At 47.3% G+C, this 142,539-nt stretch overlaps 5 protein-coding genes, 1 long non-coding RNA gene and 1 pseudogene across 8 annotated transcripts; 5 read left to right on the top strand and 2 right to left on the bottom strand.

Annotated features, from left to right (window-relative positions):
- Positions 1–7,324: 7,324 nt before the first annotated feature.
- LOC144130329 (mitochondrial 2-oxodicarboxylate carrier pseudogene) lies at positions 7,325–8,377 on the top strand (annotated as a pseudogene).
- Positions 8,378–10,141: 1,764 nt separating this feature from the next.
- Positions 10,142–12,961, top strand: LOC144130328 (uncharacterized). Its single transcript, XR_013314071.1, has 3 exons — positions 10,142–10,206; positions 11,758–11,840; positions 12,876–12,961. It is a non-coding gene; the product is annotated as an uncharacterized LOC144130328 (long non-coding RNA).
- Positions 12,962–26,202: 13,241 nt separating this feature from the next.
- LOC144129783 (uncharacterized) lies at positions 26,203–37,799 on the top strand. The gene is made up of 4 exons (XM_077663855.1): positions 26,203–26,439; positions 27,792–29,414; positions 32,339–34,663; positions 37,646–37,799. The coding sequence occupies exons 1-4, from the start codon at positions 26,271–26,273 to the stop codon at positions 37,786–37,788; spliced, it is 4,260 nt and encodes a 1,419-aa protein (XP_077519981.1). The 5' UTR covers positions 26,203–26,270; the 3' UTR covers positions 37,789–37,799.
- Positions 37,800–67,673: 29,874 nt separating this feature from the next.
- On the bottom strand, positions 67,674–84,255 carry sxc (O-linked N-acetylglucosamine (GlcNAc) transferase sxc). 2 transcript variants are annotated; one of them, XM_077661577.1, is made up of 11 exons: positions 83,969–84,255; positions 83,315–83,377; positions 81,715–81,865; positions 78,649–78,892; positions 78,493–78,561; positions 76,518–76,634; positions 72,536–72,735; positions 71,455–71,671; positions 70,052–71,362; positions 69,013–69,587; positions 67,674–68,020 (listed from the first exon to the last, which is right to left on the bottom strand). In XM_077661577.1, exons 2-11 carry the CDS (start codon positions 83,340–83,342, stop codon positions 67,870–67,872), a joined length of 3,063 nt encoding a protein of 1,020 aa, XP_077517703.1. In that variant the 5' UTR covers positions 83,343–83,377; positions 83,969–84,255; the 3' UTR covers positions 67,674–67,869. The 2 variants fall into 2 exon arrangements, with proteins under 2 accessions (XP_077517703.1, XP_077517702.1); XM_077661576.1 differs by having other exon boundaries at positions 78,493–78,567; positions 83,969–84,107.
- Positions 84,256–84,658: 403 nt separating this feature from the next.
- LOC144128284 (ran GTPase-activating protein 1-like) lies at positions 84,659–119,992 on the top strand. Its single transcript, XM_077661578.1, has 14 exons — positions 84,659–85,039; positions 85,375–85,502; positions 88,391–88,450; positions 88,603–88,737; positions 89,534–89,713; positions 92,187–92,345; positions 97,733–97,846; positions 99,890–99,989; positions 101,107–101,191; positions 102,327–102,450; positions 102,795–102,929; positions 114,386–114,547; positions 116,998–117,128; positions 119,749–119,992. Exons 1-14 carry the CDS (start codon positions 84,925–84,927, stop codon positions 119,828–119,830), a joined length of 1,710 nt encoding a protein of 569 aa, XP_077517704.1. The 5' UTR covers positions 84,659–84,924; the 3' UTR covers positions 119,831–119,992.
- Positions 119,605–131,686, bottom strand: LOC144128286 (uncharacterized). 2 transcript variants are annotated; one of them, XM_077661580.1, is made up of 6 exons: positions 131,219–131,356; positions 130,949–131,141; positions 127,908–128,328; positions 123,963–124,371; positions 119,987–120,151; positions 119,605–119,894 (listed from the first exon to the last, which is right to left on the bottom strand). In XM_077661580.1, the coding sequence occupies exons 3-6, from the start codon at positions 128,181–128,183 to the stop codon at positions 119,869–119,871; spliced, it is 876 nt and encodes a 291-aa protein (XP_077517706.1). In that variant the 5' UTR covers positions 128,184–128,328; positions 130,949–131,141; positions 131,219–131,356; the 3' UTR covers positions 119,605–119,868. The 2 variants fall into 2 exon arrangements, with proteins under 2 accessions (XP_077517706.1, XP_077517705.1); XM_077661579.1 differs by having other exon boundaries at positions 130,949–131,686.
- Positions 131,687–131,851: 165 nt separating this feature from the next.
- On the top strand, positions 131,852–139,421 carry LOC144128282 (germ cell nuclear acidic protein-like). Its single transcript, XM_077661575.1, has 6 exons — positions 131,852–131,975; positions 132,047–132,234; positions 132,621–132,888; positions 136,686–136,900; positions 137,895–138,003; positions 138,366–139,421. The coding sequence occupies exons 2-6, from the start codon at positions 132,077–132,079 to the stop codon at positions 138,393–138,395; spliced, it is 780 nt and encodes a 259-aa protein (XP_077517701.1). The 5' UTR covers positions 131,852–131,975; positions 132,047–132,076; the 3' UTR covers positions 138,396–139,421.
- Positions 139,422–142,539: the final 3,118 nt, after the last annotated feature.

Genomic DNA, 142,539 nt, shown 5'->3' with positions numbered 1-142,539 from the left:
ACGTCGGGGTGCGCCTGTACCCATTCAGTGGGTACGCGTCGGTGGGTTTCAAATCTGCCACCTCCCGCGGCCGAGACAGACGACCAATCCACTAGGCCACGGCTGCGGTCTGGACTGTCCGACTATGTGGGCATCCGGCTGCCAAATACTAATACTGTCTGTCCAAACTTGTTGCTCAAACAATAGGTAATAAAACTCCCACACTTCTAGCTCCTTGTCATGGAGAAGAAATGGCGGTGATTTCTGTATCTCTATCCCACTCCCATGTTAACTACGTAACCATGTGGCCACTGATGGCACGATCGCGAAAGCACTGTCCACCTGCCGACAAGCCCCTTATGACTCTAGCCCCGCAGGGGAACCCTTCAGTCACTGCAAACAGAAGGCGATACCAACGCTCTTAGTCTCATGGAGTTCGTGAAGATTGTCCTAGAGGGTAAGATGGTCCCACTGTTTATGCAAGTTGCTTAAAAAGCACTTAAACCTCCGTAGGAATGTCAGTAAGAAGTGGTTTCGTATTTGGCTTGGTTAGCGTTAAATTAACTATTGTTCGCGAGAGGCTGCCCAGGAAGGGCAACCTGGGTCTCAGAAGCCCCACCGGTGGAGCACCTGCCATCTCAGAGCAGTGGCGCGTCGCTTAAGCGTTGCACCACTGCGCCAGGACTGGTATGATACCTCCCAGGGATCTATGAATGTAAAGTAGGAAAGGACCAGCTTCGCTTGTGTGAGCATTGGCCCATTAACGCTATCGCGTCATACTTTTAAGGGGGAGCTCAAATGTCCCCTCCAGTTTTTTTAATTGACGCCGGCCATGGCGGGCCGGTTAGGATGATATCACAATGGAACATGACCAAGGGGGCCCACCTAGTCTGCTTCTCTGGAGATTTCTTGTAGATTGTTCGCTTACGGCCAATGGAGCCGAAGACGACGCCGGCTTTTTTGCGACACAGGACCCTTAACGCTGTCGCGTTAAAATCCAAATACGTAATTTTTTTTATAAAAATGAAGGCTATTTTGCCAGAGGTCTCCGGACGTACCTCGCTTACAGAGAGGCAGGACCTGGACTTTGTCCCGTGTTTTTGTTTTATGTTTCGTCCGGGTTATTTCTTGTGTCAGTCATCATGTTTATAAGAAACAAATGCAAACTAATGAAAAAACTCACATTAACTGCCACAGCCATGTTGTGAGCTTTCTTCGCGCACATTTCATGGTGCGGCAAAACTTGAGCGCAGCGCACGCACCGGAGGCATTCTGAATAGTTTGGAAAAGTTACGAGATCTTTTTACTCTATATCTCAGTGCTTCAGCATTGTTGAATCTCTTATCTTAGAATGCTCACAACTAGCGCTTGTAAACGTCCCTGTCTGAGGGCGTACTATCGCACCGAGCGTAGTGTTTCCGGAATGTATTTGTAGCATCTTGTTGATGGCCAGCCTCAAAGCAAGCTGAGGGTATAGTCCCGGCGCCTAAAACTCAACACACATAACTGGTTTCCGCTAATCCTCTATCAGGAGAGGCCGCCGTTAGGCTAACAGGTTGTTGCACCATACGCCGCTTCTGGTAGGGCTTGGTACCCTACCAGAAGCAGTATGATGACTCACGATATCCTGTCTGTGACACACGATATATTGTGCACTGCCGCCTACGAGATTCATCAGGATTGCTATAGGTCCCCACCGGCACTCATCATGCCCCTCTTTCTTCTCTTTTGCCCTTGCACATTGGTCCCTTCTACTCATATATCCCCTCTTTCTTCTCCGTTGCACTTACATAGTGCCCACATGCAGTCACCCAACATACCCCTCTTTCTTCTCTCTTGCCCTGTTACCCATCATACTACTCTTTACTCTCTTTATCCTTACACAGTGCCCACCGCTACCCATCATACACCTCTTCCTTCTCCTTTGCCCTTGTACCGTGCCCACTGTCACCCATCATTCCCCTCTTTCTTCACATTTTTCCTTGCATAGTACCCACTGTACCTATCGCATCTCTCCTCTGATTTGCCCTTGCACAGTGCCCACTGCCACCGATCATATGCCTCTATCTTCTCCATTGCACTTGCACAGCAATGATGATGATGATTATTATTACTTTACAAGATGGCACATAACATTATCCATTTCCACCCATCATACCCCTTCTCCTTTGCCCTTGCATATTGTCCACTGTTCTTTTTTGCCTCATAAAAATGGCGCGTACCTACAAGGGGAATTAGCCATGACCAGGCGGTGACTACCAGTTTTGTAGATTACATGCGATAAGAGTGAGATATCAGAAATTTGAGCAACTCAGTGACAGAGATGGTTGAGGGTGGCAAAGGGGCCGAATGAACTTGAATTTGTGTGAGGTAAAGAACAAACCAAATTAAAAATAGAAATACGAATAGCAAAAAAGAGAAGAGCGAAGTAAATAAATTAAAGCAGAATAACGAAAGATTATGTCCCTTTTCGTACCCCTCATCTTTGCCCTTGCACAGTGCCCACTGCTATCCGTTATACCACCACTTCTTCTCCTTCCGAAAAATTCGTCGCACCCAGTGCCGGGACACCCTTCCTTTTTGTGGTGGTCGACCAACCATTTATCACACACATTGGGGCTGCCAATACATAATGGCTGTTCCTCACATACCAAACGGCATCAAAGAGCAGTGAGAGGCGGCGATGTGTAGCGATCACCTCGAAGATCAACATAGACTGATCAACCTGGCTTGTGCCGCCCCCGCGGGGCCCTGTACTAAGAGCCTTACCCACCAAGCTTTATCACCAAGCTCGCTAAGACCTCTATTGAGCAGTAAAAATGTTTGTTCATTCATTCATTCATTCTCCTTTGTCTTTGCTTAGTGCTCACTGCCACCCATCATACCCCTTTTTCTTCTCTTCCCTTGTTTAGCGCAGAGCGGCACACAAGAGAACCATCATTCAGCACTAAATAAACATCTGTCCCTCTTGCCTGGTTCGTTTGAAACACTGCAGCTCGTGAAGAAGAAGAATTTCAGCATCATTGTTGCATACTGTGCTATCGGGCTGTCTTCCGAGTCGCCGAGGACCATCAGCACTCACGGCGCTTCCTCGGACGATTACTCGCCCTCTAGTTTTGTCGTCCTCACGACGCGTACGTAAGTCAGAGCTCGGCGGTTCGGCGCCTTTGCGAAGCTGGCAGACGTAGACGTCTCCACAGCCTCGTCTTCTGTGGCCTGTTCTGGAGTCTTTCTAGCGTTGTTTTTGTTGTTGGCCTCAGGTGGAATGGCAGATACCAACAAGGGGGGATTGACCAAGGTGTCTTGCACATTCAAACAACAGTAACACATTGGCATAATTCACTAAAGCGCACTCGGTCTTCTACTAAAGCGCACTCGGTCACCTCTTCGTCAAGGTTGTCGTCCGAAATTAGCAAGGCCACTGAATTTGGTGGTTTAGGATATTGCGTCACTGGGTTGTTTTTGTGCCGTATATCGGTTGTAAAAAAGAAATAGAGAAAAACCTTGAAGCTAGTTAATGAAACCATGAGCTGAAACCATCATCGTATATTACAGCAGCGAGGTTTCGACGACAGAATTTTTTGAGAATGACAACTAGATCTCTTTTCAGATCTGATGATTACCTGCACCTGAGGTATTGGCGGAGCAGGCAATCATGTCATTCAAGGCAGCTTGAGGTATCTCTATCAAGGCTCCGCTGCCAGATCCCATCCTTAAATTTTTATTTGCACAGGTCTGGGTTGGCGCTTAATCCCGTCCGTGTATTCTGTGGTGAGCACGAAACCATAGACCTTTTTTGTTGTTTTGTCGCCGATACACTATGATGAGAAGACGGTTTTTAGGGATACCACAACAGCTTGGCCTTTGTTTGAGCAGCCCAGTCATATTATCGTTTGGAGCCATCATACTTGTATACAGCCACAAGTCTGTTTTTACCACCGTCCAAAATTTTTTAATGAAATCAAGTCATCTAACTTGACATTTTTTTATTTTTTATTTTCTGCCAATATTATTTTTATTCTTACAATTATCACTATCATTTAACCACTCGGCTATAAACATCAGTCTCGGTCTCCTGCGTGCGTTATGCATTTCCCGTTACATTTCGTTGTTCCTTTTTGTTTACTTCTTCCTTCCATAGCATTCATTGCATTTTCGTCCAGGATATATTTACCTGAAAAACTCTCTGTGCCCCTTAATTCATGGTCAATGCCCCTATGTGGGCATGTGCCATTGTATGAGGGTATCAACAACAACAACGAGCTGGAAACACGATGTGACGCGAGATCCGTACCATAAAAGACATCGTATTGATGATGATGATGATGATTATGATGATGATGATGATGATATCGATTTATTTTCAGCCAAGCAGCGCCACAATGCATCAAAAATTAGGCGTTTACTCAAGACTAATAATTACACTGCTAGCAGCGGCCCTACAGGCATCGTATTCAGAATTATAGTGTAGTGCTAAGCGTTAAAAGGCGGCTCCGGAGATTTTCTGAGCATACTGAGCTCATGGTTCATTTATATTGCTGAAGGCTTCTTGATCAGAGTATGCGACTTCATTTTTAAAATAGTCCAACAATAATTTTCAGTAAAAAAAAATTTTTGAATCGAAGTCGAAACTGCCGTGTTGCGAGTATGACGACGACAAAACTATAGAAAATTGAAACATACTAATAATAATAATAGCATCAATAGGTGAGGTGGTCCAAACATGCATGGTGGCACCTACACGCAGCCGTCTCAGCACGAATAAAACTGCTGCAGCACAGCCGCAGATATTTTTGTTGCTGGTCGCTATTTGCAGTAATTTGCATAGAGATAAGTTAACTCGAATAAGAATCCTTATTATCTCCAAAATTTGCCACCGCTCGATTCCTCCTCTTGACAGCCTTTCAGTAAACAGGGAGCTTAACAAGCGGCCTGTGTTTTGGTACAGCGCACTCCTCACTTTGGTACAGCACACGACTTAGCAGCCTTCTGGAATTCATCTGCGTGCAACCGAACTCCTATTCAGAAATTCGCCGTTGTGTGTCTCTAGCTTGTGAAATGCTCCGAGGGATCAGTTGAGGCGCCAGACAGCACCAATTAATTTTTCTCGAAGCGCGTTGTCGATTAAAAACGCGTTATAAGACACTTCCGTCGTCATCTCCGAATGATTGGTACAACCCACAGCACAATACCAGTCACTACAATTTCTTGAGGAGGCGCAGCGCACTAACTGCGAGCAGGTGACTAAGCCAACCCCACGAAATATGTTTGCTGGCGGACTGTCGTCCATCTGCTCTGTGCCAGGCTGTGCCGAGCGTAACGTCATCAGGCTCAGGATTGGCCGCAAAAATCGGCTGCTTGGCAGCGCGATTTGGGAGTATAGAGGGTATCTTCAACACTATTTAGGAGGAAAACTAAGTTGTTCTCAAGCGTACCGTTCGAAGCACACAATTTCGATTTCAATGAGAACTTACAGTACAAATTTAAATGACATATGTCAGCATCTCAAAATCATCGTAGTTGCTCTTCAAACATGTGTTTTGGGCGTCCAATGGCAGTTGAAACCATCTTGCTCTGTTTGATGTTCTCAGCTGTTCTATGTTGTGACCCTTTAAGTCAGATATTTACAGCTTTGTTTAGCTAAAACGGCCTTTTGAAAACATTATGAGATGTCTACTCCAGCGTGCGCTTACAGCTCGGATGCTCGGTTCTTAGAAATGAAAAATTAGCTGTGGTTTAAGTACTGTTGAACCCGGTTAGAGAGCGAGAGCTGTGGTGTATCGGACAACTAGATGCGGCTTAGCGTCCGTAACTTTGAGTGCGTTCCGGACAACTGCCGAACCTTGTCGAAGCGCCTGCGTCTTCATTCCCATCTATGTCGCCCGTTCATGAACGCCTCATGACTTAACTCGAAGATGCGTTTCTAAGACATCTGTGCATTCACTAGACGCGCCTTCTTTCACTTCGAAGAGTTGAACAGTCGTGGCGGAGTTCTATTCTATTTGTGCCCACTGTTTATAGGAGAACGGGGCCTTTGTGGGGCTTTCTTAACAAAGTCGCCGACACAATCCATTTCCTCACTGTTCCTCACTTAGAATTCCTACACAGTTTATACAAAATACAGATGAGAAAAGTTCTAATTGAGGCTTTTTTTCCCTGTACCGATGTATTGGCAGCCTTACCTCTCCTTTCTCGGCAACAATGTATTAAAGCGGAGTCAAGGGATGCGTGTTCAATCAGCCGCAAAGACTCGTTTTTAAACTTCACACGTCAACCTTGCCAGTTAAAACGTGGCTTCGTGAGAAAGGGACTTTTGTGCCATGGTGTGTGAACTGTCGATTGTCAGCAGCCAGAAACTATTGATCATTGCTTTGTCGCTTGCCGTGATGCCGTGTTTTTTAACGCATTCTTCAACGAAATCTCAAAAAGACCACTGAGATTACGCTCTATACTATAAAATTTTTGCCTACAATGAAAGATTCTAAGGTTCCATGTGATCTTCTAGTGCTCATGGGACTGTTCAGCCTGAGGAAGAGCCGCATGACAGATCTCCACGCAGAGCCGCCATATTCATCGAAGTCTCTGTTCAGAGGACAGTGTGCTATGGTGCGGGGGGTATATACTGCGCTGGATAGACCGCCTGCCTGGCTGCCTTTACTCGATTCATGTGTGTGTCTCCCGGAATTTCGATGTGCGGACAAGGTGAGAGCAGGATGCTGGCGTGATTGTGTATGTCGAGTTGCGTCAACTTGCGGGATGCGAGCTGGTTAAGTTGGGCTTGAAGCCTGTCAGGGTGGGTGCACATCCATGCAATAGCGAAAAATGGCCAATCGTGGCGGAATGGAAGCGTCCCGGCTCGCGTGCCGGTGGCTCGGGTTCGGTTCCCACCTACAGCACAATTTTCTTTATTTTTTATTAATTGAGGCCGCTTAAAGGTCATATCTACGGCGTTCAAGGTCATTCGTGCAAACGCAGCGAAAAGGTGGTCGAAGTTATTCCGGAGACCGCCACTACGCACCTCTTTCTCTCTTTATTCTTTCACTCCCACCTTTCTCCCTTCCCTTACGGCGCGGTTCTGGTGTCCACGAAGATATATGAGATAGTTGCTGCGTCATTTCCTTTCCTCAAAACCACTTTTCAATTTTTATACCTTTAAATTTCACATGATGAGATATTTCGCCTTGATCTGCTTTTATCGACTGACACGCGCGTACGAAAACGTAAAACTCTCTATACTAAGTTCTTTCCGGTGCTAATAATATTTCGTTTTTTACGGAGAAGGGCTTGTCCAATAATGAGCGGCACTGTTCCTCTTTTTTTTCATTAAACAATGCAGAAGAGCGGCCAAAGCACCATCGGCACCACAACCATGTCGCAGCGCCATGATATTCTCAAGCTGTTGCGAGAAGCCGCCATCCACATCGCATCGGGTGGCTCGGCGGGCTTTGCGGAGATCTGCCTGATGCACCCCCTGGACGTGGTCAAGACCCGCTTCCAGATGCAGCACGATCATTTGATCGCTGCAGCTGGTGAGCAGCGATATACTTCAATCGCCGACTGCTTACGGAGCATGATTCGTTCCGAGGGCTTCATGTCCATCTACAAGGGCATCCTGCCACCGATGCTTTCCGAGACACCTACGCGAGCCGTCAAGTTCTTTGCCTTCGAGCAGTGCAAAACTTTGTTCGCTTTCGGCGGCCCTCAAACAGTCTCCAGTCTCTGTTTGGCGGCACTGTTAGCCGGTCTCATCGAAGGTGCATTCGTAAACCCGTTCGAAGTGGTCAAGGTGCGTCTGCAGACGGATAGGCAGGTCGTCGCGAGACAGCCGAGCACATTCGCCGTAGCCAAAGCCATCTATCGGGATGCCGGTTTCGGCCTTCGTGGCCTGAACTTAGGACTGACTTCAACCATGAGTCGCAACGGACTGTTCAACATGTTCTACCTCGGCTTCTACTTCTCGGTCAAGGACGAACTGCCGAAGACGGGGAGCGAAGCATCCACATTCGCCTTGCACTTGGCGACTGCATTCGTGGCTGGCACGGGGGCGTCTGTGTTGAACACACCATTCGATGTGGCTAAGAGTCGAATCCAGGGCCCGCAGCCAGGACCCTCTGGAAGTGTCAAGTACAGGACGTGCCTGCAAAGCGTGCGCACTGTGTTCATCGAAGAAGGTTTCTTCGCGTTCTACAAAGGTCTTGCGCCCAGGATTCTTAGGTTTGGTCCAGGCGCAGCTGTCACGCTGGTTGTGTACGAGTACGTGGACGAGTTCCTCAGGAGCAAGTTTTCGGACTGATTGCGTCAGCAGCTTAGCCCCAGCTGAAATTTGTTTCCGGGAGCACCAGTGATTCCTGACGCACTATGGAGAAGGAGCAAGTCAGGCTTGCTAATGGATCATCAGTTGCCGCTTAAGACCCGCGTGAAGCAGACTACTGTACAGTGTTATAACCGCAGCCTTGTTTACAATTAGCGAAAGCATGCATGCTCCCATTTTTCGTGCTTTCGCTCTTAAGCAAAATAGCGCAAGAATAAACTCATCACAGGCTTCCGGCGTTCAGGCAAAACACTTACGTAAAGTTGGTTTCTGCAGTGAACTATACTGCCGCACAGAAAAGGACGCTTTACAGCGTAAAGGTGAGCCGTGTGTATACATGGATGGAATGGCCCCTGGGCTCGTATTCTGGAAAAGTTCGCTAAGCGGACACCTGCAGAATGCGGCCCCGGCCCTAATGCGAATGCGGCCCTAGGCTTTAGAATTGTCGAGGCCTTCACCAGGCGAACCAGGAAAGGTTCGAGATGGCAGTTAATATAGGAATCAGTGAGGACGTTGGAGAGCACGAACGTGCGCTGCGATGCCAGGCAACAATCACTGTTATTTCTTTGCTACTTTTTTTTGAAGCGATGTTTATTGCCTCAGGGCATAAAAACTATGAAATTAGAGATGAGTAAGATGCTTAAATAAATAAAAAAGGTGGGCTGATCTGATAAAATCAAGAAATGAACGATGATATGGACCCTGTGTCCAGGCAATATAGGAATCCGGATTGTGCGGTGAGAGACCCACTGCCGCCAGGTGCCGAATTCTCGTCGGATTCAGCGCCGGGCAGTCCCACAACAGGTGGTGGATATCCGCCCCACAGTCTCTGATCTTGCAACTTGGACACCCGGGGCGGGGATATAAATCTTTGAAGTGCGGCCACTTGCGTGTCACCGCTGGAGTTAGGGCAACCCTGACCCGTATCCTCCGAAGCGCAACCTCCTCTGCACGGGTAAGACCACGCGGAAGGGTTACCGCACACGGAGGGATTAGAGCACGTGTGCGGCGCCGGAGGTGTTTCGTTCTTGTTAAAAGGAGGGTGGTGTCATCCAGACTGAGGACTCGAGGCAAAGACGAGGTTGGGGTCGAAAGGCGGGTCGCAGAATCTGCGCGGCTTTGTGCGCTCAAGAGATCACGCGGGACCAACTCAATACGGATTTGCTGTGGGATGCCTGCCGCTGGATGTCTTGGCAGATTTCTGGGGTGCAATTAACGCGTCGTAGTAGGCGTGTAACGTGAAGGGCGTCGGTGCGGATGACAATGCGGGCAGTAGGTAGCATGGGAACGGCGGCCACAGAGCAAAGTGCATCTTGAACCGCAAGCATCTCCGCACAGAAGGAGGAAGGAGGTTCTGAGAGGCGAAACCTTGACGTTTTGTTCAGAGCGGGCTTGCAAGGAGAGTTAACTGCCGCTGTTGTTTCGCAGGCCTGGATGCTTGCGTCAACGTCATAACGATGGAGCCATGCGGCAGATTGGCGTCTTGCTCTGTAATTCGGTCACGAAACGACGATGCCGCGCGGGTAGATGATGGCTTTGTTACTTTCTTTCCACTTGTTAGGGCGAAAGAACTGCCAGCTTTTCTGTAACTGAGTAAACACCGTACAGATAAAAGTTAGCGTGATTAGTTTATAAATAGCTGCGAAATCTTGCAGCTTCACTTTGCCCTTGTGCCCATGAATGTGACGCAGCTTGTTAATGGAAATACCGGTGATTTACTTGTTATGCTAAAGCAAGACCTAAGACAATTTTTTAGCTCTTGATGCAGCGTGCATTCTGAAGACGAAGGTGATGGCGCTGACTCGTGCGCATGCGACCTGTCGCGAGCAAGCGCAAAGAAAAGACAAAGATCGCAGGTGCAAACCCTGTCGCGTGCACGCTGTTCGACTGTCTCCGGAGGTCTCTGCTCTGCTATGGTGAGCTGCCGCCCAGGTTACTTTCCTCTAACCGTGCCGCTTTGTTATTCTGTTAGAGTGCCACCGCTCCCTTCAAAGCCGTGTGTGGTACTATAAGCGTAGATTTCGAATGGTTTAGTAGCGCGCCGGGGGAGACCATGTGGGTCGTTTGAACAGCTGCCTCCGGATGTTTTATCTCCGGGTGAAACCTCAGCAGCGTTTTGTGCGGGGTATTCTGCCGGAAAGCGGATAATAGAAGAGCTGAAAAAAGAGAATGCCGGCACTGTCGTTTCAATGACTGTGTGCCGTGTTGTGACCGGGATCAACCGATGGGGTCGAACTTCCGGTAAAATTCTGTGTAGGCTACTTTGGTGGCTGCCGGCCCAGTAGTCTCCTCCTTCTTTATTCGCCGCGGTGGCGTTACATCTATGGCGGTTTTAACGTATCTGGGCGTGGCACGTAGGCACCCTAGCGGTTGAGCTGACAAGTGCCTCTGGTGTTACCTCTCTACTGCGGAATGTACGGCCGCCCGAAAGCTTATTAAGAGTAATAGAACGCGTTGCTTAGACTGCCATCAGCGCTGCGCAGCATTGGCCTCTGGGTCCGACACCATATTGCATGGCGTGTTTGCGGCAGCACTTAATAGCGGCCGCCCTCCAGCCACCATATCATTGACACGGACCCAGCCGCCAAAGCTCAGCGGGACTAATGGCAGCCAATCCACGCGCTCGGGCATTTATGTTAGTGGAAATCGATTGTTCGTCCCTCACAACGGTGGCATTACATGTCGCTGTGCAGGATGACGGCGTAACAATTAATCATTTTGCGACTCTCCCCTTGTTGCCCAAGTTCAAAAGATTTTCTTTTGTGAGTGCCTCGAAGAATCCTCATTGGCCCGAGAGAGGAATGGTTTCAAAGTGGTCAACCTTCTACTCAGCGTTCACTGGCGTGGTGCCTCATTATTTGACTAGCATAAGATCGTAGGAGAGTGGCGATGGAGGCCTGATTCTTTGTGTTTTTTTATTAATGCAGATAGTTTTTTTTTTTGCAAGCTGAAGGTCTGATATGTTTTGTCAAGTTATTAATGAATGAATCTATCCATTGGCTGAGGAGCGATAGCACGGTTCAACATTTTGTGTGATGTGCAGACTTAAGTCGAGTGTGTGGTAATGCAGTTCCTTCGTGTCTTAAAGATGACAATTTTCCACGCCAAAGCAATGTTCGCTACCCGTATTAAAAATAAACATACATTACTGTTTGTTGAAGTGAACTGCATAAATATTCACTTGCCGTGTTCTCTCACTTGAACAAAATGACAATCAATGACAAAGTTGTTCTACGGTTTTCTAGAGAGAATAACATACTGAAGCTACTAGATTGATGGTCCAGGCGCCCAAACGCCACAGCGACGAATTGCAGGATATTTGCGGCCACTACAAAAATCGTAAAATAAAAAATAAACTATTAAGGTGGGTAAATGCTAACGCGCAGGAGAGTGATTCATAGCAATTCTAAGCCATTCACATCACTACACTGTATAGTAAAATAGTTCTTAAGCATCGTTTTTTGCAGTTGGTGTCTGTCGCTGGTGTTGCTGCGTGCTGCTTCGTTATCCTGTCGGGCCGGGCGGCTGCGATGCAGTACGCCCCACTTCAGTAAGTTCCATCCTCTGCAGGTGGCGCCACACAAATGTAATCAGTTTATCTGAGTGTGTACTGGTATCACCACTGCGCCAATGGCGAGCCGTACTTTCCCTCCAACACTGTGCCGAATGACTCGTTGTGTTCTGTCGTGCTCGTCATGCACCGCATTGTGCTGATGCGATATTTTTTTTCGGTCCAACTAATTTCGGGTGCCACTTGACGCCGATAGCTGGTGCATGTGGCAGCAGAAATTCAAAAAAAAAGATATTCTGTAGTCAAAACGCACTGGCGCGCATTCCTGCCATATTGTGCTCAAGTACAGTCGTCCACATACCTGTCTAGATTCCCTAAAAACCGCGCGCCGTGATGGTACACTTGTGTCATTTGCGAGTGGCATTAGGCTCGGAACCTGACTTAATCGAGAAGGCACATTCTCATAGACCGCGTTTAACTCCCCATGTCTTTAAGACCTCTATCAGACTCTCCAGGATAAGGCAGTTGCCATAAATGCACAACAGAGTACGCTGTTTATGCGCTGTAGGCAATTTGGCGAACGACTGCACGAGCGTTTTAACAACTCATTTTAGGGCCATCATTCTACGCTTCCGAGTATCTGAGTATCCCTGCCCGCCATTTAAGCTATACCACGGAACCACATTGCGTTTTGTTTCACGCAAACCTTCCTCCACCTTTATTTTAGATTGTAAAGCTCAAGGGCTTCAGACATAATGGGCATCACTACGTTTTGTTAATGAAATGATAGCACCTCTAACAACTGAGCATCTGAAATAAGCTGCTGTTAACTGCGTTCCCTTCCTTGCTTCCCTTGCTTTAGCCCATGGTGCTTTAGTATGGCATCTGTTACGCTACAGGGATCTCCGTGGCCTAATTTCTACTTATTGCTGTGATTCTTTGTTAAGAGCGTTGTGAAGGCGTGAAGGGATATTTTTCTGCTTCAGAACTGTTCTGACACCTTCCTTATCTGGCGCCGTGTCATTTCGACCGTTGTTTGGGAATGAAATATAACACAACGGTCGTCTTTCGCAGACCCGTCCCGATGAACGATGAAGACCCGAGGAGTGCGATGCGACTTCCAGTGGATGCTACAAGGTCCGAGTGGGATGATGAAAACGGTTAGTTATAGCAAAACGTTGGCGATTTCTTTGGAAGTCTAGCAGGGAGGTACATGTATTAGAAAGGCTACATTTAGAGGTTGGCACTACGGGGTAGTGCTGACCACTGACCTTGTTCTTGAAGATATTTGTATGCAGCTGCTGTTACACCTTCAAAGTAAATCATCGTCATCAACGTCTACATTTACGTGGCTCTGATTATGGGAAAATCATAACTGCAACGCAGTATGCATTGATTCATTTCTGACATATAGCTTCAGGACGCAAAAAATATATATTTAATGTCTCTCTCCGGGTCGGAGCTCAACTTTGTCAGGAGTGGAGTTAGGGATGTGGTCACCGCGCCTAAACCATATTGGCCATTACGGAGAGAATTTTTTCCCTCCTATTTTATTCGATTCTTACACAGCCCATTTCATCTAGCGTCCGATCTTAGAAACAGCGGCGCCATGCCCTTTCCTAAGCTAATGTCGAGAGAACATCGAGCTGTTATATATTTAGGGCCCAGGTGCGAGTTCCGTAAGGCTAACCTCAATATACCGTGTTGTCGTAACTGCTCTCACGAGTGACATCTGCTTGCGTGCTTTCCAAGTGGGACTCGAAAATCGGCGTTTGTTGCGACTCTTGCCAGCGCTGTTACAGTTACGACTGTGTCCGGACCATAATAACCCAGATCACGGTAATTGGTGGTTACACGTGCTCCTGCAGTACACGCCAGGGGGCACCAGGCGGTCCCCTGGACGAACCCATTCGCACTGACAACCGCCAACCGCGAACAGCCGTTACTGAGTTCATCACCATCACTGCCCCGCGACCTGGGCCCAGCGCCGGGACTGGGCGATCCTGAGCACAAGGACAGCGGCACGGCGGGCGCTGGCTTCGGTGCGTCGTGCGGACCTCGCGAAAGCTGCAGCAGCTCGCTGGGGCTCACCTGCCTCAGGTGAGTCACCTTGCTCTCCTGCGGATGGAGACACGTACTCTCGGTAATGCACGACTATAACAAGTGCAAATGAATTATTGCATTCTTACCCTCACGAATGCATTACAAGGTTACATTTTGCCTTTCGGTGCGTCCGGTCTCTCACGTCCGCTCATACCCTCCAGTCCACCCGCGCTGACGCGGAGGAGCACCTGAGCAAAGGCTAATCCACACCTGCTTGGCACCTGCGCTTACCTAGTGCACAAGACTCAGAACTTCGTGAAATGAGCCAGCGTCACTAGCGCACCTACCACTGTAATACATGGCCTTCGATGAAAGGTCGATCTCACCATGCAGCACAGGTGTAAACTCGCGTAGATAACAGGCGCGTCCATGTGTGTATACATACAAGCGTAGTCGTTAGCCTCGAAGGATACATGGGCCTGTATTGGAGCTCCGTGAAGGGATGCTCCGCGAGGTCTCTACGGCATAAACAGAATAAATCTTCCGCGTAATCCAGCCCTAGCGTGGATTAGCGTCCAAGCTTTTAAAAGAAAGTAGGTTGTAGAACGTACCGGCTCAATATTGACTGGTTTATTTATTATCAAGATTTTATCTCTGTGATCACTGTTTCGCAGATAACACGTCGTTTTGCCGTTTGGTAAGCGTTATATCAATGTATCAATTTTTGTTGGAAAGGTTTCGACAGTGATTATTTAGGGTGTGGACATTCTTAGCAGCTCTATAAGCAAGCACATCTTTGGATGCAAATGCCACCAAACCGCCCGATCAGGGCTGTCAACTGCACAGTAAGAAGTTCGAGGCGCGCCACAGAGTACTTAAATGTAACATACTCGGCCATCTGGCATGTTATTACAAAAGCAATACTAGACCCATTAAGAAAAAAGCCGGTACGAGCGCGCGCGCGCATGTGTGTGTGTGTGTGTGTGTGTGTGTGTGTGTGTGTGTGTGTGTGTGTGTGTGTGTGTGTGTGTGTGCGTGTGCGTGTGCGTGTGCGTGTGCGTGTGTGTGTGTGTGTGTGTGTGTGTGTGTGTGTGTGTGTGTGTGTGTGTGTGTGTGTGTGTGTGTGTGTGTGTGTGTGTGTGTTACCAACAATCAGTTTTTCGCGTTTATCCTCGGAGTTCCCGGGTTCGAACCCGACCGCGGCGGCTGCGTTTTCATGGAGGAAAACCGCTAAGGCGCCCGTGTGCTGTGCGATGTCAGTGCACGTTAAAGATCCCCAGGTGGTCGAAATTATTCCGGAGCCCTCCACTACGGCACCTTCTTCCTTTTCTCTTTCACTCCCTCCCTCATCCCTTCCCTTACGGCGCGGTTCAGGTGTCCAACGATATATGAGACAGATACTGCGCCATTTCCTTTCCCCCTCAAAACCAATTATTATTATTATTATTATTATTATTATTATTATTATTATTATTATCCTCGGCGCTGTGATTCGACAGACTTTGAAAGCATCGCACCGGAATACATGAGCTTTCGAAAAGCGTGCAGGCAAAGCAACCTTTCCAGTGTACGTAACTAGCCAATTTTTTTTTTCGAGTTACAGCACCAAGGGTAATAGCTTTAGCTTTTTGTAAATTCTAAATACTGATATGGCTACTACTAACTAGCGGCTACAAACCTTTCATTACAACTAGGTGCCTAATGTAATAGCTAAAAAATTAATTTTTGAAGATTAGTTAACCAGCTTAGTACTTAAAACGATTCAGCGGTTTTCTAGTATCCACCAACACTCGTAAGACTACGCTGTAAAAGCCCTATTTTTCCTCAAAAGTCTTTTTTTTAGAATTACTTAGTCTTCCCCGAAACACCCGGTATACAGACGAACGATATGTATAGGATTATATGAAGTGGCGGTGCTCCGCTTGCTGTGCGAGTCAATGACGTCACCCTATTAACGCGACAGCCGAAGGCCCCGGTACGCGGCCTTCAACTGATATGGCTATTGCCAACGACCCTCTACGGTGGCTCAGTGGTTAGGCGCTCGGCTACTGATCCGGAGTTCCTGGCTTCGAGCCCGACCGCGGCGGCTGCGTTTTTATGGAGGCTAAACGCTAAGGCGCCCGTGTGCTGTGCGATGTCAGTGCACGTTAAAGATCCCCACGTGGTCGACATTATTCAGAAGCCCTCCACTACAGCACCTCTTTCTTCCTTTCTTCTTTCACTCACTCCTTTATCCCTTCTCTTACGGCGCGGTTTAGGTGTCCTACAATATATGAGAGAGATAATGCGCCATTTCCTTTCCCAAAAACCAATAAACCAATAAAAACCAACGATCGGCTACAAATGCTGGTAATACTATGACGCAAAAGCCATATATTTACAGAAAAAACCTATTTTTGAAAAATATGTAAGTCTTCACTGTAACGCCTGATATACTTGTCAGTGGCCGACCCCCATGTGGCGACGCCAGCTTTTCCCGACAACATTCGTACCAAAACTGCCACGCAACCGTTTGTCGTGCAGCATTCCGGGTGGTGTCATACGATTTGTCGTTGAACACAACGACATATGCACCTTGATTTGCATGCCTTCCCACACTTTCGTATCAAAGCTGCGTTGCAACCGTTCGTCGTACAGCGTTCCGGGTGGTGTCGTACGCGCCCAGGGACAGTAATGCTTTCGCATTCCCACACCTAAGCATTTTTAAGAGTGTCTGCGGATTTTTTTTTTTTTCGTGAATACTCAGTGAGATCAACTTCTGTGTTTAGAGCCCGCCTCTCCTCAAAATTCAGCGCAGAAAACAATATTCGAATTTTTTTTCACATTAAAACTGAGCTCTCTAAATAGATCACATACTGAGTGTCATCATTAACGCGTGAATTCGAGAGGCTCTGCATGCAACCAGCTGAACACATAGAAATCATATTTATGACAGTATCAGGCACTAGTGTGCAAATGGGAGATGCTCTCGAAACAGCGGCACCACGCAGTCCCTGTTGCGTAGAATCTTCGAAGCCTGTGGTCGGTAGAAAAGGTTCATTTATCGATACATAGCAGAAGAATTATGCTGAGGTTTTTGCACAAAATCACGTTTTCCTTGAGCAGTCAAAGATACGTCTCCACATCGTTACAGAATCCTGAAATTGAGCATAGCTGTAGTTTGTCCTGTAGCTGAAGCAAATAATCTCGCACAAAATTCCAGATTCGTGAATGCGGTAGTCAAAACCTCGCAGAATTCTTAAAATTTGTCCAAAAGTACGATCTTTGAAGGCCCACTCGATTCTTGAGTGCAATGGGCAGCATTGCATAGCAGGGCTTTAGGCACGGACAAAATTGAAGCTGTTGGAGAAAAAGGATTAGACAGAGTGAGTCTGATTACGAAGGAATTTTTGAAGCCCGACTACTTTTGACGCGTCTTGCATCGTTCTTCCATGTCAAGGATCGAGGGCCAAGACTATCGCTGCGGCTGCGCTGCTGAGACACCGGTGTTCATCAACGAAGGCGGCGTCAAGAAGTGTGTCCGAGGTAATCATCTTGGTCTATACTTGCACCTTTTCTGCGTTTGCAAGGTTAACGCGCAAGGGAGCAAAAAAAAATGAAGGGCTAGTAATCTTGTATCGTTGTCTCCTGTTGTCCACTAAAATTTAGCACCAAGCTAAGTAGTCCACTGCCGTGGTATGCGGGTTCTTGTATTTTAGGAGCACTCTATCCAGCGGTGACTTAAACACTAAACAGAAAAGAGTAGAAAAGGGAGTAAATTTTCTTTCAGCGCATAAACGGAAGTGCGCTGGAGGAAGGCTTACTCCCTATTCGCTCCCAGATAGGGGTATTCGCGTTTGGAGTATACGCACGGACAAGCAGCATTTTTTCGCGGCAAAACCTGGACATCGCGAAGCAAGGCTAAAGGACCTAAACAGCGGTGTTATTATGTTTCTGTTCTAAAGCATGGTGCTGAGCCGCCACCGCTGTAACGGCGGCCGCCCTCCTCGCAGCCAAATCGATGTACGAGTCTTGTGTGAGCCACCTGGAGTGCAGCTACCAGAACCCGAATCTGCAGTGCGTCGACTTCCTGTGCTACTGCCCGCTGCCCTACGTGCTTACTGAGGGCCATCGGTGCATCGCACGTGAGTGGTCCCTGAACTGCGCGTTTCACTCCCTATAGCTGTAGGCAACTCCCGGGCACTGGCAGGGTAGCGTATACTATGGGGCAACCAGTAGCTGGTAACACGCAGTATAGGGCAGCTGCGCATGCGTGCATGCAAAGTTTCAACTGAGTAAGCGCTTCTGACAGGTTGCCCGTGACATCGGTATCTTTGGACATGAAAACATGTTACTCTGCGGTGTCAGCGAACGGAGCTCAAAGTCGACGAAATTGAGGCTTATACCTCCAGTGCTGCCGATTTTCAAAAGCGTGGAGGAGACGCCTTCGTTGATCCAATATGGCAGCGCTATGGCTTGCTGAGCCAGCCTTGTTAGAATCGCGTTTGTTTTAAATTTTCATCGTGAACTAGCGCTTGTTTGTCGGCGGTGATAATATCGTGCCAGCAAAACAGTACTTTTTCTAGAGTGTATAGGAATAAGCGAGAAAGAAGAAATTCCTGTCAGGCATTTGAAAACGGCCGACCTGAAAGCGGTGTAGTAAACGATCGTCGCGCACTCTGGATAGAATTTAAAATCAGTAACATCGATGATGAAGACTAACATACAAGGGATGAATGGCTAAGCTAAGCTAGAAGTGAAATTTTTGTCGTCTGCATTTAGCGTCAGCCATTTAATGTTTTTTTGTAGTCATAATTGTTATTAACCATGTGCTACTTTCTATGTGAACATAGATTATTTTTGTCGTGGGCATCAAGTGTAAATCGAAGCGAACGAGCTGGAAATCTTCCACGCAACTGCTTTCTCGGAACGAATGGTCACGCCTTGAGTTCTTAGTTTGTTCGTAAGCAGCAGATGGAAGGCACTATGAAAGAATTCCTTTCTGCCGTCACTGATTAGAGTCGTTTAAGATGCACAACTGGTACTAGAGAATGTTGAAAAGCGGCGGCCGTCTGTGTGTGTTTGCTTTCCTTGTGTACGCCGCTTTTGGCGGGTTTTTTTCAACGTCAGCTGTGCTTCACTTTTGCAGAGTCTGACCCTCATAACAACATGGTCTTTGCCATCGCGCCCGCCGCAATGCTGATCGCCGTGATACTTATGATCGGAGGAGCTTACACCTACAAAAGGTGAGTGTTTAAGAGAACGCGTTGAAAGGCTGTGCAAATACGCAATCACTTGGTGATAGGAGGGATTAACTTGCGACTTGCTCTAGATAGGTGTATACGCAGGTTACTCATCTTTACTTTCTAATGTTACTCTGTTGGAAGAAAAGCCATCATTCAACGGCGGCGCCTAGTGTCCGGCGCAAATGGAATGGATGTGTATCATCACAGGTCTGGTGGAGCTGGGCCACACTACAGAAAAGCTCGGCGCTACTCAGAAAAAGGACATGCCAAGCCTACCTTTGAGAATGTTTCACTAGTTGCAGCAGGTGAAGCGCAATTTTTTGACAGCCCTCTTACCTGCGCCACGGATGATGTTGTTCTGTTTCTTATCGCTGATTACCCGTATATTGCTTCGGCCCACTCTTTACGGCCGAATGGGGAATAGTGCGAGTCGACAAATGCCGTTCGACTGTTGAGTACATGGTCGCGAGATGGAACCCTGGCTGTGACCGCTCTACCGATGCGCAGAAATGCCCGCGTGATCTGCGGTGTCGACACACACAGAACCCCAGGCGGTCGAGCTTTATCCGGAGAAGTTCTCCACTGTTGCGCATCTTTTCTTCCTTCTCCATACCTTTCCTCACGGTGCGGTCCGGGGTACGGATCCTCCCAACCTCTCTCATCTTCGCAGAGTGGTGGGCGGCGCCGGTGGGGCCGGCGGCGGCTGGTCATCGGCCAGCAGCATCGCCGGCCTGCGCGCCTCCATCGATCGGCCTTCGGACTCCATGAGGCGCGTGTCCTCGTCCATCAGGATGGGACGCAAGGCAGAGGCGAGCCGGCGGATGCGTCGCTCCCTCGACGAGCACGGCGCCGCTCTTCTGCGGGACTCCAAGACTCCCCGCCACCCACCGCGCTACATCAGGAGTAGGCCGCGGGAGCTGAGCGTCCAGGTGGGTCGCCCTTGTCCTGCCTCTTGTCGAAAGGATTGCAGTTGTGCAGCGCAGAGGATGGCCGCATTGCCGCTCTTAAAGCATCGTGTTCGGGGACAAGTAACGAAGAGCCGATGGCTTGAATTATCAGGCAGGACAAACCACAGGAGGGAGCGCTTGAGCTACTGGTGTGTTACATCGTGGCCGTGGGCTTAAAATTCACTTCTAGGCAGGTGCCTGCGACTGTCCGTTCAACTATAGCCACGCCGATTTCGCAGTACTTTTTGTAAAAGGCGCTGGTGATAATCTGGCTGCGGTTTTATCATACCTGCTCAGAAACCAGCGACATGACTACGACGCAGAAAGGTCGCCTACGCGCGCGCCATCTGCCGGGCCAGCGCCGTGCTTGGGGTTTCAGTGGGTCCCACACGATGGCGCTACGACTACCGGTGACGCATGGTGCTCGCTTAATTCCGACTTCTGTAATTTACGTGCTGATAATTACTCATTTGCGCCTTAGTACAGATCTCGAAGATACGTTCCTAAGTAACCCGTGCATTCACCCAGACGCGCCTTTATTCATATTTAATCATCCAGCCGTCGTGGCGGAGTGAAAGCTTCCCCATCTCGTGCGTTTAATACCCTGGTTCGGCTCCCGGCCTATGCTCCGATTGTTTTTATTCTTTAAGTGTGCGTTTATTTTTACGGAGCCACCGAATATTTCCGACGCGCGGTGCTCGCACTTACGACGCCGACGGCTTTTCGACCGAACGAGCTATATACGCTGTCGCGTAGTACGTGCTGGCATACTAGTTAGTTTGGCATTCTAGATCTAAATAGCAGCGCAGATACGCGAACACGCAGGCGAACTCAAGAACCATGAGCGCTTGTGGCGGCGTCTCCGTCTTCCTTTCGTCTGTGTGTGCGTATGCACTATAGCCTGCTATATCTAAGCAGGTCTGGCATATCTCAGCCACGTTTTCATCGACTAATTGGGGATTAGCATGGTGTAATCAGAACAGCTGTTAAAGCTCAGAAAGTGTTCGCAGTTTCGTTTTTTGCTACACAGCAAGAGGCGTAGGTCTGGACACGACTGCGTAGAACGATGGTGAATTTGCGGCTTTTTCGATGCAGCGTAAAACTAATTTCTATCTGCGTGCAAATTTGCTGGTGATTCATCACCACATGCCTATCAGCGTTCAAGCCAACAACGAAGTGTGACAAATTGGAATGAATATGGGTTAGAGTATTATCCAATACTCGTTCGCTTCGCACTAAGCGGTAAAAGAGGGGGAAGGTGTTGGCGGCGAGCGTGCGACAAAATTCAACCTCCTTATCGCGACCCGTCAAAGGTTTACCCTGACCTAAAAAGCTTTCGAAGCAAGCTCTTTACGTACAGGTGCCGTCAAAGGCAAATGGAAGACAATCTCAGCCAAAAAAATTTAATTTTATCCCCCTCATTTTATGCATTAATGAATAAATATATTCAGCCAAACTGTGATTGTGTGAATTACACAATGCAGAGAAATTAAATTATAGAAATTAAATTTTTGCCACATAATCGCCTTTCATTTACTTTTGACGGCGGGTGAACATTGTTATTGCTTCACCATGTATTGCAAATCAACATAATGCACTGACTTACCGGGGTAGTCTGCTCGGTTTTTAGTGAGTAGTCACAAAAGCCGTTTCCTTAAAAATTCTAAATGAAAACTGATGCCTGCTGAACATATTTAGACCGAAACCGCAGAGTCACTATGAAAATGTTACGGCAGGAATGGCTTCACGTTTCCATTCCGCTTCTGTCTCCTTCACCCTTTGTCAATGGTCGAAGTGACGCCGTGTTGCTACTATTTCCTTAACCTGCCACCCGGCAGAAAATAGGAGGGGACAATTAAGCTTCGTCTTAAAGGTGTGACGTGATAGCGCAATTTGATTCTCGTATATGCAGAAGGACATTCTCTACTTTACATTCATTGTGCCACTGCCCTGCGATGTATGCAAGTGCCCCGAGCAGTGGGCCTTCTCCGGCCCAGGTTGCTCTCCCGATCGACCAATCATTACATTAACTGCCACATGCCACGGTGGGAGGTTTGCTCACCATCCGATGGGCAGGTTATGATGACGCCGCAAGGTCACGTGACCTAGGTGGCCCACCTGTCTTCTAGGTTGCTCTCAGAAAACCACCTGGGAACGGGGCCTTTAACGCGTTAAAATAGGATCGATAAAAAGAAGTTACATTAGTGAATGGAGTGTTCTCAGCCGTGATCCGGTAACGAGCTGTTCTCTGTCCCGTGCACTGGCGACCGCAGAAGCCGTTCTTTCAAGGCGTCCGCGCCAAGGTGGCCAACGAGAAGCCTTCGTGGACGTCCGATTCGGAGAGTGTCGTGCCGCGTCACTCGAACCCAGTGCCTATCAAGGCGGCGGCCAATGAGCGGCAGATCCTGCCAGTGCAAGAGGAGGTGGCCGTGCATATTATCCGCAAGAGCTCGACATCGGGGCCGGACTCCCAAGAGCCGTCCAGTTGAGTGACGTCCACTACAGAACACATCTCTATACGCGGCGAGGGTTCACGCTTACTTCACTCTAGATGCGTTGCTGGGCAGTCTGCTGGGTGTAGCTACCCTGAATTAAAGTTTTAGGCCTAATACAGGACCCGACCGCGGCGGCTGCGTTTTTATGGAGGAAAAACGCTAAGGCGCCCGTGTGCTGTGCGATGTCTGTGCACGTTAAAGATCCCCAGGTGGTCGAAATTATTCCGGAGCCCTCCACTACAGCACCTCTACTTCCTTTATTTTTTCACTCCCTCCTTTATCCCTTCCCTTACGGCGCGGTTCAGGTGTCGACCGATATATGAGACAGATACTGCGCCATTTCCTTTCCCCAAAAAACCAATTATTAAGAATTATTATTAATACAGGCGTTCACGCTGGCAGACCCGAGATGCGTTCCTGAAACTTTTGAATGGTTGTTGATAGCTCTCCTCTTGCGTGTTTTGAGGTGGTTCGAGCTTTTTTGTATCATAAAGTACGTCTGTTTATGTAATCACGTCTCTGTTGCAATGCCTCTTTGGTAAAATTGCATGGGCAGCATGGTGGCCTTTTTCAGAGACGAGAATTCGCAAGCACATGTTGGCGGTTGTTGCTGTCGTCAACTTTTTATTAGTGAGGGTCGATATTAGCCAGGCTTTCTGTGCGTCCTCGTACGTAACATTGTAACAGCCGCAAAGATGCTGAACCAGGATTCGTTCTCTTCAGTGTAATTTATGATTCAACAAAAATTAGATTCGTCGTCGATCGTGAGCTAATCCTTGGAAGGGATACCTGAGGCGGGTTATTCCGCGATGCTATTCCAGCACCGCAGCTGGGCATTACAGCTACAATGACTTCCATAATACACGAGTCAGTCTTGCGTGCAGCTTCGTACGGAGGTTTTGTACAAATGCATGACACAATTATAAACACTGGTGCGGCTCCGAGTTTCCCAGAGTCCAAGGTTGATTTTCTGCCACGCGTACCATGCAAATAAGTGGTCGAGCATAGCGATTTAGTCATTGGTTGGTTGATTCCGTTTTTAATGAAAGGAAAATGCCGCAGTAACTGTCTCACATATCTCGGTGGTCACCCGAACCTTGCCGTAAGGGGAGAGATAAAGAAGGTAGTGAGAGAAGAAAGCAAGAGGTGCCGTAGTGGAGGGCTCCGGAATAATTTCGCCCACCAGGGGATCTTTAACGTGCACTGACATCGCACAGCACACCGGCACCTTTTGCGTCTCGCCTACATCGAAACGCGGCCGCCGTAGCCGGGTTCGAACCCGGGTACTCCGGCTCAGTAGACGAGTGCCCTGACTGACCACTGAGCCACCGCAGCAGGTTCTTTCATGTTTGATTTCGTGCCTGTCTGCAACCAAGCTCATCAGAGTACTCTCCGGATGCTGTCTTTGCTCCCTCAAATGAAGTCTCCGCTATAGATATAGCCTGACTGTCTCAGCTGCTGGCCCGGCTGGTGTCCCTTTGCTGTTCATCTTCGCTTGCTCTTTTAGCAACAGTAATGGTTCTCCTGCAGCATTTGTTGTACACTCTGACTAAGTGTGTGAAATGTACGCAGCCGAGGTTCCATGGATGCGCCAGGCCCAGGAGGAGCTCGGCAGATGGGAGTCTCCGTCGCGGCTGCTGCCTCGGGACGACGCGCTGCACAGGGTGCTCCACCAGGCCGAGGTCAAGGTCAGCGTCGAGAGGCACGGCTCAACCAGCGATGGCGCGAGGCCGCTCCCGTCCAAGTGCGTTCCCCTCTGCACCATCCTTGTTCAGCTTGTTTAGCCGGGAACACGGTTTAAATGTCGCATGTCAGGTGCTAAAGTTCGAGATGTCGATAGGGTTTCCTGACCGACTGCAGTAACCTTTCTGTCCCGTTAAATACGATTGTCATTTACGCCTTGCTCAGGCTTAAGCTCTAAATATATTCATGGACGACGTAGGATTAAGCGCGAAAGGGAAGACATATTCAATCGTTATGATAAATCACTGACAATTTGTCATGGGAATTACACATTTACATCATTTGCTCTTCGGCCGTGCGAAAATTATATTTTTTGCGACATAAACTTAGAAACTACACGTAACGCAGAATTGCTTGCTTACTATTCATTATAGTTAGACCTAAACTTGAATATGCATACGTTGTTTGAGACCCGTTTACTAAACAAAATATTGAATGTCTCGAAAGCGTAGAGAACAAAGCTGTGCGATTTATCTATTCGTAATTCTCTCGATAGGACTCTCCCTCGCAAATAATGCGTGATAATGGCATTGAGCTTCTTGAGCAGCGAAGGAAAATCTACGATTGCGGGTGCTTTCCATGTTTTTTAATGGAAATTTAGCAATTAACCCTTCATCCTATCTGTCTCGTTAAACGGCCTACTCGACACCATCATCCGAATTCACTAACTCCTTATTTTGCACGGACGGATGTACTCAAGTTTTCATTTTTCCCCGAACTATAACAGACTCGAATGGCTCGTTATGAGTTTTCATTGACTGATTCATCGTTTATTTGTATTATTGTTGTTTTACCACCCTTCTTGGACCTGAGAAAGGTTTGCAGTATGGAATAAATAAATAAATATAAATAAATATTGCTCAATCTAAGCGAAAATTACTCCTCATGGGTTTTATAGTACCGGTTGGTGCCTTCGAGCAAAGTTTAGTTCAGAAAAGGACACACTTTTACTGCATGTCCGCTGTGTGCAAACTGCGCGACCTAAATGCTTTGGCCCTGGCTTCAAAGACAATAACCAGGGGCGGGCGATATGGCTTGCTTTCTGCTATGCTGTTAACCTGACATTAATGTTCGGTGCTCATGAAAATGTGCCATTTTGGTAGTGAAATTGCGAAAGTTCTTGAGAAATGCAGGTAATATGACAAGTTTCTTCAAGAATAATTGACCATATGCACCAATAAGACTGTGGGAACTGAAGTGATCAGCAGATGAGAATACACAAGCGTATGAACGAGGCCATTCAAACGTGTTGATGAGCTGCGAGTAATAGGGGCAAATTTCATAATCTTATTATAAGTTTCCATAACGTTAAAGGCTGATACTGTCAATAAGTTATTGATGTTTCTTTTGTTTACTAATTCTTGGACAAATTTTTTTTAATATTGCAATATGTAATATTCTGATGCGTAGCGCAGCAAAATCTTTCTTTAAAACCTTTTCGCCGCTCGCATCGAGCAGTTAAGACTGCCATGAAATCCAATGAGGAACTTTTTCGACGATAGCAAAAAATGTTACTAGAAAAAATAAGATTTCAAGCTTGCCGACGGGAGATCTGCGGATACATTGGTTGTTACAGTGAAATCTTGCGATACGTAACAGAACAGGGTTCATAAACTCTTTCCCGTTGCAAAATCCTTTTGTCCAGAATTGTTGGTTATGAATAAGTTAGGAATATTACCAATCGGGTTCTGGCTACAGCTCGGGCCAATGACAAAAATCGAACAGTGCCGAAGTGACAAAAATGAAATAGAATTCTAATTATTCCTGAAGGAAACATAGCTGGAAACACTACGCCAGCCACGTTATCTGATCTGCTTCTAATAAGATTCTTGTCGAGTAATACAACGCTTTGTGCCATTTCCACGCCTGATGAAGCCCACAAAGAGGTCAAGCACCCTTTTCTACCTTTTGTGTCGCAGATTCTTCCGAGGCCTGTCCAGTTCGCAGCCGTCGGGACTGCTGACGAGCAAGCTCAGGGAGCAGGCCAAGACGGAGTCTACCACCGAGGACTCGTTCATGAGGGAGATACGGTACCAGATAACGGCCTCTGTGCCGAGGCCCTCCATGCAGGACCGCGCCATGTCTACCGACCTTGTGTTCACCATGGACTCCGCAGTTCAGCCGGACAATGCTGTTCCGGACATGGTCGACAGGTCGCAGCAGATGTCCGATCTGCCTAACCTCGGTGAGGCGGCCAACTGTTCGAGGCGGCAAGTTGATTAGTGAATATCACCTGACAATGCCTGAGTTGTGATTATAGAAAGTGAATACCTGCAGTGCTTTCGCATGCTTTGAGAGTTCAACCGAAGGCCAAAATTACAAACTTTGAGGTTAATTTTGCTCGCACATTCGCTGGCCCTTCAAAGACCACGAATATGGTATCAAAAAAAGCAAAAGTGCCTAAACGTTTTGCCAATTAGTACTTGAGGAGTCCTTATGTAACAATACTAAATTTGCCGTCCTGTAATATATACGTGAACAAGTTTATCTCGACAAACAGCACATAGACGGGACTCAATAGCGACACGGATGGGCTCCTGTACCAAGTTTAAAAGCTGGTAACAAGCTATTAATAAGCTGGTACCGAGTTCATACCCTGGTAACATGTAGGTAACAAGCTGATACCAAAGGCAGCGAGTGACAAGTTGCAATTGTAGCTGTAAAAGCACAAACGAAACAGTTGGTAACAAGCTGGTAGCAAAGGCAGCGAATAACAAGTTGCCGTGGTAGTTGGAAAGGCACAAACCACAGTTTGTAATAAGCTGGTAGCACAGGCAGTGGTTAACTTGCCGTTGCAGTTGGAAAGGCACAAACCAAACAGTTGGTAACAAGCTGGTAACAAAGGCAGCGAGTAACAAGTTTCCGTTGTAGTTGGAAAGGCACAAACCAAACAGTTGGTAACAAGCTGGTAACAAAGGCAGCGAGTAACAAGTTGCCGCTGTAGTTGGAAAGGCGCAAACCAAACAGTTGGTAACAAGCTGGTAGCAAAGGCAGCGAGTAACAAGTTGCCGTTGTCGTTGGAAAGGCACAAACCAAACAGTTAATAACAAGCTGGTAGCAAAGGCAGCGAGTAACAAGTTGTCGTGGTATTTGGAAAGGCACAAACCAAACAATGTCGAGATTTCAGCAAGAGAAAACGACGAAGGCAGCGCAATTCTCTGCCAGAATGTATAAATCTAACTTGCACTTGCGTCGCTTACCGCTCATTTCTTTTATATCAACTCAGCTCACAGAGGTTTATGGGCACACTGGCACCCACAACAAGAGCAAATATTTAACATGCCTTATGTCGGTAAAGATTTCTTCCAACAATATGGTGTTTAAAGGCCTTTCCTATTCAACCCTTTCGAAATTTGCCTGGTCGTCCTCAATCCCATGCTCTTTGCAGCTCTTGCTCAACGTCCAATACCTTAGAGGCTTTTCATCTTAATTTGTGAAAATAAAGCAAAGTCGTTCATGTATTATGTCTCCTACAACATTCGTCCCGTTTCATTTCCAGCGTAGTGTACAGGTGGCGTTTTCATTGTCTCATTGCAGGTATCGTGCCCACGACTATCGTTCCAGCACGCAAGTCAGTTGAGATAATAAGGCAGCAGACTACCGTTCCCGTGCACATGTTAGTCCAGGAAATCGAGTCGAAGCAAAGGGCTGCGAACATTGTCGAAGCGCCTGAGAAAAAGATAGAAGTGAAGACTGTGAAACCTCAGCTCGTTTCACTGAAAGAGACCAAGGAGAAGCCGAAGATTGACACGCGTCCAATACGAGAGACACGAGAACAGAGTGGTACATTTGGAGGGAGACAACTAATTTATCTCAAGCGCATCTTTTCCGATTCGTTACCAAGCACAACCGACCAGGCCGTCACGAAAGACCCACCGCCACCCCTTGTTAAAACTGCGAAGGATGATTTTGAGCAGCCTGCAAAAGCAGATTTCGTGCACGTTGCGACGGACAGTCACAGTGACGAGAAGGGAAAGAGGGGCGCTGGTATCGTCAGGACTACGGTGCCAACGTCGCCTAGGTCTGGCACTACAGTCTTATCCGGCGTCTCAACAACGAGGAGCCCTGCTTTCAGTGACGTCCTTCAGGAACTCCTCCAGCAGCATGCACGAAGGAAAGCTCGGGCGGCATCACGAGATGACGCACTATGCAATGTTCCAGAAAAGACGACGACACCGGGGCCTTGTGGGCACAGTTCGACAGCTGCGGACAGTGTGACCGGTCGTTCTCCTACGGGAACAGGTTCTCCTGTAAAGGGGTCCGTGAAAGAGAGCCCTTTCCATCTCGCAGCGCAGGAGACGAGCAGGAGCTTATCGTCGGCGTTATCCCCACGGTTTTACACCACGACAGTGGAGGAGTCCAACATGCTTTGCCCTGCAGTACAAGGAATAGCGGCATCGAAGAAGAGTGGAAAAGTTACGAATGAGACCCGGAGTGACGAAGGCAAAACATGCATTGGAATACCGGGTGGTTCCACGGCTGGCTCACTTAACATTCCGGCTTCAGCCATCGAACAGCCCGAACCCCGACTTGGGAGGAGTCGTCTGCACCCGCACACAGTCAGAGACGATGGATTTCTGGGTGAGAAGCAGGCGGCTTCAACGCAGCAAGGCAGACTTGGGCGCAGTTCCGATAATCTGAACACCAGTGTGGGGAAGACACCTTCCAAAGTGTACGCATGGGGAGACAGCTTTAGCGTATCCGGTGAAACGCCGTCTGACGAAAGCAGACTAGAAGGCTACGTCCCACCCAACAGTCCAGGAAATAGTGGGACAGGACAGGCCATCTCGCTGAGGCAAGAACTGGAGGCAGCTAACGCAGCAGCCGACATAAACTTGGAGCAAACGTTTCGGTACCCCAGGATTGCGAACAACTGGAGCCTCACGTCTCCAGAGGCCGTGCTTGGAAGCATGGATGTTGAATCAAGCGAAACGTCCCTGGGAGGTCTTCGGGCCACCTTCAAGGACTCTGTCGATGTGACCTCTCGTATGCTGGTGCCCCGTGACGAGGCTACCTGCGTGGTTCCTGCACTCAAGGACAAGAAAGACCAAGGAAGCAAGCGAAAGAAACGAGTTAATTTTCAAGAGAAGCCCTTCGCTGATGTTCTTGCCGAAATTGAAGACGATTGCCCGATGCCATATGAGGCAGACTTAGCCGAAGGTAAGCCACTGACCATAGCCAGTTAACCACTGATGCGAAATTATGCTGATTGTTTTATTATCAGGTGGGTTGCGACGCACGAACGGCAGTATACAGGATATTCCGTTTTGTATAAAACATTTTGTCTCTCTACAAATGATACTGTGAATTAGCTCCAAATGAGGATCAACACTCACGAAGTCTGCGTCTTCGGCTAGTAAAGACTTTGTAACGGGTTGACACCTGCTGATAATGCGGCCAACCAGATCCGCCTATGTTGAGTCACTGGGGCGCTAACCAATCATGACAGCCATCTTAGACTGCCTCTAAGGTCGCCGGCCAGTCACGAACTAATGTACCGTGTGAAGAGGTGGGAACTCTGTGAATTCGAAAAGTAGTTATGGCAACAAGGTCAGGAACCTTTAGCGCCAGCTGGCACTGCGCGAGAAGGGTATTAAATACTTGCGTTAAAAAATTACAGCGACACCTGGGTTTCACGGCTTAGTAGTAGTAGAACTTGTGTTAATAGAATTAGTAGTAGTAGTAGTAGTAGTAGTAGCAGTAGTAACAGTAGTAGTTGTAGTAGTAGTAGTAGTAGTAGTAGTAGTAGCAGTAGTAGCAGTATTAATAGAAGTAGCATATAGTGCTAGTTGTGGCAGTATGTAGTAGTAGTTAGTTAAAGAGTGGAGGAATTCCCGACTGAAGAGCAGCTGCCAAGGGAAACACCCTGCAAAGTGGGAGGGGGATATAGGGAGAGCAGAATAGTATGTAACCAGAAGATGGGTGCAGTGCAACGAGGTGGCGGAGGGGTAGCGTCGGATGAGAGTATGGAGAGAGTCGGCGAATCCATAACCGAAGTGTGGCTAGAGGATGGTTGCCACGAGAAAGGTTACCGTGGAAGGAGTGTATGATGAGAGCAGAAGAATGTGTAACCGGGAGGTGGCTGCCTCGAGAACCAGCCAGAGGCTGCTTGCCGTGAAGGATGACTCTGTAGCGAAGACGTAACCGGAAGTGGGTTACCGTGGCAGGAGGCGGAAGAGGGTAGCCGTGTAATGAGGATATGGCGAGAGGGGTCGAATGCGCAATGGGCATTTGCCCGTAACCACTTTCTTTTACGGTAACCACCTGAAATGGAGGGTGGGAGGGGAGGCGAGGGAGGGTTTAAAAGCTTTGCATTGGCCTTGAACGGGCTCAGCAGCACGCTTTTACGTTTTGATTCCGCGTTTCTTTTCCGGCGTTCAGCGGAAGACATCTGTTTTCTTCTCTTTGTTCTTCTGTAATTTGAGACGTCCCTTGTTCGAATCGCCCCAACGATGACGCAAATCACACAGAGGGGGACCGCACTATTCCACTGCGAGGACCGAACGTGCGCACTCGTCGGAGGCGGAAAGGGAACGACTGACGTGGCCTTGAAGTGCTTGTATATGTATAGGCATGCAGTGACGTCAGCGGATCTGACGTCATAAAACTTTCTGGAACGCGGGTTTTTTTCCACGACGCCATTACCCGTTTCATGATGTCATCGGGAGATGTCCAGGTGTTATGTCGACGTCCGTGGCTGTTGTGACGTCCAGATGTTATGTCGACGTCCGTGACTATCAGCGTCTAAGTGTAATTTTCATGTTTAATTAATTAACTAATTACAGCTCATCAACCAAATTTTTGCCACAGCAAGATCTCATCAAGCGCTTTGTAACTCAAACTTTTGCACATTTATCTCCACAGAGCGACGTAATCGTGCGGACAAGTTTTGCGGACACGAAACACAGGGCTTAGCCTAATAATGCTGTCGCATTAATAGTAAAGATGAGAACCTTCCCAGAAGGGCTGCTCAGTCCGCGAACCCTCTGGCCTTACCCTCCAGCCTAGTCCGGTCAGTCAGCTTGCGCTGTTCACCAGCTCGTGGGGCTAGAAGGGCGGTCTCTCAGGAGGTTGGAGTGGGTATGTGAATGGGTACACAGACCGTATGTGGGCATGCCCAAATGTAGTGAGAGTGTGTGTGGGGGGAGGGGGAGGGAGGTTGACTCCGTAGGTGGTACAGTACGAAGGGAAGGGTGGGGTGAAACAAGTGAGTGAACTGAGGAGATGGGAACGAGTTTGAAGTTATCGCCAATGTATGCTCTGTGGAGTGGGAAGGAGGGTATATCATGCGGCTTTGCCTACAGTTCTGTGAGAGGCTCGTTTCGGACGTGTGCGTATATTTGTGGGTTGGGGAGCCGATCCACCGGCGCTGTGACGCTAAGTTTGCGGCCAAGCGCATGAATGCGTTCATTTCCGCGGATGCGCTCGTGGCCAGGAACCTATGTAATGCTTTGTTGCTGTGGTGCTGGTAGCATAGACAGTATGTGGGCTGAAGATGAAGTAACTGCGCCTTTAGTGAAAGTCCGTATGCTCCTTGGGAGTCTGTGCAGATGGCCGTGTGGCCTGTGAGCAGGGTGCAGATCTGTGCTATAGACATAGATAACGCCAAGAATTCTTCCTCTGCGGTGTTCGTGGTTCTGAGGTTAGCTGCTCCTCGGGTAGTGCCTGTGTTCAGGAAAGCGGCTGAGTGGATGCCTGGGAATTGAGGATGCGATGGTGCGTCGGTATATAGGATGTCCTGCCTTCTGTGAGCTCTGTGAGATGGGATACACGGGCTTCCTGCGACCTTTGCAGTTAAAGTGAAACAGCGTAATTTTAATGTAGACCATGCCGATATTTAGAATTATACCAGTGTAACTGTTATAGCAGTGCACTAACGATTGAGGCACCTTAGAGGAGCGTATTTTTAGGAACTAATTATATTGGCTCAAGCGCTTGCATCTACACACATATTAACAAAAAGCTATTCGTCTGTGAGAACTAAAAAAAGCGCAGATATTTCTCACTTTCGGCGATTGTTTCTGCGTGCTGTGAACCTGTGTATCACGGATTCTCTATTTTGTTCTAAAATACATTCTTTCCAGACGACAAAAAAGAAATTGTGAACAATGATAGCGTAGCCGAAGAAGCTTCGGGAAGCAGCAAAAGCGAAAATGAGCAAGACATCTACCACGCTTTCAATGAATATCGCGGAGGCGACGCTGGCAATACCGATAGCAGAAAGGTTGAAGACGACGAAGAAGAGAACGAAGAAAACAGAGGGGGGCCACCAACTGCTATTGCGCAAGGCGAGACAGGTCGAAACGCCAGCATTCAAACCATGAAACAAGTCAAGGCGCAAGCCCAATACGTGGAACCAGGCCGAAGTCTGGTCGAACTGTGCGCCCCCAAGGAATTGGCATCACTTACAACGGAGCTGTCGTTGCCACATTCGCCGGCAGCGAGTTCAAAGAACACCATCGTGAGCCAGCCATTCTGCCGTTCAGACGAAGGGCCACTGCTTCCGTCAGCGTCGACCACACTGTCTTTCCTGTCGTCCGACTCGAACGTCAGCATTGAGCACCGTGTGACAGACTTGACGTGCTTGCAAGCGCTCGCAGATCTGGCCGTTCCGTTTCAAGAGACGGGAGACGGAAAATCGCGAACAGGGGCGCCGAATCTTCCGGACACGCCGAAGCCCGAGTCTCATGCACTGCAGGAGCTTCACCACAGCCAGCGAGAGCCACAGCCGCAGCTGCAGCACCAGGAGGGCGAGCAGCAAATGCAACAGTGGAACGAGCAGCCGATGTCACCCCGAGCGACCTCGGCTGAGGAGAGGTCTGCGCGTTCTTCTCGGCGCTTGCGCATGTTGCAGCAGGCAAAGCGACAGGACAGCAAGGAAGATCGAAGCTCGCGGCTGCCGAAACGGCCCAACACCGGCGAACGTCAGCGTGTGGGCCGCTTCGCAGCCAAGGAACGCCGATGGGGCGACGACATCCTCCGAGTCATCATGATGGGCAACAAGCACTACCTCCACGAGCGATCGACTACGTCGCCCCGTCCGCTTCCGGCCGCGATCGCCGCCGTGCCGCCGCTAGACGAGACGCAGTACGTCGCGCAGCAGATCGACCGAACGCCCGCCGCCACCCAGGACTCAGTCCACACCAGCCCATCTCCAGAGCTGGGCCCAGCCACGGACGTGGTTCGCACAGTGGCGGTGCCCGTGGAAAGGGCGATTGTACCGGCGCTCTCCCGCGACTCGTCTGCTCGCGGCTGCAAACAAGCGTCGCCTGGCTCGAGCGATGCCCGTCAGGAGAAGCGGATGTCCTCTTCGCCGTCGGATCGAGTGCCGCAGCGATCATCGTCGAGGGCTTCGTCGAGGCCTCACGCTGCGGTGACGTCGCAAGACTCTCTAACCGCCAGACACCACGCCACCTGGGGCCCCAGCGGTGAGCACCGTAAGATGGAAACGATCGCCGAGGCGGTCTGCGAAATCGAGCTGCAAGACCCGCAGGCCGTTGCGGAGGCTGTGGAGCCCAAGGTCTCGGCTTTGGTGACTGGCGACGTGCTAAGCGGTGACACGCTCGAGCTTGTCAAGAGTCCGATCCAGGTAGCCGTGGTAGAGGACAGCACGGATCGCTTCGCTCCCAGCATAACTTCCGAGCTGGGAGCCGAGAGTCAGCTGACGCCCACCTGGCCTCAGTGGGATGCTCGCGAGCGAGACCTCCTGGCGTCCGTTAAGATGCTCTCGGCGGCCGTTGGCACGCCGGAGTCGTTCTCGAAGACCATCGAGCTGCCTTCTCCGGAGGGCCTGCTCATGTCGGAGACCTCGACAGTGACGAGCCGCGCGGACGCCGTGGGGCCAAGCTCGATCGGCTGCAGCGTTGTTCTGGAGCCAAGCGCGAGCGCCCTGTCGCACACCCGGACCGGAAGCCCAAAGAGCGTGCGGAGCAGGCGGCCCTCTATACTCGAGGGCCCCTGCTTCGAATCCATATACAATTCCATCTTGCAGTCCGGGTCCTCGCCGGGGCTTTCTCTGAGCATCCCGAAGATCGGTTCGCGAGATTTCGCTGGCCTCTTTGGAATCCGAGGGAGGCCCAGCGGACCGACATCCGAGTGCTTGGCGGGCACGTCCCAGACAGAGGACTCCACGGACGGCGTGGCGGCGGCTGAAGCAGCTAGGGCGTCGGGGTCTTCGAACCTCACAGCGCCGCTGCCCAGTGGAGGCGGCTCTCGTGAAGTCCTCGCGCCGCACGCCACAGAGACCACCACTGTGGCCCACTGCGAGGAGCGCGAAGACCCGAATAGGCGAACGCCTCCTCTGATGGGCGAGGCGCCCTCCAGATACGACCGTGGGAGCAGCGACAGCCACCAGCCGAGCTCAGGCCCCATGCTGCAAGGCGAGGCCATGGCCGGTGATGTCCAATATGGTGAGCGGATCTTTTTCTTTTTAATGCGATTGCATTAGGAGGGCCATGAAAGCGGAAAGCGTCTGGCGTCCGCGTCTGTGTGAGGCTTCCATTTGCCAATGTGGCAGGTGGCGCATTAGGAGATTTCCCTCTCTCCCCTTTCCACCTGTCAATGAACCAGTTGAGTTTCCCCCTACAGGTGGTGATGAGAGGAAACACCTTGTTGATGAGGAAATCGGGGGTTTCTTGATGGCCCGGTGGTCCTAACTCGCAAACATTCACGTTACTCGAAGAAAGGAGAAGGTTAAGTATTTATTTACAACATAAATAAAACAAGAAGAAACAAAGCTAGGAGAAAACTATTTACATGACTAAACCATTGATCAGACGAATTCAGCGCTCGTTCAACCCAGAGCGCTTGTTTTTATACCCTCTGTCTCCGCCCTTAGCGGGGACAGGGGACAGCCACCAATCAGATTACAAGTGACTCACCTCACCAATCAGTGGTTAGGGAAAGGAAAACAAGGTTTCAGCCAAGTAATTACAGAGTGGGGAAGGAGTACTGATTAAACATTTGGGAAAGGAGAGCTAGGTTGCAATCAAATACACAAACAGCCTAAACGCGACCACCCTCTCCCACGGCACAGCCGTTACCACTTTCTTAGCATTGTCATTTGTTTTCTGTTTCGCACACGCGACAAACATATGCCGACGAGACGATCACTAAAGTGGTTTACAGAACATTGAAAGAGAAGAAGACAGTCGTTACGGGAATAAAGGGTTTCATGGTCACTCAGCTCCTACTCAGCCGTATCTCGTGCATTTCTGAAGCCTCGGCAACCCCTTGATAACTCACACATGTCGACAGCTGTACATGGTTAGGCTTCTTAAGACGGGTTATGCCCGTGACGGCGCGGAGGAGGTAAGGACGTCCGCCGCGAGCAGGGGAGGCCGGGACGGGCGGGTCCCTTTGTTGGCGACTTCCGAGCGGCCTTCCTTGTAAACACGCCTAACCAGTTTACGGAAAGGTCAGCGAACCCCACAGGGCGTCTCTCCACCCCCCCCCCCCCCCTCTTTTCCAGTTATAGGGGAGTGGAGGAAGACACCAGATTCGCAAAAAAGAAAATTACTAAAAATAAATTTACTCAGATAAAAGCAGGCCTACTTGAGAAATACACAACCTCCAGAACAACTCTCTGTACAAAAATTAGGCTTGTGGTAGCTAGTCCTTCTCGGCATTGCTCGGGAAGAGCAACCTGGGTCTCACAAGTCCACCGGTTACCCCCCCCCCCCCCTACATCCCCTACCCCCCCCCCCCCTGGTCCCCAAGAGTGATGCCCTAAGGGCCAACATACGTCGGGACCAGTATCCCCCTCCCCCCCTTCATATCAACAACCACCACCAAGTTCACTGGTAGCAGTGTTTTTAAACAGCCACCTGCGAGTGCAGTGACGCATTGCTTAACCGCTACGCCACTGCGCTGCTACTGTCAGGCCTGCGTGCAATTTATACAAGCTCCCGAAGAACTATCTGTGCAAAACTTGATGGTCGATTTGCGTAGTTAGGCCAAATGCTAATTAGGTGCGCTAGCATTTGGGTTTTCACTTTGGTTCCGTTGTTCAGATCGTGTTTACGGGGGTGGTTGTTGGGATGGCGATAATTGGTTAATGTCCATATATTCCTAACTGGTCATTCTCTACATTCATAGATCCTTGGGAGTCTTCCCAGCACTCCTGTCACAGTGGTGCAGCGGTCAGGCGATGCGCCACTGTCCTTCTGTGGTAGGTGCTGCCATCGGGGTGACTTGGGTTGCGGTCCAGGTTGCTATTTGTGAGCAGCGTCTCGTGACTGAACTGCCTCCTGGCACGATGGGCAGGCTCCTGATTGCTCACTAGCGCGCTGAAAATGAAGCTTACAGTACCTATTCCCCCCGCCAAGGTGGCTCAGTGGTTAGGGCGCTCGACTACTGATCCGGAGTTCCCGGGTTCGAACCCGACCGCGGTGGCTGCTTTTTTATGGAGGAAAAGCGCTAAGACGCCCGTGTGCTGTGTGATGTCAGTGCACGTTAAAGATCCCCAGGTGGTCGAAATTATTCCGGAGCCCTCAACTAAGGCACCTCTTCCTTTCTTCTTTCACTCCCTCTTTTATCCCTTCCCTTACGGCGCGGAACAGGTGTCCAACGTTATATGAGACAGATGCTGCGCCATTTCCTTTCCCCAAAAACCAGTTAATATTATTATTAGTACCTATTTGCTCTACGCATTGCCAGAAGCAAGTCACAATCAGAATAGAATCGAAATTGGAATAGAATAAGAAATGGAATGACAATTAAAGAAGAATGCTATCGCATTTTCTCCCCATCAATCAAATTGATCCAGCGAGAGCTGTTTACATGAACCTCTCTATGCTGGTGCCCCGCTGAAGCCAGCTGAAGCCAGAAAGAGGTTTGCTCTCTGTAAGGCCCCTTGGCCCATCTTCACAGGCGCAGCCAGGGCTGCGATGACGCGGCCGTGGCCACACCTGATCCTTCGAGCACCCACTTGGGTGACATGGGCAACACAGCGCGCAGTTTAATGGTCGCCCGTCTTGTCTATTGCGCGTTCTCGTCCTTGTTTACTTGCGGCGTTGTATTCCTTTAGTTATGTCTCTTAACCAACTAGCTCAAACCAAAGTCTTGATGAAGCAGTTTAATGACTCTCCCAGAGTAACGCGCTAAGCTGCTAAGTTTCGCACTAATGTATTTTTTTTTTGTTCTCGAGGCGTTTGGGGCGATTGAGGTGAACACATGGAGTAATGGTGTGGACTCTGGAAAGATATATCCGGTTCCTCTGCATTCTACACTGCAGCAAACATATTAAAGACATAAATTTGGAGGCGCTATCTGCCCGAGTGCCTTGTAAAGATTGAGTCCAAGTTTGCACAATAGCAGCTACCTGTCGACGTGCCTTTAGACTGGAATTGCTGTGATATTGCACCCTCTTTGATCCACGCATGCGCATGCAGAGGCCGGCAGCGATGAGGACGAGCGCTCCTCGTTCGTCTCGTTCGAGGAGTCGGCGTCCGAGACGTGCCTGCTTCCGGACGCCGCCAGCAAGGAGTGGACGGCCTCGTCGACTGCCTCCAGCAGCCGTGGGGACCTGGGCTGAGACTGGGCGCGGTGGGAAAAAGGCAAGCACCGCCGACGTAGTGCGGCGCGAAAGTATTAAGGCGAGAGCCTTTATAGACTCAGGACTCGTGTTCGCAGAAAAGTGTCCCGCTATAGCTGTCAGTCAGACGTGGTTGAGGTGTCCACCGGGATTTCGTGATCTGAGGAAAAACGCCAAGGCGCCCGTGTGCTGTGCGATGTCAGCGCACGTTAAAGATCCCCACGTGGTCGACATTATTCCGGAGCCCTCCACTACAGCACCTCTTTCTTCCTTTCTTCTTTCACTCCCTCCTTTATCCCTTCCCTTATGGCGCGGTTCAGGTGTCCAACGATATATGAGACAGATACTGCGCCATTTCCTTTCCCCAAAAACCGCGTCATTTCCTCAAAAACCTTGCCTTTACTCAAAACACATGCTTTCGCATTCCTCCACGTAGGCAGACAAGTGTCATCACAGTTAAATAGTAATTAGTTAGTTATTAATTAGTCAGGATTAATTAGTTTATTGTCAAATGGAAATTTTTAAGTTGTTAATAGGTAATTGGTAAATTTGTAAATTGGTGATTAATTAGTACTACTAGTTGCTGTAGCACGTCGCAACTGGGAACTCGGTATACGGTAATGCATTGCGCATGCGCAAGGTTCCAGCAGACTAATGCACCTGTGCATGCTTCAGCCTGCTGCGGATGCGTGTGGCGTCATTGAGTGGCGCCACCATCGTTCGAGAGGAGCGCTTCCCAGGCAATCTTGCCAGACGCCTTCTGAACGCCGATCCGGAATGATGCCGCCTAAACGATCTCCTGTGTCTCCAGCACCCGAGCGTGCGCGCGGTAATGATCAGCGAAAGTGTCGTGAAGCGAACAATTGTGTAGTCTTTAATCAACATCTTCACCGCACATCAGCGACACAAGCAGAAACACCGCGCTAAAGGCTTTCACCCTATGGCACTTTAGGTCAACAAAGTGCCTCCCCCCCCCCCCCCCTGAATTTTTTGCCTTGTGGTATATATCTCTCTCCGCTCAACGTGGTGGCGCACTGACTACGACTTTCTCGTTTTGAGTGGTTTTGATCCTGGCTGCATTTAGATTGAGGTCAAATTCCAAGGCTAAACAGCAAAGAATACGCACCGAACGTTACTTTGTTCAAACGGGGTTAAAGATGCCCCGGCATTCAGTTAACTTCCACTTTCGTCGTTACGTTTGCGCTGGAGACAAGAATGAACATTCACCAATAGTTCAACACGCGTTGGAGGAGGAGAAAATTGAGGAATCCAAGAACGCAGTAAATGTCACACCCTGGACCAACACCAAAGCGACACACTCAATATATAATAATAATAATTGGCCATTTCCTTTCCCCAAAAAACCAATTATTATTATTATTATTATTATTATTATTATTATTATTATTATTATTATTATTATTATTATTATTATTATTATTATTATTATTATTGTTATTATTATTATTATTATTATTATTATTATTATTATTATTGAGTGTGTCGCTCTGGTGTTGGTCCAGGATGTGACATTTACTGCGTTCTTGCATTCCTCAATTTTCTCCTCCTCCAACGCGTGTTGAACTACTGGTGAGTGTTTAAGTGGGTCAGGCGGCTAGAATTCATCCGGCGGCGACCAATATTGAGTGCTCACAACGCAGTGGTTATTAGACCCACGAAAATCTGTTGGTCATCATTTAGTACCTTCCTCTCGCTTCCTACGCATGCGCAGTGACGAAAGTGGCACTTAATGACAGTGGACAGCGGGGTGTTTCTACTCACTCCGTTTACACAAAGTACTCGCGAATATCCCTTTCGAAGGAACCCGCCAAACACTCACAAGTATCACCATCCGTACCGTTACCACATCCTCCCAATCACAGTTCCAGGTCGTCCTTTTCTAAAGAAGTTCATTTCATAATTCACAATTATAGAGAAATAATTTTTTATGGAATCTTAGTCGTGGTTGGCTCCTATAGGACACCACAGGCTTTTTGCTGCAACCCAGTCCTTGTCTACTATCTCTGACTGGATAGTGTGGCCCACGCTGAGCAGCATAGCCTCCTACTGCTCGATTGTAGTTTTAAACTGTTAATTGTCTTGGCATGGCCCAATCCAGTGACATACGTTAGCTTTCTCCCCGCATGTGTTTGCAAGTGGCTGTGTGGAGTGTCGGTATATCTTACTCATAAGCGTTGAATGATGGAAGGTATTAGTTTGGAGCTGTCTCCAGGCTAGTTCCCTGCCCTTGGTTCATGATTTATTTACGGAAAAATGAAAATTGGTTTTTATCGAAGGAAAGGCGCAGTAACTGTCGCACTTCTCGGTGGACACCCCAACTGCGCCGTGAGGCTGGGGACGAAGGAGGAGAAAAAGGGGAGCGCTGCTCCTTCCGGGTCATTTCGACCATTTGAGGTTGTTAGCAAAAACAGATAAATAGTTTATTCAAATCTCAACTCAAGGCCTTGCATACACTCTTCCACCAAGCGTTCAAGTGCTAACTGTTCACCGTGAGCCACGCCCGCCACTATAGGTTCTTAACGTACACCGACGTCGCACAGCACACGGCAGGCTTTTGCGTTTCGCCTTCATTTCTATGCGGCCGCCACGGCTGGGATAGAACCCATGTCCTATTCATTCACAAAGCACCCTTCGGTGCGGTTTATTACTATTTTTTATTAATTAAATAAGGCTGAGGTCAAGAGGAAAGGGAAGGCGCGGTAGCATTCACTTTGGGCGGACATCTCCATTACGCCGAGAGGCGGTTAGAGAGGGCAGAGAGCGATAAGTGCAGGCAAATGCGGCCTCACCAACTCCTTCAGTGAATTGGAATAATAATAATAATAATTGGTTTTTGGGGAAAGTAAATGGCGCAGCATCTGTCGCACATATCGCCGTACACCTGAACCGCGCCGTAAGGGAAGGAATAAAGGAGGGAGTGAAAGAAGAACGGAAGAAAGAGGTGCCGTAGTGGAGGGCTCCGGAATAATTTCGACCACCTGGGGATCTTTAACGTGCACTGACATCGCTCAGCACACGGGTGCCTTAGCATTTTGCCTCCATAAAAAGACAGCCGCCGCGGTCGGGTTCGAACCCGGGAGCTCCGGATATGTAGCCGAGCGCCCTAACCACTGAGCCACCGCGGCGGGGTTGAAGTGGAAGCTCCAAGCGAGTTTCTAGCAAGCCACTCACAAACAGCAGCTGTCGCCTCATGCATGCCCGTAGCTTCCTCTGCTCTGCAATAATTAGTGAGATGGTAGAGGAGGAGGTGATAAAGAAGGAATAGGTGTGCTGTCTGTCACTCTGGGACAAGACAAACTCGCTTTGAGGAAAGAGTAGTCAAAGGGCGTATAGCTGTAGTCGGCGCGCTTGTGTCATTAGCATTTAGGGCACGTTGTGCCCTTCCTCCTGCGTTGCCTATGCGCTTTACCAAAGACCTGAACTTCTAGTTCACCTGCAAGTTCTGTCCAGCTGAAACGTAATCTCTTCAAACACGCCGAGGTGGCTCAGAGGCTACGGGGTCCGCTGCTGAGATTGGGGTTCCAGGAGGGAACACCGGCCGCACTTTCAGCGCAAGCGAAAGGCTGAAACTCCCCGCTGTGCGATGTCGGCAAGTGGTCGAAATTGATCCGGAGCACTACACTACGGGGACTCTGCCTCCTTCATGGCACAGTTTAGCCACTGACACAGGCAGGTAACCCATTATTTGTGGAGGAGGAAATGGTTACAAAATATGATTATGATGATTTTGTCGCGCAAGAGCAGCTTTAGCCAAAGAGTGCCATGTCACAAGGCGTTATCTCTGCAGAGTTCATTTGCGTGGTTTCTCTGTAACCACGTCAAAGTTCAACATAGGTCACGTGAGGCACAAATAAAAGTGGAATATAATCGCTGCTGCTTCATTCCCTCTGATTCCGTCTCTTGAGGCAGGCTCACTCTAACGATGTAGAGGATTAGCACGACCAAACAGCGATTTAATTAATTTTTGTATGCTTCACAGGACCTGCATAACATTTGACGTCATACGAGGGGGTGCTGATAAGTCTTGAGCTTCGCCCTGATTCAAATTAGCAATGGCAGCTTCAAGAAAATTACTAGAAAACATAACATCTCAGAACATTCTTGGCCAAATTTCATCCGAGTAATTCATATTTCTCTTTTTTTTTTATCGGGAGGTGGGGGTGGGTGGGAGGGGGGCGGAGTGAATTGGAAGTAGTTAGCGATCGCTACGGACTTCAAGCCGAAGGAGAGCGTAGGTGGATTGAATTTTCACTCAGCGCAAGAAAGCCCGCAAAGGACATTTTTGATACTGTCAGCAACTGTAGGGGAAATATCCGTTTCGTACGCCCAATCAATGGTTGGCTCTATGCTAAGCAGACCAGTTCAGCACAGAAGATGGAAAACTTCCTGGGAGGTTATGGATGCGACCTCTTGGAAAAATGTCGACAGCGTTCACTGTATGGTTTTGGGAAACAAACTTTTAATTGTAGTAACACAGAATTTAATGTTTCTCGATGTGTTAAACATGACGAAGGTTTCTGCAAAGCGGGTCCTAAATGTCTCAATGTCGACCCTAAGCATGAATGCATGGCGACTTCTCCTACAATTCTTCGGCTTATTGAGGCCGGCGAAGCGAGTTTTTTTGTTGTAGATTTCTTACAAAAGGTGAAACAATGTTCTTTATTTGATTGTGAGACCAAAGAGCAGTCGAAGGAGCGTAGAGACCCGGGTTCACCCCGACATATATAAATCCGTAACCCAAAGGGTGCCCCCAAGGTGATGGCATCCGTGTTGCGGGACAGAAATCGAATTGTTAGTAGGTTATCCAGATGTGGGTGTCATGGTCACAGGAACCCGTTATACTTCCCTGTTTCACATAGTCAGGCAGGAACTGGTAAAGAAACGTCGAAGAGAATTGTCAAAGCGACTGCTGATTTCGCATGGCAGTGCGTACATAAAGCCTCCATAACCGCTCAGAAACTCGCCTTTATTAATTTCCGACAAAAATGGCACCCACCTGAATTACTTGCCCTGTTTACGCACCCAGTGACTGCAGTCTATTTCAGGATGTAAAAAAAATTGTATGACGCATTTTTGTGCCTGTGAGTATGTTACAGCTGTTACAGGAGTAGTTTAACGGACAACCACACTCCAATTTCCTGAAGGACTTAGAGGACTTGCAGGGTAGATGTGAAAAAAATGCATTCACATCATTAAAAAGAAAATACGCAACCAAAAAATTGATGCAACCTCTAAATGTATTCTGGACTAAAATTAAACCTCTGCCCTCGCTAGTCGCCAGCCGTTTCGCACAGCTGTGGACAGGGTCTCCTGATTACGCAATATCGTTTCGGGCGCTTTTAAAACTTCCTCAAAACTTCACGACAGTTTTTGAAGGCAATCACTGTTCCCAACTGCAGCTCCTGGGGTAGCTGTCGGTGCTGCGGCCGGTGCCTATTTTCCAGTGCGGTGCTGACCCAGAGCCGCGCTGCCAGTGCCACATCAGCCAGACAGCGCCGCTGGGAGCCCGCTAGCCCGCAGCGCTGTTGTGGGCTCGACTTATATCTGCCGCTAAGCGGTAACAGAGCAACCTTCGTCAATAAATGAGCCTATAAACTACTTCTGCAGCGATTTTAATGCCGGATATAGAGGCACTCGCTTCTATTGGCACTTCCATAGTAACACGATAGCGTTATAAGAAGCTCGTGTCGCAGAAAGCCGGTGTCGGCGTTGTTGGCCGTTGCTTGCGTTGGCGTTCTAACACGGGAATCTCCAAATAAAAACCTTGTGGAGATAAAGGGAATGGAACCCTTATCTTTCAGATAAAACACGCTATGCTTGGTTCGAACTCAATAAAAAGTGGACCTAGTGAATGCTTTGTGGTCTTTTGACTTCGTGAGGTGTCTTCGTGCACTGATGCGTACACGAGTACGAGCATGCGAATTTTGAAACGGGACCCGATAACAATCGCGTTCTACTTTATAGAGTCGGTTGACTGCAATGAGCTGTGGCAACGCAGCGCCACCTGTGTTGTAGAAGTAAATGCGAAGGCGGTGTTATGACATGACAGTGTTAATAATAATAATTGGTTTTTGGGGGAAAGGAAATGGCGCAGTATCTGTCTCATATATCGTTGGACACCTGAACCGCGCCATAAGGGAAGGGATAAAAGAGGGAGTCAAAGAAGAAAGCAAGAAAGTCGTGCCGCAGTGGAGGGCTCCGGAATAATTTCGACCACCTGGGGATCTTTAGCGTGCACTGACATAGCACAGCACACGGGCGCCTTAGCCTTTTTCCTCCATAAAAACGCAGCCGCCACGGTCGGGTTCGAACCCGGGAACTCCGGATCCGAACTCAGTAGCCGAGCGCCCTAACCACAGAGCCACCGCAGCGGGTGCGTCTGAAACCGCCGATGAGAAGGCGGAGCGGCCTCGTAGAACGCCAGTGCCCTTTGCGTCAATGGTTGCGTTTTCATGCCCGAGCTACTAGGGGTCATGGTTGTTAACCCACTTCAAGCCACTACAGAAGTGCCCCTTGCATTGTCTTTGCACGAAACGACGATGTAACCAGCATGAACTATGTGTCTTACTTCAGTTACCACATGGCGTTACTCGCTGTCCTGCGCGACAGCACAGAGCACACGGCATCGGTCAGCAGGCCTGCATTCCTGCGGTGGAATAATCTAGGCGTAGCACGGATTGGACCGCTAATTTTTCCAACTTTTACAGCGTTTACGCCTAGCGGCGATGCCGAGCTTGTGTTGTGCTTATGGGTGGAAATGAGAAAAATTAGCTGCGGTTTAACTGCTGCTGAACCTGGTTAGAGAGCTAAAGCTGTGGTGTATCGGGCAAGTAGTCGCGGCTTGGCGTCTGTAACGTTGAGTGTGTTCCGCACACTGGATAGGCAGCACTCCCACCCTGCCACCATGGCAGGTGGCAGTTAAAAGTTGATCGCGAAAGGTTGGTAACCCAATGCACGCTATACGTGCTCTCCTCGCCGCACTTCTCCATGGCGTCTGTTGTTGCGACCGAAGAGAGAGAGAGAGGGGGGAAACTTTATTGTCGGAAAAGCGTTCCTGGATTCTTAACAGGTGGGACAGGTTGCCGTTAGCTGTTAACTGGCGGCGACCTCTTCGGCGCGCTCGATGGCTCCCGCCTGGACGGCGGGGTCCGAGCTGCGCAGCACTTGTTCCCAGGCTTCTGGTGAGACAGGGAGCTTCTATAAGAGCTTCTGGAGGAGGATCCTCCGGGCAGTCCCATAGCATATGATCGAGGGTGGCAGTGCTACCGCAGTGGATGCAGGTGGGGTCTATGAGGTCGGGGTAGTGTGGGCGCAAATGTATACGGGTTCGGGTAAGAATGGGTTTGAGGTCTTCTCCAAGCCACCTCTTGGTGTTTGGAGACTGACCTGTGCGGGGAGGATAGATTCTCCTAGAGAGTTTGTAGAATTGGGTAATGTCGTGGTACGAAATCACTGCCTCCATCTCGGGTCCCCCGGGACGAGAGCCCACCGCTCGGTCGACAAAACCTCGAGCGTGTTGGTGGGCTGCTTCGTTCCCTGGGATCCCTGAATGGGCAGGACTCCATACCAGTTCTATCTCTCGTCCTAGTCTAATATTTGTGAGAATATGTTTCTAGCAGTAGGCGATATTCTACCGCGCGGCAAGTTTCGTATGGCCGTGTTTGAATCACTGACAGCGTCAGTATTGGCTATGTCCAAGGCTATGGCCACTTTTTCTGCTTGATCCGAGTACTTGACCGCGATCGAGGCCGCAGGGATGCACTCGCTTCTTCCTGCTATGAATTTGGATGCGCAGATGGCGAAGGCCTCTTGGTTGAAATGATAGTCGGCTGCATCGGTGTATACAGCTCCAGGATAATTGAGATACTTTCTATGCAGGGCCCACGCTCTGGCTCGTCTTCTGCCGTCGTGGAAGCCCGATGGCATATCTTTCAGGAGCTGTTTGATGGCTAGTTTGTAGCGCACTCCTCGTAGTAGAGGGCCCGGTTGGTTAGACATGGGTTCAGCGTTCACGCCTATTCGATCTAGAATCTCTCTTCCCGCTTTAGTGTTGGCCAGCCTTTAGCCCCGCCGCGGTGGCTCAGTGGTTAAGGCGCTCGACTACTGATCCGGAGTTCCCGGGTTCGAACCCGACCGCGGCTGCTGCGTTTTTATGGAGGAAAAACGCTAAGGCGCCCGTGTGCTGTGCGATGTCAGTGCCCGTTAAAGATCCCCAGGTGGTCGAAATTATTCCGGAGCCCTCCACTACGGCACCCTTTCTTCCTTTCTTCTTTCACTCCCTCCTTCATCCCTTCTCTTACGGCGCGATTCAGGTGTCCAAAGATATATGAGACAGATACTGCGCCATTTCCTTTCCCCCAAAACCAATTATTATTATTGGCCAGCCTTTGGATGCGCACCGCCTTGTGCGCAGTGATGCGTTCTTCAGCTGTGTTGTGTATATCCAAGGATGAAAATCTGTCTGTGGGTGTGTTTCTAGGAAGCCCTAGACCATCTTTATAAGCTTGTTTGAGTAACCTGTTTAATCTGTCGATGTCCACCATAAATAGTTTGAGGTATGGTAGAGAGTAGGTGAATCTGCTAATGGCGAATGCATGTATAAGTCGACAGATGTCTTCCTCCTTCATACCTCTCTTTTTAGCGGTGATTCTTCGTATGAGCCTGACTAATCTGGTTGACCGTTGTTTCCAGACGTCTGATTGTGAGTGAGTGAGTAAGAACTTTATTTTCCACCGATGTAGGAGACCCCCTACTCCCCATCCCCGGCACGCAGGCCTGGAGAACGGGGGCCGGGGTCTCCGCGACTAAAGACAGGCGAAGCGACAGTGTTTCTTCGCGGCTTTAGCCGCCAGGCGGATGGCTTGCTGCTGGTGGGCGAGGGACTCGCTTCGCAGCATCAGTTCCCAGGCTCACGGCCGCTCGATCTCTCTCCTTGGGAGCGGCCTGCCGAGTCGCGGAGCAGACAAAGGGGAGAGTGTAATGCGGCTACTTGCCATTTCGGCCGCTAGGGGCGCCAAACATCGGTGAAACGCTCCCGGTAGGCCGGCGCGGTCGGAGGCTCGGAAGCTGAGGCTTTGTGTGTTTTCTGTTGCGTTTACGTGGTGTTCCTGTTCGAACTTCACTGCGCTCACGTACGTGCGTCGAAAACAAGCATTGTGAACTCTTTTTCTGAGTGTAGTAGCGCACAACACTGGCGAATAACCGTAAAAGCGGTGCCTTGTCGTACGCCTTCGTCGAGCGAAAGAATGCTCCTCGGTAAGCTCTGTTGCACGTGCTCCTACGACGATTGCGTAAGCTACGTTTTTTGCCAGATCCTCTAAAGGGTTTTCGATAATGCCTAAAAACTGTTGTGTGCCGCGCTGCCTATCAAATGCTGCAAGAAACCCGGAGCTTTGTTACCATGAACTACCGTCCAATGCAAACCTTCGGGAGGAGTGGTTACGCAACATCTCGCGGCAAGGTGGTGACAAGGGCAGCCAGTGGCAACCGAGCTCCAGAGCAGTTGTATGCTCACTGCATTTCAATCAGGAGGATTATCGACAAGGAACGAAGCGCAAGTTGCTCAGGCCGACGGCGGTTCCGACGAAGTTTCCCTTCTATCCCACATACAAACAGCCGGTGACTTCAAAGAAGCGGAGAACGCTTTGTCGTGCGCAACCTGACGTTCTCATATCTCAGACGACCGGCACTTTAGAAGGTAAAGAGAGAGGAATGAATGCGGAAGAGGAATCTGCACACTCAGATTTCAGCACTGAACACGGCGGAAGCGAAAGTTTCAGAGTGCAGTCAGCTGTAGCAGAAAGCCATTCTTCGGACGATTGCATTGGTGTAGAGGTATGTCGGATAAAGGAGTGTAAAGATGGAGAATGTCAGACGTCATTCAATTTGACAGGATTTTTCGACGAGACTAAAAGAAAAGCTCATCGCTTTGAAATGCAAACCCGAAGACTTAATGAGCGACTGCAAAAGCTGCAAGAAAGTTATGACGAAGTCCGCCAACGATTGAAACGTTATGAAGATGACCGAGCTGTGCAGGCCGCAGTGAACATGTCCAAGGCTGCAGCAGACGGTGACAAGACTGCGAAATTTGTCTTGGAACAGGTCATGAACTTTGACAAAGCAAGACCAGCTTGGGACGAGCCAACATTGAGAGAGTGTATATTATGGAAAGCAACGTCCTCCAAAGGATACGACTTAGTGCGCGGAAGAAAGCTTCTGAAACTACCGTGCCGAAGCACGCTGCAGAAGTTTGTTGGGTCGTCTACGGGAGAGACCGGAGTCACGAGCCTCATCAAGGAACGACTGCAGGTAGAGAGGGAAGGTATGAAATCAGAAAAAGAAACATACTGCAGCCTCATCATTGACGAAATGTCGATTCAGCAGAAAGTAATTTATGATCGTCAGGTAGACAAAATATTTGGGCTGGTTGACACTGTGTGCGAGGCTAGAAAAGGTGCTAGTGAAGTGGCCACTAGACTCCTTTGTTTTGTTGTAAGAGGGCTGTCCACACCCTATGTTATTCCGGTCGGTTACTTTTTTACAAGAAACCTCAAGCATGACCAGCTCCTCACTATGACGCTAAGTGTCATCAAGGCCGTTGAAGAGGCAGGAATCCGCATTGTTCGTGTTGTCACCGACAACCACCAGACCAACACCGCAATGTTCCGCGACATGTCCGAGGGCAATACACTCCAACCTGTTGTTCGTCATCCAGTACGCGAAGGTGACCCTCTGTTCCTCTCATTTGATCCCAATCATCTCATCAAGAACCTGAGAACCAACCTGCTGGAAAGAGAGATGTTTGATGGTGTAGAGCGCATAAGAGGTGGTTTTTTCCTCCACACTTTATACGAGATTCAGGAGCAGCAGTTGGTCAAGCCGGTGCGATTATTAAGCCGAGCTCACGTGCAGCCAAACAATCTAGAAAAAATGAAGGTATGCCGCGCAACATTAATATTTTCACCTGTCGTAATCAACACCTTGGAGTACCTTCAGGAGCATCCTCACTCACACGAAAAAGCATCAGAATTCCGCGACTGCGGATCGACCATCGCATTTATGAAGGCAATAAGTATGTGGTACGATCTTCACGACATCTCCACTTGGAAGTCAAGGCAAACACCATTCGTCGAAGCAGATGACGATCGGCTAACCTGGCTTGAGGTCGACTTTATCAGCTTCCTTGAAAACATCAAAGTCCGAAGTGGGGAGTCTCGTGCGAAGTTCCTCACTAAGGAGACTTATGAAGCCACTGTCATGACGACGAGATCAACAGTCGCTGTTGTCGAGTATCTGCTGACTGATCTCGGGCAAGTATAAATTTCACTAAGCTTGCTTATTTAATGGTAGCCGTTTAGTCCATGGCCCCCCCCAAAAAAATCGAGCGCAGTACTAGCCTTTGATGTTCTCATTTAATTGTCGTTTTTTTTTTAGCTTCAAGTACGTGCTCACCCGGCCCTTTAACAGTGACCCAGTTGAGTCCCTGTTCAGTTGCTTCCGCCAGTTCAACGGTGGCAACGACCGAGTAGACGCCAGAACAGCTGTCTTCACGGCGGAAAAGTTGCTTAAGGCAAGTCAGATATTGTAATCAAACTGAATACTTTTTTCACGAACGGGTGAAAACATTTTGCAGGTAGGCATCTTGGAGGCTGCCAGGCATGGAAATGCACCTTCCAGCTCAGAGTGCCAAGCGGCACTGAGTTGTGCGAACGTCACCTGCGAAGTGAAAAATCCAGCAGTTCCAGAAGATGCCCTGGCTGTGCTTTGGAAAATTCAGCACGTCATGAAGTACGACGAAGTACCTTCGGAAATTGAGTTCGCGCCACTCACGTACTTGGCTGGCTACCTTGTCTTTGTTTGTGAAAGAAAGGTAAGCATATTTATTTTGAAACCAAGCGGCGGTAAATTACGCACGTGATTACTTTTTCAGGTCACATGCCCTGAGTGTAAGCTGCTGCTTAAAGGAAAGCCTTCACGTGACGGAGCATACAAGTTCGTGTCCGGCCTTGACCAAGGAGGTCTGAGTTATGCGCGCCCTGAAGCTGTATGGCTGTGCAAGCTCATCTGCACGTTCGTCGAGAGGGCCCTTATGTCAGCAAAGCTTCGTCGTTGTGCACGTATTTCCAAACTTCTTTCCAATGCCGTGCTTCCTTGCTTGAAGGACTGCCCTGTGATGTGGTGCAAAGACTGCATATACCCACAACACTGTGAAGAACTTTGTGAGATCTTTGTTAAGAAGCTGTTGAGGCCACTCCTAGCCAACTGGGCAGGAGACGTGAATAGCTCGCTGGAAAGTATCCTGAAACTTTCGCGGAAGCCTCTGTCCCGAAAAGTCTTGCGTCTGTAGAGAGCACATGTTGGACGAGTGGTCTTATTAAAGTGTTTGTAGCTTTCATTTTTGTATGCTGCGTATATTTATTACTGTATCAAAGGTACACGAAGTATCCTTGTGCTGTTGTCAGATGTGCTGAAAGTCTCGTGAGGAGACACATGGTTCGCCTTTAGCGCCTCCTCCTTGACATAATTCACAATATTGTCGCAAACTACAATACTACAGAGCGAGCAGTGGTGAGTACAGGAGCGCTCGCGCAAGGCCCAGCACCATTAAATCATGCCATGGCCACTCGCCGTGTAGTCCAGTCTTCGGCTCGCCGTCACGTTACAACATGTATTTATGTCCTGCATAAGCGGAAATGTACGAAAAATCGTTACTGCTCGCCATCTTTTATATACATCAACAATACTGAGTAAAAAAAAATTTCTGGTTATCTGAGGGCGCACTTTCTTCGAAAAAAGCAATAAGTGCGTCTGTGCCGTAAACAAAGGGCATGAGTTGAGCATGCGTGGACAAAACAATGTCATTAGTCGTTATGTCAATCTCAGTTGCGTGTTCTGCATAACTTTGTGTGCTGCGAAATTTACCGACCACGCGGATATCGACAAACATCCGCGTACGCGACCGCGATCATTTTATTTGCATTTCCAAAGGTGTGAAATTATACCCGGCAACCCCGTTCCCTACTTTATACCATTATGAATACTACAGGATAAAGAACCAGTAGATCGAAATGTAATTTTTATTAAATTTCGGAGCCCTAACTCACAGGGCTCTGAGGCCCAGTGCATACCGCGAGGGGCAGTGCATACACCATAAAACTGCAGGCAACGATTCCGTTACAAATGCGCACACTGCGCCGCCAGCGCTTCTACTCCTTCACCGATAGCCAGCGCCACGGCCGCCGCAGCGGCGCAAGCTGGTACTTCCGCCATCACAGGCCGCGAGGCGCTTTCGGCAGGCCGCTCCCAAGGAGGGAGATCGAGCGGCCGTGCCAGGCTTCTCTACTTCTTATGTTCTCCTTGGCGCCCGGGGAACCAGGGCATTGCCAGATTATGTGGTCTAAAGTACCCCTCTCTCCACATGTCGCGCATTTATCGTCGGCTCTTTCCTCCACTTGCGTGTGGTAGAGCCAGACGGGGTTCGGGAAGTTCCCAGCTTGCAGGCGCCGCCATGCGACTGCCTCCCTGTTTGTTAGCGCTCGGTCCGGTGGTGGCAGGGACCGTCTACCAAGTCTATAGTGCTCTATGATCTCTTTGTATGACTGCAGCCTCTCGTCCATCCCTTCGTAACCAGGCGGCTCTGCGGCTGCCCGGAAGTAGAGTGCTCGGGCTAGCTCGTGCGCCGCCTCGTTGCCGGGGACGGATTCGTGCGCGGGGGTCCAAATTATCCGAACTCGTCTATCGAGTTTTCCCTTTTCCAAGATTTTGACTGCCTCCTTCGAGACCCTCCCTTTTCCAAAGTTCCAGACAGCTGTTTTGCTGTCGCTAATGATCGTACTGGCTTCCGTGCCAACGCAAGCGAGCGCTATTGCAACTTCTTCGGCCGTGTCTATGTTTCGACTTCTAACGGAAGCGGCGGCGACGGGTACGCCGCGGCCGTCAACGACCGCAGCCACCGCCGCCCCCAACTTTCCGCTAGCCGCGTCCACGTAGGCGACTCCTTTCGGCCCTATTTTGTCCGCGTTTTTTGCGAGAGTCTCGGCCCTCTTCCGTCTCCTCTCCCCGTTGTATGTGGGGTGCATGTTTTTAGGTAGCGGGGGCACTGTTATGTGTTCGCGGCATCCTCGTGGAATGTCCGCGTGTTGGCATGTCCCCCTGTCTGACTGCAGCCCCACCCAGCCAAGGATGGTTCTGCCCGTGGTAGATTTGCTTAATCGTTCCAGTTGTGCCATGCGCACAGCTTCCGCTAGCTCCGTCCAATTATTGTGCACACCCATTTCGAGGAGGCGTTCAGTAGAGGTCGAGATGGGGAGTCCCAGAGCCCTCTTCACGCATCGTCTGATGAGTGCGTCTATTTTCTGCTTTTCGTCCGATCTGATGTTTAGGAATGGTGTGGCGTAGCATATGCGGCTAGTGATGTAAGCCTGCATTAGTTTCAGGAGGCTTCGTTCTTTAAGGCCTCGACCCTTGAGTGCGATTCTCCTGAACAGACCCATGACTTGCGTGGCGTACGCACTCAATTTCTTTATCGTTGTATCATTGTACCCGTCCGCTTGTAGAAATAGCCCCAGGATCCTAATCTGCTCGAATTTTGGCACTGTTTGGCCCTCTACTGTTATGTTGATGTTTATCTGGCGTTTGTGCCTGAGCGCCTTCGGATTGTAGATAAAGAGCTCCGATTTTTGGGGAGCGCACGAGAGGACGTCTGATTGTAATGTTGCTCTTACGATAATTTCGAATGAAGAGACCTAGTACTCGAATTGTTTCGACCTCCTGTATCGGGAGACCTTGAAGGTGCACCTCTATGGCGTTTTCTCTGTTTCTTCTGTATGATTAGAAGGAGTTTAAATTTGGGTTGAGAAAATTTGAGTCCTCCTGAGTCCTCCGTGCTCCTGGACTATACTTGTAACGCTTTCTGAAGAGTTTGTTCTATGTGAGCGTCTCCTTCGAGTCCGTCAGTATGTTGAGAGATCGGCCCGTTCTGTAGCCTTCTGCTGCCGCCAGCGCAACGGCAATCTCTTCGGCCTCCGCTGTGCCGGCGACCTTTGCCGTGGCACACGTGATCATGTTTCCTTCCTTGTTTACCACTACCGTCGCGGCTACGCGTTCTCTCTCGCGCGGATATACGGCAGCGTCTGTGTATACGGTGTTGTCTAACTGGGCTAGCGTTCTTTCTACGTACTCGGCCCTCGCTTTTCGTCTGTTTTCGTGAAGATTGGGGTCCATGTTTTTCGGCAATGGTCCCACGTCAATGGTTTTCCTAAGGTGGTCCGGTACGCCAGCGTATCTGACTACTAGTCCGCTCGTGCCCCGACCCAACCTTCGTAGGAGAGCTCGTCCCGTAGGGGTGCCTCTGAGTCTCGTGGTTTGCGTTCCCAGCAGAGCTTCGGCGAGCTCGCTGAAGGTGTTGTTGACGCCTAGCTGGAGCAACTTTTCGTTCGACGTGTTCTTGGGTAGATGCAGAGCAGTCTTGTACGCCTTCCTGAGAATGGTGTCGGCTTGCTCTCTTTCCGCCTTGGCCGTCGCGTCGTACGGCAGGGAGTACGTGACTCGGCTGACAATTAGGCTGTTGACTAGCTTGAGAGTGTCTTCTTCCTTCATTCCGTATCTCTTTTGGGAGACTCTGTTGATCATACGGCCCACCAGCTCTGCCGCCTTGCTCAGCAGGCTGATGGTGTGGCTGCATTTCCGGCTTCCTTGCAACCACATGCCCAGGATCCTTATCATGTTCTTTTCCGGGATGTTCTGTCCCTCGAGAACGACCTCCAGTGTCGCTTAGGTGGAATGCTTGCCGACCCTTAGGAGTTCCGACTTCTCCGTCGAGCATCTTAGGCACCTCTCTCTGGAACACTGCACGAGGGGCAGGATCAGCAGAACAGCCCTTAGAATACTCAGCGGGGTAACCTCCGCCGAGGAGAAACCCAGGCATAACCTAATCTTGATCCCGGGCCACGCGGGAATAGGGGGGAACGAAAGGGCAGACAGCCTAGCTCGAGGTAACGCATTCCGAGCAGGGCAGTCAAATGCTCCGGAGCTCCGCCTACAGGCTTGCGAGGGGGGATACGCAGAGACCTTGAACTTGCATAGGGGAGCTAGAATTAGATATCCACCACCACACAAAGCCCTTAAAAAGGAGGAAGCGATCGGCTGGCGCAGATTACAGACCAACTCCTTTCCTAACCTACACATACTTAATAAGATGTTCCCGACACAATACAGAGCCACTTGCCCTTGGTGCGATGCCACACATACACTTTACCATATCGCGTGGGCGTGCGAACGCAACAAAGCATTCCACCAACATGAACACCCGAGTGCGGAGCAATGGGAGAGTCGGCTCACTAGCGGCGAGCTCACGACCCAAAGGGCCTTAGTGCGGCACGCGAATGATGCAGCACGACTCAGTGGAGCCTTGGAATAGGGGCCCACCCTTGCTGACGAGAAGCCTCAGGCCACCAGCGCCAGAGAAGACGACGGAGACTTCATAACCGCGAAACCCTCGAAAGATAAAATAAAGTTTTCACTCACTCACTCTATGTGAGCGTCAGAATTAAAAGGAAAGTGCATGGGCTTGCCCACCGGCTGAAGCAGCGCCACAATCGCTCTCACGTGCAAACAGTAGGAGAGTTGAGAAAAGACTGAAAGGAAGGACGCGCGTCGCAACAACCACGTCATCTGAAGCGACGGCTAGGGTTTAGCAACAGATACCCCCGGTGACAAGGAGACCTCGCCACATGGGCGACAGCCCCTAGATACCAGCCCCGTGAAGCCACCCACCTACACCCGTAATTCGTACGACTCAAGCGCACGCGGCTTCAGCTTATATTCCCCCCAGACTGACGTCACAACGGCAGTTATGGCACCACGCGATTGTCACGTGACTATTCTACCGCCCTCTACCGGCGAATCGAAAAGTCACAGGTCTAGGGTCATGACCATGTGGTGCGACACTATGATGGTACACAAGGTTAGGCTGAAGGGCTTAGCTGTGGTGCGACTTATAGCCATGCATGACCTCTAACTCGGTGAAGGTCAAATTTAGTGCCACGCGAAGCGCAGCTCTACCTAGCGTAGTGAAGCTTTCGCTTCAAAAACTTTTCGTCATTCCGTCCGCAAAAAATTAGCTGCGGTTTAACTACTGCTGAACCTGGGATCAAAGCTGTGGTGTATCCGGCAAGTAGACGCAGCTTGGCGTCTGTAACATTAAGTGCGTTCCGCACACTGAATAGGCAACGCGCCTACCCTGCCAGCCTGGCAGGTGGCAGTTAATGCTTCATCGCGAGAGGCTGGCCACCCAATGAACGCGCTGCGGCCTATCGAAAGGTCAAAGGTCAAGGAGTGTGACACCATGGTGGACCACATATGGTCTATAGCCACACTTGACCTCTGGATCACTTAATTGAAGGTCAGCCGGCAACGCACGGCGAAATCGGCTTTACCTAGCGTAGAGAAGCTTTCGCTTCAAAAACAACGCGGCTCGCCGAAAAGTTGGGCCGCACAGGATCGCCCGGGCAAACTCTGAGAATGTGCCAGATCCGCATCTTTGCGAAGTAAGTGGCCGTTCTTCAGTTGTCAGTCGTGTTTTTTTTTTTTTTCGAAAGGTTTGGTGTGAAGCACGAGCGACTGCAGTATTTCGTCGCAGGAAATGCCGTGCACGGTTGTAGATGAACACTTTCGTTCGCGGGACGGAAACCGCGCTTCGTGTTGTCGTAGCCCCGCCGTCACGCTGCTGGCTCTCCTATCGATAGACTCTGCAGGTCTAGCTCAAAGCCAGACTGCTTTCATGTTGCACGCACTGTCCGGCGTACTGGTTTGGTTGTAGGCGGAATCTTTCGCGGGCTCGACTCTTAAGTTGCGCTTAATGTTGTTTGAGTCCCGCCGATGTTGTGCGTATTTCTGAACGTATTTGTTTCGTTGCAGTTGGACTCCTTCGCTCAAGAACTCAGTACTAAAGGGGCAGGCAGTTCCCTCTCATAGCTAACCGAAAGGTATATAGTTGCTGAAGGGGGCTTAATCCTACTTTTTCTTCTATTTTTTTTTCAATTTTCGTTTCAAGCAGCTTCCTAAATGAACGAACGTGTTTCCTTCAAACAGAACTAATTAAATTCGAGTTTTGGTTATTCAGCGCTTGAATTTTTTTCCATATGCTACTTTGACCGAAAACTATTAATTAACTGCAGCAGCCAGCCTGCTGCGCGTTATGCACAGCAGTTACTAAACGAAGCCAATGCCCTTTTATGAGCCATTATTGCATAAATGCTTGCCCAATATGATAGTCACTAAACAGGCAGCATTCTAGTGACTGAGGCAGAGCACTGGCTGTGCTCGAAGCAGCGGTTAATAGATTTTTTGATTGCCGTTATACAGCCAAGACAATTAACCGTATACTTCAAAATTCCATTATTCACGAACGCTTGTTATAATTCGCAACTATAGACCTTTTTCACGACCCTCGGGAAATCCGATTTCTGGGCTGTGTGGAGAACGGGGGTGGGGGGGGGGGGGGGGGGGGTCTACGTGCCCAGTGCAGTGCCCAATATGGCGGCGCCCGTGGACCTGTTCGTGAAAAGGTCTTACGCATGCGCCTATTTACACACAAACATTAAGTGGCCACCGTCGGTCGGATCCTTTCAGCTTTAGCCTGCGACGTGTCAGAGGTATAGTTCGAAATAGTCGCCAAGCTTTCCCGCACAAAAAACAAATAAAATTGAGGCGAGTGGGCACAACCGATTGCACGAGCAACCACGCCTTTGAGGGAAGAATATATTATGAGTATATTATGATTTCCAATCCGATTTCCTCAAGCTCTATCAAAATTCATGATTTCCTTTTTCACTCGCAATCATCTTAATTGATAAGCCGCTTGAGATAAACTTGGATTAGAATTTCCCTGTTTCGATCTGCAGCAAACCATGGCCAATCCCCCACCGTGGGTATGTGCCATCATCTTTTCAGGCAACAACAACAACAACAACATATTATGAAAGCATTAGACCACCATTCGTTCATACAAAGCCTAGTCCTTAGTCCTTAGTTCTTCTAGACTTCTAGTCCTTAGCCGTACCACTTCATCCAGGCGGAGTTAAAATTTGAATAATATTGGGCAAAAGACGTCGGTCGAAAAACAATACTCCGACGATATGCCGTGGGCTCGGTCGCGCACGGCACTTCCACCGTGTGCACCGCAATCAAAGCGATTGGGCAGTACTGAACGTTTCGATAAAGCAGTTCAACGTGGGTTGGGACAAGTGCAGGCACGAGTCCCACAGACTCTAGCCGGGCTTTCTTAACACTATATCTAGCAGGGGAAATATCACCTCTTGCCTCCCAAATTCTAAGACGGGATGCGGCCGATCCACCTCTGACAAACATAAGCTGGGCTCCTGGCCACCAGGGTCTATGAGGCAATGAGGTCGCTGATGCGGCCGCCTGAGCGCTTACACACCGGGCTCCTCATCCTAGCTCTCCAGCCTCAGAAGCTCGTCAGCCGCTAATGCGGTTCCGTGAAATTTTAATTCATTATTGCGACAACCATCGCCTCTACCCGGCCCCTGCCAAGCGGCTGAGCAAGGCGGAGGAGCGAACTCTGCGGCGCCTGCAGACAGGAACTCTTCTCTGTCCTGCCGCAGTGAAAGACTTTGATCCCAACATAGATGGGCGTTGCCGCACTGTGGAGAGATTTTCGGTACATTCACATGGTGTGGGCACGTACTCAGAATTCTCCTCTTCCCCCTTCCCCTGCCCCCTACCCGAGAGACTGCCCTCCTCAACAGCTCCACACTGGAGTCCCAGAGGGCTCCGGTAAAGCGACCGCGAGACGGGGCGTCGTCGTGCGGTGTCCCGACTAAGGATACCGACCTTGTTGCACGGTTTTCTGACTCCCAACTCTCTTTTTGAACATCACAAGTTTTTCACCACCACCACCGCCGTCGGCGACCGGAAGGAGCCGAGAAAGGAGGAGGGCTGGAGGAGGAGGGAAATGTCGTTACTTTTGGTTCATTGAGGGGCTTTAACCTTCGGCCTCTAGTACTCATTTTCCACGCTATATATCGCTGTCATGCAGACAAGCCAACCTAACTAGGCGAACTGTAATTTTAGTTAGTGATAGTTTATTCTGTTTTTAGTGCACTGGTGACAGGATTACACATCATATGATAGGTATAAAATGGCTGATTCTGCTGCGTATTCGATGCGAAGCGGGATATCCACGCAGCGAGCGATGCACTGCCAGCACGCCGACGAGGGGCACGTTAATTGGCACGTGGCTGCAGGAAACGCGTTGCTATAGCATGGGTGCAATCTATTCTTTCTTCTGGGTTACAGATAAGGTTATCTACTGCCATTTTTATATAGCGAATCATCGATATATATCAAATTATTCCGATCCGCGACCCGCTTCGAGTTACTTTCGTTGTCTAGGCAAAAAGCGGGACCTTCCGCATGGGGTGCGCCACGCTTGCGTGTTTTTGGACACAATTCACGCCATCCCAACTAATTGTGGTGCAGTTGGGTTAACCGCAATGCAGAAGAAAGGAAGCGGCATAAGTTTCCCCAAGTTTATCGCAGTCAGATAGGCGCGAAAGCGGTGGGCAGGGGCCGAGGAGCAAGACAATTGAGTTCGGCGACGGATCGCCTTCGCGGCTACTTATCAACGCTGATCTCGTGGGTTATTACACCGAGCTCGTTTCGCCCTTTGGGTTATTATAATGCGTTTCTGCATTCAAATCTAATAAGTTGGTTCGTGTCCCTGACTTCGCATCGTTGCTGTTCGGTCGCGCGGTGGACTGTGCAAAAATCAAGTACCGCCTGAAACTCGTTCTCATTCTGTAGTGCTCTCAGCGTAAGTTTCGGCGCGATATTACGCGTGCTTGGGATCGTAAGTTGAACACAGGAGGCCATTTTCAGATGCTTATCACCTGGACAACGTCCAGAGCATCACTTTGCGCCCAAAAAAAAGACAAAAAGCTACCGCTAGTCGCCTTCAGCGTTCACATCGTGCCGCGCTTGAAGAAGCACCGGACTCGGATATAGTAGCGCACACGACGGTTTTTAAAGCGAAAGCTTTACTGGCCGCAGGTTGAGCAGTTTCGCGTGATTCCTGGACAGCCGGGCTGCGCATGCGCGAGGAGCAGTGACGACACACGGCTCAGTGGTTAGGGCGCTCGGCTACTGATCCAGAGTTCCCGGGTTTGAACCCGACCGCGGCGGCTGCGTTTTTAAGGAGGAAAAAACGCTAAGGCGCCCGTGTGCTGTGCGTTGTCAGCGCACGTTAAAGATCCCCACGTGGTCGAAATTATTCCGGAGCCCTCCACCATGGCACCTCTTTCTTCCTTTCTTATTTCACTCCCTCCTTTATCCCTTCCCTTGCGGCGAGGCTCAGGTGTCCAACGATATACAGTATTGTGCGTTTTTATCGTGAAGACATACAAAAGTTTTCCCGCCTCAACCGCTGCTCATTTACGATGAAACTGCACACAGAGCTTGCGTAATATGGTAAATTTTGTATCGTAGCAAGTCTGACAACGGTACTTACTTAGCTGAGCCGTGCATGATGCGAAACGTAATCGTATGCGTTGAAATCGGTGAACCAAAACCCGCAGACGACGTTTTTTTTGCTGTATTGCGGCAGTGGCGCCATCTGTTTTCGGCAGTCAAAAGCGTCACAAGTCCGCCGAGGCGAGCGTTGCAAGAAGCGCGGGCCCTTTGAATATGCCGTTCCGGCTGTTTCGTCTGGTTTAACTGAAGCGCTTAAAACATTTTTGGCTAATTGAGCGGAAAAAATTATCAGAACAACTGATTTAACGAGGCCTTACCTTTCAAAGAATATTGTTTGTAACGCTCGTCTCAGAGGCCTTGCCGCTTTACACTGCCAAAAACAGATGGCGCCACTGCCGCCATACAGCGAAAAAACGTCGTCTGGGGATTTTGTTTCGCCGATCTCTAAGTAGACGATTACGTTTTCGCATCATGCATGGCTCAACTGAGTAAGTACCGTTGTCAAACTTGCTACGATACAAAAGCTACCATACTACGCAAACTCTGTGTGCAGTTTCACCGCAAATGAGCCAGCGGTTGAGGCGGGGAAATTTTTGAGTCTTCACGATAAAAACGCACAATACTGTATGAGACAGATACTGTGCTATTTCCTTTCCCCCAAAACCAATTATTATTATTATATCAGTTTGACTTCCCACGGAAAATAACATGTCCGAAAAAAAATTGTTTGCTGTCACACTGCTACAACTAATTAACGCTCAAAAATTCGCGTTAGACACTCGTTACCGTACTGTTACCGTACTAGTCCTCCCAAGCAGCTTTTCTACCCACTTCTAGGATTTAGAGCCAACTCTATCTAACGCCCCATCCGGTCAAGCAAACGCCCATACATTTCCCGCGATTTCGCGTGTGAGCAGTTCGCTTGAAAGGCTCGTAAGGTGAAGTTTCAGTTTTACGTCACAAGTGGCGCAAGTAACCGCTTGCTTCAAGCATTCTCAATGCCGAAGACGTCTAGGCGCCGAAATGTAAACAAGTGTGGAAGCGGCCTGCTGGCACGTTGCGTTGCGGCATGTTTCTGTCGTTCTCAACGGAAAGAAACGTTTGAACAGCCCTAAGTTTGCTCAGCTTTGAGCACATGGTCTGCGCACTTCGATTACTTGCAGTAAGCTGTGATCACTTTCGATCCGAGATGCCGCTCAGGAGAAAAGTGTAAGTGCGCTTTCTTTTATTTCGTTTCAAATTAAACATTGATCCGCTGTCTGAGCGACTGACTGACTGATGCCATCCGTTACAGAGAAAACCTGTCCGGCGTGCGCTGTCAGAAGTGTCTGGAACTTGGCCATTGGACTTACCAGTGCACAGGGAAACGCAAATACGTGCACAGAGATTCAAGAACAACAATTCTCAAAAACAACGTGAAGAAACAAATGTTGTCAAGCGCAATCCAACTGTACGTATTAATTGTTAGCTAGTCCAATGCGCTTCTTCCTGCTGTGTGTAACTGGTACAGCATCCGTCGACTTTGTGCTAATCATTGCCCCGGTAAAAGTTTCATATGAGACGAACTGCGATAACAACCTTGTCATATCTAAAAGTTTTATCGCATTGCTGCTGAACGATTCGAAAAAGTCTGCAGGCCCTGGCATATAATACCTAATGACGTTTTAAAACGGTACTGCGAATGGGTGTCACAATTCCTGGTTAATTTTTTTTCTCTTTCATTGCTTGAAAGTGCCGTACTGAGTGCCGGAGTGTTGGCAAGAGTTGTGCAGATTTTAAAAAATATGAAGGCAGGCTGAGCATTGAAAATGACCGACTATTTGCAATAATTTTTGTGGTCTGAAAAATGATGGAGCATATTAGCTGTAAATACTAAGTGCAATACCTTCAAAATGATTTCTTTACAAGCAACACAGTTTTCACAGTCGCCTCTCTACAGTCACAATTAGAGAGCATTCACAACTTTTGCCACAGCCATTAGCTCTAAGGAGCAAATTGATCTGATTGCATTAGAGTTGTCAAAGGCTTTTGACAAAGTGTGTCGCGTGAAACTTGATGAAAAAATCTACACGTTCAGTGTTGATCCGATGTTTAGCAGCTGGGTGCAGGCCTACTTGCATAATAGGAGCAGTTCGTTGAGATTTATGGTGAACGTTCATTAACCTTAGATGTCATCTGGTGTTCCACAGGGGTCCATTTTAGGTTCCATTTTATTCTTGTTTACATAAACAGTATTTCAAAGTATATACATCTGCCTGTTGAGGTGTGATTATTTGCAGATAATTGTTATTTTGTTGCATGAGCAATGTTCATAACCAGGTTCGTCTAAACGAGTCTGAAAAGGGTACATAGTTGGTGTGTTAAGTGGGATTTAGACATTAAAGGGACTCCGAAATGATTTCAATGGGCATATTCTAGTGCAACAGATCTGTAGAGGTGGTCTTTGTGTGCATTCGAGCAAAATTTTACAGCTCTGTGTGGACCCTTTAACTTAGAAATAATTTTTTAAAATCGCTGCTTGCAGTAGCTCGCAACCAATTAGGGCGACACCTCACTGACTGTGCTTCCCCTACTCCGATGACATGAGTGGGCGGACTGGGCAAGCGAAGCACTGATCGGTTGCAAGCTACTGCAGGCAGTAATCTAAAAAAAAAAATCACTTCTAAATTTTAGTGTATACACACTCGCACCCAGTCTGCCCATTGACGTCATTGGGGTAAAGGACGGGCGGTCAGTGAGGTGTCGCTCTTATTGCTTACGAGCTACTGCAAGCAGCGTTTTTTTTTAAATTGTTTCTAAGTTATACGGTCCATGCAGAGCTTTCAAATTTGACTCAAATACCCTCAAAGACCATCTCTACAGATCTGTTGCACGAGAATATGCCCATCGAAATCATTTTAGGTGCCTTTAATCTTGAGGAGACATTTTACATTACTGCTTCAAATGATAAAAACCTGTAGTTTTCCAATGTGCACTGAGCAACTCTAAAATCAAACACGTCGCTGAAGTGTAGCATCATGGTGTCAGCTACTACCAACTTAAATTACAGTGAACATATCAGCTGTGTTGACGGTAAAGCCCAACGTGAGTTTGGCTTTCTAATGGAAACTAACTGTAGGAAGTTACCCAGACGTTAGGCTGAAAGCTTATTAAACTTTTATAGGACTTAACTTTGGGATACTGCATGTATATTCTTGCATCCTCATCAACAGTATCTTATAGGTAAACTTGAATGAGTTCAGATGCTTGCAGTTAGATTTAGTTTTTACGCTTATCAATGACACCAATCCATAACAGCCCTTCTTGCTATGGCACAACTTTCAGAACTTATTGCGAGAAAAATAGCTCAATTGAAGCTTCTTTATAAACTGTATAACAATATATTAAATTTGGATCCTGTCTTGGTTCTGCAACTGCCTGGAACACTATCACCTCGTATTAATATTGTGGCCTGCACACCAAGAGTTGAGTTCTTTCGAAATGAGCCAGAGCCAAATCCATATAAGCAGGAACTGAGAAAAATGTGAAAGTTTCTTATCAGCATAAACTGTAGTGCTGTCCAAGGTGTTTTACATGCAAAATAGGGTAACTCTACACCACCATGTACTGAAAAATTATGCAAATAATTTGGTCGATATAGACTTTGGATTAATTGGTTGGGTTTTTTTTTAAAATGGGTTTTTTGAGGAAAGGAAATGGGGCAATATCTGTGTTGCATCTCAGTGGACACCAAAAGGAGGGAGTGAAAGAAAATAGGAAGGAAGAGGTGCCATAGTGGAGGGCATTTTGACCACCTGGGGGTCTTTAACCTGCACTGACATCCCATAGCACATAGGCACGTTTTGTGTTTTGCCTCCATCGAAACGCAGTCCTCGCGGCCAGGCTCCAGCCCGGGTACTCTGGCTTTGTAGCAGAGTGCCTTAACCACTGAGGCAACATGGCGGGTAGCATTTTTCAATTTGATGCTCTAGATTTCACCCAGTTTTAAGAGCGTTAGCTCATTACTACTTATGTCTGTCAAAGACGCGTCTATGTGCAATGAAGGTCAAATTGACCAAAACAGTAACCACGTGACCACACTATATCACATAGCAACAGTGGGCGTGTAGAGCCTCATTTGATACCTATACTTTCGATCCATTATATATGTGCCAGTATAGTGGCCATCGAAGTGCCCCCTCCCCTCCCGGGAACACCATTTGCATAAAATTTGGGGGCCACCTGCTCGGCATGTTCCTGACGATAAAATTACTAATTGAGATGAAGCCGAAAATATGTGTGGAATTTGCAATGACAGCCTTTCCACCCCGAAACCGTGCATTCCAAGGACCTTCAGAGGGCCAATCACAGCGGGTTCTGGGTGGTGTCATACGATTCGTCAGGTCATTCGTTTATAAAATTTATTAACTGATATAATGAGGAAATATACCGGATATAGCGAAGGTGACTGTAAATCGCAATATTAGTGCAAAATCATGAGGTAGATGGCACTGCTTGTGCCTTAGAAGGGATATTTCCAGAAAGGAAGCATCCGCGGATGTTTGGATTTGGTCTTCTCCAGGTTTGCTGAGCGCACCGATGTAAGCACTTGAAGCTCCCATCGCTAACGCTCTTAAGTCGAACACTGAGGCAGCGTTGCCGGAGAATTTTTTTTCCAAACCTTTATTTTTGCAATATTAATTTGAGCTCTCTTTATGAAAATAATGTTTAGAAGTTATTATGCTGTGAATTGAGCAGAAAAACAGTTAGAACATTCATTGCTTGCAATCAGGGGCACTGCAGCGCCTCACCAACACAAGCGCTGACGTGACAACGTTCTTTTGTTGTGTCCCATTTGGCAGCGGAAAAGTAAACTGGCTCGAATGTGTGGGATTTATAATCTATTCTCCTTCATTGTAGCATCCTAAATTCATGATTAGTAACGAAATGGTAGATGTAGACAGGACACAGCATGTCAGCATGTAACTACCCAGTTTATTTATTTATTTATTATACTGTAAGCCCTTTTGCATACCTGCCAACTCTTCCTATTTTTCAATAAAATGTACAAATTTTGACCCGTATTACGATTTTGCGAATCTTGCCTGAAATATTACGGTCTAAAATTTAATTGCGATAAACGTTTAAAATTCTGTAAAAAAAAACAAAAAAAACACTGTTCCGGTGGTAACCCTCAGCCGTCACGAGAGATGGATATGTATACCATCTGTGAAATAAGCAGCACCTGGAATGCTGTTGAGTAAAACTTCGTCAATTCAAATTAAATAACCATTTATTCCTATTCCTCAGCCTTGGTTAATTCAGATAATCTGCGCTGAGGTCACAGTCCTGCCGAACATCCCTGTGAGACTGTGGCGACGGGGGCTCGTTTATTCGGACACCCAGGGGCTGGCATCGGTCAATTCTGACGGGCTCCCAAAAAGTGGTGCCCTGTCGGGCTATGATGACATGCACGACCAACCGATCGCCCAGACATTCGTCCGCAGGCCTGAACTTCATGTTACATTTCTTATCGGCGCCCCTCTGACATGCGCGCGACTGCAGGTGTTTTCAGGATCGGCAGGCCTCCGCCGGTAGGCCGATAGAGAGTCTGGCCACGTAGTTTCGTTTCTGGAGCTTCACCTCTAGCCCGAAGCGTCGGCGGCTATCGGCCCCGCTTATCAGTCAGCCGAGCTGTGCGCCGTTTAGAACGACGATTGCATTGTCGTGGACATTTTTGTATGCTTGTTCTTTTTTTTTACGAAAGCATCTTAATGGCCGCTGCGGCAAGACTGTGAAACAACTGCGAGCGGCCCTCAATTCAGTCCGCGTGATACTTGCGGTCTTCCAGCGTGCTGAAATGCCGCGCTCGTCACGTGCTGTTCGCCGTTTGTGCGTTTCATCACGTGCGACGCCACGTGTGAAGAAGCTTCAGCGCTATCGCGTCGTGAACTGGCGATGAAACGCGACGTTTAAGAAAAAAATTGTGTGCTGGCTTGGCTACACCCCCCTCCCTGGTCACCAGGATTTTACGAATTTGAAAGCCCCGAGGTTGGCAGGTATGCCTTTTGGGATAGTACAGCATCACTCAAACGGAATATAATAGACACCCTGCGGCCAGTGTTGTTGCCATAAGGAGGTACAGGTTCTCGACAAAAACTCAAGTCCTGTCGTTTCTTTTTCGAGTCTTCCTTTTAGGCAGTTGTAATGAATTTAGGAAGCCATTACTGACTACTGCAACTAAACACTTTAAAAGTTGTATGTAGCAGGGGAATATCCCTCCTTCCTTACTTATGAAAAGCATGCTCAAAAAAATTGAAATACATTGTTCAAATACATTAATCCGCCCTGGTTCAGATCTTCCACCGATCTCTTCATATCCTATTGCAGTCAATCGTAAAGTAGCACAGGAAAAAGAATAAATGAAATCACGCTCGAAACAGTCCAGGCTGTGAGGCTGAAGCTGACAAAGAAGGCTGTGACATGCGAATTTGGCTTTTTTATTTTTTTAATACGATTTGTGCGGAGGTTCTCTAGGTGTTGTGCGTTCCCTTTAATTACTATAGTTTTAGCAAAGGAAGGATGTATGGATTTGCTTGCAATAACAGTATGATTTGTCTTTTTTCAGTTTCTGGATTTGGCTCATTTCGAAAAAAAACTCCTCAGTTGTTTTTAAGCAGTGTTTCCTTCCAAAAATGACAGTAGATTGGAATAACCTTCATCTACAATGAATTATCGACACTAATTCTGCTGAAATTTTGTGAAGGATTTGGAAATCCTTCACTACGGCGTCCCTCATAGCCCGAGTCGCTTTTGGACGTTAAACCCCCATAAGCCACAATATCCCAGAAGGGTTTACAGTATGATTGAGTAAGCTGGGTAGTCACATGCTAACAAAGTTTGAGGATTTAAACTTGGAAACGGCTAGCCAATGCTGCATTTAATTGTGTGGAACAGTGATTGCGCATTCAGATTCCGAGGCCAAAAAACCACTACTGCCGTTTTCGAAAGGTGTGCACAACAGTATCTGTCCCACACGCGTGGGACAAGACTGTTACATTAGTTGTTTAGAGACAAGTATTATGCTTGTTGGTAGCTTCTACATAACAAACGAGGAGAACATTGGTTTTCTCAGGTGTTCTACAAGCACATAAGAGCATGTCATTATACGGGATGCACATTGCACCCATTTTTCACTTGTGTGGAAAGCATGCCCCCCTCCCAGATTCCGATTATTTTTAGTTTGGGCTTGTGTGTATAGTACTTCCCTTGCTAGTCAGTTTGCTGTGAGCCAGCAACGGTCTCAATTCCTAGCTACATTGATGTCTGTGCAGTCTTCCTATATAGCCACTTTATGCGCTGCTTGCACAATAGTACACACATTCATAAAAGTCAGATTCCTGCATATAATTCGCAAAGTGCATGATTGTGAGAACTAAAACTGCCGAAACATCCAAATGGCGCGAATGACTATTTCAAGCCGGGCATGCAAAATGAAGGCAAGAAATGCTCTCCCCTTCCAAGATGGACGCCTACGCATTTTGCAGTAGCAGCCTAGCAAGATACAACTCAAATCTGCAGCGAAGCTCAACCTACACTCTGGACAGCCGAGCAGGATTCCTTCACGAGAAAACAGACTGTTGTTAGAGCTTTTCCTCTTACCTTAACATGACGCTAATCACGCTAAGCTCAGTAATTTTGATGCTTCTGGCTTGTTTGATACGAGCATAAAAGCAAATTTTGTACAGTTGCTGTTGGTCAGCGGATTAATGCAGGACGCCTCGGACTGTGCCCACGGTTACTGCAAGTTGTATTATAGTGTAGTACAGCTCCAATCAGTGAAATTTTCGTTTCACAAGAACGAGTGGTTTGAAATGCTTACAATGTGCCATTTGTTTACAGGAGTTTTGTCGGTAGTCACTCTAGGCATTACAATAGACACCTCGACTTGCAGTGTCACGTCAAAAAATGGAGTCCAAATTTTTTGTGTAATCTTCGCGTGCTCCTGAGTGAAATATGCAAATTATAACATTTTCCTCGGTTTGGATGATAACTTGCACCTGAAAGGGAAGTGTGTGCCTTGCATTCCAGTTCTGCAATCTCTGTTTCGATTTCAGGAAGAGGTCTGTCCAGCCTGCAAGACAAAGCAGTGAGAAGTCCTCGAGTGGCTCGGACGGAGAATCCCACAGCGGAGACGAATCAGACTCCAGCAGCAGCTCATCGAGTAGCAAGAGCTCATCAAGCAGCAGCAGCAGCAGTAGCAGTAGCAGCACCAGTGACAGCAGTAGTAGCAGCAGCAGCAGCAGCAGTAGTAGCAGTAGCACGTCTTCATCATCGAGTGGTACTACCAAAAAGGCACCCGCTAAGCGGAGCAGAGAGAAATAAACAGGACAGCGGAAATTAAACTTTTTTTTATTATTCCCAACTCAAGGCCTAGCATGACAAGAAAAAGTCCAGTTTACTAGGGATGTTTTCTTTCATAATGTTGTATTTACAGTGCGTAGAAAGTGTTCACAGGGCACTAAAAGGACTGTGGTGCACAGAGAAGCTGCCCCGCGGTGATGTGGATGATGATAGTACCTCCCCTCCTCAGTCCGTGATGTGATCTAGAGGCTTATTCTCTTCATAGTTGGCCCACATCTTAAAGAAAAGGTTCTCCAAGTTGGACGTGTAGGTGCGCACATTGAATAGGGGGCTCTCCATCCGAGCTTGCCACACCTTTGCTCTGATGGCCTTGAGGCTGCAAGGTAACAGAGAGCACACTTACAAAAACAAGAAACTCTGAATACTAGTGGCACTGCGTCAATGTTTTACAAGCCATAACAATCCTGGCAGCAACAAAGGACAATTTTGGATACATGTGTGTGCTAACTGTCCACAAACCTCACTCTCGTTCAACTTCATGTATTCCACATAACGACCATCAACAGTAAGTAATTTGAAACAAAAATGTGTTATAAAAAATTAACACTAAACTACATTTTCCTTTACTTACTCAGAAGCAGTCTTTGTAAGCTCGTTAACTCAGAAATCCAGAAATTTCAAACTGCCAGCTCGGTCCCGGGCAGTGTCCATGTAAATCTATGTTGCAGGCTCGGCAAATCGGATGCTTTGGATCTCGCATTGTTTAAATCGAACGGCCTCCCGGTAGAAGGCCCCGTCCAAATAAGAGAGATGCAGCAAGAGAGCGTCGAAATAGCACTACTCATGCAGAGTCGCTCGCCTTACATGACTCTGACGCGCGCTTAACAGCAGGTGCGATGACAAACGGAACGGCCCCGTCTCCAAGCACAGTCAGACCGCTCAGCTCTGGTTTCGCTTTACTGAGCTTTGTCCCAGCCCACTGTGAGCACGGCTCGACCAGCCAGCATCACCCAGGTGACATACTCCACCTGAGCACCATTTCGGATGCTGATTGGCATGTTGCTGCCAATCAGCTGACAATCAGATGATAACCATATCGTCATGGTTATCATCAGCCTATGGCTTCCACATCTGCCATATGTACTATCGATTCCCTTTTAAGAAATACGCATTACTCGAAAGAAAATCGCTGAGCAAACTTTGCCATGCAGCAAACTGCAGGGCAGATGGACTGTATCATCAGTATATCAAAAGGAAACCATACGCTACTGAGACAAAACTCAATTCCTGAATTCCTGATGTGGCTGATGCACATAAAATGAGCACATTTGGACGACCCATCACACATTATGAACACTATGAACTCACTAGTCTCTGTCAGTTCCTAGCCGTATAGCAATGTCCTGGTATTCTCGGCGGGACCGTGCCACCAGCTCGGGCACGCCCAGGCAGTGGAGCTGGGAGGCAGCCACACGTGACGCCAGGGTCTCCCCTGGCCATGTGACAACGGGCGTGCCTGCCCACAGGACGTCCATGCCCGTCGTGTGGCCGTTGCAGAGTGGAGTGTCGAGGCACACGTCCGCCAGCTGTCCCCGACGCACGTGCTCCTCCTTGGCAGCCACGTTGGAGAAGATGATGCGGCCTGGCTGCGAGAGGCCCTCGGCCTGTGCCCAGGCCTGCACGTGCGCCTCGCCCACCGCAGGAAAGCGCAGCAGCCACAGGACGCTGTTGGGAACCCGCTGCAGGATGTGCACCCACATGCGCAGCGTGGCCGGGTCCACCTTGTACAGCTGGTTGAAGTTGCAGTACACAACGGCATCCTCAGGTAGGCCGTACTGCTGCCGGCAGGTCACCAGGATGGCCCGGGGTGCCTCCTCACCGGTGGCAGCCCGCGTGTTGACTTGAGTGCTCGCCAGGCCATTATGCACCATAACTCCGTTCACCTACAAGGATGATGGCCAGTGCTGCTCACTGGCTCTAAAACGCAGAAGCAACACACGCAGCCACCTCTGCTCTGTGCATTATACACCACGTGATGCATCAGCACTTGCTACATTCTTCACTTCCCCACTGCTTGCCAAGCATAACAGGAATTTGCCTCAATCATGAACTCCACAACATACGGCAAGACTGCCGGAACACTGCAGCCTATTCACTGACACAGCAAGAGGCCATAAATGTGCGATGCTCACAATGTGTTCATTTTTTTTTTACCACATTTTGCTGAAATTTTAATGCTGCTATCCCAGAAGAATCAGCATGGCTGAATGAACTCAAACTGCTTTTCACAGCCAAATGCTATGCCTCTTTGTAACAAGAATTCCAAGAGACTAGAAAATAACACTCACACTTCAACTGTGATGGCTACATCATGATCAATAAGTGTAAGTGAGGAGACAATGATCACCTGAGCTTGCACCTGACCAGAGCTGATCATGGCTTGAACCGTGGTGGGCAGCTCGATGACAGTTTTGACCACCTCCACGCGCTCTCCCTGCTCGGCAGCAGCCACTTCGCGGATCTTCTTCACTTCCGACTTGTCCATGATGGGAGACAAGTCCGTTGCATTCACGATGGACACATTGTCCGGCACCTCGCCATTGCCCTTGAGCCGGGATTCCCGGGAGTCAATGATGGCTCGCTCCATGAGGTGGGGAAACATGTGGCGGTGGTCCCCAACAAAGAAGGTGTGTGGCATGTAGGCCAGCTTCTCCGAGTACTGGCTGGCCAGCTGCGGTGGGGAGGTGACGCGGTCGGTGATGAGGTAGTCCATGAATGGCGCCCCACTGGTGCCCGGGTAGCCCAGCCACATCGCCTGCACGGGGGCCGGCCGCAGGGCAAAGATCTCATTGCGAGCGCCCTTTGTGTAGCCGTTCATATTGACCAGGATGTGGATGCCGTCGGCATGGATGCGGTCAGCCGCCTTCCCGTTGCACGGTATCTGGGACAGGTCCACGAAGTGCTCAGACTCTGTCGCTATTTTGGACCGAAAGCTGGTGCCGTCATCTGGACTGAGGGCATAGCAAAAAACCTCCACACGGGACTTGTCGTGCAGGCCCGGCACACTCTGCATGAGATGTGATGTGGGGTGGTTGCCAAAGTCGGAGCTGACATAGCCGATGCGAAGCCGTGCCTGCCGCTGGCGGGGGTGCTGATAGGGTGCCCGGTGCAGCACCTGAATCTTTTCGAGGCACAGGTTGGCGTGGCGGGCGGCGATGGCCTTGCGGAACTCATGGGAGAGTGGATACAGCATGGAGTGGTGCGGGTGCACGGAGGGCAGGCGGTTCTTCTCCAGCTGCTCGGCCACAATGGCGACCAGCTTTTTCATGCGTCCTTCATAGTCCGTCCAGTCACATACTATTTGCAGGCAGTGTGCCAGATTGCAATAGGCATCTGGAAACTCTGGTTTTAGCTTCAGCGCAGTGCGATATGAAGCAATCGCTTCGGGTATGTTGCCGGAGTCTTTGTGGATGGAGGCAAGGTTGGAGTGGGCGTCGGCAAAGGCTGGGTTTATCTGAATGGCACGCGAATAGCACTGGAGAGCCCCTTGAACGTCACCCATCTCTTTCAGGGTGTTCCCCATGTTTGAGTAAGCATCGGCAAACGTTGGCGAAATTCGGATGGCCTCCCGGTAATGGAGCAGTGCTTCTGACAGCTTTCCCTGCTGCTGCAGGACACTTGCGAGGTTGGAATGGGCGGCTGCAAACTCCGGGAACACCTGCACAGAGTAGTACCAGCTAACGTTAGCACGCACTCAAATACGTGGGTGATGCTGGTGAAGGTAGTCTTAATTCTACTTGCAGGCCTCACCTCGAGCGCCTTAAGATAAAGGCGTGTGGCTTCCTCCACAAACCCCTGTTCTCGCTTGATGTTTGCGAGGTTGTTGAGCGAGTCTGCGTGGGTAGGGCACAGACGAAGCGCAGTCTGGTAGCAGTCTTCAGCCTCGGTGACCTGGCTTTTCTCCTTGAGGGCGTTGGCAAGATTGCAGTATGCATCAGGAAAGTTTGGCTGAAGGTCAATGGCCCGCCTGGAATTAGACCCAAGTCGGGACACTTGTTAGCAAGCAGCCAGTGTTTACCAGTTTTGCACACCGAGTGATTCCATAAGCCTATGTCTCAGTTCTGAAAAGACAGATGCATCTCTACACTGCTCCACATTTTTTTTATAGACACACTGAAGGGGAATACCAAGTCCAGCTAGATGGGTAGGTTCGTGTTTAAAGATTGCAAACATGTCATTTTTACCATATGTAAAGCTTGGATAAGCCAGAAATCAATGCAGAAGCGAAGGACATGTAATAACGCTTCTCAAGAATTACTACGATGGGCCTGGTTGAAGTCAATCCCTCGACGGCTACTATTGGTTCACCGCTTTTATGCGCAACATTACATTGATGGGAAGTACTAAAGCAGCGAGGCAAGCGTTACTGAGAAGTCGAAATATTCTGCTTCACATGCTACCCAGTCAGCCTCTGTAAAGATTCCTTATGCAGCAACTTTAGAAGTGCAAGCAAACTCTCGGGGTCGTTTACACGGTTTCTGAAATGTAAAGCGGCAATGAGCCTGAGAGGAGTGCTCCGCACATGAAGGGCAGTAGGTGCCATGCTGTGTAGCTTTGAAGATAGATACTGCAACAAAAGGCCATTTGACTTATGGGTCGAGTTTTGTTTTCATTTGCTTTCATTTATTAGCCATGAGACTGCGGCTGGATACATGTCACAAACATGATGCACTGCCATCCATGTTTCGTGACTTCATTTGTGATTATCTCAGCACAAGCGACCTCTCTAGCAGAAAAAGAAAAACTGCAGTAGTGTTCCCAAATGTACAACCTACCAGTCTATCTGTTTTCTATTCGAATGCATAGCAGCACTCCACACGGCAGTAGGTACCTGTATGTGTCCACAGCCAGGTCGATGAGGCCTTGCTCGTAGTAGACACAGGCCAGATTACCGTGCACCACAGCATTGTTGGGACTAAGGTTGAGCGCCCGCAGGTAGGCTGCCACCGCCCGGTCAAAGATGCGGGCCTCCTTCAACACATTGCCCAGGTTGATGTACGCATCCAGAAAATTTGGATCCAGGGCCACCGCCTGCAACAGCCCACATCAAGTCTCAACAAACGATGCAACCAAGGTAGCGAACTGGGCCTGTTGATGCAGCACTGCTGGTGAATGCACTACAAAAACAAGGCAAGGGATCGCCATACCAGAAAAACAAAATATGTGTCCATCTCGTCTCTGTGTTCGTCATTTCTGTACACAAAAGATGTACCGTATTTACACGATTGTATGTCAGCCCACTTTTCAAATTTTGAAAATCCGAAGTGCGGGAGTCGACTTACAATCGAAACGAAAACATGGCACTATAAGTAAAGGTGGGACAAATGAGATATCGGGCATGCTACAGTATGGTTGCATTTTTACTGCGTGGCTCCATCGCATCGCTCTTTGTGCTGGCCTTGAGCAGCTGCTATGTCAATGCGCAGAACTAGCATCCCCTCCCCCCGCGGGCGGTGGCTGATGGCGGCTATCGATAAGCAGCAAACTCGCACCCCACACGTGGCTGCAGACTGCGGCTGCTGATAAGCGGCCGCGGCCCGATAACGTAATCGCGTTCTATGGGAAGCTCAAGCGTCCAACACGTTTTCTTTTTACTTTCAAATGCGCCGAAATTCAAGATGGCAGCGACATTTTCCTGTCAGAAAAAGCGCAGTGCACATGGATTTAAAAAGTCCTGCCGTTCTTTCCCGCTCGAAGTACTCGAATAACGCATCATCCACGCATTCACTAAACACTGGCGCGCCATTACTCAACTTTCTTCGAAGTTTTTCTGCAGCAGCTTCTAGAAATTCTTGTCCCATTCCCGTATCCGTTTTCAGTCGAACTTGAAGTCTCGAGACGTTTGGCGAACGTTCCTTCCGTTTTCCCAATGCCATTGTATGACCTCAAGTTTCTTCGCCGCTGTGTACGAATGCATTGCAGACTTTACAACGCCAAAACAAGACAAATGGCGCGTGATGAACGGCATGCGAATGGCTTGAAAAGCAGGATTAAATTGGATTGGATTCTTGAACTGGATGGAGCAGGCCAGTGTTGCCTGGGGATATTCTAGTTCACTGTAGCCTGGGCGAGGAGCATGATAAGGGCGGGGAGAGGAGGAGGGGAAGGGGGGGGGGGGGGGCTTTCCCGGAATGGCGCAGAAATGAGAAATTAACAGTGACGTTAGGCAGGGCTCTTGCATGGGTGGGGGGCGCTTGTTCGGAATTTCACGGTATGTCTGAGAAAGAGTTTTGTGAAGTTACGATGCTTTGCCATAACCCCAAAGACAACCTCTCCACTACTTTGATGTCACAGCCTGAAATTTAGGTGAAAACATGCAGCACAGATGAACAATGCCACCACAAGAAAAAAAACTGCCGACCCTAATTAAAACTCGCAGCATGCTCTGCAGCAAAAGCTATAAACTCCTCTACAGTCCCTCGTCGCAGGCTCTTAGATGCTGTCAGCAGCACTGTTTGAATGGCCAGATTTTCAGGGTGGCATACGTCTGCTTTACCTCTTCAGAATAAGACTATCGACCCCCCCCCCCCCCCCCCCCCCCTCGCTGCACATTACTGAGCAGTTGAGTACTTCTCTTCTATGGCACCTAACTTGCATCACATCCCACATTACAAAGGTGCTTACTGGCTCCCAAATCGTTCAACCCTGCTAATTGCAACCTTACTGTTGCCAAGCACGTGGACTGGCTCATCCATATACACATAGAGGAAGCCTATTTTACGTCCCCTGTGCATGCAATGGACACACCGCTTGCAACGAATTAGCACAGGCCCGCTTCCTAGATAATGCACTGCAAGTCTCTACTACAGTAAAAGCTTGGCAATTCGTCCCCCATTAAACGACCTGCCTGCCTGGTCCTTACAAAAATATATGAAAGGCCATGGGGCAAAACTTTTGGTAATTAGAAACGAATTACAGTGTGCATCGTTTAATTCGACCAAGCACTGCAGCCCCCTAACCAACGTAACCACCGATGATGGTATCGCGGTCACTGGCCAGCTAACCAAGGACAAAACAATTGCAGAAGTCCTGGGCACTGACAACGATGACAATTCAGAAGACGAAGACTTTGAGGAGTTGCCACAAACACCGAAATGCACAGTTAAAGAAGCCACAGAAGCTTTGTCCATGCTGGAGGACTTTTGTGGAAAAACTCCTCAAAGTGTGCATGCTGCGGGAGCATCTGGCAGTGCTTACGGCTACTGCGGCCCCTCAAATTCCAGCCAAACAGCACACGACCATCACACAGTTTCTCAGTAAAGAAAGGTATGTCATGCTGAAGCAAATTTCATGTTTCTTTTGTTCATTCGATATTTCGGCATTCGGATAATCCGACATTTTTTCGTGGTCCTGTCAGGGTCAAATTAACGAGCTTTACTGTATGCGGTGCAACATTACACTCCCCAAGTGACATGGAAACTGGCAGGAAATGTCTAGAATGAGAAAGGTTGGTGAAGAATTTTACTGGCAGATGTCACATCACCGCAAGTTATCCCGAATTGGAATTGAAGTCGGCCAGAACAATGCAAATCAGCACACTTCTGCCTACAATGACATTTTCACTAATGGTTCGAAACGCTCTTGAGTGTGCGACCCATGGCTGTCTGTGCAGGGCGGCTCTCACCCGGCCTGCTTTCTTGCTGGCTTCATTATTAATGTGTTGCGAATTTCTATTAATGTTCATTTCAGCTCGAGATTACTGTGTTGATGGTTAATAGGTTACAAGATTAGATATTTTATAAGCCGTGGCTTATTCCAAAGCTGGTTTTTCATTGGGCTTCATTGAAGAGCACTTTAGGCCTAGTGACTGAGAGCAAGCAGCGTGCTACCAGTCCACCATGCACGAAGCAGCCATTCTAGTGGCACGCATCCGTAAGAACAAGTGCCATTTGTTGGAGGGAAGCCGAACACTAGTGTGGATGTTCTCTGTCTAAACTTTTGTGGTCATTCTAACGTTTTGCTCTTTCAGATATGAATGCCAACCACACAAGACGACAGCACGCGGCCTACATGTGATAGCACTTCTTGAGGGAGTCTGACAAAATGATGAGTCGTCAGCACGGTCCTACACAAGTCTGACCAGCTGAAAGTCGAAAACAGCCCGGCAAAATAACACAAGTGAAGCGAAACTCTTGTGGATTTTATTTTTCCTTCAATTTTTTTGAAGCATTTTTCCTTCTGCCAAGTTTAGGGGCCCACCAAGTTTTGGAGGTCCAAGCCTTACGCGAGTAAATATGGTGGTACATTGACAGCTAGATTTGCTGGCACAGTTATGTCCAGTATACGTGGTACAGTATACGTCCATTATGCGATATTTTGTTAAGGGGCCCAGGCCTTACACAATTATATATGGCGGTACATTTTTACAGCCAGATTTGCGGGCACAGTTATGAGAATGCACCTACTGTGCAAGATTTCTAACCACACGGTGGTTTTGTGCAGTTCCCTTGAAGTTGTGTAATCAGGGCTCTGCTGTACATAGCCTCATGCCAATAGCTGAATGGTCTGCATGGTGTCGGCCAAGCAGGATACTGGCTCTGCATAAGTGTTCCAATTCTATGTCACAGTGCACACGGGCACAGTTTCTGGCCCCTGTTCTTCCTCCTTTCTGTTTCATGCTGTGCACCCATGAATGTAGACAAATTTTATCCTTCACTGTTCCCCACCACATTTGTATGAGGCACTCCAGTTTCATGTCAGAAGGCTGATTCAAGTGCCCGGGAGTTCAGGGCATACATTATCATTGTCAAATCCCCCACCCCATCCATCACATGCACTTACCATTAGCACAGGGAATGAAAGAAGTGGCTCACCTTTTCGAAATGATGGATGGCCAGCCATATCTCCCCTTGTGCATTGAATACGCAGCCTAGATTGCTCCAGGCCACGGCAAACGTTGGGCAAGTCTCGATGGCCTTTAGGTAGCAGGCCTGTCGTAGCCCCAGAGCCCCAAACACACACATCAACAGGGAAGTACTGCAGAGGATGATCAGGTGTTGCAGGTGCCTACTCGTACTGCTCGCAACCGCAGCAGTGCGCTTGCGCAGGTGAAGGGGTAGGAAGGGGTTTCAGCAGTAGGGTGGGACGCGCACGCTTGCTGCCGCAGAGCGCCGCTTGGAGGCAGGGACGCTGCCAATAGCTGCCGCAGCACGCAAGGGGAAGGGGCAGGGCCCGCAGGCAGCACCTTCTCCCCTCTCCCCGGGCAACAGCAATCAACAGAGGGCACAACCCGGGGAACAGTGCAAGGAGGTGCCAGCCAAGCGGGCCTCAGCCACCTTCGGCGGGGACCACAGAGAAGCCAAAGAAAGGGGGGCAAACCCGGCGTCAGGGGCAGACTGACCGGGCACGCTGCCGGGTTACCACTGCAGGGATGCTGGGGGGGGCTGCCGCAGTCTTCCACCCACGGTATAACCGTGACCGTCACGTGGCCGCTCGCTGTGCTACCAACGCTACACCCCAAACGAGTTGCTTAGAAAGAAAAGAGAAAAAAGGTCACATTAGTGGAGCTCCCACAGGGGGAAGAGGGGTGGGGGTGGGTGTGTGGGGAGAGAGCGGACACCTGGCAGGCGCCCCCTCTCTTAGCCGGCCCTTGCCCAGTGCTTGGCTGCCGGGAACCATCCCAGGGGGACGAGAGCCGGGCTCACCTCGTCCACCACTAGCCAAGCTGGGCGCATGATCAGCTTCGCACACAAAGAAGACACTGTTCTGACAATTGCGGATGCATAAGACAGGCTAGCTGACGCACCTGCAAAGAAAGAACAAACAGTGCAAATGAAAATGCGGGCAAAACGGGAGGAGACTCGAGAGGACACCGTACCATCCTCTGCTCATCTCTTCCCCTTCCACCTTCGTCCTCCTTTGCACCACTTGTTCTTTCATGGGCAGTGGCCGCACTCTCGCCAGAGGTGGGAGCGCATGCTAGCGCTAACCTAACTTCCTGCCTCTCGATGCTTTTGCTTGAGCGCCATAATGATGTTTAACCAAGCTTTACAAAGCTGGAGAAAGTGACTATTTTTGCAGAGGAATGCAAGAGAGAAAAGAGAGAGAGGAAGATTAGTCTAGCCGACTGCCTGCCAGGCACACTACCCCTGCAGGAGGAATCTCAACAAACTGCCAGAAGTGAGGCTCCCTCCCAGCCGTTTGCTTGCGCACTGCGCGCTGCCGCTCTGTTGCGCGTCGCCACAGCTGCCTCCGCTTTGCTTGCTGCCCGTCGCGCCAAGAGGTGCTCCGGGTCATCAGCAAGGCAGCTGCTCCTGTGCGAGGGGCCGTCGGACGCTCCTGAAGACATGCGCACATGCACGCGCCGCTGCATCGCCGCTGCAGCTGCAACGCGCCGCTGCCGCCGCCTGTTGCTGCTGCTCCAACGGGGACATCTCGAAGGTCCCCCATTGGTTTCCGCGCTTTGCCAGGTGATGAGGAGAGAGGTGAAGAAGGGATCGAAACTGAAAACTATCGCAGCCAATTGAAGCTCTGGCAAAGCGCATCGAGTCCTTTCTTCGAGTCGTCAGAATCGCACTAGGCCGGCAAAGGCCGAAGGTGATGGCACCGAAGGAAGGACTGGACCAAGTGCCGCTTTACTGGCAACCAAGAAACCAAAAAGGAAACGCTGCGCCACATGTTCAGATGCCTGCAGGAGGGAGCCTAACTTCCCGTGGCAAGCCCTCAATAGTCCCCCTGCCGAGGAAGCGACCCGATGCTATCCAGTTAGCAAGCTGATGCAAGTCTATAAAAACGTCAAGCAGCCATACGACAGCATTGCAGGCAGGCTACCGAAAGCGCCAAACTTACCTTGGCTTCATCTAGTCTACCTAAGGCTTTCAGCAAGTTCCCCAGATCACTGCGAACGCAGTACAAATCCTGAAACAACAAGACAAAATGCGCAGGCTGGTAAGATACCCGTGCCCAAGGGGCACGCTTTCAATGCAACTCTGTAAAGCAACTCACTGGGTTATACTGGAGTGCAGACACGTAAGCCTGCACAGCCTGCTCCATGTCCCCAGCAGCAACCAGAGCTGCTGCCAAGTTGATGTAGCCGTCTATGAAGTCCGGCTTGAGCCGCACAGCATGGCGGTAGTTTTCCAACGCGTCCGATAGCTGGCCTCGCTCCTTGTAAACATTGCCCAGGTTCGAATAGGCCTCGGCCAGCAAAGGATTCTGCTTGATGGCCAGTGTGGAGAAGTTGGCTGACCTGCAAGTTTGGTCAGTTACCTATAGACTGACCAGAAACGTGCACCATACAACTAATGGGTACACCCAGCGACATCAGTATACCCCGGCGTATTGCCAAACTTTCCTAAACTTTGCCAGGTCCTCTCTAAACATCTAGGCAGAAAGGCATGGCAAAAAATTCACGGTTATGTGCTGGCAAGTATTAGGAGCTTTGGTGCTTCTGCCAGAAGTGATGTCACTTCCGATCTAATGATGTCACTTCCCTCCCGCCAATCAGCCAATGGGAATGCTCCAGTCCGGTGACGTTATGTCCCTGCAGCCAATCAGCGAATTTAGCTCCCGACGACACACTTTATTCCCGATGAAGCTTCCAATGCTATCACATTAATAAAATTTACAAGGCTACTGACCCCCATAAGACAAGTATATTACAACCAAACTTACTTTGATGTTTAAAACAACCCATATCTATCAAATGAGTAGAGAAACTACTATTACCACTATCATTTTTTTGCTGCTATTGAGGGCAAGAAGTGCGAAAGTTTCCTGTCAGGGATTTACTGACTTCACATTACATGACGGTTTCTTAACTTGACATAGGGCGTTGTACGCATGGGTCATAACATCACACTAACGCTTGTGAGTGCATGTCAGCTTCTGCGAGTTAAGTGGACGCAAGTGTGAGTGAGCCCCTGTGAGTGCGTATACTATCAGTGTCAAATGAAATACAAACAGCAGATTCCATGACTTTTATCACAGGCTGCACTGCACAACAGTTTTCAAGAGCTGTCTGTCTGCTCACTCATTCAGCCCCGTCCTCTTTCAGTATGATGTCATGTCTCTGGCAATGGCCACGTTATTGAAAATAATACACTTGGATATCAAAGTAATGCATTTCACCAGCTAAGGAAGCTTTCTCCTCATGCGATGCAGCAATAATATTGATTAGGCATTTTGCGTTACCTTTGACAAAGGAACCAACAGCCTCTAAGTGATATTTAGATGCAGACAGTCTGATACGCCTACCCCACGGCCACTGCAAAGGCCTTCGAGAATCGGGTCCTTATGTTCAAAGGCATACTGCTACATTGCACTAGTGGTGTGCCTTTGCCGCTAAGGGCCTTGGAGATGAAGGCCCCTGTCCAGGACCTTTGGTGCCCAAAGGAGCGGCCTTTAAGTACTTGCAATAGCAGCGCCATCCGACATAAAAAAGTAAAAGCAAAGAAGAAAAACCTCAGTGACCAACACTGCTTAAAAATATCTTACAAATACAAAAAAGATTTGTTTGGTTTTACTTTGTAGACAGGAGTTACTTTATGCTCGTACATCAACACAGTAAAAAGTAGCACCAATACAAAGTGCCGACGGTAGCCAAGAAAACGAAACCTGCTCCTTATGATGAGGAATGCTCTCAGCAGTTACTGTATGAAGTAAGATGAGAAAATTCTATGCTCAATGAATGCATAAAAAAAATACTCCATTTTAGCTTTAAAACTCTCACTTCAGCCACCTTATGCACAGCAACACATATTAAACCTCAACGACTGTTTCACCTTTAGGCTGCACCGCATAGCTGTGTTGCTGCTCTTCCGAGGTTTTGCTTTGGTGAAAAGAGGTGCCCTTGCTGGAAATGCCTTCGAGGAGTGCCGTGTGACAGGGGCATAACAGTCACGTGGTTTTTATTTACGTTTCGGAGGCTTTCTTTTTAGCGTGACAAAACTAATCTAAAGCACTGCCGCTGTGACAGCTTCAGACCTTGCGAGCAGGTGGCGTCACCGTCCGTCAATCAACGCACGACAGGCCGTACCCTGCTACACTCTGCCAATCCAATCCAGCAACCACCGTGTGACACGCCATAACCCCTCTTTTTATCCCCTTCTGTTGTCCCTGCTCCTTGAGCACTGGTATCACTCAAAATAAGTACCCCCTTCTCCACTCTACCCCACTCGCTATGTGCCACTCTCTCCATATTCCCTCTCCCTCAATCCCTGAAAGTGGAGAGGAAATTTTCTTTCCTCAACTTTGCCACTTCCCACCCTCTTTCAGTCTTCCCTCTCCACACTGCCACCTACAACCAAGGCTTCAAGACAGACGGATGGACTGACATTTTCAGACATGGGGTTCTAATCGTGATGCAACAAAAACTGAGGAAGCAAGGTTTTTTGGGGGACGCTTTACGATTTGGCACTGGAATTTCAGCCCGATATACAATACCTGAAGAGTTCTTTTTTTTTTTAATTTATTTACTCAATTGAACAAAGTATAAAATTACTCTGACTTGCTACATACAGTGGTTGACAACAAGGTAGAAGTTGCATTCACCTGCTTGCACCGGTATACTTTTAATACCTGGGCTAAAATTAGCTGGGACACTTGGTAGCTTAGAGCTGCCCAGTACAGACACCAAGTTTACAACTTCCACAGAACTGCGTTGAAACATGCAAGAAAATCCAGTAACACCTGAAAAACTACAGTGAAGCGCTGAAGCTAAACGTCCTTGGACAAGTATAGTGTTGAGTTATAGCATGCACAAAGCGCAAGACTTGATAACCAAATGAAACAATAAGATTGATTAATTGTGAAAAAGTATGAACAGACACTATTATTAAAAGGCCTTGGATGGCATAATCAAAACGAAAAGGTTGAACTGAGCTTTTCAGAAGAAGCCTTCCAAGAACAGCCAACTGATGTACACTCCAGCAATTGGAAAATTTCTCTCTCACTAGCTCAAACAATTTGTCAACACTGCGCAACAGCCATACAGAATGGGCAAATGAATGGAGGCACTAGGCCACACTGTAGCAGAGGGTATGTCAAGAGGCGCCACAACGCGTGTCTTACTTGTCCAGTCGACGACATTGGAAGTGTATGGAACTCAGAAGCAGGAGCACGCCAGTGTTTGAGGGATCCTGTCGCCAAAGTTGCATGCAGTGGCGTTCAGCATTTTCGTAGTCACCTGCCTGGTATTCCCGGTGAGCCAGCTCGGCCAGGCCTGCACAGGGTCAGGCAGAGATGAAGCGCAGACCTTTCATCTAAACTGTGGGCACTCAAGCCAGACACAAGCCTGCCGTATGCAGTACACAAGACCCTTGTGACCACAAGCACCACACACAGCAAGACTGAAATTCCCAGCCACAAATGCATACCTACTTAGAATTGTACCAAACAAAAATTTCACCTTCACTTAAAATGGGAGAAACGCATTTGTTAATCACGGATAGAACTATTTCTGAAAACACTTATACTGGTTCACAACATCTTTCTGATGAGCAGTTTCAGAAAACACATTTTTTATGAGTCTGGAGCTACGCAATGTCACAGTAAGTTTGAATATTATGTGCAAATGTGGCAGTACTAATGAAGCAGTAATTACGAGGTTAAAAAGAATGACACCACAGCAAATGTTGCCTTAGTCCCCTTGCTAGTGCTGACCACAGGCTCCAAGATGCCAGAAGGCTTCAGTCCCAGAAACTGCCATCAGGCAAAACATTAACTGCAGGTGGCAATCTGTCAACTTGTTGAGTACCCTTAGGTCACAACAACTGCTCATGTTTATTGTGCTTTACAATAGTGCACTTAGTGACACTAAACAGCTGTAAAGTGATGCACAAAAAAAAACAAGGGTTTAGGTTACTACTTGGCAACGCATCCTGCTGTGATTTGAATCAGTCTTATTTTATTGTTTGTTTCACATAGTGCACCCTTGCATAGGGTGATTAAAAATACAAAACTAAATCATAAAAATCAGACACCAATTAGTGTGCAATTATTGATCATGCATAAATTAACAGAAAAGGTCGGAGGAAAAAATGTTAATTACTACTTGCCGGTGCCTGCTACGGTCTGATCCATAAACATTTTATCGCGCTCCCCTCTACAGCGGCACCATGTACTGCAGAAAATGTCCCTTCTTATATTCCATCAAGTTTCAAAACGAAAATAAAAACAAAAGCCTTTGCAGATGGCAAGTTTATCGCTTAAAAAGCACGCGTAATTCCCAAGTACGTATAACAGATGCCTCATAAAGAAACAGAAGTTGGAAACCTTAACTGCGTTCAACTGAGCACAGATAACGGGATCGCCTCAAGATTAGCGGTTATCGTCGACTACACCTTGAGCAACTCCCATAAGAGGCACGAATGATGAGCTAAGCATGGGATAAACATGGCGTAGTTAAACACCCCGATCGCACGAGAACATTCGGCTTAGCGACTGCCTCTAAGCTAAATGGCGCAAGGCCGACGTGGCGCAATGCGCCATGAGAAAGTAGAACGATCCTAATGACGCAGCCAGTGCCTCAGAAATTCAGTGTCAATGGCTGCCTCGAAGCCTTCATGCGCAACATATTTTTTTCTTTCCGCGATGAAGGGTGCAACAAGCTAATTCAGGAAAGGAGACGCGCACACGGTTCCACGAATACAGACAAAAGAATCGCGCTTACTCTGAAACGCCGCAGCCGTGGTCGCCATCTCACCGGACCCGGTCACCTCGTGCCACTTCAGTCCTACCGGCGCAGGAACCCAAAGCGAACGTCAGGTTATTCAGTGCGCAGCCAACAAAAGCAAGGCCCGAGGATGCAACGTCACGGGCCAAATTCCCTGGCGGCCTTCCGCGTAGCCTCAGGCAGCGCCATGGACGCCACCTTCGGCTCGCCGGCTTGCTGCCGTCACAACAGCCAACAGCACGCACAGAAATCTCCCGAGACTTAACCAAACAATACACCGCAACAGCTGCAGCAGCTGAAGGACCAATCATTATTCATGGCATACAGGAAGCCGAGTGCGTCAATCGGGAAGCACGCGTCAATCAAAAAAATCTCGCACAAACGAACATCTCGGCGGGCCCGTTTGTTACAACGCTTTGCAGTGACCTAAACAGCAAACAGCAAGCTTTTATTTCAACACAAACTCCTTGTTAGGGCCCAGACGAGTAAGCCTAACTTTATTCAACCCAGAAGGCACTCCCGCTGCGCACCATACGGCGGCGATTTGCCCTCGAGACGGGCATCGATGAGCAACCACGAGCCCTGCGCTGAGTTGCCGTGCATTAGCCAGCTACACCAAAGGTGGAGCGTGAAGCAATTGCCGATACTTACCGTAAGGTGTTGCGAACAGCACCCGAACTCAAAACCCAGCGGAGTCGGCAGTCAATGCACCGCGCAAGGCCTAAATGACCATAGATCAAATCTCCCTAACGTAATAACACAGAAAAATAACTCCACTCATGACGTCAGCATACGTCAATGTTGACGGAAGAGAGAGTGGAAAAGCACGGCAGGAACGGCAGTTCCTAGAGATTCCAAGTTGCGCTGTTCACAGAAACTACAAGGAACACTGCAACCTGCGCGAACCGCGCTACGACGAAATCACATACACTTTGTACAATTAATACAGTGGCATAATGAGATTTTTAAGCTTTCCTTCTTTAGTTGGAATTATTGTGCGGAAGCGAAACTATGAAGACGCTTCGGCCACAGGCACAAACCTTACGCTGCCTTGTGGCACAAAAGCCGACACATAGCGGGCAAACTTTAGTAACTTACAGATTCCACCCGCTACAAAGCAACGTTATAGTGAACTAGAATGTAGCAACGTGCTACGCAGCGCTACAAAGAAACAAAAACTAGCGACTAACCAAAACTAACCATTATCATCATCATTATTATAAATTTAAAAATAGAGTGCATAAAAATTACATGTTTTATTCAAAGAAAATAAAAAATCTTTGTAACGACCATTGGTACCAACGGTATCAACTAACAATGATATTTTACCTTTGCGTTGCTTTAGTTCCTTTAGCCGTAGCCGTGCTTGCAGCCAGGTCGAGTCGAGTTGCACCGCGCCAGTGCCGCCGGCAAGTTGCCGCCGCCACTGCCGCTGGTTCCCACGCTGTTTTGCGCTGTGCCGTACAACGCCTGGCGCTGCTTTCTTTTGGCTTTGGATGCAGGTAGCACGCTGACGAAAAGCGTGCCTGATTCCAGTTGAGGCGCTTTTTCATTCTTCATTGTGACCACCTAATCTCGTTGGACTGAGCTGCGAGTTCACGAATAGAATGGCAGCGCCCGACAACGTGAAGCAGCTGACGGACCAGCTTTCGTCAACTTCTATAGACTCCAAAGAAGTCAGCTTCAAAGGCGAAGCTCTGAAGCTTGACAACGAAAAGGATGGTAAACCTCTCATTTATTCAAGCCTTTTGTAATCACCGACTACTACTATTTTCCCCTTTGGAATTGGCGATTTCCAGCTAATGCTCGGGTCTGCTGCATGCTACATCCATGCATTTGGCATTGATTGTTCCGCACCCGCATTATTGATGCGCAAAGATGAAACCACGCAACTTGTAGGCTTTATTTGTTTTCATTGTTACAGCATTCAAGCAATGGTTGACATCCTGTTAGAAACTGTGGCAATTCGTTTTTGAAAGTTTTGTGCTTGGCGATGTATTGTGCGAACATTTGCACAGTTAACTTATGCCCGATCTTTTTGTTTTTGTTTCCTTTAGCGGACATCATTGTTGAAGCGATAGCCCGCTGCCCGAAGTTGGAAATGCTTTGTCTAGAGGGCAACACATTAGGCCCTGACGCAGCGAAGGCTATTGGGAAAGCTCTGGAAGCACGTCCAACTTTAAAGGTATAGAATCTGAATGAGAAAAAAAAAATTTTTGGGGCATCTGATTGGGCAAACTGCTTTTCTGTTTCGTGCTGCTGCCTCGAGATTTTATTTCCGAACAACACTCCTGTACTCATTGTTTTACACTTTTTTAATGCCATGTGATGGGAACAGAATGCTAGATTAGGTGAGGTGGTGTCAATCCATTTATCCATAGTGCAATCCCAGACACACGCACAAGAAAAAGGTGCACAGCACAGTGCTGAACATTCAACTGAACTTTAATGCTAAAACAAACTAGTAAACTGAAATTTGCCTTATATGCAGCTAACATTTAATTGAAAGAGCTGTATTGCATGCGTGCATTTTCTTTGTATGGCTTAGCGACTGTGACATTTGACTGCTGGGCTCAAGTACACAAAAACTGAATCCGGCCATTACCCGCCGTGGTGGCTCAGTGGTTAGGGCGCTCGACTACTGATCCGGAGTTCCCGGGTTCGAACCCGACCGCGGCGGCTGCGTTTTTATGGAGGAAAAACGCTAAGGCGCCCGTGTGCTGTGCGATGTCAGTGCACATTAAAGATCTCCAGGCGGTTGAAATTATTCCGGAGCCCTCCACGCACCTCTCTCTTCCTTTCTCTCACTCCCTCCTTTATCCCCTCCCTTATGGCGCGGTTCAGGTGTCCAATGATATATGAGACAGATACTGCGCCATTTACTTTCCCCAAAAAACCAATTATTATTATTAGTATGCCCATGGCGGCCATGTTTGAATGGAGGCGAAATACAGCAACACCTGTGTGTTGGGGTGCCAGTACACCTTAAAAGTGCTCAAAATAAATCAGGAGCTCTCCAGTGCGGCGTCTCTCATGGCCCATATTGAGCTTTGATATGTTAAACCACACATACCATATCGTACTGTGTGCATATGGTAACAAAGAGTGTGCGCACTGGCACCAATGGAAGGCTCAGTGTTCACACAGTCTGTAATGAGCTGCCACTGTGGTATGTTGTCCGCTACTGCTTCCCAGCCATGCTTGGCTCGCAGTGAGCACATTTGAAAACACTGATGCCAAAATTATCTTACTTTGCATTAAGTGCTTCCCATTCGTTTTGATTCAGCAGCATTGTTTTTTTTCTGCATACAAGCATTGAACTGATAATCAGAGGTTGAACAATGTCTGGGCCTTTCCTCACTCGTGTGCCCTGTATGCATGCATGAAGCTGTCCCAAGCCATTTATATTCTGCACCAGTACTCCCAAGCGTATAGTGCGATCGTATATTAACTTTCATAAAAGGCCTCTATTTAAATATTGGAGCTTTTTTGAATGTGATTTCTGGTTTGGGGCATTTAATACACGTTGTATGTTCAGAATTGAATTAATGACTGGTTTCATTAGTAATGCCTAAAACAATATGTGAACCATTTATTATTATTTTTTTACACCCAAAGCTGTTTACTTTTTTCTACCTGTTGAATGTATAGACCTTCCCAATTTGCGTGTCGCCGTATTGCTTGCTGGACTGCTTTTTGCGCCTGGCACTACCAATCAGTGTTGTAGGCATTACCGGAAGAAAGTAACTAAATACGTTACTCGTTACGCTAAAAAAAAAAAGAGAACGCGTTACCATTACCCTTACCGAAAAAAATTAACGCACGTTACTTTGCCGTTACTTCATGGCCATTAATTTTAATTAGTGCGTATTCATCTTAAGAATTCACAATAACAATTTAATAAAGCTCACATTTCACGTAAAGCTTCTTGCCCAAACAATGATTTTATGTGAAATCCTGATTTAACGAGAATACTTTACAGAAATGTGCAGGAGCTTAGCAATGTTATAGTGGCTTAAAGTGGCCTGTAGAGTTACATGTGATGGCTTTGAACTCTGGCACATGGTGAAGCCATTTTCTGAATGTAGCATTAAATACAAAATGACACTTCATCATGAATTCTAACTTCACAAAAAAAAACATCGCTGAACTCTCAACAAATTTAAGGTAATTCTCAAAAATGTGATGTTCCAAAATGCTCTGCATGCTTCCACTCTGTAGAGAGTTGTGTGTATGAGTGGTTTGGGAAGGGGAGGTAGGTGAAAGCAAGTGTGTGAATGCGTGTTTGTGCAAGCGTTTCGTCCTTTATGGCTATTCTGTCTTTTTTTTTTTTTAGTTGGGTGCGTCGTCAAGGGCAGGTGTTTTCTGGCATGCATGTGAGCCACAACAGGGGTCGTCGGAAGCACCTGTACATTTTGTTTATATACAACATCACCTTAGGTGCTTTGCGCTTTTTTTTTTCTAAAAATGGGTGCAGAGTGGGTGACGATTCGAACTAAAAGTAACTAGTAACGCGACACCTCACGTTACCGAAAAATTTTAACGTAAGGACGTTACCCGTTACAGTTCCAAAATGATAATGAGTACATTACAAAGTTACCGAAAAAAGTAACGCGTTACCGCCAACATTGCTACCAATCCACCATGCCTGCGGCATCTGCGCACAGCGGTTTAGCAAACATTAAAGTGACGCCCAGGGAGCAATTGGTGATGCCAGGTGTAAAAAGCAGTGCAGAGAGCAATATGGCTGCGCCCAGGTTGGAAAGGTCTGTGATGGCTTGCATTAACGTGACGCTGGCTGCCATGTTTGAGACTGGGAACATGGTGAAAGACTTTTATGTTTTTCTGATTCGCTTATCGCCACCTGTTCCAATTTGCACCATTATTTTAGTTGGTCTGACTTCTGCTGCAGTAGCTATTCCTGTTGCTATGTCATAGTACCCATTACATCAAGGGCAGCTTATCCATAGCACAAATCGAGAGCATTTCTTTGAAATATGTGTGGAAATCTTGGGACTATTACTGAACCACGCTGACCATTTCCTGACTGTGTTACATGTCATCTACTTTCAGAGAGCTTTGTGGAAAGATATGTTCACCGGTCGTCTCAAGACTGAAGTTCCCAATGCTGTTGTACGTGAGTCAAGCCTGCTTTCATGGTAGTCATGCATACTGCTGGCGACAAGACTGTTTGTGCAGCCAGCCGTCTCACGTTTTTTATATTTGTATTGCCATCTGCGACATATGTGGTGTTGGCAGTGATGGATGATTACTTTTTGTTTCAGAGGTATCTCAGTGCTGGCGTGTTGTTGTCAAAGGCAAATTTGACAGAACTGGATCTGAGTGACAATGCATTTGGACCAGTTGGCGCTGAAGCCTTGGTTGTCCTGCTAAGCTCATCATGCTGCTTCCAGCTTGAGGTCTGTTCTTTGATCACAAACTGCACAGATATCTTTATCTCATATCTTGCCTTTTGTGGTAGCAAAGCACTCTTTTCTTATTGCTGTATGAATTATTAAAATTTCATGAATGGCCTTCACGAAAAGGAAACATACTGACCAATATGTGGTTGGCAGGAGGCTGGCTAGTGTTCTTGGTGGATTGCTTAGATTATCATTTTAGATGAAAGAGCAGTTACAAGTATTGCTGGTCTGAGCACAGGAATGTAGCTTCATGCAAAAGCTGTGCAGCTTTTGTAGATGATAGCACCTAATTCTGGGGATCAGACTTGGGATCACTGCTGGACCTGGGCAATTTCTGTTCCAAGTGGTGACCCAGATGGCAACTGAACAGCAGGGAAAGGATGAAATTCACCTTCATTTCATAGCGGAAGGTAGTCTGGGGACTTCTGGGTGGAGTAAGTCCTTGGTGTGGGAGTAATTGAAATTAACATCTACATGAGTGCAATCGTGCGGCTGTGAAAGGAAGGAAAGTTATTTTTAAAAAGCCGTACAGCTTCCATTTATGACTGCATGACTATGGTGTGGGAACGTTCATTGCTGTTGGTCACTTGTGAGGTGCCTACTCCATTTCGGGGGGACTGTTTGAGGGAATGAGTAACAATATAAAAGTAGTTTACTTACCTTGAGATGCAAAAAACTAACCATGTACCCTGGGGAAACTGCGTTGTGAGACAGTAACGGTTGTTTGTCTATTGCACTGGTCTTGACTTGTGTCTCAAGGTGTCGAGTTCAGAGCATCGAGGGTTTGGTGCAGGTTTTGCAGCTGAACAACAATGGCCTGGGCACTGGGGGTGCTGGTCTGTTGGCCAAGGCCCTGACAGCTTGCATCACAAATAGCACGGAAGCTGGCAAGCCTTTGGCTCTCAAGACATTCATCTGCGGCCGCAACAGGCTGGAAAACCCTGGAGCTATTGCCCTGGGCGCTGTGTTTGGGGTGAGTCTCGCTGCATGTATCGAAAACTTCTATTGACACAGATAAGTTCTGGCGTAAGATTTTGGAGTGTCTTTTGATTCATTTTGAATGTATATAAGCTCGCCATTTAGTCAATGCATTGCAAATAAACGTCAGCTGCTGATTGAAACTGGTTTTATGTGACTGCTGGTTGATGTGACTGCTAAGTTGTCAGTGGTGCACAAAAGAACTGGTCATAAAAAAATAGCAGTGTCTCATTCTACAGCAAGAAACAAAAAGTATTAGAATTCCAAAAGGCTCGGTTGAACCAGCAAATCAACTGGAAAAAAAACGGCGGCAAATGTGCAGATTTCAAAATTACATGCACTTAAAATGGCAGGAAGTGAGATAAGGCAGATCTAAAAGCAGAATGATCACATATTTCGATGGTAGACCAGAAGGTAATTCCAGTTTGCCAGTGCCCTGGGAATAAAGGAATTGTAAAAATTTTTTGTTTGGCATGAAGGAATACAAACTTTATGACTGCTTAATGCAAGCTGAAATGTAAAGTGGTGGCATTTATTGTAATCTGTTCTTAAGGAAAAAGTTTTGGTAATATATATTTTATGAAACAAAGGCGGTGTGTTTTTCTATTTTGCAACAGCAGCAGTAATGATAAGTTTGCTTTTATCGTAGTGACGCTAGGATTACAGTGGTGCTGAAAAAATAAAACCTGCCGCCTGGTTTTACGCATGGTTTACAGATTCAAGTTGGCCATTGAGCATCTCTTGACTGGGGTCTCGTACAGATCCTGCATATTTTAATTTAGTACTAGTTTGTGAAGAAGCAATTTTACAGGGTTAACGGAAAGATAAAAATTGCAGCATGTGCATGCAGTTAGCGTTGCTGGTTACATGCGTCTTCTAGGGAAAATTAGAGGAAATTAATGCACCGGCTTAAATATTTGTAGCAGGACACAGATTCAAGCTTGCGGTTATATCAAGCATTTGTGTAGGCAGTGTAGCACAGCCGAGCCCGGGTATATTGAACCCGGATATTTCTAATTATTGTCTATATCGAACACACAGATTATCCCCTGAAATATCTGTGTCTACGGTGATGACAAACCAAAAAAACAACGTTTCGCAGAGGAAGTGCCAGAAGTGGTACATCACGCCAGCCAAAGGAATGAGCACACTGTCTCGTTTTGTACAGGAGCGAGCTTGCGATGCTTCGCTTGAATCACAGAAGTGACGTTTACATATAGCTTCCTTGTATTATACCGCACCTAAAGCACTGTTTGATCTTTCGGAGTCACCACGTGATCACGTAAGCACAGCACAAGACGGAGAACCCTTAACTGTGCACTGCCAGCCAGCTTGCCTATGGCACTGCTCACAGTAGGCTTGATGTCATGTCCTTCAGTTGTGACCAGGAGCATGCTGAGTATAGCCCGGCACCGCTCACAAACATAAAAATACGGCCATCCACTCAAAAATAGCCAGCATGATGACTGTACACTTGAGTGATCATCTCTTGTGAGTGAGAATGTGATGTTTTTCAATATTTTTAGGTTTTTATATGCTTTAAAAGAATAACCAAAAGGAAGGCAGGATGTTTGCTGGCTGCAGAAACTGCTACTTCTGCTGGACACCTGATCTGCTGCCAGATTAGATAAAATGGATAGCGAGGGTGATAGGGAGGACAAAAACACAGGGGGGGTGATAAGTAAGGGTAGCAGAGGGAATTACTATTTAAAATGGTGCACAAGGATCGCGTTCACAAAAACACATGCATGCAAACGAGGTGAGATTGAAGATAACTACTCATGTACACCTCCTACCATGTCATAGTTTGTGTTTATACTCAAAATTTATTGTAGGTGCTAATACATATCTGTCTATTCACTGAGCTGAAAACCAACCATCACAGTTGCATGTTGAAATGTATATAAATGGGTGCTTGGATACAAAGGTTTCTTTCTAGAAATATACTATATGCATTGTGGTGTATACTATATGCAACATCGTGTTATCCTGTGAGCACTCCTCTGGTTGTCCTAGGGCAGGGTTTCTAAGACTGTGCCCCATGGAACCTCAGTGTTCCCTTGAGTGATTTTCAGGGTTGCCCGGTCCGAGCACCTCAATCGATGCTTGCCTCAACCACCATCTTTCCTTTACCCACTTCATTTTGGGGCTAATCACACTGTTATTGCTCCTCTCTGACTGTTTCACTGCACAACCAGTCATTATTAATTGAATTTGGGCATTTCTTGAGGTGCCCTATATCTGCATGGTCGATCTTATTTATATGTGTGTCCTGTTTGCATGTGTATCTTATTTGCATATGTGTCCTATTTGCAAGGAGGGGGTAGAGGCCATGACCTGCGTGGTTCCTTAGCACCTTTCAGGGTTTCCCAGGGCTATAATGATTGAGAACCCCCTGCTCTAGGGTCAGATACAGTCCACTACTCCCTGCTCAGCCTTCATTATTATTATTTTTTGCCTTGGTACAGAAATTGACGTCACTGGAGGAAGTCGCTCTGCCTCAGAATGGCATCTACCACGAAGGCATTGCTGCACTGGCCAAAGGTCTGATGTCCAACAAGAACCTTCGTGTACTCAACCTCAACGACAACACGTTCACTCCCGAAGGTGCACGACACATGTCAAAGGTATCGCGCCTCCATTGTTAATGCTGCCTTCACCACCACTGAACTTCAGTAACGCCTCCTAATCAGTATTGGCAAACTTGCGATGTGTTGGTTGCATGCCTCGAAATGACTGGACACGTCAAATTTTTGAATGCATCTTTTTTTTCTTGGGAATGGTATGCCAGACAGTAGTGTACATAAATCTTAGTTTTCACCACCTACTTGACAGTTGAAGTGAGCTGAGGATGACCACACGAAGGCTACACCTGACCATTTTGCTGGTTCCTGGGCACTGTCGATGGGTGCGAGAGGCGTAAAGGGTACCGACCACTTGACTGCTAACTGTTCACCCCGCTATATCTTCTGTGACGCTGTTGGCATGAGCGAGGTGAAGCGCTAACACTTGCCACGTCACCACCAGTCACTAGTGTAGTGAGGTAAAGCCTGCCATCCGAGTGGGTACAGCTTGGCGCTCGGCAGTTTGATATATAAAGTTCGAATTGCATATGTTTGACAAAAACACAGTTAAACCTGATTATAACGAAATTGAAAAAAGTCCAAGATTTTTCGTTACATCTAGGTTTTTGTTACATGCAGTTTCCGTGAGAAAAGTCGAAAGGACACTGCAGAACGGAAACTAAAGTAAGAAATAAATGTAGTTGAAATTACCTTGAAAATGTTTACAGAAAACAGAGTTGCTTGAAGTCATAAACAAGGCGAAACGTCTCACGACACGATTGTGCTGATAGCGCGACTGCGGCAGCAGCCATTGCCACCTCCACTGCGGCTCACACAACTTTGATACGAGTGGGGTGGGGAGCGCGGGGGATGCGGGGGCATCGCAACCGAGCTTGAGGAGAATGCACGCATTCGCGCTGCCGCCGTAGACCTCCACCGCAGAGGCATGTGCTTCTACCGACATGTTCCCTCTCTCACTCTTCCCCTCGCTGTTGCCCCAGGAAGCGGATTCCTCACCCTGTCTCTGGCGCTCTCCGCCATCCCCGCCCCCAAGGCGTGAGAGCTATCAGCGCCGGAATCACGCGAGCAACCGCACGGTGGCGGTGGCCACGCACTGCTCATGTCATTTTCTTTTCTTTTTTTGCTATGCCTTATTATTTTCCGCTGCTTTTTATCATAAACTGTTTTAATGTCATGTTGTATGACGTTCCAAAGAGAATGTGCCGACGGCGCTGGAACACAGCGCGTAGTGTCAGCTGCGGTCGCTCGTTGCAACTGGCGTTCCTCTCATGTCAGTTCGTTCTTTATCGTCACGAAGCTTTCGCCTGGTTCTGCCACATTTCTAGTAACTCAGCACCAGCTAACAGATAGGTGACATAGCCAGTTCGTTATACCAAGGTCAACTGTCGCAACACATTCATTACATGGAGGTCTCAAATATATATGCGCTTCAATGGGGGCAGTGTTGGGGAATTGAGAAATTTTGCAATATCAAGGAATTTGGTATATGGAGGTCCATTACATCCAGGTTTAACAATAATTCATAATATATCGAGGTTTGAATAATTTTTGTTATGTTTAATTTACACCAAAAACAGTTAAATGGCACTGGTGAAGTATGTACAGCTGCCAGCAGAGGTTTCCGGAACACCGAAACCTCAAGATAAGCTGAACTTCCGCTTTGCTTGAAGGTGTGTGGCCTGATGCTGAGGGCTGTGCAGAGAAATGCAGGGAGCACCTTCCAATTTCTGCTTGAACTCTTAAGCTGCCATGTACTGTATTAACATGTGTAAGTGACACACCCATATGTGGGCCACATCCTGTTTTCCAGAAGGAAATATATGTATATATATATAATAAGAGATTCTTTTAAGGGCCGCACTCAACCTTTCCACACCCCACACAGGAATAGCCTTCAATATGCGCACACACAGGAGCTTCCAGGCAATTTTTCAGTGTGCGTTTTCAGTCTGAAATGACGCCTACGACATTAGTAAACGTGGATCACCATGTGGAATCTGTCAGCGTTCAACAAGTAATTTGTAATTGAATTTTTTCCCCTCTGCAATTGCAGCTTTGGTTTCAGTTGCCATATAATGACTCCACAAGTGAGTATGAGATCACGTGAGGAATGCAAAAAGTTCAATATAATCGCTACTTTGTTGTTTTAATACATTCAAACTGTTGCTCTAAACTGCTGGAGAAGCTGGAATGGCAGCAAGTAAACAAGCAGCTATTGTTTTTCAGTTTTTGTGATCTCATGTGATCTGGTGCTCACTTGTGAAATTGTAACCATCTTTGGACTACTGAAATCAAAACTGCATGGAAGAGTAAATTCAGTTGTTGGTTAAATACTGAACGTAGGCGAAGTTCACATGGTGATTCATGCTTACTAATGTCTTGCGCACCATTTGAAAACAAAAATACAGTGCAAAAATTTTGGCGTCTCTACCTCTTTAAAGTTGTGGAAAGTTTTATTTCGAAGATGTGTTTCAGACTTCGATGCCAGCAAATCACTTCTTTTGAATATACAGTGGGAACCCCACTATAGCACAACCACTTTTCAGTTGCACAGCGTGAGAGAGAGAGAGAGACGAAGGCTGCAGCGCGCGTGACAAGAGCTGTTAGAAGTCAGCCGTACCAAGCATAATGAATAAAAGCCCATTCAGGCATAGTTTGGTGCAGTACAAAACAGTACTTGATGCACTCAGTCAGAAAAGCAGCACCATACCTCTTGGAGGCACTAATGTGAACCAGCAGAACACCATCGGTGCCTCACCAGATAGTAGCCTCCCCCTCGCTCTGGTTCGGTCAAAACATAATATGGTAAAGTAGTCACTGCTAGGTCGGCTGCCTGGTTAAGGTTGTGGAAATATGGGGGGTCAAAGGGAGGGGACGACAAAGCGTTAACACTCATATTATTTATTACACTTGCAATTAAGACACAGAGCGGGCCAACTAGCTACAGAGCATCAACGGGGCATTCCTCAGAAATAGAAGGCTATGTAAGAAGGACTTCCGACTTACCGGCTGGGGCAGGGGCGCGACTTCGGAGGTATCGCCGGCGAACGTTTGTATGCGCCGACGATGGCGGCCGGGTTTTCCCGTGTGCGCCGCATTCTTTAGGCGAAGCCATCCCTAAGCGTTTGCTGGGGAAGGTGACGAGAGCACGCGTTTGCTGCGCTCGCTTCGCTGCCTGGAACCAGAAGTCCAGCGGCAGTGCACGACGGATCTCTGTGCGCCGGCCGCGGAAGGTGACAAGAGCGTGCGGCTGCAACCGCTCACGACGCTGGCCGGATCTCGAAGAGACCCTCTCCAATTCTGCAGAATTGCGCGTAACCTACGAGGTGGCGCTCCCGTCGCTGTTTCCGCTTCCCACATGAGGGAGACTTCCCTCCTCGCCCAACCGGTGCTGTCCTGACACACGATGGTGAAGATGGGCCGCGTCGAAATGGAGGGGGGAAACAGGTTCTCCACAAGGATTCCACCTATTCTTAAATTTTTTCTCCATTGATAGTATAACTTGGACTTAGAGCGCAGGAAAGTGCATTAAAGGGACACTGAGGAGAAATTGAAGTTGGCTTGTATCGATAGAATAGCAGCTCCTGATCACAAAAACGCCACTCTTACTGAAAACAAAGCTCTTGTAATGTAGAAAATAGTAAGAACCAAAATACAGGTGTCTCCGCCACAGGCCAATCTCGCAAGTACAAGCGTGATGACTTCCTAGGACAAGAAGCGCCACCTTGGAGGAATTTTCCTTACTTCATGGAAGCCACGAATCTCTGAGGCTGGCAAAGGAAGGTTGCGCACCGCACCGCTAGCTGTCAGAAATCACGGAGTCTGCGTTTACGTCACGTTTCACGTCACTCCGTTCTGAGACGTCATAAGAGTTCCCTGAGTTTGAATCAGAGCGGCAGGAAAAACTTTTTCATCTTCGAATCCAAATTTCTTTGAAATAAATGCATCTTTCGCGCCCGGACAAGCGGCAACAACGCCATGAAATGCCTAACTATCAGATTTTGCTAGCAAAAAAAAAAAATGATAGAGTTCTCCTCAGCGTCCCTTTAAAATAAACAGCGGAGTTGGTGGTGCTAGCGAAACGGGACGACACAGAGCTGAGCAGACGAGGCTCTGTATGTGGTGTGTGTAGCAAAGCACTGTTGTCTACTAGTGTCATCCCATTGCAATTCATTGGGTTCTTATTTTTTAAACGTCTTTCCCGAAGACTTTGCTGGTCTCATCATGCAGTTGACAGCGCAAAAGGTAGGCATCGTCGTGGGAAAAGACAAAATGCCAAGTGGAAAACAAAAACTGAAACTGGAAAACTGTGCTGAGGTCTGATTTCGTGCACTGCCAAAGGCTGTCTTCTGGGTTAAAACCACTTATTTCTGGTGGCTTCACTTTCGGGCACCCGATGCGGCATCCAACCCCCTAGTGGAGATCAGTGGGCCTAACCACCAGGCTTATGCGCTGCGAGGAGAAGCCAACTTTTCGAAAGCCTGGGGGCTGTGGGTTAAAGCATGTGGCACGCACAGGAAAAGAAGCAGCAATAAAGCTGGTGATGAATTTGGGAAAAAGGGCTGCTGAGAAAGGAAAGACAGCACAAGTGCAATGAGGCATAGGGAAGAGAAGGAAAAGGTGAAAGTTCGCAGCACTAGATAGCACTAAGCGCAAAGTGGAGGCATCAAGAAGTGAAGGTGTGGCAGCACTGCATGGATGGTTTTGCCGCGCTCAATTGTTTCGCACATTTCTTTACTTACTGTTGTCTAAATGACTGAAGCCACGGAAGATGATGCCTTGTTCACATAAGGCTTTGGTTTTCAAATGGAATCATAATTTACCCCTTGCCCCACGTTATATGCGTGGCCGTGTTACATTTGTGCAAATGCAGTATTTCCGCAAGACTTAGACGAAATCAAAAACTTGATAATATATAATATGATAACTGAAAATAAATAATTAGCACATAATGGCTGGATTAGACCTGGATACAAGGTGTTTCTAAATGTTCATTTTCTAAACTGGCACTGTTCACTTGGTAAGGAGTGAAATTATTTACCAGACAGCATTTTCAGAGCCATACCATCATCAACAACTGGTGTAGTAAAGACCCTAATGTGGTAAAGACTTTTGCTGGTCCGAGCGACTTTACTAGTACTAAGGAGTTCCGCTTGCTAACAACTGAAAAAGTTATCATTTGCAATGGATGCTCAAGTGGAGCTATTCTCCTGGTCCAAAAGCTGCTTCTAGCCATTATTTATGGCTGACTAATGCTGCATTCTGCTTCCAGTAATTAATCAAAGCATTAAACCACCCTCTCAGACTAGTGAATACCGTGTTGATCTCTAGCTTCTTTATTTACGCACATTTCTTTAGTGATTTTTGAGCTCATGCTTGTGTTGTTGTATTTTATTTACCCCTATTTCGTCGTCACTTGTTTTCTTCAGGCACTGCGCCATCTTAACAAACTCGAGGTCATCAACTTTGGCGACTGCTTGATAAAGACCGCTGGAGCCAAAATGATAGCAGATGCTTTGAAAGAAGGTCACAGCACACTGAAGGCAAGTGTTTTTGCTCCTCAGTAATTTGTTTTTTTATGTTTAGGTGCACATGTGTATAAGAATTGCATGGTTTTACGTACTGGGTTGGAATCCAGCCACAGGATTAAAGCATCTAAACTTGCACGGGGCATATTGACAAAAAGTATCTAATTAGTATAAAGACTGGGAAGCGGCTAGTCAAGCACAGTAAGAGCTACCGCAGCCTGCCATGGATACCGAAATGACACTTGGTGTTGGGTCAGATGGTAGATGGTGGGACTTTTCCAAGATGGCTGTGCCGTAGAAAAAAAATTGTTGGTAGACAGCGTATAAATGTTTGCGGCTGTCCTCGTGTACATACTAAACTGATGAATCTTTGGGTCTAGGCCATGAACACATGTTGGCTTGGTTTCCTTACCAGCTTTCTGCATTGCCAATAGGAAGTGGCATCAGAGTTGCCCTCCCTACACTCAAGGCTACAAGGCTCCGATGTAGGATCCACAGTGAGCTGCCTAGATTTTGGTTGCCAGGGGTAGATCGACCCATTTCACCGAGGGAATAAGGATAAGGGAAATAGGCTCGATCAATAGCAGTGCTGATATGTGTAATGTGGGTATGTGGTAGGGAAAGTGTCCAGCATGCAGGTTGTTTATATCCATTCAGCTCTGCTTATGGGGTTCAGGCTGTTCTTGTAAGAAGTCTACTACAGTGGACTCTCGTTAAACGGAACCTCAAGGGACCGGGAAAATATGTTCCATTTATCAAGAGTTTCGTTTAGCGAGAGAAGGTTCAGGATTTCGCAATCCGTTCCGCGCTGCTTGGTCCCAACGAGGCAGGTGTGCGCGCAGTTGGCAGTAAGCAGTGAACTTTTTTTTTTTTTTTCAAAGCACTACTGAAACTTTAAAAAAAAAATGTCAGTAGTCCACTTACTCAGTGGAAATCAGTGGGAACTGCAGTTTATTGGCTTGTGAAAAAGGACTTTATGTTTGCTTGTTTTAGCTCTCGCAACCGTTTTCTTTGGATGGTGCCACCCGTACTAGACAGGCTGCTCACTTCTGCAGAATTCTGGGGAGCCGTCTTGCTCGCCAGTCCCCGCATGCTGTCGTGTCTGCAGCGGCAGCCTCCCCTGAATCGGCACGACACACTATGCCATTCCGATCTTTAAATCTCGTCAACCACCCTTCGCTACACAAGAAACCTTCGATGCCGAGCTGCAGAACAAACTCTTCTGCTTGCGCGTGAATGAATGGCCCGCTGATCGGAATGTTTTCACTGCGGGCTCTCCTCAGCCAAACCACCAGGCACTTCTCCAGATCTTCTTGGTTGGCCACCCGCAGTCGTTTTCTTTGAGGGCCAAAGCGAGACGTCCCGAAAGCCTGCCGCAGCTTATCCTTGTCCTGAAGTATCCTCGTGAGGCTGCTCTTGGGGACAGCGTACTTTGTCGCAAGTGCTGTTTTTGTGAAGCAACCACTCTCGAATTCATTGATTATCTCCACCTTCCTTTCTAACGTAAGGGCATTTTGTGGTCGCTTCTGCGCTGCCATCGGATGCTGACTTCGCGACGAAATGTGGCAGACGACGCTCAACAGCGAATGTAAGGCTTAAGCTTAGCTGAACACAACTGCAAGCACACCGTGATAGAAAGCAAGCGATGCAGTTGTAGTGTGCGAGAAAACCGGAAACGTCCAAAGACGGAAATCGGAAAGAGGGGGGAGGGGTGGGCAGTGATGCGTACAGCGATGGGGCTGCGCGTTAATGTCAAGTTGCGCTTTCGAGCCTATTTTCGGCACCGTTTATACGGTGGTCAGAAAATTTTTGTTCCGATTAACGAGATTTTTTTTACATTGCCTTAATACAAAACCAATCAACTGCGAGGCATTTGTTCCATTTAAGCGTTGGTTTTGTTTAACCGACTTCCGTTTATCGTGATTCTACTGTACTGCACAGTGCACAGGTGGTTGGCCCAGGTTGCCGTGGAGTGCACACAAACATCCCATGGCATCAGGCAGATCATGGAGGATTTTGAGGACCAGCATGCCTGACCAAGTGCTTCGTCTGTTTCAGGATGTGAATCTAGGCTACAATGAAGTGACGCTTGATGGTGGCCTTGCCATCGTGGAGGCCCTCAAGGACAAGCCACTTCTGGAGACTCTCGAACTTGACGGTATGTTGTTTGAGGTCGTGGCACAGGTATCTTGCAGTGTGCTTCACTGTTATTACCAAGCCCAGAAATTATCCTAAAGGAACAGGTCAAGGGAAGACAGAGCGTAGAATTCATGTTCAAGGCAACAGCTCGAGCCAAAGTGGTATACCACATATAAATTCTTCCGCTTCTGTTGTGCGTTTAATAAACATTCTTTCGTAATGACATCATTCTTTGGCTGCTCTTATGTCTCCAGGGCATTTCTTCTGAATGCAGGGAGGTCCAGGGCCTCTCAGAAGCGGAGGCAATGCCAAGGGTGAAGCAAGGGGAGGAAAGTACCTTACCAGTTCGACCACTGATTTCTGTGCTAGACTGTTGGAGCTCAGCTTTGAGAATGGCCTTTGAAGGGCAACACCAGGGTTTTTTTTTTAACATTTTAAGTTGACTATCGAATTACATTTCCTGGACTTCCCTGTATTACCTAGTTTCGTTGAGTAGGCTTTCAAAGTAACAAGGAAAACAATTTTAAAACAGCAACAACCAGGAAACTGAAACTGTGTTTCGGCCACAGTATGACGTCACGGGTACTGTCATAAAACCTTTCATGCACGTGGCGATTGGATGAAATGGCAACTGCAAGTGACAGCTTCGATGTATTGTGTGTCTGAAATGATTGAGAGCAAGGTTGAAATTTTTTCCTTCACCAAGCGTGGAGCAAATTTCGGCGGACGAGCAACTCATGACATCCCACACACACAAGGCTGCCCGTGGAAATCTCCCAGATTGAGAGCATGAAACAGAAAATTTAATCTTTATTTGAGTTGAAACAAAACAATGCCCTGTGGCGATATTTGACTGAAGCGATCAAGAGACTCTGATGAACCTACTGTGAAAGTTTCATAAATGTTTCGATACATTGCATGGAGGTTAAAAAAAAAATGCAGAGTTGCCTATAAGGGGAAGGGTATCACAATTTGATGGTTTATATTCTTATTTACTTACATGCTCATTTGTGCACATATAGTTGTTTGCTCACCTACTGATTGCCATCACAGCTGTGAGAAATTACTTAATGCCATTCTGCAAGAGATGTAAAGAGAGACTGATTTGGCTGATCTTCTGACTTTATTTCTCGTAGGAAACAAGTTTGGCACAGGGGGCGTGGAAAAGCTTGAAGAAGCAATGGAAGCAGCAGGCAAGATTGACAAGCTGTGTGCTTTCAGGTAGCTCTCACCATTGATTGTTTGGTATGTAGTGAAGCATAAGTGCATTATGGGAGACACTTTCACCTGACATTTGTGTGTGAAAAAAAATTATGTTGATAAAACATTTTTTAACATGAGCCACTACATCAAGCTTTCTACACTTGTTTGAGCATTGGAAATTGACTCCACTAAATTAGAGCATGAATTTTTCCTATTTTTTCAGGGTTTTATATTGTAGCAAGATTATGTTAAATTTTTGGCAGTTTTTTGAAAGCTTGAACAATGCTAGTAGACTGGTCGGGGATATTTGCGAGACGAGGTTGCGATAACAGTGACCTGCGAAAATTTCACCAAAACAGCGGAACTGCCAAAGCTGACGGGATTGTCACACTTATTGTCGCTTCTGAACTATCTAGTCCATTCTGACTCTGTCTCGGCTGATTTCGTGACAGTTTCCACTCTAGCAAATTTTTTCGAGGGTCCCATGAATTTTCAACTGCATTTGCTACATGCCTCCAAGGTAACAGTGCTTCCTCTGAGTGATATCGTTGTTGCTTTGGAGAAGCACAACTTCTTATCACTTTTTTTTTTATTATTGCTTGTCCATGTTTTTATGTTTGCATGAAAAACCTTCCCAAGCTTAGCGGTGCTCATTTATTCATGTTTCATCCATTGGATAGAGAAGGTGTTCTAAAACAATGTCGTTAAACAGCAGCATCTGAGTCAGTGACGTGTATTGTTTTTCCCTTGAAAAAGAATTTTAGTGATATTGTACAGCGGTGGAATGGTCAAGATGCAGTGCAGTTGCCTAGTAGTAGTACTTGTGTATGCTTCAAAATCAGTCATGAAGCACAGACATCTGTCCTTCTGTGTTGTTACCAACACTGCTCAGTCATATGTATAGATTTTGAGTCTTCCAGCTAGTGCTCTTTCACGTAACTTTGGGTTTTTTATGATTTTTTCTTTGCTCCTCGCTTGTCCACATCTTTTTAGTGCAGCTCTTTATGGGCCAAATTTGAACCCGTTTGACTTGAACTGACTCGTCTCTCTGCGAACTGGAAGCTCTTGTTCCAAAGAGGGAGTCCACGCTGCAACTTGCATGGTTGCATGAATATTCACAGTATCCCATACCTTCTTTGTTCATTGCCGTCAGTGATGATGAAGGCAGCGGTGATGATGACGAGGATGAGGAAGAGGAACATGAAGAAGATGGTGGTGATGGCGGTGAGAAAGACGAGTCGGAGAAGGCCTCTGTGGAAGCAAGCTGCAGCGCAGAGGTGAATGCCCTGACCTGGAATTTTGATAACAGTTTGCCTTTATGAATTGACTCCTACATCTGTAACGATGTCTTTCGCACTGTATGCAATTCACCTGTAGCCTGAAAACATATAATTTGAGTCTAGGCTGCGCAGCTGGCCACCGTCAGACAGCAGCAAGCCAACGCGTCCGTGCAGAAGCCTGAAAACTTGTGTGACACTACTTAGATTTAGGTTGTATGCTTGCTGTGAAAACTGGTGGCAGGTTCCAGAGGGGTGTGATGAAGGCTTTTCAGCTCAGCTAATTGTTGTTCTGCTGGTAACACTTGAAATTGAAAATGTCTGAAATGCTGGATGCCTTATAGGAGTTCCTGTCCAGTCCGACAGCAGCCAGGTTGGGGCAGCTCGGCAGTCAGCGCTCGCAGTACCTCCTTCAAGAAGTGGAATCGTGTTCAACTGGCACTGAGCTTCTTCGAAGCTACGTAACCACATTCATGAAGGCAAGTTTAGCATCTCATTTAAGAGGAAATGGCAAACTGCTCCATGTCAGGAAACTTATGGTAGAGCAAAAACTTGATGCTGCATCATAGCTGATAAGCTGAGTTGGTTTCCGTTGAATTGGAAAGGGCGCTGCTGCTGGCTGGCCTCTCCACATTTGTGCAATTGTGCATTTATCCCTAGCCAGCTGCAACCTCTTGTCAGCAAGCGATCATACTGCAGGTACGTCTTGTGCTGAAACATGAACACGATAAAACCACATGTCTCCATAAAGTAAAAATCTAACAGAGAAGTGAGTGTCTCTGTCACCACTAATAGTGAGCCTGGAGTTGATTAATATAGTACGCAACAAACGTGGTTGTGTATTTTGGCATCATGGGATATACCTTATAGCTTTGTGTAAGGACTGCACCCCGAGCTTGGCAGGTGGTAATTAGAAGAAAAAAATGCAGCAGCCAGAAGAATTGCCTCATTTGTGCATAACGTTGCCCATATGGTACGTTATGCCGGGAGCTGATAGAAGACAACTGCCTGCTATACTCAGTATGACCATGCACGCGTCGTCCAGCTCGCCTGGAGCTGCAAACACACGGCGCCTCAGTGCTTCTAGCTTTTCTTGTGCGCTTGGCTTTCGCACCAGGAAGGACAAAACGTTATGTGTACAAAAAAACTAAAATTGGTAGTGCCTACGCTAGCAGCACGTTTCTGTGCAACATCGTGCTACCCGCCAGGCTCTGGCAATACATGCCATAGTAGTGCATCGCTACCTAGTGTGTATCAAAGCATCAGCGAAAATGCTTTGAATCTAGTCACGGTTTACTATGAAAGGTCTAACCTTGTTACCAATTTACCATCACACAATAACCTTGCATTAAAATGAACGTATAATTGACTTCTGCAAGGTCTTCGACAGTGAAGCGTGTGTAGAAGAAAGCCAGGCGAATGCCACCTCACACTGACAGCCACGGGTCGCTCACGGGCCAAGTCTGCTGCGCCGCTCTGAACCGTCCGCCAAGGCATCATTACTGTCAGTCTAGTGCTGCATTTTCTGAGGATCTTGGTCTTAACTTAGAACCTGGTGACATTTGCCAGTAAACTGATCTAGCAACCTGCTTTACATTTTACAGTAAACTCGTGGTGGTCTTCGGGCATGCATCCCATCATCCATACTTTCAATCCATTATGTATCTGAAGGATATGGCAGGAGTGCACTAATTCATCGTAAAAATGCGTGTCACAGCATGAAAAGGGCGATGCATAATCTGGGCTTCGTTGTAGTTGTAAAAATCATACGGAAAAATGCCGGTCCCATTTAAGGTTCACACCCCGTCAAAACCGCGAGAAAAAAAGTGCAACCCTTACACAAGTATATACGGTATGGCTTTCAATGCTTGTAGCAATCCTATCAAACTGTAATGATGTCTACCTGTGTCATTTATTTGCAGTGCAAAAGAATTGATGATATCAGCTGATTAGTGCATATAAATTCTGGATGTAAAGGTACTATAAGCGCAGAGGGTAGCATGTAAATGCTTGCACACTAGCTTTTTCTTTGTAACCTTTTCTTGCTTTTTATGCTTAACTTATGTCTTGCCTGGCATTTTCTACCACATCGTCATTGTAGGAAAAATAACTAGGGGTGTGTGAATATTTGAAATTTCGAATACGAATCGAATATCTTTCATATTCGGTTCAGATTCGTATTCGGGAAATGATATTCGTGAATTTCCGAATATTCGAAAATTCCCGAATACTCGGCAGCGATCGTATACCGCGCCGACTTTCGTAAATCTGATTGTTGCAAAAGCGCAATATCTGGGCAAATTATCTGAATATAGAGTTTAAAGTTCCAGGAAAACAATATACAGGCCCCGTTCTCTTTCTTCTCCATCGTTTATTGCGTGGACTGATCGCATTCCGATGCCGCTAGGCTTGACCTTGTGTGCAATTCCGCAAGTGGGCTTTTTCACATACTACACGTGCTGCGAACAACATGGGGGACGACCCGCTTCTAACAGTTGTAACGCGAAAGCGCCTTTATTTTTTTGTCCTTCCGGAATATCTTATCTAAATAATGCCCACACCCATGGCATTCGTTCTGTCCCCTTAACTCTCTGAGCGTGACCACCGCCATCTTGTTTTGGTCAACTATGCTATGCGGGAAAGCCTACTTGCGGAATTTCGCGTGAGGCTCGCCGAAGGGGCGAGTCAAGGTGTCACAACAGGGCAAGCGATCCTGTAAAAATCCCGCGTATTGCATGGTGCACTGTAACCCATGCACCTCTTAAGTGGGCCTAACGGCAGGTGTGACAACAATCGGAGGGCCCGTCACTAGGTAAAAAAAAATAACCTGGCCGCGTAGTTTTGGTTTCTGAGCTTGGCCACTCGCCTGTTGCAATGGCAACTGTCGGCCCGCACATTCACCAGTAGTCCAATCTCAGCACCGTGCCATTTTCAAAAGCTGACTGACATGTCTCTCGTAATTTTTTTTCCTTTTTTGAAGCAGTCTCACCATTCCGACGTCAGTGCGCGCTCCGATCTCGCTTACGTTTGCGATGTCTTCTATTTCTGTCGGTTCTTCGAACTCCGAATTTATGAGGTTTTACTAACCATCATGTTATTTTTGTTTCCAGTCTTGTCATGTTATGGGTTGCATTTTCCCTGACCACATTACAGGTTGGATACTGTTATGCAGTTCAATTAAGTAGTATACATTTTTGCACACATCATGTTTTTTTTTTATACAGTCAAAACTCGATTTAACGAAACCCGATTTAACGAAAATCTCGATTTAACGAAGGTATCCTAATTCCCCCTCAGACGCCCATAGGGTTCAATGCTTTGACTAACCCGAAATAACGAAACCGATTCCGTGATCTGTCCCGATTTAACGAACCTTTTTTCGAGAAATAAAGGTGAAAAAGTGTTAATTTTTGGTCTATTTTGTAGACAGCACCCCAAAATTTATTGATTGCGAGTCAGCGGTAACAGCGCGGAGCATCTTCATCCCGTCGCTTTTTTCAAACTGCGCGGCGCAAAACGAGTTTTAATTTTGAGTCGAGCTCACAAGATAGCGCCAGCAGTAAAAAAGTTTCGTGCCACATTTCATAGATGGCGCTGTTGCAGTTTGCGTGTTTTTTTTGTGTGTGTGTGTTTGTGTGTTGTGCTCTGTGTTCGCTCTTGTGCGGATTTCCCCGTGCCTTTGAACACACGTCTTTGTCAAGCTCAGCTTGTTAGGCCTCCATCAGTGTAGCCTTGCTATCGTGAACGCGGACGTGGTGTGTGCGAGCAAGCGCGCCGCTAACCCTCCTGACTAGCAGATGGAGCCCTGCAAGAAACGAAAAAGGCTTGCCCTGGACGAGAAAGGGGACATAATTCGTGCTGTGACAAGTGGACAGAAGAAATGTGACGTGGCTGCATCACATGGCATTCCAGCGAGTACTCTCTCCACAATATTGAAAGGGAAAGATGTCATCCTCCGCGCCACTTTGTCGGGGAATCTCTCGCGCAAAAAAAACGCTGAAGACCACTCCTCAAAGCAAAATGGAAGAGGCCCTCTTCGCCTGGTTTATGGATTTGCGGGCGAAGGATAGTATTCCCGTGAGTGGAGACCTGCTCCAACAAAAAGCTCGCTCTTTCGCGTGCTTGCTGGGCGACAACGAGTTCAAGGCAAGTCCCGGCTGGCTGTCGCGCTTCAAAGAACGACACGGCATCGTCGGGAAAGTGCTTAGCGGTGAAGCGAGCAGCGTAAGCATGGCTGTAGTCGGCGACTGGCAGTCTGAAAACGTGCCCGACCTTCTGGGAAAATATGCCCCCAGCGACGTCTACAACGCCGACGAGAGCGGTCTATTCTACCAAATGCTGCCTAAAAAAACACTCGCCCTGAAGGGGCAGGCGTGCCACGGCGGCAAACACAGCAAACAAAGGCTGACTCTTTTGCTGTGCGTCAACATGGACGGCACCGACAAACGAGACCCGCTTGTCATCGGAAAGAGTGCGAGGCCGCGCTGTTTTAAAGGCACCAAAAAGCTTCCTGTGAAGTACGTTGCCAATTCAAAGGCGTGGATGTTGCGTGCCATTTTCGCTACATGGCTGAAGGAATTTGACAGCGACATGTGTCGCCAGAAAAGGAAAGTGTGCCTGTTGCTGGATAACTACACGGCCCACTACATTGCAGAGGTCGAGCTGACCAGCGTGGAGCTCCGCTACTTCCCCCCAAATGCAACGTCCGTGGTTCAGCCCTTGGATCAAGGGATAATTAATAGCGTGAAGTGCGCATACAAGCGTCGAGTCGTCGACAGAGTTCTCAACCTGGAGCTGAAGCGCGAGACGAAAATAGATATTTTTATGGCGGTTGAGACTTGGAGAGCATTGAGGCCGTCGATAATTGTCAACTGCTTCAGGACTGCCGGTTTCGGTACACTAGGCCCTGAAACTGCCGAAGCTGGTCCGGACTGCGCGAGCGCCGTGCACGAGGATGAAGATGCCTGGGAACACCTTCGCTCAGTGGATGAAGTGCCCACAGGCATAAGTTTCTCAGACTACGTGAACGCCGACGCAAACGCAGTCACAACGCAAGTTTTGACTGATGCTGATATGTTGCGGCTTGTAGGAAGCGTGGAGGGAGTGACGGCTGAAGACGCTGCCGACGACCCTGCAGGTGCCGAAGCTCCCGTGCCGACACCAGGTCAGGTGATGGATGCTCTCGATCTGCTGCGACATTTTGCCGGCGCACACGAGGGGACGGAAGACGCGCTGGACGCACTTCAGACCTACGAGAAATCGGTGCGGCCGTTGCTCACAAAGCGCACGCAGGCAAAGATCACCGACTTCTTTGGCGGAAAATAAATTTGTAGTCCCCTCGGGCCTTTCTTGTCGAGTAAGAATTTTTGTTGTTTCTTTTCATACGCGCTAGCGGCGCCGGTCGTGGTGTTGGCGCTACCCACTCGAAAGTAGCGCGGGGGGTCATGACGATGACCATACGGACCCCCAAAGATTGCGCTAGTTGTATGATTACCAACTTTGGCGCCAATTTGTCATTAGCTGTGTGGCTTGCCGTCCTGTCGGCGGTATTTAGGGAAGATTGTTGCGCCGCTAGCCGAACCGTCCTTTGGGTCGGTGCTACCGGCGTGAATTCGTCACGCGCGAGTGCGACGAAAAGTGAAAATGGTACGTGCTAACCGATACGACCGCGATAAGCTGGTACGGTTTATGCGGATGCAAAATGCGTTATGTTCAATGGGTGCTCAGTCGGGGACTTGACTTTACTACTTTTAAAACGAAAGTACTGTTTAAGGGGAGATGCTACCCGAAGACACTTTTTTTAAAATACATAAGCTAGAGCAATGAAACTCTGGCTCCTTATAGAGTTTTTTATGCTGGTTTCAAATATATATTTAGTCTTATTGCAAGTTTCATAGTTTTTGTTCTGTGCTATGACAAAGTGCAAAATATACGCCTTTTTGCCCCCCCTCTTTCTATCATTAAACTTTCATAATTATGAACCACCCATGGTTCATATTCTTCCACATGCACTATAGAATGCCAAAAACTAAGTAAGAAGAGCACATAATATATCATATCCACATGAAAAATTTGTACTTGGGAAGTCTCCAATAACCCCAACCCCTATATCTGTTTACTTGAAATATGTGACATATATATAAATAATATTGACATTTAAATAAGATAACGGTATTCCTCACACCTTAGAGAAAATGTGGGTAAAATTTCATCCAGATCCGAGCACTAGAAGTACCAAAATCAAGGTGGGCAAAGTCAAAAACGTGCCAGAAATTGCATTTTGAGAAAAATGAATTTGAAAGTTAGAATTAGAGTTTATTTACAAAAGAAGGCCTGAAATGTGATTAAAATTGCACAAGAAAAGAGTCAAACTGTTCCTTCAGCAGCCACTGCCACTAACATGAGCCAGCACCATAGGTTTCTCGCTCACGGCGCTTGCACGCAGAGTCGTCGGCACGAGACTTATTTCTCAGCATGCACAGACGCGCTCTCGACTCTGCTGTCTGTTTGGCAGACATTTTTTTCTGGCGCATGCTGTCTCTTGATGAGCCTAGTCCAACTAAATCTTGAGGTGGAAGCACGCCCAGCTCTTCCAGTACACGCTCAAAACTAGAATGCCCTCTGTTGAACCAGAGAACTGCCAAAGCAGTGGCCATCTCCACCACAAACCTCGAAGCAAACCGTGTTTTAGGACAGAGAAGCCATATTTTGCTATTTAGTGACTCCGCTGCATTCTGAGTTTTGCCCTGAACACAGCGGGCCAGCAGCTTCTCATCGGTAAGCCTCTTATATATGGGAAGTATAGCTTTCCCCTGGGCTTTTGTGAGCAGGGGTGTGTGGGCTGGTGCAGCTTCACCTAAGGCTTTGGCACACCTATGCTTGCACCAGGATGCTGGTCCATCTGGGCAATATTTATGGCTGCTCGCACCATCTGATGAGCAAGAATGAAAGTAGGAAGCCCAAATCGCCTGGTGCATTCCTTTCACACTGCCCCTGTTGCTTGTGATAGCCACCTGATAATAAGTAGTCAACCTCTGAATGGCAGGTTCCTTCAGCTTCTCCCCTCTTGGGAGTGGCTCTTTCAGCTTGCGAAGAGCAGTCACAAGGCGCTTCGCCACATGATTGGTGCAGTCCTCTTTCTCAATGGCACCACCATAAACATTTGCTTCGACAACAGCAGCGTAGGCTTTCGAGTCACCATCACTCAGGAATTTTTTAAACTGCAATGGTGTGTCGTAGGATTGGCTCCTTCGCCATATCCGCACTGCAGCTTCAGCTTCCATCGCATGGGATGAACAATCAACATTTCGTTCGCATACAGGGCCATGAAAAGCTTGCCAAATGTCTTCATTTGGCAGGGCCTTGTGTCTGCTGCACGCTAGGCAGAAGTTGGACAGGACTTCAAAGTCCAAACAAAGTCCAGTGTCAAGGGACACAACAGTTCCAATTCCATTGTGGCTTTTATGGCCTCGTTTGTGCCATGTGCCATCATACATAACGGCAATTTCATCGCCGCCTGCTTCACTGTGTGTGATCTGTCTGGACCGCGCAAGATTTTCGGACACGGCACTCATTGCCGCATCACGAACTTTCCGGGTGATTGCAGAAAATGATTTGTGGTGCATTGGCTTTTGCAGGCCAAGAACTGCAGAAAATCGAACTAACTGCTCGTAGCCCATCCCCACCGAGCGCGCTGCCACAACAGTTTTCACATTGACAGCGAAGGCATCGCGCGAGCTCCCGCTGTCATAGGCTCTGCTTGCCCTCGGTCCGTCGCCTGCCACACTCGAGCTGGCCTTCCCGCCTGAAGAAACTCGCCGCGATGTGTACGTCGCCGAGAGAACACTTTCGGGGCACGCACTGTTCTCGCAGCGTAGCTCAAGGTACGACGCAAGTCCTTTGCGTTTGTCGGCCGATTCGCAGACGCGCATTTCCGAACGTCGGCACGTCGGACAAACCGCACCGCGCGCAAGAAGGCTCAGTGCCGTCAGGTCCGTGATCACAGACGACTCCTCATCTTGCACTCTTTCTTTGTCGTCAAAGAGTCCAATCTTCTTTTGCGATGCACTGACGTACTCCAACGCCGCGTCGAACTCGCCGGATGAAACGGCGTCGCTGTCGCTAGGCCTCGCGGCCGCGGGTTCACTTGCCGTTGGGCGAGTCTTCACCGTCGATTTTCGTCGCCGTCCTCTAAATTTATGCTTGGATGCATGCTTCACTGGCCGGTGACTACGCCTGCTACTGCCGCCTTCATCCATAACGAATATATATTTGAAAAATGAACGTCGTTTGGCTACGCAGCTCGGAGAGAGAATGGACCCAGCAAGTAGGCTTCGCCACACGCAAGTGCGCAGCGGCCAATGGCGATCCCCGATCCGCACCACGTGATTTAAAAACCAGTCACAGCTCTCGAAAAACTCGGCACGCGCATGCCTTTTATTATTATTTCTTGCACTCTAGCAGCCCGGGCAACCATGGTTATTGGAAGAAGGAGGCTTGGCTGAGCTCCGCATGCAATTGCCAGTGGCGAGCGGCCGCGAGTTGTCGGCCACGAGACGCTAGAAAACGGCGCACTTTCGGACTTTTAACAGCCACCCTGTGCTCTTTAAACGCAATTTTGACCCAGTTAGAGTTCTTATTCAGCCTTAATTTTTATTTTCATAATAGTAGAGACTTGACAAAACACGCGAAAACAAAACATCGATTTTTTTCGCAAAAAACCGCGTTTTCGACCCGCATCTCTCCTTAAGCGGGTACGTTTTAACGAGGTTTTACTGTAATCGAATGTACTGAATTATGTGCCCAAGAAATGCCTCATTCAATTTAACGAAGTTCTCGATTTAACGAAATAATTCACGGCTCCCCTCAACTTCGTTAAATCGAGTTTTAACTGTACAGTGCTCAGGCAGTCTAGTTTTGTTTCTTTCAGTTGCAAAGGCCATACACTATATTGAAAAAAATATAAGCAACAATTTTTACTTGTTTATCTTTTCTGAATTTATTTTTTTTGCTGATCAGATATTTTATATTTTCGATTCGATATTCGAAGCCATTTTTTCTTTATATTTCTATTCGTATTTGAAAATTTCGATATTCACACACCCCTAAAAATAACGAAATGTTTTTCACAGTCTAAGACAACATTTGAGCAATACTGAAGGTATTGCTGGTTGACAGACGGTGATAGCAATAATGAACTCTATTTACATTGAAGATACATATACCGGGTGTTACAAGTAAGAAGTAATTTTCAAAAATAAGATTTTTGAGGCAAAAAATGCCTTTTGCGGCATGGTGTTGCCAGGGTTGGCGGACGCCATAAAACCGGTGAATAAACTTAGATAGTAACATGGTTAACTAATTTCCAATAATTAACATTTTAACTATTAGGGTTAATCGTCTAGTCGCAATTAGAGATTTGTAGCTGGCCGTTAATAACCGCCATATCAGTTTTTGGAATTTCGAAAACACGATTACCCTCGCCGCTGTGGCTCGACAAAATTTGGCTGCGTCGTGCGAAAATACATGCACTTTTGAAAGCATGCAGGCAAAGCAACCCCTCCAGTGCACGTAACTAGTCGAAAAAGCCAAATTTTGTCGAGCCACAGCACGAAGGGTAATCGCGTTTTCGAAATTCTAAAAACTGATGTGACTATTACTGACGACTAGCTACAAATTTCTAATTGCAACTAGGTGCCTAACTCTAATGGGTAAAAGGCTAATGTTAATTATTGTAAATTAGTTAACCACTTACTAGTTAAGTTGATTCACCGGTTTTCTGGCGTCCGCCAACCCTGGCAATACCATGCCGCAAAAACCATATTTTTGCCTCAAAAATCCTATTTTCAAAAGTTACTCAATGTCTTCCTTTTAACACCATTTATATCGGTGAGTTTCTGCATGCTTAAGCTATGTTTGGACTTCAATTCATACTGTGATAGGGCTGGGAGGTCTTAAATTATTTTATCTGCTTATGTGGGTTTTCTTAATGGGCACTAAAATTTGGTATGTGGAGACTTAGCTTAGCATTGGAAGGCCGCAGGTAGTGCCATAGCTAATGTGGCAGCAAGAACATACCTTTCACAGTGATAGACAAAGTCAGATGTGAAAAGTACTCTTTCAGAGTCTGCGTGACGCATGCTGATAGCAAATGTCATTTTTAAATCCTGGGTAATTTATACATTTTAGCGGAGTCATAATTTTGAATGAAAATTTAACCGAATAATTCACGCCAGCAGCTTGCCCCTGCAAAGATAGTTCATTCGAGAATCTGGGGTGCTATGCAGGAGCATCTGAGTATGCATGATAATGCAGCATCGTGCTGCTTACAATCATCATGGAAAAACATATGAGTACACATGATAACGCACCGTCATGCCACTCATAATCAGTGTGCAAGACCACTTGTGGTAGCATGACACCTAATTGGGCTCCTCAGTGCTTCACACGCCACCGCGCAGACAGTGACGACACTCCAACAGTGTATGGCACAGTGACATCACACTGGCCACAGCAACCCTCTGTAGTTTACCACCTGACCGCCAGTGTGTTCGGTAGCATCCCGCACACTCAGGTTGTGCCATTTCTGATATAGAATATAGTTCCTATCTCATGCTCACCGCTTACCTTGCCTAATTTGTAAATATACAAAATGCACTGCGCCAACCCCTGATTGCCCGGACGGACTGCGCACACCTCTCTTCTTGTTGCCCGTTTTCAGTCACAACAACTTCTATCGCAACCCCTTCTGCAGACGCGCCTTGAGCTGCACCATGCCACTTACCTGGCATATCCAAACTCTGTCATTGCCGCCTTGTGTACTGAAAGTGACAGAGTATAAAAGTGCCGATGAAGGGTGGAGCGCTTCGCCAGTAACTGAGTAATGTAGAGAAAGAGACATGCAGGCATGTTCTGCAGCAGTCAGAACAGATATGTCTAAAACTCTGTCGACCACCGCTGACATATCAGCCATGAGGAGCGCAAAGGAGCTCCTGCTGTAGTTGGAATTTATCATTAACTGCAGAATGCAGCTGTATTCAGTGCAGTGGTAGCAACTGTGAAGTCCTGCACACGGTTGAAAACGTTTCACACATTTCTTTCATTTTTGGATAATTTCAGAACTCTATTAAATCAAATTTTACGCAGTCCAACGAGCTTCAAATTAAAGAGTTAGAACTCTATTTACTTGCAAGTGCTGTCAGTGCTTATGGATCTTTTGAATAACTGGCTTTTGTAGGAGCTACTTGGTGATGGCTTTCACAAGACCTCACCTTCTGGTGATGGTCTTTCAAGTTCATGCTGGAAGCAGCAGCTTGGTTTACATTGATATGCTCAGTTGGTACTTGTGCAGTCTGGTACAAGTAGTGCACTTTGGTGCTGGCTATTTTGCCATCGGTGCTCAAGAGGCACTGATGGATTTTCTTTTAACAATAAATATTTTGTCTTAGTTTATGCAGAATATCACCACAATTTTTTTTTTCATGTTTTGCTTATTGCCTTGCCACTTATCACGTTAGTTTTGTCACTTTGTCAATGAAATGTCACCAGATTTTTCTGGAACCACTGTCAGCGCATGCATCAGTGCCTACAATGGTTGAGGTTGTTGCAGGTGTCTTAAGCGCCTTGCCTTAAAATTTTGCTGCCAACCTTTAAATTGAGCATGGCCGAGAAAACCAGTCAGTCTTATCTTCGATGACCACTGCACGTACTTACTCCTACTGTCGCCGTCAGGTTGTCTTGTTCTTTGTGGACGCAAGTTCACCCAATAAATGGTTCATTTGAGTGCCATGCTAGCCTGCCCTTCTGTTATCCTTGACATTGTCCGTGCCTGTCCTCGTAGCCACATGACAACATTAAAGCGCATGTTTAGGTCTTGGCATCACTTACTGTTGCCTGCTACAAGGGCGCTTGACCTGCTCTCTGACTGCCTGTGCAGGTGGCGTCTGTGGTGGGGAGCGGGGAGGGAGGTGATGCCGCCAAGCAGCAGGCACTGGACTGCACTGACTCGCTCCTTTCAGCCGCATTCAACCTGGCCAAGAAGGAGAACAGCCTGCCCTGGCTCACTAATGAACTGATGGTGCACCTGGGATTGTTGAAGGTGAGATGCCATGTCAGTGGTTGCCTTGGAGGGATGAGGGGTGTTGTAGTGCAGGCGTGTATGCACTGTGGTACTATTACTTGTAGTACCGTATTTACTCGAATGTAGCGCGACTACGAATGTAACGCGAGGGGTGCCTTTACAGGCATGGATCCAGCTGGCGTAACTTAAATGGCGACCAGACTGCAGTACCAAAGTTGCCAGACTGCACGACAGATTTAGTACAGCCGAGTTTGACGGCCACAGTGTTGCTGTTAGTGGCCCTGCGGCGTTGCCACTTTCTCTCCACCAGCCTCCTCATGCACGCCCCCTCTCTGTCCCCTTTCAGATAGCGTGTTTCACGCTACGTAATGCGCGCGCTACAGCGTGGCACGGCTGAAACCTTCTCTCTTCGCGGTCGCTATAGCCGGCATGCATACGTATCCGTCAGGCGTTGCATAATTCTAGCGCGCTTCCGACAGTCTCGGGAGCACCCCATTTCAGCTGCACTGCTCTGACACTACTGAAACTTTCGCTCTTTGCAGTTGCTATAGCCGGCATGCATACGTATCCGGCAGGCATTGCATAATTCTAGCACACTTCCGACGGTCTCGGGAGCGCCCAATTTCAGGAAATCGCAGAACAAATTATTATAGTGAGAGGTAAGAAGCTATTTACAACATATGTGCACATTCACACAAACACACACATGTAAGCGAAATAGGTTTTTTCCCTGTGATGCATGTGTGCACCCGTCGGGAAAGCCTTGGTGCTCTTAATGCTTGTTATCGATGGAGTGTTTTTATCTGTGAATAAGCTGGAAAAATATGTTCTAGAACCTCAAGAGGCCAGAACACAGGTACTTATAGAATGTTTTATTGGCATCAATGGCTTTCCACACTGATGGAGTGCTGCACGTGGGCATGGTAACATGTGTCGCAAAAGAATTTTAATAAATGAGGAAGGAAAAGAAATAGCTTGGCAAAAAGTAGAGCATTTTGTGTCCCACACAACTAACTTTGGCAAGACTCGATTATTTTTGCTGTGAACACTGACCAAAAAAGAAAAAAGACCCTGAATTATGAAACTGAACCTGGCAGCTATCTGAATTTGTACTAAAAAAAATAAAGCCTGAGCAAGAATGCGGGAATAAGTGGTTCTGGAACAGTTTTGTACAAGTAACTCTTGCAAAGGGTATGAGGTGCAACAAAAATGTACTAGGAAAACAAAGGCTTTGTCTTAAGAATGCAGTGTATGCTTACCCTCCATACAAGCTGACAGGACTGTGCATTCCAGCCACTGCAAAGCAAAAGGCCATTAAAAATTGCCCAGAATGACATGAAATTGAGCTCATGCAGACTAAAAAAAGCATTGTTTGCCACACTCTACCTAGAGGTTGCACCTAATTTTTGGTTGCGTGTTTTCTTCTCTGTAACGATTAGTATATGCATGGATTACAATGTTGTATTTACCTACAACCACTAAATAATTCATAATTTAATTTTTCTCTCATGCTGTTTCGGTTTCAAAGTCGAACAGCGGCTGTGATGTCAAAGTTACGTGTAAGCCACGCGAAGCATGAAAAAGCTGCGATAGGATCGCTGCTTCATCGTTTGAATTCACTACAATGGTAAATCCATCCTGACCGAATAGCTGGGATGACAACGAATGAAGGAGCAGCGGTTATATTAAATTTCGGCATGCCTCACATGACCTAAACACAGCTTTGACACCGCACAGTGATTGTTGAGGGAAAAATTAGGTTATAAGTTATTAAGTGGTCGTAGGCAAATACCGCATGGTGATTCATGCTTATGCTTCACTGCAAAGAAAACATTCTGCCAAAAAGAGGTGCCTATACTCCTTAAAGGGACTTGGAAATTATATTTATACCGAGTTTAGTAAAGCAGGCGAGTGAAAGGTGTTCCATCACTAATCATCTCACCGCAATAATTTTTTAGCTAGCTTCAGCAACGCTGAAAATATCAACAATTAAAAATGACATTCCTCCTCTGCCGCCGTCATCTCTGGTATGTACAAAAAAATAAACAAAACAGGTTGGTACTGGACCCTGACCTTGAAAACATCAAGCATTAGGGTTCCTTTGGGGGGAAAAAAAAGTCCGGGAACCCCTGCGTCAAGCACTACTAATGTGCTAACCAAAACTGCAAATTCTTAGTTCTTTCCGCTTAGTACTATTGTCTCGTGCAGTCTGCAGAATACTTCTTTAATGGATCGTAGTCCCCTGCGTATATTGCTCGGGACCTCTGCACACCCACTTACTCATCCCAAGTTGAATGTGGTGCTTGTCATTAGTAAAAACGAGCTTCCACATGACATGGTTACTATTGTGCATGTGAAGCAAGTTCTTCGTCCCAGTCTTTTCTGTGACTGGCCATAGAAACTAGCCAGTCATAGCTGCTTACATCTGCACTGATTTCTTGCTGCACTTTGCATTGATTCTGTCGCAGGCTGAGAAGGACCATAAGGTGAACTGGTCACAAGCAACCAGGGAAGGTGCCATGGTCATTCTGGCAGACTTGGTTCCCAAGGAGTACTTCCTCACTTCTACCAGGGAAGCCCTGCAGGCGTTTCTCTCCAAGTATGTAATTAACTGCGGCCGCAGGTTGCATCTTGTTGTTCGTGCCACCGTTACTTATTAGACATAGCGTTGCACTAAAAGCAGTGAAGGGGCTATGCAGAAAACCATCTGTTGTTGCCATGCACCGGCCAATGGCGTTTCTGCGGAGAAACTGAAAAAACCCTCAGTTCCTCAACTAAACTTACACTGCAACACCGGAGGACAATGGTGGTGTGGGATTGTGCCCCACAAGAGAGGAAGAAATGGGCTTGGGCAGGGCATGTAATGTGAAGGCAAGATAGCCGCTGGCCCTTAAGGGTAACGGAGTGGATTCCAAGAGAAGGCAAGCGTAGCAGGGGGCAGCAGAAGGTTATATGGGCGTGCGAAATTAGGAAGTTTGCGGGCATGAGGTGTGCGCGGCTGGCAAAGGACAGGGTTAATTGAAGAGACATGGGAGAGGCCTTTGCCTTGCAGTTGGTGTAGTCAGGCTGATGGTGATGATGATGATGGTTTGCCATATTGATGCTAAGTGCGGCCTTGACTGTACACCTTTTGTTGAGTTCCTTGTTGTGGCTGTGCTAATGCCTCACCCTATGGGTAAGGTTTTCGTGCCTTGAAACTTGGCAAAGTTTGCTCATATTTCTTGTATATACCAGATGTTTCAAGGAAGACTTCAAATAATTTTCAAAAATAGGCTTTTAGAGGTAAAAATATGGCTTTTGCGGCATAGTATTACCAGTGTTGGTGGACACTGGAAACCCGGCGAATCGTCTTAACTAGTAATGTGGTTTACAAATTTCTAATAATTAACTTTTCAACTATCACAGTTAGGCAACCAGTTGCAATTAGAGATTTAGCTGTATCAGCTTTTAGAATTTCGAAAAGATGATTATCTTCGGCGCTGTGCCTCAACAAAATTTAGCAATTTCGACCAGTTATGTGCACTGGAAAGGTTGGTTTGCCTGCATGCTTTTCGAAAGCACACGTCTTTTGGCAAAATGCAGCCAAAATTTGTAAGGCCACAACACCGAGAGTAATAGTGTGTTGAAATTTCTAAAAACTGATCTGGCTGTTCCTCATGACAGGCTACAAATTTCAAATTGCTGCCAGTTGCCTAGCTATGATAGTTAAAAACTTTAGAAACTAGTTAACCAGCTCACTAGTTAAGACGATTCACCAGTTTTTCTGGTGTCTGCCAGCACTGGTAATACCATGTTGCAAAAGCCATATTTTTACCTCAAAAAGCCTATTTTTTAAAATTGCTAGTCTTCCCTGAAGCACCTGGTATATTCCTCACCATTATACTCTCTAACTTCCTTGCAGCACTGTGAAAGCTACAGACATCCTCGGCCAATCAGGAGAGTGGATCAAACATGTTTCTGCTTGCAGACCATGCAGATATTGTTGGAAAAGAGAAATGAAGGAGCATTAGGCAGGTTTAGTGCTAAATGCAAGCATTTTGTGGGATGCTATGCTGCTTGTCACATCCGCACTTTTAGTTCAGCGTATGCAAACGGAGACTGAACAGTAACTTCAGCCTATACTTTGTTTCATACATCAGATGCGACGCTGTCAAAGCTAGCGCTCTTGATTGCGCTGCCTGCATCCACGACCAAAAAGTAGTGCGCTCCTTGTGGTGAGCGAAACATAGTAAATCCTCTGCTTGCAGACTTACTGCACGACACATTTGTCATCAGCTTGATTAAATGCATTCATATTGCTGACGACACGCTGTCACTTTCTCGTGCCTTAGACTACTCGACCACAGAACAAGCGCGGAATAACACGCCTTCCTTTATTTTCCCGTGCGGACTACTACCGTACCTTTCGCAGCATTGCACCTGATGTATGAAACGAAGTATAGTGGTGCCATCTGGTTTTTAAAACAAACCATTTTTATTAACAAACCAACATTCTCCTTCAGGCCTAGGAGTGGCAGAATCATCGCTGGAAATAAAAAGTAAAGCAAATTTATCGCCCATGGATTTTGCTGTAGGTGAGATGAGACAGATCAAAAGCTCAATGCCCGATTTGTCATCAGTGAACGTACTGCAAAAACCCAGTAACAACGATGAATTCATTCCGAAGTGCAGAGACCTGCTTCGATGTGCACCGCCATGTTGGAAAAGTTATATGTATTAGCATGTGTGAGGGTTGCACAAGCTAAACTAGAGAAATAGCTTGCGTAACACAAGCGTACATTAATGCTTGTTTGAAATAGCGTTTGGTGCACGCATACTTCAAAAGACATTATCCTATATGCCCAGTTGACACTGGCACTACGTTTTGCAACTTTGGCAGTGCTGCAAGGAATTACCAAGATGGATTATAGGTGTTGCCAGTACATGTGCTTTCGTTGGTGCTCTTTGTTTGTTTTTTTTAACATCATCAAGTTGTTTGCTCAAGCTTGCACTGCTGTGGTGTTCCTTTTTGTATACTTGTGGTCGGCGTGAAGTAGCAAGAGTCAAGGCATATGAAATCAAATAATCCGCAGCAATTCTCTTTGGCTACGAGCTTTATTGCATGCGATATAAAACAGCTGCCGACGTCGACTGTGTCTTCTACATACAAAATATATATGCATTATATATATTTTAAAAAAAATGCATTGACAGCTGTTGGCTGTTTCTCGCTCTTGCAGGCCTCAGCAGCTCAGCACCTGCACGTCAGGATCAGCAGCCAAGGCAAGGCATCGGCTGATGCAAGTATTGTATCAGGCGTGATTCACAAGCCTGGATCAGTGCAGGAGGACGTGTTGCCATCAGACCCTGCTCAGCTTCACTCCCGCTACACACCAAAAAAAAACAAAGTGACAGGGTGCATCAGTCATCATGCTGGGACACTGTGGGAGAGAAGGCATTAAAGCTGCATGTTTTTACCCTCATCATTGCTGTAGCAGTCGGTGCAGTGAAGCTTTGTGTTGCGGACACGGACGTCAGTGCCACACAGTCCGTTGCCCAAGGGTGCCTGGCACACGCAGCACCGGAAACAGGCCAGGTGGTACAGCAGCTGAAGGCTCTCTATGACCATGGCGGCACCATGACCTGCAGAAATGAAGGAAGAGGATGGTCCACTTTAAGGGCAGGTGCACACAACAGTACCGTGCTTTTATGTGGCACCTGTGCTTTCTACCTTGAGCACAAACGCATCAGCTGCTATTTCCATTACCTTACATTACTGAATGTAACTGCCTTCCTCCACATGCTCTCTGATCTGCTCAGTTTCATCTAATGAAAATTTTTTGAAAATTTTGGACACTACCTTAATGTAAGCATGAAAGAAGTCTGGTTTGTGCTAGTTTATGCGGAGTTTCAATTCTGCATGCAAGTCTGTGTATTTGTGTATGCTTGCACATCTGCGGTTCATGTTGCATGTTTCAATAGTGGAAGCTAGGAATTTATCCGAACGTTATGACCCTACAGTGGGGGTTTTTAACGAGGAGTACGAAGTACACGACCGATAAATAAGGTGCTGGGGGAATGTTTTCATGTCACGATTTAATAAACTGTGCTAACAGTTAGCTAAAGCAGGGACTTCAGCGCTGTACAGTCAAAGTGAAATCTGTTGAGGTTAGGATGCTCGTGAGTGTCCAATAAAGGTCCATGGCCATGTACCGCATCCTCGCTTGAGTTTGTGGCGCCTGCACGGTTTGCTATAACTGATCCTCGCATCTAGAAATCTTTGTTCTAAGACTCATTGCCATAGCCTTAACGTGCATCATAATACTGACATCGCCTCGGCTTGTACTAAATGATTGCTTGTTATAAATGGGCTGCTACTATAAGTAGTCTTGACTGTATTGCTATAATGTACGGTGCCTCCTGGAAAGAGAAGCAGAACAGCAGGAAGGCACCGTACAACAAATTATGCACGGCCATCCCCATTTTGCTCACTGCTCCACCTGTGCTTACCACACTAAAGTGAATGCACACATGGATGATTGCATTCTGCTATTATACTGCCATATCCCTGTTCATCAGCCTGACATGTATCGAGGCTCTCTTGGCCTCGTGCCCTGCTCACAGCAGAGTCCACAAAAACAAAGCACATGCACAATGTGGCCAACATGGCCACATGAGTATTGCAAACACTACAATGTTTCCATCGTAGCTGGCTGTAACCAGTTAAGTTATACATCGTGCAAGTTTGGCTAGTGTGCCAAGATTCGGAGGCCATAGTCGCCCTTCGAGATGAGACAATCTTGCGACTTCAGCGGCACACACACTGAACAATTCAGGTTTTGCTAGGAAGCAGCAACAGGCAGCTTCCCTATGCTTTTCCACTTGTTATAGTTTCACTGATCGCAGTCTTGTTGCAGTGGGCTTTTCTTTATTTTGCTTTAGGACCTCACCTCGTGTCTTGCAAAATGTGCTAGCTTTTCACCACTTCACAGTTCTTCATTCAGCTTAATTTTTGCAAGCATACATTACCAAGATAAGCTTCAAATAGTGACCAACATTGTGCAGATGTCAAGACCATGAGACCCTCAAAGGCCTGTTGAGGTGAATCCACACAAAGGACCACGTTACAGTTTTAATCTCTGGAGCATGCCTAGGAGTGCTAGTTTTCTACAGCTGCGCAGTTCTCATCAGGTCATTTTTCATAGAATTTTGTCAGCAGCCAGATTCTATTCATGTTGCTTTTGGGACATCAGCAGAATGATGGGAATGTGATTAATTAAATCATCTGAATTCTCTTGAAAGCTAGCATCTGGCAAGGAACGAAGTTCTGCTGATGCCTTGACATGCTTGCTCCGCCATCCGCTTGAGCAAATTGTGCGGCATGCATGGTGCCTCTGGCGACCATACGTTCGGTCTCTTCTATAGAAAGAGTCATAATAGTGCGTGGCATGTTTCGAAAAATCGAAAGCAATATTAATCATACAGAACAGTGCTGTGCATCTTTATCGCCGCAAATTTTTAAGTTTTCCCGCCTCAACCACTAGCTCGTTTGTGCTAAAACTGCGCACAGAGTTTGCATATTGCAGAAACTTTTGTGTCGAAAGTTGACGGTACCTCGTTCGGCCGTGCATGACACAAGCTCAGAATCGTCTATGCCGAGATCCAGGAACCGAAGGTCGCCAGCGCCATGTGCAGAGGCGCAGACAATTACGGGCATGATTACAGGATTGCATCATGTGCTGCCGAGCTAGGTAAGTACCTCTGTCAAACTTGGGAGAAAAATTTACCACAACACGTAAGCTCCGTGCACAGTTTTACCGCAGCCAGCAGTTGAAGCAGGACAATTTTTAAATGTCTTTACGATAAGGATGCACGACACAGTACAAACCTGCAATAGTAAACTCTCACAGTAAAAATACGGGTATAGTAAAGTGAAACTACGGTAACAACTGGCCTTCCATAGACGACTGTACATCTTATTTCATTTATAGTGAGGACATCTTTAAAAAAAAAAGTTTATAGCAAAGAGCGTTTTGCCATGGCAACATGCTTCCCGCAGAATGATGGCATCGCGGCACCCGTGCAGTCTTGGGACATCTCGGAGCAACAGACAGCAGCGGCATAATCGCAACGCCAAGAAATATAGAGCATAAAATGGCGCTGTTTGAGGTGGGTCCACCACCAGACTCGTGAGCTACGAGGAGAAACCAACTTTTTGAAGACCTTGGGGGAGGGGGTGTGTTGAGGCAAAGTGCGTGGCACACACTAGAAAAAAAAAAGGGCTGGCCATGGACGCGGAAAAAAGGCGGCAGGGGCCGTTGAGAACGGGAGGGCAGTAAAAAAGTGCTCGGAGCACTAGGCAGTGCGAAGCACGAAGCGGAGGCACAGCAGTACTGCGAGTATGGCCTTGTCACGCTTTATTGTGTAGCGCGCGTTTTTTAATTATTGGCTCTTAAATGGCACTGAGACCGCGGAGGATGACGCTGCAGTCTTGCAAAGCTTCAGTTTTCGCATGGGCTCAACCTCCCCCTCGCATTACATTCGTGGCCGCGTTATATGCGTGCAAATATGGTCCTTCTACAAGACAGACTAAATCAAAAACTTCATAACATATACTGAAAACAAATCATTTGTGCATAATGAGGTGGTTATAGTGGAAATAAAGGCAAATCTATGCATTTCTCTTCTAAACCAACACATGTGTTTAGTAAGTAGCCAAGTTACCAGACAGCATTCTTATGGAGCCATGCCATCACTAACAACCGATATTGTATAGATTTTTGCTCGTCCGAGCAACTTTTCTATAAAGGGACAGTGGAAAAAATATTTTTAGTTTCAAATAACGGCCAGCATCCATTCTGGGGCTTTGTCTCATGGGTAACAATTTGGTGCAAAAAAAAAAAAGAAAAAAATGTCCACTAGTGAGACATGCAGGGCAACGCACGTTGTCTTGTGTGTCTCACTTGTGAACATTTTTTATCGTTACCCAACGGAACGAAGCACCAACTAGCCCAGCAAAAAGTTTTGCTTCCTCTCCATGGTAAGTCTATCCACGAACAAAAGAGCAGCACATGGGTGTAAAACTTTTGTAAGGCTATGTATGACCTGCATGTGAGTACAGTAAACACAGCAGGAACTAGATTGTGTACAGAGGCAAGTCATCATCGAAGAGACCATTCAGTCACCTTGAGACCACTGTGGTGAACAAGCACCATTCAACTTAAGAGAACACTAACCACTACCTGATGTTGAATGCAACGGCCAATTTGATGATTTTTGATTTTGATGAAGGCACCTTTGGTGTATGCAAGCCATGTTTCAAAAATAGGCACATAGTTATCTTGTATGCTATGTTCCCTGCAGAATTTTATGCATTCTCTGTTCTGAATTTGCGGAATGAACCAGTCCTTTGTATAGATAACCCTGTTTGAAAAGCACACTACTATAAACTTGCCTAGGGGCTGGCTGCAGTGCGAGCAAAGCTTGCGACCACTGACAGACAAAGTGGCCTCGGTAGCGGCACCAGCCTGTCTGCCCGAGTCCTGCCCTCCGGGGTCGCCACCAGGCGAAAGCTCCCTTCTCCTGGGCTCCGTCATTGGCTTGGGAGGCACGGGCGGTTTGGGACCTTTCAAAGCTGGACGGATGGCAGCAGTCGTGTGGACTGTCTTTGTGCTCGGGGGAGGTACGAACTCTTCTCGTGTGCTGTACTCGGACAGCAGCTCGGTGCTGGTTGTCAGCGTCGGTTCTCGTTCTTGTTCTCTCCTGTGGTGCTCCTCGTCTGGGAAAAGCTGCTTGGCATCCTGCACTCTCTGGAATGCACGTTCGGACGCCTTCCTCCGCCGGCTCTTCCACTCGTCAAGGTTCTGCAAAGTGTACCACCATAAACAGATGATAGTGCTCAGGCATTAACAAGGTGACGAAATAAATAAGGAAAAGAGAATAATTGGGTGTATCTGGGCACACAAAACAAGGAGCAAAGGGCATGTTTCATTCGCTCCAGTGGACAGAAACGCAGTAAAACGTATAGCACAAGAAAGACAGCACCATACAGTGTCTACACACGTGCAAGCTTTGTCTGCAGCCACGCTAGCATCACCACTATATTTAAAGCTGATGAGTACAACATTGTACCATGATAACTGGCTTTCAGCCATAAATGCCATATGCTGCTTATGAAAGGTTTAACTTCCCAAAAACACCCGCAATTTGTTTCTTTCATCATCTGCCACAAATCCGAAACGAAAACTTCGATAACTCTTGAATCTAACTTTTATGGCATATTCGCATAGCATATATCTGTGGTAAAGCATCATATTTGCTGATGCCATGAAAGCACTTATTTCTCTCAAAAAGCCTGTGAGTTTATGCAATAGAAAAAACAAGCTAACAATCGAAACAATGAATGTGTCCATTACGGCGTCTGGGACAAGTCTCTAGACCAGGTGTACCACAAACGAAGCCGATTACCTCTACTAGTATCTCGCGGCTGCAGACCACACTTGTGGTGGTGAAAATCAAAATTTTGTTCTTTCACCTCCGGAAGCGTTGTCTCCAGCCGGCAGTTTAATAATAGAGCTATGGACTTCGGATACAGAATGCGCAGTCCAGAGACTTTTGTCCCCGACTGTACATCCACTGTAAATGTGGTAAACAACTTTCTACAACACACTGAACTGCAGTATGTACATCCAAAATTGCTGATGGCGAAATTAGCAGCACACTCGGCAAAACCGAATGATTTATTCATAGGGTTTGCATGTATTTGCAGCCATCGCCATGTAGTTTCATGATGAAAAATATCGCAAAGGGAACACTATGGACGGACAGGACGATGCAGATAGCGCTTGTCCGCATCGTCCTGCCCGTGCTTACTGTTTCCTTTGCGCTATTTTTCATCATGAACTTACACTTGCCCAAATTTTAGTATTGCACAATACATTTAACAGACGTAACAGCAACAGCTCAAGAAAACACTTATTCACTCCATAGGCAACTGCACAGCATTTAGGAGCAAGACCCACAAGACCCACCCAACCCACATAAGCAAGTTCTGAAACTGGCAACATGAAGTACGACAGAGTGAAAATTTGAAGCTCCATTACTCCGACTATAGAAACAGATGATGCTTAATGCAAACTTCAGAACGGTGAGGGCTAGTTGGCAACTGACATGAGGTTATATAGCACGAAACAAAGAAGGAACAAGACACGAGTACTCATTTCTTGTTTTTGCGCTCTGGAACATCATGCAAACTTCATTTAAGTCAACCTTTTTTATAGCCCCCTTCCCTCCAGTTTGTTCAAGTGGTGTTTCACTGTACACAACATACGTCTAGCTTATATTTCTTTTGCATCATGTGCAAAAAAAGGGATTTTAAATCGCTTGTTTATGCACCAGTGTCTGCTACAACCATCTAAGCTACAATAGCCCTGATAATTGCAAGCACTGATGAGTATTTTGTTGGGTGAAAAGGGCCCCTTGCATAGCATTTGCAAACATATACCGGGGCACAAGACACAGGGAAATTAGCCCAAGACAAGAATGTGGAACTTCTTCGAGTAGCAAATGGCTGTGGCTTGCCAGAAACATTCATACAACTGTCACATATGGGCAAACATTGTAATTCCTTGTAAGCATACATTACACCCATTTCCATCGGCCCCATTTTCAGCAAGCACGGTAAGGTATGGCCTGCCACTTTGGAGCCAGACCAGTGCTAAGTAACGACTGCACGGGAGCGGTTCTACTTTTAGGGGGGCTGCCATGACTGCCAATGTCTTGAAAACCGACAGAGCTGTAATGATTTCAGCAATACATATTTCCAGAACTGAACACCAGGAACTAATCGCAAATCTCGACACACAGCAGAGAAAAGGAAATTGCACAGGCCGTTCGGTCTTGGAACGCTGGAGATGTAGTGCTGCCCTTTCCACCTGTTTCTATAAAACCTTAACTTGTGCACCACATATTTTAACGCCAGGAATTCATGCTTGCATAAGTTTAACAGAACATGGAAGTCATAAAAAAGGTTATCTTCTTGGCAAATTAAACTCGCAGGTATGGAATGAGGGGTGTGTTGTAAACCTCCCAGCAACTCTCGCACTCAACATCAGGCTGGGGTTCAAGGCAGCGATAAGAATAAACTTTTTTATAGCTTCTATGCACCGAAAACTTCTTAAGTCACCTGTGCATTCCAGCAGAGGAGCGTGCGACAAAAGTGAATGGTGCGACGTCAGCGCACACTAACGTCACTTCACAAGTACTAAACATGCATGCGGTCCCTGTACTGAGCTTTCTTGAAGCTCAGCCTGCTATGCAGAGGTCTATGTAACCACAGTCCATTTTTCCCTGGAGACATGCACGAGCCTACACCTGTGGCTAACTGTGGCTAGAAGTTTCTAGCTTCTATGAAACACTTGTGAGCATATCTGTCCTGCCGTATGAAGGACCTGGTCAATGGGCACCTTCCAAATTCAGACAGCTCCTAATCGACCATCTCAACGACAAATAATTTTTTCCTGCACCCTATGCCAGCTTCCAAGCCCTGCTAACTGACCATCCTGTGCTACTTCCAAAGTTGCAATTTGTTTTTGTTTATATTCTGCTACACTCTGTCATGACGTGATTATTTGAATTTGTTACTTCTGTCTTTTTTCGTCTTGTTCTACTTTTTTTTCTATTCTACATTTTCTATATTTTTCTGTATTTTTATATTCCTTCTATATTATATTCATTCTATTTATATTCATGTATGACGGCTGAACACCCCTGTACCACCACCCCCTTATGTAATGTCCCTGACGGGACCCTTAAGGGTTAGTAAATGATGATGATGATGATGATCTGCACTGAGGCAAGGAGCAGTGGCCATAAGAAAGGAAAGGCACAATACTCACAGCGGACACCTAAACTGCACTGTGGGGAAAAGTATGGATAAGTGGTGAAAGCAGCAAGAGATTGTTGTAGAGAGCTCCAGCGGCCCTGTGCTCAGCAGCTGAACAGTATAGACAATGAACCACTGCTTGCTGAAGGTACACAGAGGCGACTAAAGCCAGCAAAAATGGAACGAATAATTTCATTGCCTGCTGCTGCTACTGCTGCTGTTTCACGGTGGCAGTGATAAGGGTTGCTGTTCCCCTCAACAAAGAGAGACTGCAATTCATGACTGGTTCCCCTCAAAAGATGATAGGACATCAATGCTGGTATTTCCAAAACTAAACCGTACTGTGCTATACGGTATTAGAGGATTAAAGTCCAAAAGCAGCCCATAGGCTTTGAGAAGCAGAGTAGTGGAGGGCTCCGGATTTATTTCGACCACTTGGGATTTTTTAACATGCACTGACATCACACAGCTAAGCTGTATTAAAGGATGAAAATATTAAAACCAAGCAGCACTTGCCGTCTGCCACTGTTCCTCCTGCTCGTCGACCTTGGCGTGCTGCTGCTGCTTCCGAACCTTGCTTTCGTGGGCCTGGAGTTGCTCACGGGCCTTGAGCCCCAGGGGCGCCTGTCCAGTCTTAATGAAGCGAAGAGGGTCAGAGGCACTGGGTGCAGGCGTAGCCCGAACAATGGGCACAGTGCGCACGGGTGCGGTCTGGATGCTGGATGGCGCCCAACGCTGCTGCTCCATGTAGGTTTTGTCCAATGCAGCTGAGTAACGGTAGCCACCTGCCATAGCAGCTGACACCCATGCCCGCGGCGTCAACAACCAGTGCCAGCCCTGGCACGGAGGATGATAATGCGCCTTGGGTTCAGGCTGTAGGGACTTGGCATGCGTTGGAGTCTTTGAAATGGTACTCTCGCTTCTTGGAAGTAACGCACTGAAAGTGATGCAAACGTGGTTTGAAAATCTGAACGTCAGCAATGCATGCACAAGGGCACATGGTGAGACTGTTGGGCTCCCAGCCTATCAGAGGTCTGTAGTAAGCAAACACTAGGCCAAAAGCAAATCATTTATTGAAGACCTAAAAGTGACTAGTACAGTAGGCATTGATGTACTGATTCAAATGTATAGTTCACATCAAAAATTTTTTTTTTTTGTGGAAAACAGTATTTCACTTGCTCACTAAAATATTTTCCATTATGACAGCAAAATGAATCACATGCTTTGCTGAAAGGCACGAGCCACGAAGTACCAAAGAAATCCAAGTTAATAATGTCAGTTAACTGTACATTTTTTTTCTCTTGCATCAAAAATGCTACATCTTTCCATTTGACAATGAAGGTGATGACCTCTCTCTTGCAAAAAATATGCATTAAGGGAAAAATGGTGCTAAGAAAGAAGTTCACAGGACACACACTGGCTTATATTTAAGTTCGAAAACATATATGGAAGGAGTAGCAGAAAACTAAAAAGAAATAAAACTGCAGAGTCACCATTATCAATCTAGACATAAAAGTTTACAAGCTTTATTTTTTAGCATGTCAGCTCATTGCAATGCATGGGGATAATAAGCCGCTGTTCTCTAATACTCTCATCTCTATTGGGTACAAGCACAAATTAACACACTAAATTTTAAAGTCTCTCAAAATTGTAAAACAAAGAAAACGATCAGCCATCTGTCTGCTGCCTTACATCTTGCGAATTCAAATGCCTCCACTGATTATAATGATCATACCGAGGTTCTTTTTGTGCAAGGTTTTTTACTGTTCCTTCCTTACACATTTTTGGATTTGAATAAAAGTTCTTTCAGTTGCAAGTCAGAGCATGTTCGGTGAACATCTTTTCCTTGTGTTTTGTGTTCCCTTAGCACTGTGCCTTCGAAAACACAAATGGACATCGACTAGCTTATCCTTGCAAACTATTTGTCTGTTATACTGAGCTGTTCCATAAAGAGAGAATTGGCAATGCAATGGATTCTCCTGTAATTCAGATTTCTTTCCAAGAATGCATGCCAAAACTCCTCACAAGCTGTGGTGAATATTTAAAATCCTGGCTCCAATGTTTCCATATTGCTACAAAACCTGCATTGCCAATGTATTCCCTGTTCAAAAGAGTGCACACTCGCCCTACCATTCTGCTAAGGCACCTTTGATTACGTGAACACTAGCCTATGTACTAGACGGGAACCAACACATCTTGCACAATACTCATAACTCTCGCAATATCCTTCCAGAACCCAGTAACGAAACATTTGTCCAATATATGGGACATCGAAATCGGTGGCATGGCAGCCACAGAAGGAGGTTCAGTGCTTTAAAAAGCTCTTTCTTGGCTTTTTTTACAACCTGTGTTACAAGTTGTGTTCAAGAGCTCTCAAAAAGTGGGAGTGAGTGTATGCACATTTTTACTTATCTCGGCACCTACCAGTGCGACGAAAGCTATAATTTTTCTCTGTGCTTCAGAAACTTCATAGTTTTCTCCATAAGGACATCCCCAAGCACAAAGCCGAAAGTTCAAAATACACCATATTATATTTTAATCATGTTTGGGGACCAAAATCAACATATCCTAAACATTTGAAAATAAAAATTATGAGACACAATGTACACCCCAGGTCTCAGAAGGGTATTGGCAAGTTTATCGTAGTCTGCATCTATGAAGTGTGACCAAACACTGCAAACAGATGTGTGAAGCTGCTTACTGCGCCTTTTTAACACCTACACTGCGTGTCTAGCTGCAAGGCAGTCTGTCTGGTCGAACTGGAGTTACGTGCTGTGCGCAGCCAATGCTTGCAAATAGGATATATGGCTTCGTGCAAAAAGGGCCGTTAAAGTGCATTTCAAGGCAGCGCACGATTTATAACCTTTTAAAGCGTTGCGGCAGAGCGAAAACTTTTTCCCGACCGGCATCGAGCAGCAGAATCGCGCATCTCCTTTCGGCTTGGAATTGTGGTGGTGGATGCCAAGTTCCTGACTTCGCATGTAGGTTAATTGGCAGTGTTAATCGCGCCATTTCGAATGCGTGTGAAGTAGACAATCCGGTTTGTTACAATGATAGAACGCGGAAGTGAACGCACGGTTCTCATAGGCGCTCGTTTATTTGGTTGAATGCACACCAACGAGATCTCGTCGAAGTTTCTACCAGCGGCTCAAGACGCAGAAACTGTTCTCTCACAGTTGCATTATTGTTTCGCGCAGCAGCCAAAACTACTAGGGACGGTAAAAGCAGATGCTACGCAGCGGAAACACGGAAGTTATCACGCCGGTTTGTCGAACTCGAGAACATGCGGCACGCACTTCCTCACAACCGTCCCTTTCGCCAGCTTGTAGTACAATGCCGCAACAAACAGAACGCATGCGACATCCAGGAACTTGTGTATTTTTGCGCAACATACGCGCCACAATGCGAAAACTGTTGCAGCGCGTATACACCAGAATGACAGCATGACCCTCTTCTCTGTAGCTGTCGTTTCGAACAGAAGCTCGGTCGAAGAAAACGAAGATGCTGAAACGATTTCGAAGTTCTTGGCGTAGCGAGTACTTCCTGAGCGCACTCACCTTCAGAAGCTCCTCACACGCAGCCAGCCGCTTGGCGCAGAGACCGTGTTGTGGTCGCGTTTGTGTGGGTCATCTACCCTTCCGACACCCGATATAGGCACACCACCAAGCACTGCCTCCTTTTCCGTCACTATATTGTTCTTGGCGAGTAGTCACCGAGTTCCAACAAGCGTTGCGCGCCCGGTTGTATCCACTGCGGGAAAACATCGAGAGTAGCACTCATCCTATCAAAGAATCGCGATTGGGCCCATTCGCCGACTTCTTCCGTACAATTTTATTGTGTTCCGCGTCCAAAACCGGCCCACCCTCCTCCACTCTCGTCCGGCGCATTATGGGAGGCCTCGGGGCACCCTGCTGCCCCGCTCAACTGCGCCGTGCTCTTGCTTCCGTCGACGCACCGGTTTCATCTTTTTTATTTGTTTACTACCATGGCACTCACGTAACTACGGCTTATCGGGACCTGACAGCGCGCCGCCGAAGTGAAACGATTAGCCCCGCGATGTCAAACGCGAGGAAAGTAGGCGAAGGAGTGGCCGGCATTCGGTGCTCCTCAAATTTCTTTTTGTCGTTGGCTGAAACGGCTAATGAAGCAGTAATCATGATCCGTTGCTTCGGCAAACAAATATGAACCGCAGCAAAAAGAATAAACAACTTCCTGCACGCGCAGCGATCGGCCTGATTTGACTAAACCGCAAGAAATAATACGCTTGAGACTGGCAGATCAAAACAAAACAAAACACGCGGGCAAGTAATATAAAACAGTGCACGCGAAACCATGGCAACGCAACGACAAAACACAGCGAGTATGAACTAGGAGAAATAAGTTGATTGCATTGTTCGTAAAATTAGGTGGCTTGTAATGTAGTTATAACAGATCAATAACTGAATTATTTTACATGCCTGTGATGCAAGCCAATTCAAGCTGACTGAAGTCTATTCAAGTCAAGTCACGTGATTCTTCGGTAGCATGTGCGGAAAGTTTGAATTATTCGGTCACTGTTCGGCAGTGTGAGAGGTGTGTAACAAGGTGCGTACTGTGCTTACATTGCAGGGTTGCACATTAGGGTGTGACACGCTTCGTCTCCTCTGTTCTTTCAGCCAGTTTCAGTTCTGCTGAAAGACTGCGGCATGGCGGCTCGCGAAGTGTCGCAACGGTCGGAACCATTCCGAGCAGTCCAAGCAAGCCAGACACCTCAAAAAAAGGACGCGTTTTTTGCGTTCGCAACACCGCAAGTGCCCAAAGGTTACCGAAGTCCAACATACCGTCGTTGTTGGTCGTCGGGCAGGTAACGGAACTGCTATTCCTTGCGTTCCCATACGTTGCTAGCTGTTTCCCCCGTACCACCTTTCGAGTGTCATATTCGCGTCATCTCGCCATCAACTCTGCAATCGGCACTTCCTTTACATACGCGAGCGTGGCCATCATCTTGAGACGTCTCTCTAGTTTACTTTATTCAGACAAAGACACATTACTCTGTGTTTACAGAGGCATAACTTTCAAATTAGCTGTAAGCATCATATTTTGACCAGATGTTACTTTTTTCGGTATGGCCTTGAACAGATAGATTTTCTGTTTGTGTTGAGGCGTAGCATAGATGTTGGTCAAAATATTGCCTCAAGCTAAGCAGTGCACTGTTGTTACAGCGATCCCGTTCACTAATCGGTTGTGCAGGCGGCGCCCGTCTTTCCTGGACGACAGTTCTGGGAGCGAAGATGAAGTTAAATCACCAGTGCAGCGAAGCTCACCTTCTCCGTGCGTTGCTGGAACGCCATTTTCGAAAGATGAAGATGCTTGGTTCTTGGAGTCATTGTCGGAGAGCGTGCCCTTGGAGAATTGCCGTCCCGACACCATTCGCTTTCGGCGCAACTTCCGCAAGTCCCGGGAGGACCTGACCAAGGCCCTGTTCTCTATTTTTAATAAGGAAGTATTTGCTGGAAAGGTATGTACAAGCAGTGGTTAGCTTTCACGCGGCTTTTAAAGAAAATATTGTACAATTTACCAACACGATAAGGTGTGTTTGAAGCAGGCACTTAGTAATACCAGCCTTGTTTACGTGGAAGCTATAGGAGTTGGTCGGACAAGGTGTCGGACAGATCAGCCCTACTCGACGATTGCTCTGCGCGTCTGCATGAACGGCGAGTGAAGACTTGCGCAACTCTGATATTGAAGCCCCCCCCCCCCCCCCCCCTCCCCCATCCCAATCTATAACTCCCTACGACTGTTTTCGCCACATCAAGCGAAGAGGTCTGATTTTTTGTCATCCTGACACCAGGATCTCTACAGGTTCCCCTCTTAAGCCCCTTTCCAAACATTAACACCACAGCGGTGGCTGAGTGGTTGAGCATCTGCCTCGCATGTGGGAGGTGCGGGGTTTGATCGGGGGTACCCATGGGTGACACAATAGGTACAAGCTTTCCCCTAGCCTGATGCTCGGCTTATCTGGGGTGTAATTAAAATTGGTTTTTTGGGGAAAGGAAATGGCGCAGTATCTGTCTCATATCTGCCAACACCTGAACTGTGCCATAAAGGAAGGGATAAAGGAGGGAGTGAAAGAAGAAAGAGGTGCCGTAGTGGAGGGCTCCATAATAATTTCGACCACCTGGGGATCTTTAATGTGCACTGACATTGCACAGCACACAGACGCCTTAGCATTTCGCCCCCATCGAAACACAGCCGCAGCGGTCCGATTCGAACCCGGGAACTCCGGATCAGTAGCCGAGCGCCCTAATCACTGAGCCACCGTGGCTGGTAATGCTTAAAGAATGGGTCTTTGACCCCGTCTTGAGTAGTCGAAAGCACCTTGTGCCGCGGTGCAAACATAAAAATGCATAAAAATCCTTGCGCCATAAAAATCCATATTCATCCATCATCCCAAACATGGTCTCACAAGGCGAGAGCGATCACTGCTATTGAGAATCGAAGTAGGCTGCTGCTGGACTCCATCCAGTAGGTGCTGTTATGGCCTTGCCCCCTCTCCCAACTGCTCCTCTTGTGGAAACACGGAAACACTTGATCCCCTTTTTATAGTCCACCCCACCTTCGACGCCCAGAGACATGTTCTTCTTAAGGCATATCGCAACTCCCTACCTACACAGAAGCACGAATCCTATGCTCTACCGAACATCAACTTCAGGTCTTACAGAGCCTTATTGAGTAATTAAACACCACGGGCTTGTCCATGGTGTTTTAAACTCTGTACGGCCTTCTCTCTTGTCCCTGGTGCTCTTAGCCAAATCCCAATCTCCTCTTCCCACCCTTTTTGTCCCCGTTGCCCTTCCCTGGGTGCTGTTCAGTGTTCCCCTAGAGGGTAGCCAAATACCGCACCTGTAACCCTAACCTCAATCAACTAAGCCACGAAGCGCCACACCGCCGCTGTCGCGGAAGGGCAATGGCGCCTGTACACGATTTCCCCTCCCCCCTCCCGCTAACCTCACTCCCGCTAACTACTCGACTGCGTCTACTTGCATTTCGCAGAGCGGGTTCAGCTACTGAGCCAGAGTACCCGGGTTCGAGCCCAACCGCAGTGGCTGCGTTTCGATGGAGGCGAAACACAAAAGGCACCCGTGTGCTGCATGATGTCAGAAGTGCTTTACAGAGAGGTTTTATATAGAGGGGCCTGGTAGAGGGGGCCCTCACTGAGGCGCCTTGTGGAGTGGTTGGAGAACCTGCACATGGCATACTCATGCAGGAATCCATTATCTTGCTTCGGTCACTGTGTTCAACTTCAGATGGTCGACTTCTGATAATCCCCCCAAGTCTGCGGCCATGAGAAACTTTAAGTAACATCAGTAAATGGAGTGGGAGCAACTGTGTTTGCATGTTATAAGGCATTGCTTTAACCTTATCTGTTTAGTTGTTATGACAGGAATGATACTAATGGTTCCATAACTTTGTTTAGTTTTCCTCAAGACCGTTTTGAGAGACAGCAAACTGTGTCCACACAGAAGAGTCTTACCTTTGGTTTGATGCAGTAGAAATCATACTCACATCAGCGAGAAAGAAGCGCTTCTGCAGTTTCAAAATTTTGCAGACTTGACAAGTTGTAAGAGAAAAAAATTATTCCTTTTAGTAATTAAGCCTTCTTTCACCTAATTTTCCACATGCAAATTCAATATATTGGCATGAGTAACTGAAAAAAAAAAGGTAGCAAGCTATTCTCTAGGTTTGTGGGGATCCATCAGGCTGCATTTTTTTGTTCACTTGTAGCTAGGCCTAGGTATCCTACATGGTCTCTGGTAGCTGCCACCTTAGATCACGTCATGTGCTGGCTCGCATTACGTGCGCAGTACACATACCTTTGCCTCCTAATTCCACACGGAGACACACATAAAATTGAAAATATGTGCTGTGAAGTGATGCGGCTGCACTTGGCAGTGCATTGTTCAAGGCTCTGCTGGAGCCACAAGCTAGAATTACACACTCTGGTTTTAGGTCCTAAAAGCTGTTTAGTTTGGAAGGACATTACTTGGTAGGTACTCCACTGTTTCTGTGGCTTCTCCTCTATCGTGCAGATGTTCTTTAAAATGCCTTTAATGATCACCACAAGTTTGTTAGATTTTATCTTAATTTAGTACTAATGGAAGTATATGGGGCCACTAGGGCAACATTCGTCAGCCTATGATTCCTTGCCTAACTGAAAGGTGTGTTGTTGTAAATATTTGTTAAATTTAAAGCACATACTACATTCGGGGATATGGCTAAATGCACAAGGTAGTGCCTAAAAACACATACCACCATTCACAGCAGCAGCGCCATAACAAAAAATTTTTTACCACTTGACATGAATACATGTACATTTTAATACATGATGTGAACATAATTCCTTTTGCAGCTTGCAGGTTGTAACAACAAAAAAATCCTTAAATTATTCTCTGGTTAATTCAAGGTTCGTACACAACATTAAAAGATTTACACACTGTGTTAGTACTGCAGTTGGGTGTCACTATGGCAGGCCTTTGTAATGAGTTGGAGTTGCACTGCCAACTGCTTCTGGGTTTCCACGGTTCACATGCACAGTGGAGGCCTTACGCAGTTGGCACAAATCCCCTGCACTGGCTTTAGGCAGTGCATGGAGAAATAGTGTCCATTCTGATACAGCAGCTGCATAAAAAATGTCTTGCATTTCAGTACAAGAACAGAGGTTGTGACTCCTTCCTGCATGTCCTCATTCATGGTGGGAGGGGGTCATTAATTAAGGGAAGCCATCAGTCACTGACTACATAGCGACTGTTACTTGAATGTAGCACTCTTTTGTGTTGATAGCATCATAACCATTCTTGGGAGCTTGAATATGGCAGAGTTCTTTAATTCTTGTTGAAGCACTGACACTCTAATTACAGTGAAGTGTGTTATTAACGGCTGAAACTGGTGGGTGCCTCCAATACCAGTCCATTTTTGAGGTGGTCGAAATTGTTCCGGAGCCCTCCACTGCGTCACGTCTTTCTTCCTTTCTTCTTTCACTCCCTCCTTCATCCCTTCCCTTAGAGTGGGGCTCAGCTCAGGTGTCCAGGGCGATACCTGAAACAGTTACTGGGTCACCTTATTTCCTCACAAACCAACTTTCAAGGTAAATTACTCAGAGTGGATAGCTTTATACCTTCCTCCATAGGTTGTGCACCAGTCCATGTGAGATGTTAGAGTATTTGATAAAGTTTCACTCATCCGTTCTCATATTATTACAACCCCATGCTCCTCCTTAGGCACAAAGCTTCAAGCTCGTACTTTTATCCCAAACAGCTTGCCCAAGAAGATATTTGTTGGAACGGCCGACTGACATCGACAGCTGGACGTTGTTTCTGCCTGAAGGAGTCGAGGTACCGTGTGGAGCTCTCCCCGAAGCTGCTGGACTGCGCAGAGAAGACCAGGGACACCCTTCTCCATGAGCTGTGCCACGCGGCAGTCTGGTGCCTCTATGGCTGCAAAGGTGGCCACGGCTACACTTGGAAGTTTTGGTTTGTAATCGACATTGTCTGTATCCACCAGAAAGGAAAGAAAGAGTTTAGGAGAGGCCCTTACATTATATTTTTTCAAGTGCAAGTGAGGGCTCTGGCATGTCAGTTGGCCACCAATCAGGGAGCTGAGAGACTAGCATCTCCATTGCTTTAGCAACACCCGAGCATGTGCCTAGCAATCGATACTGCAGCTACTGCAGAAAGCGTCTTCCACCTCGAACAGCCAAGTGGCCAAGCTTGATGAAAGGTGTAACTGCATAGAAGGGTTAGGACAACATGAAGGAACACACACGACACTTAGAAGTGCTTCTAAGTGTCGTGTGTGTTCCTTCATGTTGTCCTAACCCTTTTGTGGTGTTACACCTTTCATGAGTACGAACCAACTAGCCCGGCAAATCTTATTCCAAGCTTGCTGCAGCCACCATCACCATAACTATGTCACTGTAGTGCCAAAGAATCCCTTTTCTTTTTCTGGCTGGCACATGACTTACACAAGTGTGCATAGATTGTTCTTATTTGTGTTGGTCTCTCCTATTTGTACAAATATGCCCACTCGCATAGTCTCTTAATGAGACCACAGTACATATTAAATAGAAACAAGTGAAATTCTTCCAATTGCTTTCGTGAATGACAGTCTTAGCTGCGTTAGAAATCAATTTTAAGCCATGAAAATAATAATGGCCATTAGTTTTTTTTCAGTGCAGTTTGAGCAATAAACATTCTGAAACTTGTTTCCAGTAAAGGTTCACATAGAAACACAATTTTGGTGCTTTTTTTTAATAGCACACCCGTGAGTACTGATATACTGAAAGGAAAGAGCTTGCTAAGGCGGTGTACATATAAGTCCAGGTCCCTGCGGCATTTCAATTTACATGAGTCAGGACTGTGTTCTTCTTTCTCATGTGTTTCGCAAGCCAGTGTTGTTATGCAACAACAAAATTCTCTTTTTCAATGAGAATTGGTGGGGCAGCAGTCATTTTCTGTGTCTTTTCAGGGTGGATCGTGCTGCCCGGCGATTTCCTCGCATCCCTCCTGTCACACGGTGCCACGATTATAAGCAAGTCCGATTGAAGCTGTCCTTCAAAGACCTGCATTCTGAAGAGGTTTGTCACCCTCTTGGAGAGTTTGACGGCCGCTCCATTTTGAGCCAGGCGCCTCTTAATTTGCCAGTCTCTGACAGTGCAGACGCTGGTGAATTTTAGCAACTCTGTCAGAAATGGTATGCGGGGCACAATGACAGCAGCAAACCAAACAGTTGAAGCTTGGAGATGCAGTTACAAGGTTTTTTATGATATGCTTAATGTGATAGTTTGCTGTAGTAATTTGTGGCGATCAGTGCTGCGGAGGTCTGCTCGAAAGGGAGCTGCGACTAAATTGTCGATGCAGATATCTCGCAGGGTAACTTCGTTGTAGTGCGGCATATCAGTGGCATGAAACTAAGTCATTTTTTCTTTTTTCTGTGCAGGGGACTCTTGGAATGCCAGACGTCCATTAACTGTGTCAGTGCTCCTAATGACGTTTGCTGTACAGCAAGGAAATGTGTGTGTCCAACTGTGTATTTTACGACTAACGTGAGGAAAAATAGACTTCACAACTGCCACATCAAAGGGATGGTCTGGGTCACATGCATTCAGAAAGAAATATCAAAGCAAAGACAAATGGCTTGGCTACGCAGCAGAGGCGAGTCGAGAACTGCATAGGAAAGGAGGCAACAAAGATTTAAGTTGCAGAAATGGGAAATGAGCTTGACCGAATAGAATTTGGCAAGCACTCGCCTAGGAAGACTTAAAATCCTAGGAGGAAGCTAAGGAAGGAAAGACAAAGGAGTGGAAATTGAAAAAAAAAAACTTATCAGAAACAGTGGTAGCTTTTAAAAATTGGAATGCAAGTGATAGAAAAACTAATAGTCATTGGCTCAGCTTTGATGACTGTTGCTTCCTATGAAAAGGTACCTCTTGTCTTTGAAGCAGGCGAGTTTTTGGCGATATGAAGCAGCTAGGGCGAATTAAAAAATGTTTCCTATGCAAAGAGTTCACATGGTGAGAAGGGCCAGTCAGATATATTCCTCTTTGTTGTGACCTTTTAAGTGATATTATAATATACCCAATTGTACCCATTTACAAAATGAACTCGGTCATGAGGAGCATGCCAATTGCTTTTATTTATCTCACTGCTCTTAGAGCAGTATGTTTTTACAAGTTCTTGAAGATATAAAAATGTAAACTTGCTTTCTGAAGTTCTTGGATGTTGACCCGATAGACACGGGTTCGATCTCAGCAGTCGCAGTCACGTTTTGGTGGAGGCGAAATGCTAGGGGCTTGTGTACTATGCCATGTCACTGCGCGGCCCCAGATGGTCGAAATTATCTGGAGCCCTCTACTACAGCGTCTCTCATAGCCTGAGTCAGTTTGGGGCGTTAAATCCATACAACCAAACCAAACTTGCTTTTTGAAGCGCATACACGAAAGACAGAGTTCATTGGCAGTGCAGTGTTTTTTCTTTAAATAAAGCAGAAAACGTTTCCCGGTTCTTGTTAATGCATGTGCATGCTATTGAAATGTGTGACCCACTATGTGGTTATGTATATGCGTGGTCTTCATAGAATCGTGCACTCCTGTGACCACATGGCCAACTTCATACTGTCACTTTCTTTTGTAATTTATAATCTGTGATGTTGCAGCACCACAAGACGAATATGCAGAAGCAGAAAAGACAATTTAGAAGAACTTCTATTTGGGCTAGATGGTTCATTTCGATCCAGAAAGGAAAACAGTAGCGCCGAAAAACACACACAGTAGAAGAACGATGTAGGACAAGCGCTAACTTCATCTGACTTTATTCCTTGAAAAGCGAGCAAATATACAGAAAATCTAGGCATGCGCAGAAAGAAATCTCACGAGCGATCAACAAAACCGTTCAAGATATGAAATCTCAGCTTTAACAAGGTTCACAGATTAATCACTGACACACCCTTTTCCTCTTATTCTGATGTGGTACGCCTCTAAAACCTCTCGTGCCTTACTTTTTTTGACGCTTCTGTTTTTCGGCGCTACTGTTTTTCTTTCTGGATCAGAAAAGACAGGACGAAGTGAAACTGAAATTGTTCTTTAATTTTCTTTGGTGCCCTACAATAAATTTGCAGACACTGCTTGGGCCCATAGCCGGTGGCTAGTGATGTGTCCAATGAAGAAAAGTACATGAATTGCAGGCAACCATTTGTCACAGAGGTCAGTGCAAGGAAATTTACAACAAACGTGTACAAGTTAGTTATCACTCTAAACACTCATAAAAATGCCCATGAACATAATCAAACAAGAACGCATAGAACTTATCGAAGGAATAGAACAATGTTAAATGAATGGATATTAACTAGGGGTGTGCGAATATTGAAATTTTCGAATACGAATCGAATACGAATATGAATAAAACATGGCTTCGAATATCGAATATCTGGTCAGCACAAAAAATAAATTCAGAAAAGATAAACAAGCAATAATTGTTGCTCATATTTTTTTCAAAATAGTGTATGGCCTTTGCAACTGAAATAAACAAAACTAGACTGCCTGAGCACCGTATAAAAAAAAGAAACGTGTGCAAAAATGTATACTACTTAATTGAACTGCATAACAGTATCCAACCTGTAATGTGGTCAGGCAAAATGCAATCCATAACATAATGACTGGAAACAAAAATAACATGATGGCTAGTAAAACCTCATTATTTGGAGTTCAAAGAACCGACAGAAATGGCCAGGTTATTTGAAGGTCGATTTACAAAATGCCCCGCGGCCCCGAAAAAAAAAATACCAAAAATTCGGTAGTCTTATGAGGCGGCTCTATCGTGCAAACACCTGTAATCCCGTGACGAGCACAGAGTTACGGCGTGCTGGAAGACATCGCGAACGTAAGCGAGATGGGAACGCACATTGACGTCGGAATGGCGAGACTGTTTTTAAAAAGGAAAAGAAATGACGAGCGATGTGTCAGTCAGCGTCTGAAAGCGGCACGGTGCTGAGATTGAACTACTGGCGAATGCGCGGACCGACAGTTTCCATTGCAACGGGCGAGTGGCCAAGCTCAGAAACCAAAACTACGCGGCCAGGTTATTCTTTTGACCTAGTGACAGGGACCCTCCGACCCTCCGCTCAAGAGGTGCATGGGTTACAGTGCACCATGCAATACGCGGGATTTTTACAGGATCGCTTGCCCTGTTGTGACACCTCGACTCGCCCCTTCGGGAGCATCACGCGAAATTTCGCAAGTAGGCTTTCCCGCATAGCGTAGTTGACCAAAACAAGATGCCGGTGGTCACGCTCAGAGAGTTAAGGGGACAGAACGAATGCCATGGGTGTGGGCATTAATTAGATAAGATATTCGGAAGGATAAAAAAATAAAGGCGCTTTCGCGTTGCAATTGTTAGAAGCGGGTCGCCCGCCATGTTGTTCGCAGCACGTGTGGCATGTGGGAAAGCCCACTTGCGGAATTGCGCACAAGGTCAAGCCTAGCGGCATCGGAATGCGATCGGTCGACGCGATAAACGACGAAGAAGAAAGAGAACAGGGCCTTTTTATTGTTTTCCTGTAACTTTAAACTCTATATTCAGATAATTTGCCCATATATTGCGCTTTTGCAATAATCAGATTTACGAAAGTCGGCGCGGTATACGATCGCTGCCGAGTGTTCGGGCATTTTCGAATATTCGGAAATTCACGAATATCATTTCTCGAATACGAATATGAACCGAATATGAAACATATTCGATTCGTATTCGAAATCTCGAATATTCGCACACCCCTAAATTATTAAGAGCTCACAAAGACCACAAATAATATCACATCACGCAGATCACAAATAGTACATAATATCACTTCAACAGATCACACAGAGTGCAAAATGTATATCGCAAAGATATATCGCATCACATTAAATACAGGTATGTATATGGGGTTACGTGAAGGTAATATCAAGCAAATGACATTAAGTTACGGTAGTCAAGTGCAGGTGTGAACTGAAAGTGCTTTATTTATTTGAAGGTAGTGATTTTTTATTGCAATTGAAAAGTTGTTGGCACTCTAGGCCACACAGTAGACTGTTCCAGATTTTTGCACCAGTAAACTCAAGCATACGCTGACCATAAACATTTCTTTTTGCGGGTAAGTTAAAATTTCCGTAGGTATGGCTCCGTGTTGCGCTACGTGATAGGATATTAAATACAGATACATCGAAAGAGAGGTTGTTACTTACTGTTTTGTGGATGCATTCAGCAGTGTTTTTCTCATGAAGCAGATAGCATGCACAGTTTAGTAAATAGTGGCTTGCTAAGTTGAGTGTAGTCAGAAAATGAGATTATTATAAGCGCTCGCTTTTGTGATCGTCTAATGTGCTCAAGGTAAGTATTACGTCCAACCCCACGACTCGATGCAATATGATAGGTGAGTATGTACTAATGTGAAATGAAGGAATCACAGAACATTGGCATCCAAATATTCAAGTGTTTGATGCAACGTAGCAACCCGAAGCAATTTTTGTACAAATTGAATCAATCTGATGTTGCCAGTGTAAGAAGTACTTGTCTAGGGTCACTCCAAGGTATGTAAAGAGATTGGTGGATTTAAGCTGGGTGTGGCTAATTGTTAATCT

This window comes from Amblyomma americanum, chromosome 4 (genome assembly GCF_052857255.1).
Source record: "Amblyomma americanum isolate KBUSLIRL-KWMA chromosome 4, ASM5285725v1, whole genome shotgun sequence".
Taxonomy (NCBI): Eukaryota; Metazoa; Arthropoda; class Arachnida; order Ixodida; family Ixodidae; genus Amblyomma; species Amblyomma americanum.
Note: the sequence above shows the minus strand (reverse complement) of the source record. Positions and strands in the feature narration are given on the sequence as shown.

Coding starts and splice junctions, on each gene's coding strand:
- sxc (XM_077661576.1), bottom strand. CDS start 83,342: ATGGCGACCACGGCTGCGGCGTTTCAGA. Junction 78,568..78,648: donor CTGCACTCCAGTATAACCCA/GTGAGTTGCTTT, acceptor TTTGTCTTGTTG/TTTCAGGATTTGTACTGCGT. Junction 76,635..78,492: donor GTAGACTAGATGAAGCCAAG/GTAAGTTTGGCG, acceptor GGGCTACGACAG/GCCTGCTACCTAAAGGCCAT.
- LOC144128286 (XM_077661579.1), bottom strand. CDS start 128,183: ATGGCAGGTGGCTACCGTTACTCAGCTGCATTGGACAAAACCTACATG. Junction 124,372..127,907: donor AGGAGGAACAGTGGCAGACG/GCAAGTGCTGCT, acceptor TACACTTTGCAG/AACCTTGACGAGTGGAAGAG. Junction 119,895..119,986: donor CTGCTACAGCAATGATGAGG/GTAAAAACATGC, acceptor TTTGGTGTGTAG/CGGGAGTGAAGCTGAGCAGG.
- LOC144128282 (XM_077661575.1), top strand. CDS start 132,077: ATGGCGGCTCGCGAAGTGTCGCAACGGTCGGAACCATTCCGAGCAGTC. Junction 132,235..132,620: donor CGTTGTTGGTCGTCGGGCAG/GTAACGGAACTG, acceptor TCGGTTGTGCAG/GCGGCGCCCGTCTTTCCTGG. Junction 136,901..137,894: donor GGCTACACTTGGAAGTTTTG/GTTTGTAATCGA, acceptor GTGTCTTTTCAG/GGTGGATCGTGCTGCCCGGC.
- LOC144128284 (XM_077661578.1), top strand. CDS start 84,925: ATGGCAGCGCCCGACAACGTGAAGCAGCTGACGGACCAGCTTTCGTCA. Junction 88,451..88,602: donor CTGAAGTTCCCAATGCTGTT/GTACGTGAGTCA, acceptor TTTTTGTTTCAG/AGGTATCTCAGTGCTGGCGT. Junction 89,714..92,186: donor CCCTGGGCGCTGTGTTTGGG/GTGAGTCTCGCT, acceptor GCCTTGGTACAG/AAATTGACGTCACTGGAGGA.
- LOC144129783 (XM_077663855.1), top strand. CDS start 26,271: ATGAGGGAGATACGGTACCAGATAACGGCCTCTGTGCCGAGGCCCTCC. Junction 29,415..32,338: donor TGAGGCAGACTTAGCCGAAG/GTAAGCCACTGA, acceptor CATTCTTTCCAG/ACGACAAAAAAGAAATTGTG. Junction 34,664..37,645: donor GGCCGGTGATGTCCAATATG/GTGAGCGGATCT, acceptor ATGCGCATGCAG/AGGCCGGCAGCGATGAGGAC.